This window comes from Chrysemys picta, chromosome 1, assembly GCF_011386835.1.
Source record: "Chrysemys picta bellii isolate R12L10 chromosome 1, ASM1138683v2, whole genome shotgun sequence".
NCBI classification, from domain to species: domain Eukaryota; kingdom Metazoa; phylum Chordata; order Testudines; family Emydidae; genus Chrysemys; species Chrysemys picta.
Window position 1 is genome coordinate 171,619,611 of NC_088791.1, and position 144,179 is coordinate 171,763,789.

The following is a 144,179-nucleotide window of genomic DNA, read 5'->3' on the forward strand; positions in this document are numbered from 1 at the left end:
CAGAGCCAGACGTGTACCCAGAAGCCTCCTGCTACAAGACAAGCCCAAAAAAGAAACCAACAGAACTCCACTGGCCATCACCTACAGTCCTCAGCTTAAACCTCTCCAACACATCATCAGTGATCTACAACCCATCCTGGACAATGATCCCTCACTTTCACAGACCTTGGGAGGCAGGCCAGTCCTCGCCCACAGACAACCTGCCAACCTTAAGCATATTCTCACCAGCAACCACGCACCGCACCATAACAACTCTAACTCAGGAACCAACCCATGCAACAAACCTCGATGCCAACTCTGCCCACATATCTACACCAGCAACACCATCACAGGACCTAACCAGATCAGCTACAACATCACCGGCTCATTCACCTGCATGTCCACCAATGTTATATATGCCATCATATGCCAGCAATGCCCCTCTGCTATGTACATTGGCCAAACTGGACAGTCACTACGCAAGAGGATAAATGGACACAAGTCAGATATCAGGAATGGCAATATACAAAAACCTGTAGGAGAACACTTCAACCTCCCTGGCCACACAATAGCAGATGTCAAGGTAGCCATCTTACAGCAAAAAATCTTCAGGACCAGACTCCAAAGAGAAACTGCTGAGCTCCAGTTTATTTGCAAATTTGACACCATCAGATCAGGATTAAACAAAGACTGTGAATGGCTATCCAACTACAGAAGCAGTTTCTCCTCCCTTGGTGTTCACACCTCAACTGCTAGCAGAATACCTCATCCTCCCTGATTGAACTAACCTCGTTATCTCCATACTGATTTATACCTGCCTCTGGAGATTTCCATTACTTGCTTCTGAAGAAGTGAGGTTCTTACCCACGAAAGCTTATGCTCCCAGTACTTCTGTTAGTCTCAAAGGTGCCACAGGACCCTCTGTTGCTTTTGTCTGAAGATGTATCTGAAGATGAAGATGGAAACAAATCCACATTTGTCTCCCACCTCATCCCAATTTCACTTTGATGAGTTTCAAGTTTGCATGACCCTGAAATGCAGTATGAAACACTGTGCTGCTCACACTGGATAAAGCAAGCCACCAATACCAGTAAGATTATGTTAGAAGAAGAAACTGAGGTGAACAGATACCCGCAGATTTCATGCTGTTCTAATACAGACCCCTGTGAAAGCACAACTGCTCAGAAAAGTATGTAATATACTTCAAGTATCTGGGCCTGCAAACCTCAAGAGGCATCACTGCAACGGTTCTAGCTGAATGGGTTGTAATTTGACACTCAAGAGGCAGTCTACCAAGTAATAACTATGACAATTGCACAATACTTCAGCATACTGTAGCTGTGGTTTTAACACAAGGAGATCTAATATATGTAGTGCTAACCTTAGCAAAAAGCTTACATTACTGGCCAAATGGTTTTTCAGATCCAAACAAAATACAAAGCACACTGAGCATTTAGGAGAGGGAGAGGACGTGTATTTAATGTGTGTATTCAAGTGTACAGAGAAAGCTAAAAAACTGAAGCATTAAACTGGAGTGCAGTAACACACAGGGAAGTCAATGGCAATGCTTCCATTGTCTTCTGTGGGGCCAGATGTCACACAAAGCCCTTATGGACCAATGATCCTGATCAAGGATTATAATTAAACCTTTTTACGTACATACATTTTGGCACATATAGAACATTTACTTGTTCAAAGAACTACTCAGACTTTAGCTAACCAATCACCACAAAAGCTCTGTGGAGAAGGCAACGATTATCCTCACTTTCCAAATGCATAAAGGGGGTTATGTGAACAATCCAAAGCCACACAGCAAATCAGTGGATGTGTTCCTCACTCCTAATCCTGGTCTCATTCCTCCAAACCATGCTCTATCTAAAGGCAGACTGCAGATATTAAGGAGGAAGTTACACTGTAGCCTAGAAATACTATTCAGCACTACTCTGCATAAGAAACATGTTTAATTCCCAGTCCCTTGCTGTGCAGAGGCTAGAAGCACTGAAACGGAATGTTTCACCTCTCAGTAATGACATCTCTGGGGAATTGCAGTATGGTGTGTATGGGCTATAAGAGGAAAGTCTCACCCTCTGCTCCTTGGCCTAAATGTTGCTCTCCTATTAAACAAACAAGAAACTGCTGCTACATAGAGTCTTATTAATATCCTTTCCGATGTGCTTATTAATGTATGTGTGATTATTTCATTAACATGAACGTTTATTAATCCACTCAACCTTTCAGGATTTGAGGGAAGGATGACACAAGGTTCAGAAATTAAGATGGGGGAAATGCTGTATGTTTTGTGTAAGGAAGTACAAGATGTGCAATCCAGAAACATTACAGCAGAGATACAGCACAAACAATAGTTACTTTGCTACATACCCAGGTTACTAATCCAATCATCAGCCAGAACTAACATGTGCTGCAAATGGTTAATGTGCAGTGTTTCAAAATCTGGGTCAGTTAAAAAAATGCTGCATTGATCGGTTTCTCCGGTAGAGGGAGCCATTATCAATGAAGTCAATTTCAAAACAAAGGATGCAGCATATATATGGTAAAAATATTCCAAATGTTAATGTCCCTTTTGTTTTTTGCAATGTTTTAAAATATGTTAGAAACACTGAAGAAGTCAAACACATGTACAGATCAAATTTATCATGGTTTAGTAGTAAATCACTATGCTGTCAAATATTCTTTTTAGAATGTTACAACAGTCAGGAAATGATAATAAAAAAGATGAATAATTGTCAAGTCATTTCAAGACTTTTTTTTATGAACGTTTGTTATCTGTAATAGAAAGTGTATTTAGACTATTTCGTGGTAATGAGGGGATCTAGTGCAGTGCTTTTCAAAGTTTGGGTTGTGGCATGCAAGGCACTGGGTCGCCTTGCTCAGCACCCAGGGACCCTAGCGGCTCTGGTCAGCACCGCCGACTTTTAACGTCCCATTAGCGGTGCTGCCCGGCTAAGGCAGGCTAGTGTCTACCTGTTCCGACACCGCACTGTGCCCCGGAAGTGATCAGCAGTGGGTCCGGCTTCTAGGCAGGGGGGCCACGGGGCTCTGTGTGGGGCGCTTCCCCACCCCTAGCACTGGCACCACACTCCCATTGGCTGTTTCCCGGCCAATGGGAGCTGAGGGGGCGGTGCCTGTGGGCGAGAGCCATGCAGAGCTGATTGCATGCCTCCGCCTAGGAGCTGGACCTGCTGCTGGCCACTTCTGGGGCACAGCACGGTCCGCAGTGCCAGGACAGGCAGGAAGCCTATCTCTGAACCCCAGTTGTGCCACTGACCAGGAGCCGCCAGAGGTAAGCCCGTGCCCCAACCCTCTGCCCCAGCCCTGAGCACCCCCAAATCCAGAAACCCTTCCTGCACCCCAAAACCCTCATCGCCGGCCCCAATCAGATCCTGCATCTGCAGTCCAAAGCCCTGACCTTCCTCCAACACCCCAACCCCCTGGCCCAGCCCTGAGTCCCCCCCAAACCCAGAAACCCTTCCTGCACCCAAACCCTTCATCCCCGGCCCCACCCCAGAGCCTGCACCTGGCAGCCCAGAACCCTGACCCCCTCCCACACCCTAACCCCCTGCCCCAGCCCAGAGTCCCCTCCCATACCCTGAACCCCTCATTCCTGGCCCCAACCTGCAGCCCTCAACCCCACACCCCAACCTTCTGCTCCAGCCCTGAGTCCCTCCCATACCCCAAACCTCTCATCCCCAGCTCCTTTGGGTTGTGGACATCAACAGTTTTCTTCAACTGGTCCCCAGAAAAAAAGTTTGAAAACCACTGACCTAGTGATATAATGCTACCTTTCTAGACCTCAGTTCCAAGTGGACAGTTATCTGTGCAACAGACCCAATGCACCTGTTGGCCAAACCGGCACATTTCTCATTCAAAAGAAGGCCAAAATTTGATTACGAGTGATGTTGCTAGGGTTAAGGTGACATCAGGCAAGTGTTAAACAAAATAAGCAAGGGCTTAAGAAAAAAAGCAGACAGTCCAAAAGGTGAATGAAACTGAAATCCGATCACAAAATCTCAAATTGCATACTCCATCCCCTTCCTCTCCTTTTGTTTCCCCCTCCTCCCATTTACGACTAGATTGTGCTCCCCTCTTACATGGCTATAGGGGACTGAAACCACACACCCTTGGCATGGTTGCAGAGAAGCTCCCCAGATTACCTACTCTCTACTTATGCCAGAGTCACAAAATATGCCCAACACTACCCCCTCTGAAGAAGTGGGTATGAAAGGGTGGGGAGGAGATGGAGCCATAGCACCATCTCTGATACCAGGCAACAGATCTCTTTGGACTTGGGGTAAAGAGGGAGTACATTGAGTTTTGAAAAGATCAGTGGAAAAGGGGCTCTGATGGAATTTTGCCTCAGAGGGGTGTCTTGGGCACAATGCCTTCCTAGCGCTTCTGCTGAGGTGCCAGAGCCACACATTGACCCATATTCTGGGTTGTGCTTAAAGGCACAATCTAGGCACCTGTCTTCTTAAATATCTGTAAAGTGTCATATGCACCAACGGTATTACATGAACTTTTTATTATGGATAATACCACCTAACCTAGCTCTTATGGTAGAACTGAGTATAAAAGCTCATTTAGAATCAGTCACTGCAATCAATACCTTATGGATAAGTGTATGCATACACTCTGAAGAAAATGAAATGAAATGTACTATGTCAGTTTTCATAATCCCAGAGCCAGTATTTCCAATTGTCTGAACCACCAAAATAGAGGTAACTAATATACGACAGGGAGATTTAGGGTCTAGAATATTTATTCCTGGTATTTGTGTTATGTTTTGAACCAGCTTTTCAAAAATGTCCTAGAAACTTTTTTATAGGGCAAAAATAATGTGAGATACAGTCTCCTCATAATATTTCAGTTCCTGGATAGAGGGAATACTGTAAGAACACACATTTTTCTGGCTTCATAAATGGTTCCTTGAGGCATTAAATAAGCCTATGAAAACCAAATACACTGAGACAGTCCATATTATTTGGGTTTACTGGGAGACTTCAATTTTAAACTTTATTTGGGTTCCTATGGAACATGGAACCAAAATATAGAACTTAATATAAGGTATCATAGCCATAAAAATATTGTTGGCACATTTCTTAATTAGTCTCAGACATGTATCTGTGTGGTCTAGAATTTCTATTTAAACTATTATTTTTACATATATTTTATATCGTGAATTAAATTTCAAAATGTGCCTCCACCAGGTCATTGTATGTATGGATGTAACTCCCCACGATCACTTTTTTAGCACTATGATTTTCACATGCAGATGATGGGAGTTGTTCAATAACCTTCATGCACAGGAGATAACTCTCCAAAGGGCACACAAAGACGTGCCTTGAAAATAGTTTTAAGTGATAATTATTCTAAGTAGTAATATTTGTATTCATTTTGTTAGTATATATGATATGATGTGTTGTGAATTAGCAAGAAGAAATAGTTTTTGGTTTTATTGGATTTTTAGTAGTAGTAAGAAGGAATTTTTTTAGTAAGGATAGGATGGTGTAGCTCTGCTTTGCTTTTCAAGAAACCTTTGCTCTGTAAGAAGCCTTGTTTTTTAAAATTATTTACTGTTCTGTGTGAGTGAGGAATGTATGGTATGCTAACAGATAAGAGATAGGAGGCGCCAATACCAGATGAGCTGGATGGTCAAGAGGGGAGTGAAGGAATCGAGAAGCGCTACCCTAATTATCAGAAGGGCTGAAGAAGAGCAGGTTGACGACCCTAAAGCAGAGGCATACACCCCCAAGGATGAGATAAAGAGTGGAGCCAGAGAGATGAGATAAACTGCTGCGGAAAACAACCCAAAATAATGCTGATTTGGAGCAGCCTTGACTACTTTGTGATTAACGACTCCAGTGTGACACAGCAGGGCCCATAGACTCACCGTGGAACTTATTGCTATAAAAGAAAGGTATATGGCCATGGGACTTTGGGTTCATTCTGCATCAACACCGGAGCTTCCAAGGTGTTTAACAGAGGCCCAGCTCCCCCTCCCTCATGTGTAGTTTCCGCTGGCCACTGAAACTGACTGAGCAACTCTAAGGACTGGTAACTATAAAATCCAGCTGCAGAATCTTTGAGGTGTGTGTGAATGGAAGCATATGTTGATTGTAATGCTTAAATTGTACTCTCAATAAATGCGGTGTATTGCCTTATCCCCTTGAAAAAGTTTCTGAGTGCTTCTTATAAGCATAATGTAAATCCCATTTTCAAAAGGGATACAAATATTTAGGAGCCTAAGTCTCATTGAAAGACAGTGGCACTTAGGCTCTTAAGTCTCCTTTGAAAATGGGACTTACTGCCCACCTTTGAAAATTTTACGCTTAGGCCTATTTTTGGAGAAAATAAAAAGGACTGTGAGAGAAAGCAAGAAAGTTTCCATACTTTTTAATGCTCAGATACTGTATTTTAATATACGATAACATGTTCCTGCAAATCTTGACCTGCATGTTTGAACCACAAAAGTGAATAAAGAGTAAAAATGAATCAGAGTAAAGCAAACACATCACAGTCTCTTGAATTTGACCACTGAAATAACTGAAACATATTTTTAAGCAAAGACCCAGTAACTCTTCATAGGTTATGTGTTCTATGCCATAAGGTTAGATCTCAAGAAAGCGAGCAGGATATCATCAGTTAGGTCCCTTTCTACGTTAGCAATGCAGCCACGTTAGCTAGAACCCATGTGCCCTAAGCTTTTCTCTTGATGTTTTGTAACCATTGCATGGTAAATTACATGACATGACCTGAAATTGGCAGTAAAGCAGAGTTAGCACCCTGCTTGGAATGTCTGTAATTAACCACAGTTCTGGAAAACACAGTTTTAGGTTTTAATGTGAATCATGCCTAGATATTCATCTTACTAAAGGCAGAGGAAGGAGAAAGAAAAAGGTATCAATTGAGGCGAAAGGGACTGATCATAAATAAAGTAAGGGATACCTGGTGTGTCAAAATTGACATGGGAATATGGAAAAAAAGCCAACAGTCAGTAGCAATCAAGATTGCTCAAATTATTGAGCTACAGAACCTGTTACCACTCGCTAACAGACAACTCACAGGATGTCTCCTCTTTCCCCTCTCCCCCTTTCCCGGTGGTCTCCCCAACACTGCTCTTTTATTATTTCTGTCTCTCCCCACCCTCTTCATCCTTGAATTTTTCTCCAAGGGTCCTTCCAATGGCCTCCCCTTGTCTTCAACTACTAATCCCCGAAACATTAATCCCAGTATGGGGTCCATATTTCATACTGTCTCAGTTGACAGCTGGCAGCCTCCTTTGCTCTTGTTTTGTCAGCCCTTCCATACCAACTGTGCAGCACTGAAACACACAGGGCTGGGGACAGCAGAAGAGCCATCAGACAGAGAACAGCGGGAGAAGAGAAGCAGTTGCCAGACACTGAGGAGGCAGCATTTTCATCATCTGCAGGTGGCAGGCACTGTGAGAAGCTGGGTTCAGTAAAATACATGTCTCTCCTGCTGACAGCACCGTGAGGGACAAATCCAGGGCAGAATTTTAAAAAGAAGTTCCCTTGACCTCCCCCCCAGCACATCAAAAGTTGCACTGCAAAATAGCAGCAAAAATATTAGCATAGCACATAAAGAGGCATCACATCACAGAACAGAGAGTTAAGAGACCCTCTGTGGCTCTGGTGTGACAGCACCTGGAATACCACGTTCTGACCATCTCATTTCCAGAAAGATATCAAACAGGAGAGAGTTCAGAGAAGAGCAGCAAAATAATTAAGGGGCTGGAGGGATTTACCGAGGGGGAAGATTAAAAGAACTAAATAAATATGTTTAGTCTGGCTAAGCCATAACTAAGGAGAGGCATGCTAACATCTACAAATATTTGAACAGCATAAACACTAGGGAGGAAAAGGAATTACTTAGTCTGAAAAGCTGGGAGTAATGGAATGAAATGAAGAAATGGAAAATTTAGTCAGAATTTAAGGGAAATCCTCCTGACAGTGAGTTCTATTCGTTTGTGGACAATATACCAGCAAATGTTCAATAGGGAACAATCCTGCATAGATAAGGAGAGGGATGTGACCTACTGGGGTCTTTTCAATCTCAAATATTTATGATTCTATAATCAAGTATTATTAAATTTAATTGCATGTGCCAGTGATTTTCTCTCTGCTTATTGCCTTAGGTCAGAAGTGTGCAAGTATTTCTTAACTAAACGTCTTACCTTTTAACTCATTAATCTTCCTAAAATTAAGCAGATGGAATAACTGAATTTTCTGTTTATGCTACTAGAATTAAAGCAATTTTGCTTATCTTTTCAAATTATGACTTATTCCTTACAAAATAAAACAAACACCACAATGTGAATCCCTAAAAATGCGAGGCAAGCATACATTCTTAAAGCTGTATGGTTTAGTGCCTGAACTGGGTCAGCCTGAGGCTGAACACCTGCTGTATTCAAGGGAACCATTGTTGCAAAAGCCAGTCAATGTAAAACAAATCAGCATACTCTTGCACACCAGCTATTCCATCTTTCAAGAAAAATAGTTTACTAGTCTGCTCTATACAGAGATGTAAATAGAGTAGGTCAATTAGGATCCATTTACATGACTTTGTACCCAGAACATGCCAACTTAACATCTCACCCCCTTTCCCCATGCTGCACAATAATTCACAGAATACATGTAGTTGTTTGTTCCTGCTTCCCCCTGCTGTACCCACCCAGAACGGCTATGCAGTGACCGTCTGGTGCATAGCAGGTTTCTAACGCCTTATGTTGACACATTCATTCTTGTTTTGGTGTACACCCCTGGGCACAGGGACAATTCATGCCAAAGTGTCTTTTACTAGATTGCCATATAGCATAAGAATATAGGATGTGTTCAATAGTTCATTGTAACTTCATTTGAGCAGTCAAAGAGAGGTCTTAGTACTATTTTCATTTCCTCCCCTTCCCCCCCGCCCCACGTGTTGCCCTGTGAAGGGTGGGCATTGTAATTTTCTGCCATTTCAACATGCGATAAGCAGAGCACCGAATCAGACAGTTTAAACTCTCTGGTAGTTCGTTACTTATTTCATATGCCTTATTGCCATATGGCAAGATTGTTCACTCTGAAAGGTGAAAGTGCATATACAGTACTTGAGACAAAATTTAAGTGAAACTTCTTTTTGGTAGCCACCACATACAGACATGCTATATCTTTTGCTAGCAATATGTTGACAAGGATCTTAGTAGTCACCATCATTTAAACATAATTTCTTTCTTGGCCAAGTACTTCGGAAATTACTCCCAGCCCTGTTAGATTAATTGTGCAGGACTCCTACATCACTCAAATTAGTCTGGACAGTGAATGAGGCAAAGTTTAGTACTGAATATGGCTGATGTCTATAACATCCAAGAATGTAAAAAATTGGATATTTCTAACATGAGTAAATCGTAAGTGCAAGAACCGGGGTGCTAGCATTACAATACTATGAACACTAATTACAGAAATCTATTTGCTGAAGCACTGAACTTTTCAGCTAATGCTGTAGCTATCAAGCTGAAGTAGGATAATGAAACAAAACCATTTTTCCCCTAATTCTGCGGCAGTGCCTGTCATTTTTAAGTAGAGAATTTCTAAGATGCGATAGCGGATATAAAAATCTTAATTTGTTTTATAGGTTTCACAGCATGTATCACTTTAATAACTTTTTTTCATAAGAAAACAGCCACAAGTACTGGAAGATGACCTAGTTGGTATAGCGGATGACTCAGGGCTAGATTGTGTTGATGCACAAGCTGTGAGGAGGAAGAAAGAATAAGGAGATTTGTCCCTTTTCCCCATGTCAAGGTTTGGGTGCAATCCCACTCTTTTTGTTCTCAAAGAGCAAAAGGACAGCAAATCTAGAGCTGACAGTGAAGTAGGTGGGGAGATTGGCTTCAAGGAGTGCACCATTGCTTGTGAGAGCCAGTCTTTCCTACTGATATTGTATTAAAAGTTGCACAAAACTCAATGATAATACTCTACTAGCAGTTCTTAAATAAGTAGATTCAAGCTCTGGCCATCAGTTTAATACAATCTTCTCTTTGCCTCCTCAGTGTGACATTCTTCAAAATGCTTCTGGAGTCCTTTACATGTTGGAATTTGGGTCTTGTATTCATAACAACAATCCTCCCCTTCACTTCCATCCACCAAATTCTGGATGGTTCTTGCTGCTCAAGGCCCGAATCCACCAGCTACCAACATTTTTTTCCGTTCTGGGTGGTATTTTAGATGATGTATTACACTAAACGTCAGTGTTATTAATTCAGCCTAACCTTATTAAGAATAAGGAAAAAGTCACGTACCTTTTTAGATTAATAGGTATCATATGTGGAAAGAACCTCTTCAAGCATTTAGCACATGTAACTTGCATATCAGACACAGCAGTATGTATACATTTGTACAGAATCCCCATTAGTTTTCTTTGTAGCTTTGCCTTGAATACCTGAGTTCGCCCTGACCCCTGTGTTGCAAAATACCTGCTACTGTTAAGCCTACATTTTTATATTCTTAACATTAGGCTATTATTTATTCTTGTGCCTGGACAGACTACTGAAAAAAAAAAAAACCCACCCTTTTAATAGCTTTGTTTATTACATGTAAAAATACAGAGAAAATGTTACTGCTTTCTCATATTTTCTCTCAGCTTAGTATATATTCACTTTGCTCAACCTCTTTTTATGTCAGTTTTTTTCTAAACCTCTTATTGTGACTATTGTTGCCCCCTCTTCAGTTTATTGATCATTTTTATAGTCCTCAGCCCAGATGTAGTTCTGAAAAATATACTAAAATTATGTATAATGAAGAGACTTCTTTCTCAAACTTTGAAACTGTAGGTCAGGAACATAGTACCATACGGAGACAAAAGTAATCTATATATTTGCTTTCACACCGACTTTCTGTTGAGTAGGAAGCAAAATACATATTGCTGGAGTTGCACAAAACAAAACAGCGTTTACTCATGCATGGAGAGCAAATTACTTTTGGGTAGAATAAGAATGTTTGAGTTTAGAACTGACAGAGTTTTCATGTTATCTTAAAGAATAATGTCAAATTTTTTCTCACTGCATAATTTTTGGGTTGGGTGGTTTGCTTTTTAAATGAAAATGAGAAATGACTTTGTACCATTGATGCATTCTTGATTCAGGACACTTCCCCATTCTACATCTCCTACCAGAGCTCCTGGCTCACTTCTGGGAAAGTAATTTCCCTGTGACAGCCACAAGATAGCATCTATAGATTGTTCTGAAAAATTTAAGTTCCCATTAGGAACTGGGGTGACTATTCTCTAGCAATCTAAACTCTTTGATAAATGTTTATTATTATTTCCTTCAGCTGGTTGAGACTCGGTAGCAATGTTTGGAACAGCTACTAGGCCAGCTCCGTCCGTATGTCTTGTAGTTACTGAAAACCTACTCAGTGACAGTTGATAACAGTGGGGAAACAAACCAATACAAGTTTTTCTAAGTATCCTATTTAATGTATCTTCCCTCAGAGTGAAGATCTTGGGTGGGAATCTCCATTCTGCTCACACACAGAGAGAGGGATATGGGGAGCTAGTTGCGGCTCCATGATTCGACCAGCCGGCCATGGTGTATGTTAAAGTTGTTCCTTATGCCTAGGGTCACCAGACAGCAAGTATGAAAATTTGGGGTGGGGGTGGGGGGCAATAGGAGCCTATATAAGAAAAAGACCCCGAAAATCGGGACTGTCCCTATAAAATCTGGACATTTGGTCACCCTACTTATGCCATTGGTGTAAGTTCCCTCAGTGATCTTGCACTACTGGGGGATCAAAGTTTCACTTCACTTACTCCTTATAAGTCCCTTCCCCACCACTTACACCAGAGGTGGAGAGTGCCTGGTGCAGGAACAGTCTCCACCAACTTTCTGTTGGCAGGGGGCTTCCCTATGCAAGGGGAATATTCTGTTAGGCATTTGTGGCCAGTTTAAGTCCACTTTGCACCACTCGACCAGTGCAGGATGAATTTGATGGACTGGAAAATTTGGTGGCCTATTTTTTCTAATGAAATCCTCATTTATTATGAAATGTTGAGTCCAATAAGCTATAGCAAAACTGCCATACGTTTTGCAAGCCAGAAAGAAAACAGAATTTCATAAATTCAATCATCAAAACAATATTTTTACACAAGTTATTGGTTATCCTCAGTTTTTACCAGGAAACTAGCATGTTTGTTGATACTGCACCTGTAAGCTGTGGTCAGTGTTGTGTTGAGGATGATGCAATTCTGCTCTCTCTCTCATTTTCATTCCAGAGATGAAGTACATAGGAGATGACCATCTGACAAAGTTATGGGGCTTTCTGTTCTAATAATCACAAGTGACAGTGATGGAACTGTGAAGAGAATCAAACTCAAATAAATTAATTAGCAAGGACATTGTTTATTCAGTGGGAATTCCTAATGTATGTGGTGTCTGCTTTAATAATTTACTGTCAAATCAGTACCTCCTGCAACAAAACCATGGGGTGGAGGCAGAAGGACAGAAGAAATATAAGTTGTCCTCTGGAGGGGTAGTGAATTAGAAGGATCTTGAAAATCCACTTGGAGAGAGCGAGAGAAAGACCTTCCATATCTGTAGAGGCTGGAGTAATCCTTATGGATGGCTGCCCTTCAAAATACCTCCTCATGCCCCACTACTGAAATTGCTCCAAACAGAGCCATACTCCCCCTGGCTGGGCCCCAGCCACAGCAGAACCAGGGCATTTAAACAGTGCAGGGCCACTCCCACTAACACAGTGAAGCACCTATGAAGATGCAGCTACAGAGACACAGGAGGGAAAGATGGTGCCCTAGTGGCATTTGCCTTTTCATACAAGCAAGGGGAGATTTGTGAATAGTCTCTTCTTTGTGTACACCTGTGGGGATAATCTAGCCTCAATTTCTTAAATAATAACCTACTGAAATGAACTAAGTCAATTATAAGGATTATTCCCTCATGCAAACGAATGTCCTTGTGCCAGATCTTGAGGTGGTGCAAATAGGCGTCGCTGCACTGAAGTCAATGGAGCTGGTTCCTTTTTTGCCAGATTATTTCACTCTGCAACAGAGCTAGTACTAGAAGTGGATTTCCATTGAAAAAACTACTTTCTTCCCTTTTAAATAGCCTGCATGGAGTACTTCTCACTCATGCATTATAATTTTAAATGAACAAAGACTGTAGTTCACCAGGGAGTGATAATTAAGGCTCTTTATTTGCCATGGCTGTGACTTCTGTGACAAAACTTCTAGAGGTTTTATCCTTAAACTCATGTTACTCATGTTACTTGGCCAACCTACTACTAAAGAGGATTACTTAAAAGTTAACAAATCGGAATCTCTATATATCCAGTGTAGTGAAGTATTGGAGAATGACCAAAGGTCTTAAATAAAATAATTGGGAGCTTAGTAATAATGTAAGTTCTCCAAGGAAGGAAAGGTCTCAGTTATATGTCTGTATAGTGTTTAGCATGAGCCCCTGGCTTTAGCAAAAACTAAATATCCATAAAACAAGTGACTTCTGTGACACTGTTAGCCAAAAACACCCTCTTCCTTATGTACTGCTGGGCCACTGCAGTGTTCAGTACTATTAAAAAAAGCAATGGAACATTTTTGAAAAAATTCAGTAGATCTCTATACTTCTCAAACAAAAAACCTTTACACCATTAAGTCTGACCCATGTACTAGTGAAGGAGTGCAACATGTCACATTCTTTGTTGGAATAGTGATGGCCTATGGAAGTGTTAAAATATGACATTTAGTAGAGAAAGAGGTGGCAGTGTAAAATACACAGTACTTTATAACATCAAATCTAAAGTAAAAGATTTCTGTCTAATGTAATATTTTAACAAACATATCCATAGAATTTGCAAAACACAGTCCTTACTACTTTGTTTAAGATAGTCATAATCTTCTTCCATTATAATTTCATGTACTAGATACATGAACAGAAACAACTATAACTGCTCTCTGGCAAGAGAATGATTATTTGATCATTGTAAAATAAAGTGCAGTATCACTATCTTCCCTATGCTAAATGCACTTCTGGATATGCAAAGGAGTAAGACTATGAAAAGAAAAAAAATATAAAATGGAAAGAGGGGACACTACTGAATTGTCCACCAGAGCAAAACTAAATTAATATTATGCGAGTCTGCTCTATACAATTAATATGAACCCTAGTCCTGCAAAGGGATCCACAAAGGCAAATCCTTTGAATAGAGACCATTGACTCTGCACAGAGGCAAAAGTCTGCTTTTATTGGTCTCCAGAATGATTAGGTCCATGGTGTAATATATCACAATACATGAAGAGTAAAATTTTGAAGTAACTTAGGACAGTGGCTCTCAACCTTTCCAGATGACTGTACCCCTTTCAGGAGTCTGATTTGTCTTGCATACTCCAAGTTTCCCCCCCTCCCCTCACTTAAAAACTAGTTGCTTACAAAATCAGACATAAAAATACAAAAGTGTCATAGCACAATATTACTGAAAAATTGCTTGTGTTCTTATTTTGACCATAGAATTATAAAATAAATCAATTGGAACATAAATATTGTACTTACATTTCAGTTTGTAGTATATAAAGCAGGGGTTGGCAATGTTTGGCACACGGCTCGTCAGGGTAAGCACCCTGGAGGGCCGGGCCAGTTTATTTACCTGCTGACATGGCAGGTTCGGCCGATTGCGGCCCCCACTGGCTGCGGTTCGCCGTCCCGGGCCAATGGGGGAGGCGGGAAGCCGCGGCCAGCACATCGCTCGCCCGCGCCGCTTCCCGCCGCCCCCATTGGCCCGGGACGGCGAACTGCGGCCAGTGGGGGCCGCGATCAGCTGAACCTGCCGCCTCAGCAGGTAAATAAACTGGCCCGGCCCGCCAGGGTGCTTACCCTGGCGAGCTGCGTGCCGAACGTTGCCGACCCCTGATATAAAGCAATATAAGCAAGTCATTGTATGAAATTTTAGTTTGTACTGACTTCGCTAGTGCTTTTTATGTAGCTTGTTATAAAACTAGGCAATTACCTAGAGGAGTTGATGTACCCCCGGAAGACCTCTGAGTACCCCCTGAGATACACATATCCCTGATTGGGAACCACTGACTTAGGAGACAAGGGTTAAAATTTTGGAACTAAATCTTTGATATCTAGGCATGTAATGCAAATGTAGTGCATATTGAGTTACCTATCCAAGCATAAACCTGATGATTCAGAATTTAATTACTGATTGTTTTATACCACATGGAGTAGAAATTGGACATTTATACTATTTTTTAGATTTATTAAACTACAGTTGATTTATAGACAAGAATCACTACACTTCGAACTAAAACAATGAGGCATCCTTGTAACACCTTAGAGACTAACAAATTTGTTTGGGCATAAGCTTTCATGGGCTATAACCCAGTTCATCAGATGCATGGAGTAAAAAATACAGTAGGCAGGTATAAATATCCATCTTTTCATGTGCTGTGAGTTGCCTTACCAAATTGGGGGCAGAGGGTGAGTGTTAACAAGGCCAATTCAATCAGGGTGGATGTGGTCCATTCCCAACAGTTGACAAGAAGGGGTGAAGTATCAGAGAGAAAAATACTTTTTGTAGTGACCCAGCCACTCCCAGTCTTAATTCAGGCCTAATTTAATGCTGTTAAGTTTGCAAATTAATTCCAGCTCTGCAGTTTCTGGACACTCAAAAATAACTTAAAAGTGGCCATTCTTCAATAAAAATACCTTCAAAAACAGACTTCAACAAGAAACTGCAGAGCTGGAATTAATTTGCAAACTGGACACCATCAAATTAGGCCTGAATTAAGACTGGGAGTGGCTGGGTCACTACAAAAAGTAATTTTCCCTGTGTTGATACTCACCCCTTCTTGTCAACTGTTGGGAATGGGTCACATCCACCCTGATTGAGTTGGCCTCATTTGCACTGACCCCTCACTTGGTAAGGTAACTCCCATCTTTTCATGTGCGGTATATTTATACCTGCTTACTGTATTTTCCACTCCATGCATCTGATGAAGTGGGTTATAGCACACAAAAGCTTATGCCCAAATAAATTTGTTAGTCTCTAAGGTGCCACAATGACTCCTCATTATTTTTGCTGATACCGCTCTGAAACCTACACTTTGAACTGAGATTTAAATACATTTGCTGAGCTCTGAAGTATATAATTTTTCAAATTTTTATTTTATTTTACTTTGAAAAATATTTGGTAATGGACAAGATGTGTAACTTTGTTAAAAGGTTATTAAGTACTGCATTATGGAATTAGTGTAATCATATTAGAAATTAATGCAGTATGATGGCAAAGCAAAAGATAGTCCTTTAATTATGTTCTGAGTTTACAGAGCCAGATTGATTGCTGCTAAGGTATGTTTGTGAAGACCCCATTAAGTTGCCAGGAAAATGTGGTTTTACAATATGCATCTTTGTAACCAATGGTCTGATGCTAAAGTCCTTACTTAAATAAAACTTCCTTTCTTGCAGGCCATTATGATGCTCTTAAAAAGTCTTTGTCATATCAAAACAATTTCAGTGTCACTTGAGAGGGAACTTAATATTCTTCCACCAAGCTCACATGCTGAGCTGTCACATAATACAAAGGCAAAGGCAGACAGGCAAAAAGGAGGTCCACTGAGTTAAACTGCTTATTATAGAAAAATCATACATAAATAGCACAATGAAAGCACACCTAGTCCTAAATAACCATTAGCATACAGATCAATATTTCAGCTTTTGTGGATTTGACCCAGTAAATGTTTTATGCACTCGGAGGGGTGGATGATATTTCATGCTTACATAGAAATACCTTCATTAGATTAGATAAAATAGGCTTACTGGTGCACAGACCTGCACAATATACCTTGCCCAGTGAGCTGGCACTTGTGCCCTCACCTCCTTCTCCACAGGCGTGCAGAACCTAAGCGGGATCATCCTGGATGCATTGGTGCTGAGCCCTCATTTACACTATTGACCAGAGGAGCACTAAAAGCCATTTTCTAGAGGCACGTGGGTTCCTCACCAACCTCACAAGATAGTTAGTAGCTCCAGACCCAGCTGAATACCTCAGTCACCCAATTATGGGTCTACCACTCCACCTCTCTCCCCATACAGGATCAAGCCTTTAGCCGTGATGCTCGTAATTACCCTGTTTCAACTCATTTGTAACTTTCACACTCACATGACTCAGCAATAAGGTTTCCCATTTTTTAATGAGCCATAGGGAGGAAGAAACTTAACGTTTTGTTATTACTGGGTAAAGTACATAAAGAACATAACATGGCCTGGGCATTGTAACAGGTTGGCCTTCCTTTTTAGGGACAGCAGACTGGAGGCCAACCCTCATTAATCAGATGCAGCTGAGAAAATGGTAGGTATTTGGGGTTATTAGACCCACCTGAGAAGAATTAAGAGACTGGGAGAATTAGATGGCTGGGAAGGGGAATTAGAGAAGCTGCAAGCCCAGTCAGAAGATGCTACTAAGGAGGAAGCGGCAAGAGAGAGGAGGCTAGAAGCCAGGCAGGCTGCAGTTGTTGGTGGTCTCTCTCTGTCAGGTTCCAGGACACTAGCCTGACCAGACTGAGACACTAATTTGACAACTTGACGTGTGGGAGCTCTCAGTGAGGATCCTGAAGGGAGGGTCTTATGTACTGTTGTAACAACTGCTCCTTTTCTGACACTTTAATAAGGGGGACATGCTTTACTTTGTTAGTGTGGGGGGAGGGATAGCTCAGTGGTTTGAGCATTGGCCTGCTAAACCCAGGGTTGTGAATTCAATCCTTGAGGGGGCCACTTAGGGATCTGGGGCAAAAATCAGTACTTGGTCCTACTAGTGAAGGCAAGGGGCTGGACTCAATGATCTTTCAGGGTCCCTTCCAGTTCTATGAGATAGGTGTATATCTCCATATATTTTTTTATTTCTGTTTTTGGCTTCCCCTTGCCCAGATCCTTGAAAGCAAACTTATAGATGCCCCATTTGAGGGAGTGGAGAGAATGAAGGTGGGGCACACTTGCAACACCACACTTGGCTGGCAGGGGATGTGTGGGGATGCCACTTGCCTTTTACAGGCATGAATACATTTTTCAGCTAAGTTTACAAATCTCACAACTCCTTCCCAGGCTTTTTACAACTATGGGTTCAATTCTGCAACATTTACACATGATTAGTAGCAACTGACTCCATAAGAAATCCCGTAGAAATCCAAATGAGGGTATGTCTACACTTCAAGCTACTGGTGTAATTCCCAGCACAAAATAATATATCTGTGTTAGTTCTCATTGAGCAAGCATGCTAAACAGAATGTAGCCATGACACCACCCGTGATGGGACAGGTTAGCTCAGGGGTTGGCAACATTCGGCACGCGGCTTGCCAGGGTAAGCACCCTGGCGGTCCGGGCCAATTTATTTACCTGCTGACGCAGCAGGTTCGGCCGATCGCGGCCCCCACTGGCCGCGGTTCGCCGTCCCAGGCCAATGGGGGCGGCGGGAAGCCGCGGCCAGCACATCCCTCACCCACGCCGCTTCCCGCCGCCCCATTGGCCCGGGACAGCGAACCGCGGCCAGTGGGGGCTGCGATCGGCCGAACCTGCCGCATTAGCAGGTAAATAAACTGGCCCGGCCCTCCAGGGTGCTTACCCTGGCGAGCCGTGTGCCGAACGTTGCCGACCCCGGGTTAGCTCGAAAGCTTGTCTCTCTCACAACAGAAGTTGGTCCAATAAAAGATATTGCCTCACCCACCTTGAGCTCTTCCTGATAAAACTGGCCTTTAAAACCCAGAGAGAATCATCATTGTGCTTGTTTCACTCTTCAGTGGACACACTCTCCTTTCCATCTTGGAGTTCACCAAGCTTTCCCCTATGCAAAACACAGAAGGGGAACATAGAATAGAAAATTGCTAGCCTCATTTGTAGGTAAAGAACAACGGCTATTGAAACTCCCACAGAAGGTAACTATTTAACTCCAGACACTCTGCTAGGGAACAGCCTAGGAGGGTACCCTAAACTGATCCCAGCCATATCCCTGAAATAAGTCTTACTTTCCTTGCCCAAGAGGGAATACAACTCAATCGATCAATCCCTAAGTCACCCTATTCCAGCTACCAAAACAAGAGTGGGGAAAGAGAAGATGGAAATTGATTTTGTTGTGAGAATAAAAAAAATAAAACAGAACATTTAAATAGTGTAGCATCATCATACTTCTAAGAAAAATATTAAAATGTTATGGATTTTAAGACAAACGGTCAGCTTGAATTTTAACCTCTATCTACTTTTCAATGCCATAATAAAACCTGAAGGGAAAAATCCTACTGAATTGTCCCAGAATTAATATCAGATTTCTCCAAGCCCTACTTACAATAATAGTATTGCCATGTGAGGTCTCAATTAACCTCTGCTGACATTCCAAGCAGATTATTTTAAGGGTTGTGAAGCATACAAATAGAAATTTCATTTCAAAATGGACATACACCATAATGTTAAAAACCCCAGCACAACTAACTCACTGTTTCAGCAAACAGCAAAAGATGATGTAAGGCAGATTGACAAAATTGGGGTTCAATAACCAAATTTCTTTCTCAGGTAGAGAACAAAAAGATTAAGAGATGCTATTTCTTCTGATATTCAAGCCTACATTCTCCATTGCACAATTTCATTTCATTACCTCCAGTTATAAACCTCAGGGCCACAATTCCTTTCTTGATAATTATGTACTTCAAATATTTCTACTTGGCTATCACATCACCCCTTAGTCACTGAAAAATAATAAACAATCTCTGCAGGGAAAAATATACACACTTAAACCTGCCAATTTAAAATAGGGTAAGAAGAAAGGTTTAAAATAAACTGAAAGCAAAACAGATAAAAGCTGAGCTCAGCCGGAGAGGTTGTTCCACCTGCTGGAGAAAGGACATAAGTGTTTTTCCCTCAATTCTTTTATTGTGGTCAATATAAAAAAAAATGGCTTTCATTTCCTGTCACCACCTGCTGGTAGGAAGATTCCCACAGTGTTCCTTAAGACACAGAAATTATTAAAATCATTCTAATCTTTCCTCAGAAGTCACTCCCTTCAGCAATAAAGTCTTGCTTTTCTTTGAATTCCCCTCCAACAGGTCTACATCGTTCATGTATGGAGGTATCCAAAAATGTACACAGCACTCGAAGAGTCAACTCCTGCCAAGTGCCCTCACTTCCAACTCAATGGGAGTTGGGAGCATTCAGTACCTCACAGGAAGCACATAGGAGTTAGGCACTTCAGTGTGTGTTTTAGGCACTGAGGTCCAGTTTTGGGACCACTGTGATGCACAAAACTCCTGCCGAAACCCTGTAAGTGTCTAAACTAGCTCAGTGCCCATGTTTTTGCAGTAACAGTTGCCTACATGCCAATGTTTCGACCTCTGAGCATGCATTGCAAACTGCTGCCTCCCCCTAGGCATCTGGCCACCCATCTCCCCCCCTAAGCTCCAGAGCAATTCAAAACTTGGGGAAGATTGGCATTCAGTCTCCTAACTCGGCTGATCTGATAGGCCTGCTCAGAGACTGCCTATTGGATTTGGGCCCCATAGGCAGGCTTACACACAACATCAGCACCCGCCAATAACTTTTAGCCTAGTGGTTAAGGTACTCACTTGGGATGTAGGAAACCGCAGCTGAAATCCTCCCTCCACCTAACGGGGAGAATGGATTTGAACAGGGGTCTGCCACCTCTCAGGTGAGTGCTGTAGCCATTGGGCCATGGGACAGTCTGATGTAGGGAGTCCATCCATCTCTCCTGTTGAAGCTGTTGCACTGTGGATAAACAACACTGGTCTTTTCATGTATTTATGGTTGCTTTACATGATAATATTTCACCTGTCCTGTTTATGTAACACTTTAAAAATCAGCAAAAGGGTTATATAAATAAAATTTATTATGAAATAAAAGGCAAAAAACTATTATGTACATAGTTTAGTCCTATTCAGTGTCTACTCGGCGCTTCTTGGCTTGTCTCTTGTATTCATTAAATGGAGCATCTCTTGTCACTGTCCAGCAATAGTCTGCAAGCATTGATGGGCTCCATTTGCCCTGATAGCGTTTCTCCATTGTTGCAATGTCCTGGTGAAATCACTTACCCTGCTCGTCGCTCACTGCTCCGCAGTTCGGTGGAAAAAAATCTAGATGAGAGTGCAAAAAATGTATCTTTAGTGACATGTTGCAACCAAGGCTTTTGTATGCCTTGAGGAGGTTTTCCACCAACAACCTGTAGTTATCTGCCTTGTTGTTTCCGAGAAAATTTATTGCCACTAACTATTGCCATGCCGTCTTTTCCTTGCCACACAGTGCATGGTCAAATGCATCATCTCAAAGAAGTGCATGAATCTAAGGACCAACAAAGACACCTTCCTTTATCTGAGGCCTGGTCTACACTACGAGTTTAGGTCGACTTTAGCAGCGTTAAATCAAATTAAGCCTGCACACGTTCACACGACAAAGCCCTTTCTTTCGACTTAAGGGGCCCTTTAAACCGATTTCTTTACTCCACCTCCGACGAGGGGATTAGCAATAAAATCGGCCTTAGCGGGTCGGAATTGGGGTACTGTGTACGGAATTCGACGTTATTGGCCTCCGGGAGCTATCCCACAGTGCTTCATTGTGACCCCTCTGGACAGCACTCTCAACTCAGATGCACTGACCAGGTAGACAGGAAAAGCCCCGCGAACATTTGAATTTCATTTCCTGTTTGCCCAGCGTGGAGAGCACAGGTGACCACACAGAGCTCATCAGCACAGGTAACCGTGATGGAGTCCCAGGATCGCAAAAGAGCTCCAGCATGGACCGAACGGGAGGTACGGGATCTGCTCGCCATATGGGGAGATGAATCAGTGCTAGCTGAACTCCATAGCAGTAAAAGAAATGGCAAAATATTAGAAAAGGTCTCCAAGGCCATGAAGGACAGAGGTCATAACAGGGACGCACAGCAGTGCCGCGTGAAAATTAAGGAGCTAAGGCAAGCCTACCACAAAACCAGAGAGGCAAACGGAAGGTCCGGGGCACAGCCGCAAACATGTCACTTCTACGCGGAGCTGCATGCCATGCTAGGGGGTGCAGCCACCACTACCCCAACCATGTGCTATGACTCCTTCACTGGAGAAACACACAGCGAAGAGGGTTCGGGGTACGAGGAAGAGGAGGATGAAGATAATGTAGATAGCTCACAGCAGCAAGGAAGAGGAGAAACCGGTTTCCCCAACAGCCAGGATATGTTTATCACCCTGGACCTGGAGCCAGTAACCCCCGAACTCACCCAAGGCATGCTCCCAGACCCTGAGGGCACACTGGGGACCTCTGGTGAGTGTACCTTTGTAAATATTACACATGGTTTAAAAACATGCGTGTTTAATGATTAATGATTAATTTGCCCTAGCAATCGCGGCCAGTACAGCTACTGGAAAAGTCTGTTAACGTGTATGGGGATGGAGCGGAAATCCTCCAGGGACATCTCCAGAAAGCTCTCCTTCATGTACTCCCAAAGCCTTTGCAAAAGGTTTCTGAGGAGGGCTGCCTTATCCCGTCCGCCACGGTAGGACACTTTACCACGCCAGGCCAGTAGCACGTAGTCTGGAATCATTGCATAACAAAGCATGGCAGCGTATGGTCCCGGTGTTTGCTGGCATGCAGACAACATCCATTCCTTATCGCTCTTTGTTATCCTCAGGAGAGTGATATCATTCACGGTCACCTGGTTGAAATGGGGTGATTTTATTAAGGGGACATTCAGAGGTGCCCGTTCCTGCTTGGCTGAACAGAAATGTTCCCTGCTGTTAGCCACGCGGTGGAGGGGAGGGGTGAAGTGATCATCCCAGAGAATTGGGTGTGTGGGGGGAAGGGGGGTTAGTTGGGTTTGTGCTGCATGTTAACCCGGGAACTGCAGCCCCTCCTTTTACATTGCAAACCCATTTTAAATGGACAACCCAACGGGTGCTTGGTATGGGAAATAAGCGCTACTGTTTGAAACCATTCCCACATGTTAAGAAGGTGAAAAAAGCCAAAAGACTGTGGCTTACCATGGCTGCCTGCAAGCTGAAATCTGTTGCCTGGCACTGCGTGAGTGATCTCTCACACCAAACTGGCAGGCCCTCAATATAAGAGGAAAAATGTGACCTTGTAACGAAAGCACATGTGCTGTGTAATGTGAACAGCAAAATTTAACGTGAAAGAGTGTACCCATTGTTCTCTAAAATGTGTCTTTTTTAACCACCTCTCCCTTCTCCTCCACCAGCTGCAAATGTTTCTCCTTCACAGAGGCTAGTGAAGATTAGAAGGAGAAAATGGCAGACTCGGGATGACATGTTCATGTAGCTCCAGATGTCCTCCAACGCTGAAAGAGCACAGCAGAATGCATGGAGGCAGTCAATGTCAGACTACAGAAAAGCACGGTATGAACGAGAGGAGAGGTGGCGGGCTGAATCACGGGATGAACAGAGCAAGTGGTGGGCTGAAGATGATAGGTGGCGTCAGCTTGCAGACAGAAGGCAAGAGTTGATGCTCCGGCTGCTGGAGCATCAAACTGATATGCTCCAGTGTATGGTTGAGCTGCAGGAAAGGCAGCAGGAGCAGAGACTGCCGCTACAGCCCCTGTGTAACCAACAGCCCTCCTCCCCAAGTTCCATAGCCTCCTCACCCAGACGCCCAAGAACACGGTGGGGGGGCCTCCGGCCACCCAGTCACTCCACCCCAGATGATCGCCCAAGCATCAGAAGGCTGGCCTTCAATAAGAGTTAAAGGTTTTAAACTGCAGTGTGTCCTTTTCCTTCCCTCCTCCCCCATCCATCCCGGGCTACCTTGGCAATTATCCCCCTAGTTGTGTGATGAATTAATAAAGAATGCATGACTGTGAAGTAACAATGACTTTATTGCCTCTGCAAGCGGTGCTCGAAGGGGGGAGGGGAGGGTGGGGTGGTTGGTTTACAGCACATGTGTCAAACTCAAGGCCCGCGGGCCACATCCGGCCCGCCATACAATTATATCCGGCCCGCGAAATCGTTTTATATATCTGTTTTTAATGGCCCTGTGATATGACGCCCCAATAACACACACTACAAATCCCATGATGCAGTGCAATTGCCGCCAACGGCAAGCCGCGGTTCAAGTTCGCGGTCTGTTGATGTATACAACGCTAATATCAAATCAAAGCTAGACCCCAACAATGGCCAAGAGAAAAATTGATTCTGAAAACCGAGGCTTTCAAAGCCGGTGGGAGAATGAGTATATGTTTACTGAAATTGCAGGTAAACCAGTGTGTCTCCTTTGCGGGAGTAATATCGCTGTAATGAAGGAGTATAACCTAAGACGGCACTACGAGACGAAACATGAGAACAAATTCAAAAACCTGAGCGCAGGACAGAAGCTACAAAAGGTAGAGGAGTTGAAGAAGAATTTGACATCCCAGCAGACGTTTTTCACCAAAGCAAAATCACAAAGTGAAGCTGCTGTGAAAGCAAGTTTCATTGTGGCCGAAGAGATCGCCAAATCAGGACGGCCGTTTACCGAGGGGGAATTCGTAAAGAATTGTATGATGAAAGTGTGCGACGTCCTTTGTCCAGATAAAACGCGAGCGTTTGCAAATGTAAGCCTCAGCAGAAACACTGTTGCTAATCGGGTTTGTGAGATGGCGACTGATTTGAAAACACAGTTGACTGAAAGAGCAAAAGATTTTGTTGCATACTCCCTTGCCGTGGATGAAACTACTGACGCGACTGACACTGCACAGCTGGCGATATTTATCCGTGGTGTGGATTCCAATTTGTGCGTAACAGAGGAAATACAGGACATTAAATCGATGCACGGGACAACGAAAGGAGAAGACATCTTTGGAAATGTATTTCAAAGTGTAACCGACATGAAACTGCCGTGGGAAAAACTCGTTGGACTTACAACAGATGGCGCACCTGCTATGTGTGGTGAAAAAAATGGACTGGTGGGAAGGATGCGCTCAAAGATGCGGGAGGAGAACTGTGCCGGTGAGTTGACAGTGTATCACTGCATCATACACCAGGAATCGCTGAGTGCTAAAGTCCTAAAAATGGATCATGTGATGAACACTGTAACACAAACCGTCAACTTTATCAGAGCCCACGGTTTAAATCACCGCCAATTCCAGTCTTTTCTGCGGGAAATAGATAGCGAGTTTGGCGATATGCCATATCATACGGAGGTCCGGTGGCTAAGTCGGGGAAAAGTTCTCAAAAGACACTTTGAGCTGCGAGAGGAAATCTGCCAGTTCATGGACAGTAAGGGGAAAGACTGCACAGTTCTGCGGGATGAAAAGTGGAAATGTGAGTTGGCGTTCCTGGCTGACATAACGTCGCATCTTAGCGCTTTAAACCTTCAACTCCAGGGACGGGAGCACATAATAACCGATATGCATGATGCAGTGAAGGCATTTCAAGTGAAGCTGTGCTTATGGGAGACACAAATGCACCAATGCAACTTGTCTCACTTTCCCTGTTGCCAAGTAATACGGAACCAAGAAAGTGCCACAGTTTTCCCAAATGCCACCTTTGCTGAAAAACTCAGCGCGCTGCGCACTGAGTTCGCACGGCGCTTCAGTGACTTTGAGGCACAGAAAAGTAACTTCGAGCTGCTTCGCAACCCATTTGCAGTCGATGTGGAAACCGCACCTGTAGAAATGCAGATGGAGCTGATAGAACTGCAATGTAACGGGACACTGAAGGCAAAGTACGACACTGCGGGGCCAGCACAGTTCACTCGCTTCATTCCTGAAGCGATGCCGCAGCTCCGCCAACATGCGGCTCGAATCCTGTCCATGTTTGGCAGCACATATCTGTGCAAGCAGCTGTTCTCTGTGATGAAAATTAACAAAACGTCACACAGGAGTCGCCTCACTGATGAACACCTGCAATCGATCCTGAGAATCTTCACAACACAGAACCTAACCCCAAACATAAACGAACTTGTTGCAAAGAAAAGACTCCAAGTATCAGGCTCTGACTAAATAGGACAAGAAAATGGAATGTTATGATTTGTTATGATTATACTTTTGCTTTAAATTCAATTTTTTATTTATATTTTCAGATTTTTTAATATTCCAGCATGTACAGATTTTGAATGTATTGTATTGACAGGATATTTTTTTATGAAGAGCAAAATATTTTCAGTTGAAATGTATTTATTTTGGAATGATATCCTGTATTTTGGTTCATATTAATGGTTAAAAAACATAAATATTTAGTCTGTTAAATAAATGGTTATACTGTTCGGCCCGCGAGTTTTGAGTTTTGGCCCCCTGTGCAATTGAGTTTGACACCCCTGGTTTACAGGGAAGTAGAGTGAACCGTGTGGGGGGGGGCGGAGGGTTCATCAAGGAGAAACAAAACAGAAGTTTCACACTGTAGCCTGGCCAGTCACAAAACTCGTTTTCAAAGCTTCTGTGATGTGCACCGCGCCCTGTTGTGCTCCTCTAACCACCCTGGTGTCTGGCTGCGCGTAATCAGCGGCCAGGCGATTTGCCTCAACCTCCCACCCGCCATAAACGTCTCCCCCTTACTCTCACAGATATTGTGGAGCGCACAGCAAGCAGCAATAACAATGGGGATATTCTTTTCGCTGAGGTCTGAGCGAGTCAGTAAGCTGCGCCAGCGCGCTTTTAAATGTCCAAATGCACATTCCACCACCATTCGGCACTTGCTCAGCCTGTAGTTGAACAGGGCCTGACTACTATCCAGGCTGCCTGTGTACGGCTTCATGAGCCATGGCATTAAGGGGTAGGCTGGGTCCCCAAGGATCATGATAGGTTATTTTCTGGTCCGGGAAGAAAGTCCCATCCTCCAGCTTTCAAAACAGACCAGAGTGCCTGAAGACGCGAGTATCATGTACCTTTCCCGGCCATCCCACGTTGATGTTGGTGAAACATCCCTTGTGATCCACCAGGGCTTGCAGCAGCATTGAAAAGTACCCCTTGCGGTTTATGTACTCGGTGGCTTGGTGCTCCAGTGCCAAGATAGGGATATGGGTTCCGTCTATGGCCCCACCACAGTTTGGGAATCCCATTGCAGCAAAACCATCCACTATGGCCTGCACGTTTCCCAGAGTCACTACCCTTGATATCACCAGGTCTTTCATTGCCCTGGCAACTTGGATCACAGCAGCCCCCACAGTAGATTTGCCCACTCCAAATTGATTCCCGACTGACCAGTAGCTGTCTGGCGTTGCAAGCTTCCACAGGGCTATCACCACTCGCTTCTCAACTGTGAGGGCTGCTCTCATCCTGGTATTCTGGCGCTTCAGGGCAGTGGCAAGCAAGTCACAAAGTTCCATGAAAGTGCCCTTACGCATGCGAAAGTTTCGCAGCCACTGGGAATCGTCCCACACCTGCAGCATGATGCAGTCCCACCAGTCTGTGATTGTTTCCCGGGCCCAGAATCAGCGTTCCACGGCATGAACCTGCCCCAGTAACACCATGATTTGCACATTGCTGGGGCCTGTGCCTTGTGAGAGGTCTATGTCCATGTCAATTTCCTCATCACTCTCGTCGCCACGCTGCAATCGCCTCCTCGGCTGGTCCTGGTTTTGCTTTGGTATGTCCTGGCTCTGCATATACTCCAGGACAATGCGTGTGGTGTTCATAGTGCTCATAATTGCCACGGTGATCTGAGCGGGCTCCATGATCCCAGTGCTATGGCGTTTGGTCTGAAAAAAGGCATGAAACTAGTATCTGACGGACGGAGGAAGGGAGGGGCGAGTGACGACATCGCGTACAGGTACAGGGAATTAAAATCAATAAAGGTGGCTATGCATCAGGGAGAAACACAAACAACTGTCACACAGAATGGCCCCCCCAAAGATTCAACTCAAAACCCTGGGTTTAGCAGGCCATTGATTTCATGGAGGGAGGGGGAAGCAAATGAATACAGAACAAATCTATTTTTTACATCTTAAGCTGGCAGACGACAGTGCAGCATGACTGATAGCTCTCGGCATCTTCTGGGTGCTTGGCAGAAAATACTGGGCGCTTGGCAGAAAATAGCATACTACGACTGATAGCCATCATCGTCGAGACTGTTCGATAGGACTGAGCATGTCTGCCCAGGTGCCCATGATTGACAGCCACTGCAGTACGACTACGACGGATATCAATCGTAATATACCATCTTCTACAAAAAGGCAAGGGGCTGCTGCTGTGTGCAATGCAGCCCCACATCTGCCAGCCCCACGTCTGCCAGCACCCAGATCGCCGATGAAGGCTACCAGTCATACTGCACCGTCTACTGCCAAAAGGCAATTAGCTGCTGCTATGTAGCAATGCAGTACCACGTCTGCCGGCACCCAGATGACATATGATGACGGTGAGCTGAGTTGAGCTGAGTGGGCTCCATGCTTGGCGTGGTATATGGTCTGCACAGGTAACCCAGGTAAAAAGGCACGAATCGATTGTCTGCCGTTGCTCTGACAGAGGGGGAGGTGCCTGACGACATGTACCCAGAACCCCCCACAACACTGTTTTGCATCATTCAGGCATTGGGATCTCAACCCAGAATTCCAATGGGCGGCGGAGACTGCGGAAACTGTGGGATAGCTACCCACAGTGCAACGCTCCAGAAGTCGACGCTAACCTCGGTACTGTGGACGCGGTCCGCCAACTTAATGCACTTAGAGCATTTTATGTGGGGACACACACAATCGGCTGTATACAACCGATTTCTATAAAACCGGCTTCTATAAATTCGACCTAATTTTGTAGTGTAGACATACCCTTAGCTTCACTTAACCTTGGAAATTTTCCATGGAGGTACTTGAAAGCTGCTTGTGTTTTGTCAATGGCCTTGACAAAGTTCTTCATCAGACCCAGCTTGATGTGTAAGGGTGGTAACAAAATCTTCCTTGATTCAACAAGTGGTGGATGCTGAACACTTTTCCTCCCAGGCTCCAATGACTGTCGGAGTGGCCAATCTTTCTTGATGTAGTGGGAATCTCTTGCACGACTATCCCATTTGCAGAGAAAACAGCAGTACTTTGTGTATCCAGTCTGCAGACCAAGCAAGAGAGCAACAGCCTTCAAATCGCCACAAAGCTGCCACTGATGTTGGTCATAGTTTATGCACCTCAAAAGTTGTTTCCTGTTGTCATAGGTTTCCTTCATATGGACTGCATGACCAACTGGAATTGATGGCAAAACATTGCCATTATGCAGTAAAACAGCTTTAAGACTCGTCTTCGATGAATCAATGAACAGTCTCCACTCATCTGGATCATGAACGATGTTGAGGGCTGCCATCACACCATCGATGTTGTTGCAGGCTACAAGATCACCTTCCATGAAGAGGAATGGGACAAGATCCTTTTGACGGTCACAGAACATGGAAACCCTAACATCACCTGCCAGGAGATTCCACTGCTGTAGTCTGGAGCTCAACAGCTCTGCCTTACTCTTGGGTAGTTCCAAATCCCTGACAAGGTCATTCAGTTCACCTTGTCTTATGAGGTGTGGTTCAGAGGAGGAGGATGGGAGAAAATGTGGGTCCTGTGACATTGATGGTTCAGAACCAGAAGTTTCATCCTCTTCCTCGTCTGACTCAAGTGAGAATGATTCTGGTGCATCAGAAACTGGCAGTCCTTCTCTGTGGGGTACTGGGCGTATAGCTGATGGAATGTTTGGATAATGCTCAGTCCACTTTTTCTTCTTTGACACACCTTTCCCAACTGGAGGCACCATGCAGAAGTAACAATTGCTGGTATGATCTGTTGGCTCTCTCCAAATAATTGGCACTGCAAAAGGCATAGATTTCCTTTTCCTGTTCAACCACTGGCGAAGATTTGTTGCACAAGTGTTGCAGCATATGTGTGGGGCCTACCTCTTGTCCTGATCTCCAATTTTGCAGCCAAAATAAAGGTGATAGGCTTTCTTAACCATAGTGGTTATACTGCGCTTTTGTGATGCAAAAGTCACTCCACCACAAACATAGCAGAAGTTATCTGCACTGTTCACACAAGTACGAGGCATCTCTGCTCACTTTGGCAAAACAGAAATGTGTCCCTTTGCAAAATCAAACACTGACAAATAAGAGAGCATGACACTGTATGATTTCTAGAGCTGATATAGGGCAATTTGTTCAGCAGAGTGATGTAAACTTCGTTATGATTGCATCATCCATGACTTCTAGGTATAATATGATGCAATTCAAATCATGTATGATGCAATACTAGCTTCAGATTGCATCATTTATTGTTTTGCCTAAAAAGCAAGTACTGTCCAAACCCAATCATAGATTTATTCATAGAGCCAGTCAAAGATATATTTTAGTCATTTCTGGTTTAAACTGAGATCCCTTCTCTTTATAACTCACTTATCCTCCGCCATTCCCAAGTCAAGGGTCGTATATACTGAGCCAATAGCATATCTTGATAACTAGAGCCAATCAACAATTTTAAGCATCATTTTCGTTCTCAGTGATGCAGAATTAGTAAAATTTGACTACATTTATTTCAGAAGCATTTTGGCTGTAGAGCAGTGTAATGAAAGAATCATTGGAGAAGGGGACTGGATCCTGGGGTGGGGTGGGGAGTTGTCTCTCTCTCTCTCTCACACACACACACACACAAAATCCCATTGGCTCTTTTTCTGCCACACTGCATGACAAATTCATATCTAATTTTCTGCCAATATCATCCTCTGTCTCTTTCAGCATTACTGTTTTAAAAATGTTGCCTCCCACTGAATCTGTGTGTGTCCAATTAGGTTTCCCCAGATGCCTGAACTTGGAAAAATGCAAGTTCAATCGCATTTTCTTACATGCTAAGACTCTTTTTGGTGATCCATAACTAATTGAACTGCACTTGTCACACAGCAGATGTATGGGAATAGGATGCAAAATATGCAGCATTCGATCATTACAAATTCAAGAGTTTGCCTTTTTCCCCCACCTCCTCCTGCCAGTTAGTAATTAACTGATACTCAGTTCATCATTATAGTCTCTCTCATAGGTATGGTAAATATTTTTAACATACAGCTTATACTGCTGGCCCTTCGTCTCCCTCCCCCCTATAATGGCTGTATCCTAAATTGACATTCCAATGATAGGAATCAAACCACAAGTCTAGTTATGCCTAGTAGGTCATAGCTCCCAATCATTTAGTGCATTAACTCTTTTTATTTGCCATTTATCTAAAGGATTTTTCTTATTCAAAGGCTAGAGAGAGTCTTTAAATATTTAAATGAATGAGGGACTATTAAAATGATGTGCTGAATATAATTTTTAGACAAGGAAACTTGGACTCTATTATCTTTAACTCATCATAGAGGAATTGCAATAACTCCAGTGTTCACCTTTGCTTTACCCCACTCTCCTGGGAGCAATGAGGTTGCCACTGAATAGTGTGTTACTTCTGATGAGTTTACTGGTTCCCATGTTAACAAAACCAGATAAATGGCTGATGCTCATGGCCACGGAGACTGGAGGACAGCAGCTCCCTACAGCGGGAGGAAGCCTGAGGTGTCTCTTCAGGGTCCTGCCTCAGTTTAGCCTCTTCAGGGCTCCTTAAATATATTCTACCAATCCAGAGTCCTCAAAATATTCTCTTTTGAGGTCTAATTTATTTATATACAGTTCAAAACAGCACTCAGATCTGGAGCTGCTCTCCTTCTCCTAGAGTAGAATCTGCCTCTTCCCTGAGCCATTCACCCAGTGCCTCCCCTTTTCCCAGGAGAGAAGCCTTAGTGTACTTAGATTTCCAGAAAGCCTTTGACAAGGTCCCTCACCAAAGGCTCTTATGTAAATTAAGCTGTCATGGGATAAGAGGGAAGGTCCTTTCATGGATTGAGAACTGATTAAAAGACAGGGAACAAAGGGTAGGAATAAATGGTAAATTCTCAGAATGGAGAGGAGTAACTAGGGGTGTTCCCCAAGGGTCAGTCCTAGGACCGATCCTGTTCAACTTATTCATAAATGATCTGGAGAAAGGGGTAAAAAGTGAGGTGGCAAAGTTTGCAGATGATACTAAACTGCTCAAGATAGTTAGGACCAAAGCAGACTGTGAAGAACTTCAAAAAGATCTCACAAAACTAAGTGATTGGGCAACAAAATGGCAAATGAAATTTAATGTGGATAAATGTAAAGTAATGCACATTGGAAAAAATAACCCCAACTAGACATATAATATGATGGGGGCTAATTTAGCTACAACAAATCAGGAAAAAAATCTTGGAGTCATTGTGGATAGTTCTCTGAAGATATCCACGCAGTGTGCAGTGGTGGTCAAAGAAGCAAACAGGATGTTAGGAATCATTAAAAAGGGGATAGAGAATAAAAGGGAGAATATATTATTGCCCTTATATAAATCGATGGTACGCCCACATCTTGAATACTGCGTACCGATGTGGTCTCCTCATCTCAAAAAAGATATACTGGCACTAGAAAAGGTTCAGAGAAGGGCAACTAAAATGATTGGGGGTTGGAACAGGTCCCATATGAGGAGAGATTAAAGAGGCTAGGACTTTTCAGCTTGGAAAAAGAGGAGACTAGGGGGGGATATGATAGAGGTATAGAAAATCATGAGTGATGTGGAAAAAGTAGATAAGGAAAAGTTATTCACTTGTTCCCATAATACAAGAACTAGGGGTCACCAAATGAAATTAATGGACAGCAGGTTTAAAACAAATAAAAGGAAATTCTTCTTCACACAGCACACAGTCAACTTGTGGAACTCCTTGCCTGAGAAGGTTCTGAAGGCTAGGACTATAACAGCATATAAAAGAGAACATGGAGGTTAAGTCCATTAATGGCTATTAGCCAGGATGGGTAAGGAATGGTGTCCCTAGTCTGTTTGTCAGAGGATGGAGATGGATGGCAGGAGAGAGATCACTTGATCATTACCCGTTAGGTTCACTCCCTCTGGGGCACCTGGCATTGGCCACTGTTGGTGGACAGGATACTGGGCTAGATGGACCTTTGGTCTGACCCAGTACGGCCGTTCTTATGTTCACCCTGCTTCTGCTCTGACTTTATAATGAATATTGTTGCCTTATCCTACATTTTCTGGTGTTGTTTTCAGAAGTACAAATTCATATCTGAGTGTATAAGACTTGATAGGTGGGGCAATCAGGCTAATTTTCAAGTTTTACCTTGTGCTTTTTCCTCTATGCCAATAAGACTTGTTGCCAGGCCAAGCTGAAGTCAGATCAGCTGCATCCCGTCTTACAATGATGTTTTCCACCTAGAGAAACTTTTTAGTTGGTTTTGCCAAAGTGGTTATGTTGAGATTTTGGAGGATTACAAATATAGGCCAGAGCAAGGTCTTCAGGGAAAAACTTGCTAAGTGTTTTCATCCTGGGCTGGCTTCTTTTGGAAAGATGAAAAAAATATAACATACATACAACCCCCTCAACCCATTAACAACAACAACAAAAACCCTAGGAGGAAACAGAACATTTTTCTTTCTTTTCCTAATCTCTTCTTATTCTCCCCTCTGGGCACCCTTTTTTTATTTTTATTTATAGTCCCCTCAGGTCTCCTTTCTCCCCCACTGAAAAACTAAATAAGCCTCCTACAGCTGTTGCTCCATCTCTCAAGTGCACTTTACTGCACATACCAGTGCCCCAAAATGATCTGTGAATAGGCTGCTGCATTGGTGCAAAAACGCAGTACAGGATTGCTGCAGCTAACATTGGATGGTGTGAGAAAAGACAGCCAAATACCCCACCACCAGCAGCAGGAATCCTTCAGGGGAGCACTCCTCCCACAAAATCTGCACTGCAGGTTCTCTTCAAGGAGGGGGACACCATCTTACCCAGACAGTAGCAGTAGCAAAATGGTAGCAGCTTCCCTTCCCTGGAAGGAGGAAGGATCCTCAATTCACTGAAATGTGAATTTCAGCTCCACTCAAGCAGTAAATCATCAGCTTCCCCTTGAAGGGATACTTAGGTGGAGGTTAGTGCTGGTAAAAACTATAGTGGATCCATCCGTGGTAATAATCACAATAAAATGCCTAGATGGATAGAAGACAATTCAGCGAAGTGAGAAAAGGGAGAAGTACCGAAGGATTTCATAAAGAAGCTGGAATGCAATTCTGGACCATTCCCCTCATTTTTATTCAGTTTCCAGGCAATGCCTGTCTTATACCTTGGATTAAAACTGCCATGGATTTAGTGAATGAAAAAAAAAAAAAGCACACATAAAATACAATAAAATAAAAATAAAAATAAAACAGAGAGACAGACAAACGAATCCATATAGCTGGAATAATCCCCTCAGCAGTGAAACCCCCATCTCCCCAACCTCTGTTTACAAGTCAGGAAATCCAGCCGATCCTAAAGGCATAATTAAATAACATCACTACAGGAACTGCATCCACATCCAGCAGATAATTTCTAATGCATTTTAAGCAGTGACCTTGCTCTGTATTTAAAACAAACAAGACAAAAACCAGAGACTGATCCTCACAGAGCAGAGTATTTCAATGGCAACATACATAACTTTCAGATATAAATACGAATGCAGTCAGGACAGCAATGTTTAGTGTATTCCTGAATAAGGACATGCAGAAACCATCTCAAAATGCTATAACAGAGCAAGTTACTCTGGCATTCAGGAGTTACCATGCTCAAAATATTCATATTCCCTCAACACTAAAAATTTCAAGGAGGGAATCTCTTAATGGGGAAAATTTTTCAAGTATGTAGATAAAAGTAAGTCAGCTTGTCCATCACATACGTTTCATGATTTTTTCCTAGAATGTTTCCTAATAGCAAAAACATGTAAATGTATAAACAAGGGGTGGTTCATAGCCAATCCGTTCATATTTGACCTCGCAGTAAAGCTACGGAGCCAAATTATTGTGGAGCTGCACCCATTTACACCAGGGCAGAGGCTGCTGCACATTGCTCAGTTTGTGACATCACAACTTTGATTCCTCTCCATGGCAGCATAGTATGACATAATGAATTCAGATTTATTATATCACTGTGGAATAAACCAGAAGACACAGCTGTTCTTTAATGGAATAATCTCTGACTATTGCAAAGGTAATAGCAAGAGGGATCACAGAATGATATTGGCTACATACCTGGATTTTCAATAAACTTTTTTTTTTTCCAGAGTTGATTAACTGCGAGATCCCCTCCTTTAAAATTCATCAAATTTTGCTCAAAGAACATACAGTGGCCAAACTTGAAATGTTCATTCCACTTTAAGGTAGTCGACTAGTGTGACCCAGTATATTCCATAGACTTAAAATGATGGGGGGTGGGGAGAGGAATATTGCTGAACTGATGCTATCTCTAAAAGAGGAATGAAATTCCTGAGTGTGAACAATGTAAGAAGATAGGAAGTGAATTATTTTCTTATAATTATGGAGTTTAGTTTACACTGAAAATAAACTTTAACAGATCACTGTTTGAGGTTGTTTATAACACTCTTTTTCTGACTATTGTCATTAAATCAGTGATTTCCAAACTGTGATCTGAGAACTACTGGCTGTCAATAGGATACTTGCTGTGAGTTTCAGAGCTGGCTTGTCACATAGTGTAGGCTCTTCATTGGAAATGAGACACATAGAAGCAAATGAAGCAAACAGGAGAGGAATCCTAGATATCTCTGCTAGGAACTGCTGTGGCATAAGAGTAGGAGAGGAAACAGGTGCTGCCCTCCAAGGCTGGTCTCACTAGTGGGATTGGTGCTGCCAAACACTTGTTGGAAAGAAATATTCAAGGGAAGCAGAAGAAGAGGACCACATGGCTGAATGTCCCTGGGGGAAAACAGGAGAAGGAAATGAAGTGGTAGGGAAGCATATGCAGGGGAAGAGGGCAAATTTAAACCACAAGGGAAGCAGCAATAAAGAAAGGACTTGGGTCTCATTCTCCATTCCACTCCACCTGTTTTGGACAGGTGTATTTGCACTAAAATCAATGTAGTACTGCCAGTATTGAATCAGTGTAACAGAGTAGAGAATCAGGACCTTGAAGTGAAACCTTTGTGGCATATGTATAAAAAGGAGACTGGGACACTGATGCGATAGTTCTGGTATTGTAATATATTGTGCTACAAGCACTTTTTATAGGAATTTAGACACAGAGCCTACACTATACCTAGAGACCAGTGCATAGAGCAACACAGTCTCAGAAAAGACTTTCTGTTTCACCTTCCCAGGAGGAAGTTTGATGCCACAAGGTACCAGCTAATTCTAGAGGTTGAGAAAGCACAAAAAGCATCTAAAATAAATGAGATGACCAGCCCCAGTTTAGATATTCCATTGTAAATGACAACGTTTTGTTGATGATTTAACCATTCAGCTGACATTCTGGCCATGTCTACACTTTCGACGCTACTGCAATCGATGCTGCAGGGAGGTCAATTTAGTGAGTCTAGTGAAGACCCACTAAATCGATCACAGAGCACTCTCCAGTTGACTGCAGTAATCCACCGGAACGAGAAGCTTAACGGCTTGTCTACAATACCTGTCGGATCGGCGGGCAGTGATCGATCCAGCGGGGGTTGATTTATCGCATCTAGTATAGATGCAATAAATCGACCGCTGAGCACTCTCCCGTCGACTCCGGTACTCCAACAGAATGAGAAGCATAAGTGGAGTCAACGGGAGAGTGTCAGCTGTCGACTTACCGCAGTGAAGACACCGTGGTAAGTAGATCTAAGTACGTCGACTTCAGCTATGCTATTCACGTAGCTGAAGTTGCCTATCTTAGATCGACCCCGTGAGGTAGTGTAGACAAGCCCTAAAGTAAGAGAAGGGGCCAAGAGCAACAAGGACTCTGACTAGCTAGCAGGAAAGTAGAAGGAAAGGAGGGAGTCTCTCCCTTCAGCACCACCTACTATAGTAGCCAAGTCAAAATTTAGGAGACCCCAGCAGGGAGGCTGGGGAGCTGTAGGAGAGGTCAGAAAGAGGAAGGTTATGCAGATGTGGTCTCTATGCAGGAACTAGGTCATGCTTTGAGAGGCACAGGTCACTGAATCTGTGGGGTTCTATTCATAAATGGCTCTCTCTTACCCCACCACTCCCCAAACGTGGAGTCATTCTCTCCCAGTACCCAAGGCATGGTAGTGAGGTGGCTCCAGGAAAACAATTTTGATAGATATGGCAAGGGGAAAAAAATCTCAGACAAAACACATTTTAGTAACATTCAGCTATCATCTTTTGAGCTTTGGCAGGCAATTTCCCTTTTAGAACATTTTAGCTCAACCTTTTTAGGTCTTCAGAGGCTGGACTGACAAGCAAAAGTCTAATTACCATGTTTAGTTTGCTATTTTTATCATGCTCTGAAATCTTTATAGTCATTTCACTGTGAAAAGAAGTTTTTGTTTTGTTTTGTTTAAAAGAGGTTTCTTCAGTAATATCCTTGCTAGGGTAATACTGCACCAGAGAGGCCTTTGATTGTTTGCTTGTGTTCAAATTACCATTAGTCCTGTTTTCCTTTGAAAGTCCTTCCTGTGGGTTTACTTTTACACTGTCTGGCAGAGGAGTTTATTTTTCTGCTTCGTTACAACCACACACACAAAACATACAGAAAATAAAATGCTTTGTCTCTCAGGATTCATTCCTTTTGTCTCTCTTTATGCTGTATCAAAAAATTTAAATAAAACCTATTGAGTAATAATCCTATAATAAGCATAAAGATATGAAAGTGGAATATAGCACATTGACAAACCACTGGGGCTGAACACATAAAGCAACTTCTTTTCAGCAAGGGAAGCTCTTTTGAGTCAATTTCTTTTTAACCTGAAGTTTATGTATTTTTTTTGTTGACAAAAATCTTTTGCTTATGAAAACAAAACTCCTGCATCACAGAGAGGTGTGGGAAAATTAATATACAAGTTTAGCTTTCCTGTGCCATTTATTGTGCTCATGTTCCGCATCTGGCTTCAATAAACAGCACTACTAGTCTTACCAAAGGGAAACCATTACAAATGCAGAAGCTAGCACTTACAGTAGAGAGAAAAAAAAAAACAAAAGACTTTTTACAAAATCCTTACAAATGTGAAAAAAATCAGATATTTGTACATTACATTGTGTCATAATCAATGGGCAGTGCAATTACAGCAGGTAAAATATTTGAAAATTGGCATTTTCTTTGTGTCTGTGGGGAAGAAGATGAGTAGAAGAATACTTTGTAAAAAATGAAAGAGGGAAAGAACATAGAACAAAATAATAGAAATAATAAGTACTATGGTAGGGTTTAAATTCTCCACTTTAAAAGCAAAAAAAAAAGGGGGGGGGGCAAATCACATCATCAGGCATAAATTGGTCCATTGCAACAGAAAAAAAATGCTGAAATGAGAGAGGCATTTTTACAATAGTATGATGCCTCTGATTTTATGGGTCTTCCCAGTCCTCGTAGTTCACTCGCCTGACTATACTCCCTTTTTTCAGTGAATGTTTTATGCTTGGTTCCCTTGCTGAGCACTTTTGACTGATATGCAGCAATGCCTTGTTCTCATTACCACCTCCTCTCTCTGCATGCTTCCTGGCTTTTCTGTCTCAGACCAATTCAGTTTTCCCTTTCATACAGTGCTATTAAATAACAGCATATGATTCTAGAATGAGCGGTAGATATAAAAACAGTCGCTACCAGTGCCATTTGGGATAGCAGTAATAAAACTCTCACAGAGGTGTATCAGGTTTAAAAGGCCACTCGCTGTTATATTTTAAAAACCTCATAAAATCCACCTCTTAATCTGTGTGATAAGGGATTAAATCAGAGTGAAGACACCAAAACCTCTACCTATTGTGACAGGAATCACAGCCTCCTTTTCCCTCAACCAAACCTTGGAGAGGAAGAGCAATTCAGGTGCACCCATGTTATGTCTTACATCTGTCCTCCTTCATAAGTCTATCACATCGCTATCATCTGCCCTAGCCTGCATACTCCCAAATCTTATGTTTGTTTTTTGAGAAAGGGGCTACTGCAATCTAACTCCTACTGAAAATCAGAGGCAATAAAATGACTAAGTTGTTGTTGTTGTTTGTCCTTCGAGTTTGAAGATGACCGTGACATAACTGATTGGTTTGGTTTCTGTGAACACTTGAGTGACTGATCAGGCCAATTTGAGCTTTGAACCGTCTGTGGCACACTGAATAAGAGATGCCGCTATGGGTTACTTGATTAACAGCAAACATGTTGCAAGATTCACGTGCTGGCGCTTCTGCTCTGCCTCAGCAATTCTCCTCTGCTCAGAGATTGTAGCTCCAGTATGGATGAGACTTCACCAGGTAGAATGACCATGAGTGACATCTTCCCAATACTCTGGATCAATGTTGAAACACCTTCTGGATAACTTTAGAGTGTCTTTGAAACGTTTCTTCTGACCTCCCTGAGAGCACTTTCCCTCCTTTAGCTCACCATAAAAGATCTTCTTGGGTAGTCGCTCATCTGACATTCTGGTGACATGGCCCACCCCTCTCATCTGTGATTTCATCAACAGAGTATGGTTACTTGGAATACCTGCCCATATTAGAATCTCGGTATCAGGAACCTTGTCTTATCTTATCCTCATCAGTTTCCTCAGACAGCCCATGGGATTCAGCTTCATAACATGGAGTCTATACAGTGTCCCAGTGTCGCATGCATACATCAGAGTTGGCCACATGATGGTATTGTAGACCTTCAGTTTTGTTTGTTGACTAATGCCTCTGAACTCTCACATATTTGCATGTAGTATGCCGAAGGCCACACTTGCTTTGACAATTCTGGCATTGGTTTCATCATCGATGTGAACTGCACGTGACAGTGTACTGCTGAGGTACGTGAATTTGTCCATGCCTGGAGGGTTTGGCCATTCACTGTGATAGTATGCTGTACCGCAAAGTTACTGTAAAATGACTAAGTACAGTAATTTAAACAAACCACATGCAGCTACTGGCCCTCAGAAGCATCAGACATGTAACACTGCAACCATCATCATCAATAGTGACAGCCAAAACATTTTCTACAAATATTGGTTCAATTTTTTGTTGTGAATTTGCTTTGACTATGCCCACACTGCTTTTAGTTTTACTTCCCCTAAACATTCATGTGGTATATTTTTTTACAGGTGTCTATGTTTAGAAAAAGCAAATTTACAAATCACATGAGCAAATTTTCAGGAACACCAAATTTGGATTTCACTATGCAGATATTTGTGCTGGTAGTGCTTGCTCTTTCATCCAGTCACAGCTAACCTACAAAATTTGAATGGCAAATTGCAAATACAGAGAATTTTTTTTTGCAATCAATGCATAGAGTAAAAACTAACTAACTAACTAAAAAGCAAAAAGAGTAGGTTGAATACTTTCAAACAATGAAGAGATTCAAGGATCTCCTTGTGAAGGTTCCATGAGCAGAAAGAGGTTAAATTCAGATAAATTGTTACCAGTTATTTGCTTAGGTCTTCTAGAGAACCATAAATTAAATTAACTACAGTGCCACACAAAAGAATAAACTTTGACACCTACAGGATTCACCTAAGAAAAGTGAGAATAACCGTGCAGCATCACTAATACACTACATGGAGAAATTTCTCTCTTCATCCCAAGTATAGGAAGGGTGACCCACAAGAGAGGAAAGAATCTCCATTTCATTTCACCACTATATACCAATCTGTAGTTTCACAGGTTCTATTTTGTTCTTGCTCATTTTCATCAGGAAAGGCACCAATAGTATAACAAAGAGGGGTTGCCGTGGATGCTATATGTAACAGCATTTATAATATTACTTATAGTACATGTAATATTAGGAATTGTTTACATTCATTTGAAGTTAGACAGCAAGGTTGATTTTGGGCCTTGGAATGATAGATGCTGGTCACTGTCTAAGGGGTCCACATTTAAGAGAGAGAAACCCTTTACAGCTACTGGCTCTTCATGGTGTGGTGATAGGCCAATCCTCATCCTCTTTCTCTGCACTTCAGGTTTTTGAAGGAGATCCCTGAGCAGTGTGAAATCCTGACCTCTCTGAAGTCAATGGGCATTTCACCATTGACTTCAATGAGACCAAGATTTCATTCAGGATCTTTTCCTCTTTAGTGGCTGAAGAGCCATGACTCTTCTCTCCCTGGTCAGGGTTGAGAGCCCATGCCTTAATGGATTAAAAAGTCCTTTCTCCTTGATGTAAGACAGATCCTTCATGACTGGCAAGGGCACTGACATTTCTTCACCATGTTCTGTGGTTGGAGACCCAGACTATCAGGCAGTGGGTACTGGAATAGTTGTGTGCAGAGGACACCAATACACTCAGAGACAGAACTGTTGAACAACAAAACAAAATCAATTTGGATCTATATTAGAAGAATAAAAGGGCTCAAGCATTAGCTAAATGGTGTGTAACAACTCTCCAGTGTTAGAAGCCTTTGACTTGGAACTTTCAGTTGAAATTAGAAGAACACCTCAGAGGCCGTAATTATTCTTGGAGTGCTTGCAGGGAGCAATAGTTTATGAGAAAAGAACTTTCTCTCACAAACAGTCAGAGTATGAGACTGGTCTCAATTATCACTGATCCCCAAGAAAATTATCAAGAATCTTAAGTGTTGAGAACTGCTTGACAGTAGCGATCAATATAATGCAGTGGTTCTTTGATTGCAAGAGAAAAGTGGACTGATTCAACTTTAATACAGTATGTGAAAGCAAATGTTTTAAAAATGTTGAGTGCATTCAAAAGGGTTAACTAGAAAAACTGAAATTTCAAAAACAATAGTTGATTCTATTAAAAATACACTTTCAGGCAACTAATTTACTAGTCAGTTGATTTTTGTGGAATTTTAAAGAACCATAATTTATTTACTCAGGCATAATACAGTGAAATTGCTCATTTTGCTATCCTGTACTAACAATAAACATGCATATGCAGCATAAATACATGTGGTGTCCTTATTTTAGAACAATGTTCCTAGGAATACAAGATCATTCAGATTTCCCTTAGCATCCAGCTGTTCTTACTCGGACACATTATTGTGTTATTTTAAAGCACGGGATAGATAAGTTACATATGTGCAAATATAACTACAAAAAGCTGTCCTGAGTTATATTTCCTGAACTTCAGGAAAATTATTTTAATGTATATTCATAACTTTTGACGAACAAGAAAAATATCTAAAACTGTTAAACCAAGAGCAAAGTAATTTAACTTAACAATTTCATCACTCATATTGTACATTTCATCTCCACTTATCTCACATTTATTTCCACAGGAACCATCCTGTAAAGAAAATGACAACTTCAAGAAAGCAGTAAGGTAACCATCCTATCAAGGGAAAAAGTTAAAGTTCCAATCTGTAATACTATGTTATAGAACAATTGTAATACCCAATAATACTGTTTGCCTGTATCAAAAATAATTACATTTTCAATTTATCCTTTGTCCTGCCATCCTAACCTATACTAGGTGTATATTCTTACCTTGCTACACTCATATAATGAGCATACAACTGTCTGCTCATACCCAATAAACACACTTGCCTCCAAAATCTATCATTGCTCTAGCAGCCAAATTCCACCCTTGGATGAGCACAAAATATTCAATGGGAGATATGGAGATACAACATGTGCATCCCAGGTCAGAATTTGGCTCTATATTAAGAAAACAATATGTTTTCACCATCCACATCTCAATTTTAGGCATAACTGGTAGTTACATCTGTAACTAAGTCTGCCTAACACTTTCCATTATAATACCCTCTTTTCTGTTGATTGTAACGCTAACAAAATTTATCTATTTGGTCTGAAGTTTTCCATGACATCTGACAGCCTCAGGATGAATTTTTGGGGGAAAAAGTTTGGCCAAACAAGTTGTTTCCTAGAATGATCTTAGGGAAAATATGCACTGCCCATGTTAAAAAAAAAACAAAACATCTTACCGTTTTGTTGAGAAGTTCCAGTATCTACATCAGGGGTCGGCAACGTTTGGCACTCGGCTCGCCAGGGTAAGCACCCTGGCGGGCCAGGCCAGTTTTATTTACCTGCTGACGTGGCAGGTTCGGCTGATCGCGGCCCCCACTGGCCGTGGTTCGCCGTCCCGGGCCAATGGGGGCGGTGAGAAGCCGCGGCCAGCACATCGCTCACCTGCGCCACATCGCTCGCCCGTGCTTACCCTGGCGAGCCACGGGCCAAACGTTGCCGACCCCTGATCTACCTGCTTTGGAGCAGAGTCTTGATATTTGGCATGTTGTGGGGTGGCCACCTTGGTGTCGGGAATGTGCCTTTTTTCTATTCCAGTGAAAAAGCAAGCAAATGTGGCCAAGTCATATGCCTCTGAAAATCTCAGTTTGCATGTGCTCAGTAGAGACTTAGAGCATTTGTCAACTAAATTCTCCAAAGAATTCCATCTGCACTGAGCATATTTCATCCTTTCACAGCTCCTAGGTGATGACTGTACTGTGCATTTGCAATGTCATCTCCAGACAGCGAATGAACATGGTTTATCCTGTGTCTTGAAGAACAGACAGGTCTTTTTTTGCAATTGTTCCTCCGGGCTGATGGGAGACAGACACAGGAACTGAAAGTAGAGAGACAGTCTCTTCTGTATTCTCAATTCTGCCTCTGCTGTGGTACCCAGACAAAGCGGAGGAGAAAGAGAAAGAAGCCTGACTCAAATACAGGAGGGGTAAGGAGTGATGGAGGAAGGGAGAGAAGCAGAAGGGAAAGAGAAGCAGAAGGAGGCAGCTGGGGTAGGAATTGGGGAGGAGGGATAGGAGCAGAAATGGGATGGAAGGATAGGAGTGGGACAGGAGCTTGAGTAGGGTTGCCAATTTTCTAATTGCCCGGAACACCCTTCCCCTGCCATTCCCCTTCCATGAGGCCCCATCCCTTCTTTGATACCCTCCCCCACTCACTCCACCTCCTCCCTCTCCCCAACCCTCACTCACTTGCTCATTTTCACTGGGCTGCGGCAGGAAGTTTGGATGCAGGAGGGGGTGAGGGCTCCAGCTGCTGACGTGAGCTCAGAGCTGGGGATGAGGGGTTTGGGGTGCAGGAGGGAGCTCCAGGCTGGGGCCAAGAGTTTCAGGTGCAGGAGGGGGTTCCAGGCTGGAGCAGGGAGTTGTGGTGAAGAAGGAGGTGAGGGCTCTGGCTAGGGGTGCAGGCTCTGGGGTGGGGCTGGGGATGAGGGGTTTGGGGTGAAGGAGGGGGATCCGAGCTGGATCCAAGATGTTCAGAGTGCGGGAGAGGGTACCAAGCTGGGGCAGGGGATTGGGGCACGGGAGGGGGGTTTGGGGTGTGGACTCTAGGTGGCACTGAACTCAGGCGACTCCTGGGAAGTGGCAACATGTCCCTCCGGCTCCTAGGTAGAATGGCGGCCGGGGGCTCCATGTGCTGTGCTTGTGCGCAGGCACCGCCGCCACAGCTCCCATTGACCGCGGTTCCCAGCCAATGGGAGCTGCGGAGCTGGCGCTCAGGACGGGGGCAGTGTGTGGAGCCCCCCTTTCCTCCTCCCCACCTAGGAGCTGGAGGGACATGCTGGCTGCTTCCTGGGAGCCAGGCAGAGCTGGGCATGTATCCTGTCGGCCCCACTGAGACCAACCGGACTTTTAGCGTTCCAGTCATTTGTGTTGACTGGAGTCACCAGGGTCCCTTTTCAACTGGGTGTTTCAGTTGAGAAGTGGACACCTGGCAACCCTAAGCTCAAGGATGGAGAAAGGGAGTACAGGAGTAGAGAGTGAGAACTGGCAAAAGCCTGGGGGGGGAGGGCGTGGGAACAGCAAGGTCAGGAGGTTGGAGGTGGGGGTAAAGAAGTGGAAGAGCAGACAGTGACAGGAGCAGAGGGGGAAGTTGGAACATGAGGAGGGCGGACAGAAGGAGGAGTTTTGGGGCTCAGGGGAAGATGACAGAGGCTAGGCCTCAGGGTTGGGGGGTAATAGAGACATAAACAAACTGAGGCAGAAGAATTTACAACCACAGACAGGGCCGGCTCTAGGCACCAGCAAAACAAGCTGGTGCTTGGGGCGGCACATTTTTAGGGGCGGCATGGCCGGCGTCAGAATGCCGCCCCTAAAAATGTGCCCCGGCCGCCCTAGCTCACCTCCGCTGCTGCTGCCACGGCGTGCGAAACAGCTGATTCACGCGCGCTACTCGCCCTCCCTCCCAGGCTCTCAAACCTGGGAGGGAGGGGGAGCAGCGGCGGGGGAATCAGCTGTTTCGCGCGCCGCAGCGGCTCGGGGTCTCCCCCTCCCTCCCAGGCTCTCAAACCTGGGAGGGAGCGGGAGATCCCGAGCGGCCGTTTCGCGCGCCGCTGCTCCCCTTCTGTCCCAGGCTTGAGAGCCTGGGAGGGGGGGGAGAAGCGGCGCCCGCGCCGCGGCCACTCGGAGTCTCCCCCTCCCTCCCAGGCTCTCAAACCTGGGAGGGAGGGGGAGACTTCGAGTGGCTGCGGCGCCGCTTCTCCCCCTCCCTCCCTCCTAGGCTTGAGAGCCTGGGGGGAGGAGGCAGGGCTGGGGATTTGGGGAAGGCGCGGAGTTGAGGCGGGGCCGGGGGTGAGGTAATTAAATAAGGGGGAGGGGGCGGCCAAAATTGTTTTTGCTTTGGGCGGCAAAAATCCTAGAGCCGGCCCTGACCATAGAACACAGTTCCCTCCATAATTTGGAGCTGAACCCAGGATTCTTGAGTCTTTACATTCCTCTGCTGCTAGCAAATAGCTGTGAAACCCACTGGTAATATATGTCTCTTCCCCCTCTAGTGGCTGGTCCACACAGGATAACAGCCTTCTAGTACTATCCGTCGTTCTGTCCGCTCAAATGGCAAAGGTCTGTGCTGTGGGTCAAAATATATCTACCCAGTTAGTGACCCATGCAGGGGGGTCACTGTAGTTCCACATTTTTTTATTTGCTTTTGTAAAAACATAGGCAGTTACATAAAAAAGTTAGGCAATACCAGAATTAAGGTTACCCGTGAGACTTTAATTTGGCCCCCTGCATTCTGATACTCTTTGATTTCATGATCACATAGTATTTCCCCCGCGCCCCACCAGCATTCTTTTAATGTCATTTTTTGGCTGTAATGAACTATTAGTACCAAAGTACTGGAACTAGGCACCCAACCAACCAGACCCTATTGATTATTTTCTCTATTATCTCTTAAAGCACAATTTCTTGCTTTTATATCTGCCTCGCCTTTTCTCTACTCCAGCAATGATTTCCCCAAGACCTAATTCTTTCCTTTGTAAATGAAAATAGGTTATTGTAGTGGGACCCACTAGCGGTATTACAGTTCGGGGTCTGGCAGTATTTCTAATATAAAGACTGTTCTAAAGACTCAGACTGGAATGGCTTCAAAAGAACCCTTACTGAGTAAATTAAAGTAAGTTTTAAAAATAATTGACTTCGATTGTATTTGTTTGAGAGACCATTATGGCCATATGAGGCAAAGGATACTTAATGACACTTCTTCATATATGAGTTATGTACACAATACGTGTCTTTGCAATTCTTTCATATTTACCCAAGAAATCAAAATAGTAACTGTCTATACTGGTAAATAATGGCTTATAACATCACCACTACTATAGTACCATCTGACTCTCAGTCCTGACCACGGTTCAATGCAATAAATAGAATTTTGCTCACTCACACAGATAGTTAGGTTGTCATTAGTGATAGAATATCAATGTTGTCTTTGTCACTACTAGCCAGCAGCCTCTATTTACCAGCAAGCAGCACATGACAGGTTTGTGAGTATGCTACACCTGGAGGGAGTGAGGCAGCATTATCAGTAGCTACTATTTTCTCAATCTATTATTCAAATTTGTATACAAAGCCATTATCGATACACAACTTTAAGGGATATCATAATATTTTACTATACAATTTCATCCACAGACTATGCCAAAGGACTATATTCTGTCACCCTTACTTGCTTTGATTAATACATTACTCTGCCAATAGCCCCACTGATTTCATTGGAACTTCTTGCCAAGTTAGGTACTACTCTGAATGAATAAAGATGGCAGAAGAGGGCCCAAAGCAATTAACAATCTGAGCTAATGTCCCAAAGAAGCAATAAGATATTCAGACTGATGGCTAAGATCTTGGCTGGCACTCCATCCTTAACCCATGCTGTTTGGCCTCAGTTTAGTGATAAGGCACACATGATGTGTAGGTCATCAACCTCTGAAATACAGACACAGTAGGATTAGTAAAACTGTGAAGTGTCATCTTAAGCATCTACCTGCACTCTATCTTTTCTTCCCTTGTGGATTTAAGTTAGTTCCTTAAAATATAGCCTAATATATTTTTTGTGGTTTAACAACAATACGTTGATTAATGGAGGACAAGTGACAATTCCCTCTGCAGCTCATTTTCAGCATCGTAGGTTTGTTTGAAAATGCTCTTCTTTTTTAGCTCACCAGACAAACTCTCAAGTACCTATGAAGCAATCATAGAAACCTCCCTAGTAACGTGAGTGCTGTATAACAACATAATCTAATGAAAGCATACTCCATAAAGCACTTTGAGATACCTTGAATATAAAAGGCCCTATGTCAAATAAAATTCTATTCTTATCCTATTTAATCCTGTTTTTCACATTAATTGAAATGTGAATAGGAGCAAAACCTAACTCATAAGCAGAATATTTATAATTAATTATGTTTAAACAACAAGGAATATTATGTAATTAAGATATTTTGCAGTTTACCTTCTATAGAAAGCACAATAAGCATACATCTTACAGAGTACTTAAAGCACTCTTGAGGTGTGATATTCCATTCATGGCGTGTAGCTGAATAATACAATAAAAAAGTGAACAACATTAGTCACTCCTTTGGTGCTACACAATGACAATCTTTCACTATTCTTCTATGGCAGAAATCAAATGTTTGGACTATTATACCTAGACACGGGACAGACATAAATGAGAGAAAGAATGGTCCAGCAGTTAGGGCACTAGCCTGCAACTCAGGAGACCAAGGTTCAGATCTCTGCTGTGCCTCAGACTTCTTGCATGACTTTGGGCAAATCACTTTATTTCTCAGTTCTCCATCTATAAAAATGGGGATGATAGAATTTCTCTACTTCCCTGGGGAGTTGTGAGGCGCTCAGATACTACAGTAATGGAGGGCACAGACCATAGCTCTCTTAGATAAGGTGTTTGTATCAAAGGTTTTCATAACTTTGAGGAAGTCCAGACTCACACAAAGGGCCTAATTCTCCTCTCACTGCCACTGCTTTTACACTGGGGTAACTCAACTGATTTCAGTGAAGTTGCTTCTTATTTACACTGGTATAAGTGAAAGGAGAATCAAGCTCAGGAACCTTGTAGCTTGAGGCCATCTCTATTTACATGTAACAAACAGAAGGAAGTACACCAAGAACTCAAGTGTGTTTCAGATTTAGTAAGAAAAAAATGTATCCAGTTAAAAATGGAAAGTGTCACAGGCAAATAGTAGGTATGCATAGAAAAGGCAAGAGAAAGCTGCATGGGCAATGAAGAAGCAAAATTCACAGATAAATAGTGGACACTAATGATATATAACTCCAAAACAAACAAGAATTTACTTTCCAATAATCCATCCTAAAAATGATCAAAGCTGTCTTTGGTTTGGGATGTGCAATGGAATGTGTCATATTATTTGCTAGTGCCAGTAGCTAGCTAGAAAAGGTCTCCAAAAATCATGAAATATACAAAAACAAAGGCTCTTAAGTCATGGGTTTCAAAGCATGCATCTAGTAGAATCCATGAAGTATGATGGACTGTTCATAATATGTTGAATATAAAAAAATACCATGCCTTTCAGACACCTGGATAGCTTGAGGTTTGTCTCTACAGCCACCCAGTAACTAGCCAGGCAGACCCTACTACCATGCACTAAAAGTACCATAGTGCACTTTGAACTAATACGGCCATTTCACCATTGGAGCGATAGAAAAGCCAAACAGGCAAGCTCCATATTTGGTGGGGAAGGAGATAGCTCAGAGCAGATCTTGTTGCTAGTGGCTAAAAATCATTCAGCATATGGAGCTGCACAGATAGATGGTTATCTATACAAGCAAGACCAATCTCTAGGATGAATGGCAGGGGACAGCAATTTCCTGGGATACATTCTGAAGTGAGGTTTTAGATAAACTGATTCAGAATGGGAGCTTGATGGGCAATTTCTCCCATCCAGGGACACAATCATAAAGCTCTTTGGATTACAAGTTATCCTTTTGCTACTACTCTAGTTTCTGGGAGGAATTATGGAGGAAAGTGGCTGTCAGGTTACACATCAGCCTTGACACTTTCTTCCCCTTCACTTCAGCTCAGACATACATCGCCAAAAAAATTAAAGACAACACTTGGGAGCTTAATGTTGCTGTGATCTGCTTCCAGAGAGGACAAGAGAAAAATGAAGTGAAAGAAGAAACTGAATGCTAGATAGAGGGAACCAAAAAAGTTTCACAAAGCATTGGTTATGTTGTAAGTTAAATGAAGGAGAAGGGGAAACTTGATCAATTACAAACAGATAGGGTGAACAAAGAAAGGATACATTATGGAAGAGATACATTTATTAAATTTGATTTACCCCCCCCCCCTTTTTTTTTTTTAAAAGGTTTTATTGCTCTCCTACAGACGACAGCCTTCTCCCTGTTTTGGTGTCATGCCGAGGGATCACCAAAACATACAGAATGTATGAATTTTGAAATAACATGCGATGTTCTGAAACTGATAAGCTTCAGAAATGAGAAGCAAATAAGATTCCTTTCCCTTCATTTAACAGCTGCTAAAGGATATAATCTCTTCATGTCTTCATGATTATGGAGTAGGAATATAGCTACTACTAATTACTCCACTGTAGAATTTGATATATTTTCAGAGAAAAACAGCTGAACCAACTGATTAAAATATTACTAACTAATTTAAAGCGGCCGCAAGCACAGGATGGTCAGGAGACTAGAGTGAGGAAGAACAGAATTGGAAGAGTGATGGTAACTGCTGAGGGGTGGAAGCTGTGAAGAAAAGACAGTGCTTCTGAGAGACAGCAATATGAGGAGCCATCCACTGTTTTTAAAAATTTAAATTCAACTCTTCAGCATACCCCCTTGCTCGATAAACTCGAGTAGACAAGATTCCTCAGTTCGTGATTCCTCACTGATTGGTACTCCCCAAAAATACCATGTAATTCAGTGTCCCTTATATTCCCTCACTCTGCTTCCTTGCAATATTTAAGGTCCAGATCCACAAAGATATTTAGGCTCTGTACTTTCACTGAAATCAGTGGAGGTTTGGAGCCCAAAATGCTCCTTTGAACCTGGGACTAGCTGCCTTACTTGTTTATCTTTGACCACACCGAACTTTATTTTATACAGTGTACATAACATTTTATGCTCCAGAATTAGAGAGAGTTACAGAGGATGTTTTGTGGACAGAGGACAATATGTGGAATAAATCCATACAAAACTAGCTGTTAAGGCGAAATTTAGGTTGAAAGGACATTTTTCTCATGAATTTGAGAATTTAAATGTCAGAAAGCCATCAGTAAAGTTGTACTTCAAAACCAATTCACAGTCCTACTAAAACAATCCCCACCACCCTTTACTCTGCCGTGCATACAGTTGTGCCACTACAGAATCCTTAGATTGGCTTTAAAAGTATTGCTTACTGTTATTTTTAACAGATCAGCTTATGAAAATGTGTGGTATGTTGGACATCTTTAAGTAATGGAGAAAAATACTGAATTGATTTATGGACCAAATGTACAACTTTTATTTATGAATATCCAACCTGCAAGGTGATTTGCCATTATGTTTTGATGAGAATTACTAGCAGAATGAAGTCTAGAGCTTATGACTGTGGACATCAGTAGTTTTCAACATGTACTGAGAGAAAAAAAGATTACAGTGCCATTCTTTCAATCTTGACACATGACTTTACGATGCATTTATGCATGCAAACCTTGTTTTGAAAATGGCTTGAATAATGTATGACACCATAAGAAAATACAGTATTTAATTTTATGTAATTTGCTAATTAAGAATACACAATAATTCTGCATTTGAACTTTTAACTCATGAAAGGGAGCAGACCATATGCCTGCTTTGAATTTGAAAGTGGTTTTCCCTATCTGCCCAGTGACAGAATATATAAAGCTGGTATTTTTGATGTGTATACGGAAAGTGAATTAGAGAGAGAATGTATTTTTAAGTACAATATTTACAGCACCTTCACTGGGATCCTAATTCCTCCTGCATCATTACCACCACTTGACTTGTACTGCCTGATAATTGTTTAGTGTAATGTTGTGCTGGTTTTAACCTGTATGAACTAGTATGAGTTTTGGTATCTGTTGTCTTTACTGAGGCAGGGTTAAAATTATAGTAATTTTCATGTGATTCTGCATCTTGTGCAATTGAAACTCTGAATTTTCAGGGTTTCTAACATTTGGAATTTGCATTTTAAGTCTAATATTCTTGAAGGATAACATGCACTCAAAAACAGACACATACCTACAGCTTCAGATTCATCTTAAAAATGTACATAGGAATTTCCTTTAAAAAATGAAAGTAAGCCCTCAGGACAGATGGAGAGGAAGCTCTTATTCTTGAAGCTCTAGGAGGTATACAATCTAGCAGACATTAGGAGCTCTGCTGGGCATGCCTCTTTTTCTACTAGCCATGAAGTCTCCGACTAGCCACCTATCTGGGAAAGGAAGTCCTGATGCTGCAGAACACCCAAGATCTGCAGGAAGGAAATCTCACTCTGGCAAGCCCTTTCAGCTTCTTAGGGTCAGTGCTCCATTCACACAAGAGTGTGGCTTCACTTCCTGTTGACTTCATAATGTCAGTCAATCTGGAACTCTGCTCCCAAAGCCTGCAGATGTGGCTGGCAGGAGGCTTGGGAGTCACCAAAATGGGCACGGGACAAGAATAAATCTCCCTCTCTATCAATGCAGGGAGCCAGAGAGAGCGAGGAATCTGTCTCCTACAATCCCTGATCACTCACACATGGCTGAGAACTCTTCATCCCCTTGACAAGTTTCAGAGTTTACCCTCCCCCACCAGGAAGTTTATGCACTTCATCAGGCAGATCCTAAACCTCCAACCCCTGAAAGCTTTTAGGTGGCTCATTCAGATCCCTAATCCCCTGTGTGTATTAGGAGAGTCATGGACCCCCTCCTCCACAGCTGCCAGAGGCTCTTCTGGGACCTCTTCAAGCTACACCTTCAACCCCTATGCTTCTTATGAGCAACTGGTTGGCAGCTGTTCCTGTCCCATGAGCTTGGGAGGCTCAATATGGAACCTCCCATAAGTCTTTGTAGGCTTTTCAAGGCTCCCCCCACAGCATTAATTGTCTCCTCATCCCCACTTATCCCAAATAGCCTTGCCACCCCCCATTAACAAGCAAAAAATGAGCTCATCAGGACTAACATACCCACTTAGACTCATGTGGGGTTGGCTCCCAATGAACCTCTTAGGGCTTAAGTGGTGCGGGCCCGAAATGAACCTAAGGCTCCTGTGGTGTTAACCTTGATGAGCATCCCTAGACTCACAAAGGGGACCAGTGAGTCTCATAAGGCTCACTATGGAGTCTCCTCTTCTGTAGGCTTCAGGATGTCCACAATTAAGGGAAATGCACCCTTTCCTCCTTACCCCCAGTTCTCTCTCGTTTCTACCCACCCATGGATCTCCTAAGGTCTACAGGAATAGAACTCCCTTTCTGCAGATCTCCTCTGGGCAGTGGGGATGGTGGGAGACTGGGGGAGAGCAGAGAGAAAGGGGGCAAAATACCTAGGAGACATTCTTTCCATCTGGCTCACCAGCAGGACCACCAAGGGAATGAAGAACTTCTCTTCCCTCAAACCCAAGCCCCATGCAATTCTAGCTGCCCCTTGACATTGACTCTGGAGATCCTGATGCAGCTAACCAAAGGTAATGTGCCATCATGGTATTCATCATTCAGAGCTGAGTAACTTGGAAGTAGACTGACCAATTAAAACTTGGTCCTGGGCAATAGATCCCAGATGGATCACTCAATTAAATTGGTTTCATTTCCCTTTCTCTTTCTATTTTATTGCTTCAAAATGGCAGAAAAGAAGACTGGTGTACCCCTCTAGATTTAGGGCATCATCATAATTCAGAAACGCCTTCTCTAATTCAATTAAAATCTGGTAGAAATTCTACATCTGCCCCAGATCAATTTTCAAGTAGCTATAGCTTTTTGTGGATTTTTGATGGGAGAGGCAAAATTGGGCTTTTAATAGAATTTCAGTTTCATCCTTAGCTGTGGTGTAGTTACCATCATTCCATAATGAGACCAAACACATAGCTGTGTAACAAACAGGGTGTTGACTAAATTAACCTCGTCCTCATGCATAACACATTCTTCCTTACTTGCACACTTTACAAGCCTAATAAGAAATTGTAATCTGCATGCTCACTATGCAAATTTCAAAGGCTCATAACTCAGTCTAATCAAAACCAGCTTTCTCTAAAAAACTCAGTAAAGACTTTCTCCCCTGACCAAACGTCCTCTGTTTTAGTCATAGAGTTTAATGAAGAGCAAATGAAAGGTTGCAAGAATTTTCTCTTCTTTTTTATATAATGGGCAAAAGATATATTTCACTCTTCTTCTATTCAAGAACATCTTGATAATTTTGCTTAAAATCCCCCCCCCCTCCAAAAAAAAAAATCAATCGCCAACAAATATATCCAATACTCGCCTTCCTGTGGAAACCAAACATGGAAAATTTCAGCAAGTTATGAAAAAATAGAAAGCAAAGCATTAGAATGGAAACCATTAAGTGTAGCAGTTACTACTGACCCTACCCCTAAAAAAGTGTAGTACTACAAACCTATGAAGAGCTGTACAAAATGTAATCTGAGCAATACAAATAGCAGGGTCCCTGCTTCTAGAATCTTAAAACCTAAATAAATTAATCTTTAATATTCTATTTGTCCATCTTGGAGGATGCATCACAGCATGTATTAAGAGTGGTTATGGCTTAAGGGAGTAATGTTTTCCCCCTTTCTAATTAGCCAATGACGTGCTGGACACTGCAGGTACATAACTATAGCACTGTGGTCATTTTACAACAGTGCAACCCAAGATGCTGGCTATCTTTTAGAATTCATTTGTATCATAACAATAGTCTTGTTCTAATCTAATTGTATGAAATAAAAAATAATAAAGAAGAGAGCCAATCCACATAAAGACTTCATTTAATGTAAGGACAAGTGGGAACATTTTATTTACTAAAAAAAAAAAGTCTATAAATATTTGGGTCTATTTTACGTATATCAAATCACAATAAAATAGCTAATTGTCAATTCATACTGGTGTTGCAATGTCTCAATCTATTGAGTGTTTTATTTTCTCTTTTGCTTTATATCTGTTCAGAAGACAATTTACATAGTCAAAACAGTTATTATACTGCAAAGTAAGTATACTTTGCCTAATTTACTGGGCAGAATACATATAGATACAAACTTCATCTACTAACTGCCTAGGCAGTTTCTTCAAGCTTTCCACAGTCCATCATATGTTGCAGACACTCTTTACAAGAGAAAAATTGTCTTCATTTCCCCCCCAAAACCAAAAGATACTATTTGCTGCTGTGATAGCAACATTGAAAAAAATAATTGAGAAATACATTGGTATTTTCATCTCTGTCTTTGTGCCTGGTAAACAGAGATTTCATCAGTTCCATCCTAATCTGGGAAAGTAGAACTGAAACTGTGGCCAAACAGAATTTGACATAACAGCAGCATCATTCATATGACAAATCTCAAAGTGCCTATTTCCATCCCAGTCTCCCTCCATCTCCCTATTGTCAGAACTCCCACCTGTTCCCCTATCCTATCTTCCAGCCTGCCAGCTTTCTTCCCTTTCTCTATCCCCATCCTTCCAGCTAGCTCCTACCAGTAAAACTTTTAGCCTGCCAAACTCTAATACATCCCTAGAAATATCACCTGACCTTGAAGGCAGCTTTCTGTTGCAAAAAGCTATATAATGAGTACACTATTGACTATAGTAGCTATAGAATCAAACCTGGACAGAATACATATAGAAATGAACCTCAACCAGAGGACAAATTCTCTACTGGTGTAAATGGACAAGACTCCTCTGATGTCAAAGGAGCTGCACCCATTTATATCATCAAAGAATTTGGCCCTGGAAACATATTAGGAAGCTACTGGTGGATGCCTCAGGTACGCTGGGTGGTATGAGCAGGGGCAGCTCCAGACACCAATGCACCAAGCGCGTGCCTGGGGTGGCAAGCCGCAGGGGGCGGCCTGCCAGTCACCACGAGGGCAGCAGTCAGACTGACTTCAGCGGCATGCCTGAGGGAGGTCCGCTGGTCCCGCGGTTTCAGTGGCAATTCGGCGGCGAGTACGCCGAAGGTGTGAGACCGGCGGACCCCCGCAGGCATGCCGCCAAAGGCTGCCTGACTGCCATGCTTGGGGCAGCAAAATACATAGAGCCGCCCCGGGTATGAGGGCAAATATATCTTGCTTCCTTTAAGTTAACACTGAGCATTGCCAGGTAAGAGGATTCAAAGTCAGCAAATTTAAGTCTCAGGGAGTCAAATATTCATCTCCATCTCCAGCATATGGGCTAGCCTGCTCACTTTTTCCCAGTTTCATTTTGAAAATAATTCAAATGATGATAAAAGCCCCAGATGGGGAAACCTGGACCAAGTTAAGGAAGAGTTTTTGAACTACCCATCTCAGTCTGGCAAGAACTTATCACTATTACTTATGATTTGCATTTGTCCCCTATTATAATGGGACTTTACAATTATTGCAACAATATTGGTCATTTTACACTCCATCCTATTTTGGGTGTTCGTGAAGAGAAAATAAATTTTCCCTGTACTCATCCAGAGACACACTTATGTAATATGACAAGGAGTATGAATGTGCAATGGATGTACTAGTTTCCTCAGCTCTCTCCCCTTGACTGCCTATACCACACCGTAATTAGTGAGCAGCACAGGTCACGGCTGCTCTGCATTGTCTGAATAGTTCCTCTTCTTTTCTGGTATGGTCCCACATAAAAAATACTAATGCAAGTATCTACTGGCAAGATAACTCTAGGACAGTTGGGTCTCTGAGCTAATACTACAGCAATGGGCATGTTAAGTATATTCTCTATGATCTGTGTATATCTATGTAGTCTATCTCTGAGAAAGTAAGTTGCATCACTACACTAACTTCCACCAGAGACAGGAACAGATGAAAGCGAGACACGTCCTGGGTATTCATGCCCAGAATTCTAAGTGATCAAATGATCACAGCAGAAGAAAACTGACGTAGCAGCCTGAGATAAATCTGTGCTGACCGAGGCATGGTCTATGCACGAAAATTAAGTCGGCTTAACTAAATCACTCAGGGGTGTGGAAAAAAAAAATCACATCACTGAGTGACGTAGTTAAGCTGACCTAACCCCCAGTGCAGATAGCACTATGTCAACAGAAGAATTCTTCACCTTCCTGAGAGGTGGATGCTAGGTTGATTGGATAACCTACGCTGACGAGAAAACCCCTTCCATCGGTGTAGGTAATGTTTACATTGAAGCACTACAGTGGTTCAGCTACAGCAGCATTTCAAGTGTAGACAAAAGCCTTGTTAAATAAACCAACTTAGTTCACTCTCCAATCTACTTGGTAAACATTTTTACAAAAACTTTACAACCACCACCAGATACTGGTCTTATCATCAGGATCCTGATGCATCTTTGATTTATTTATTTGTCATTTCAGGTCCCTAAATATTTCTAAATGAGGATCCTGCCAGCCTGCCAAATACTAGCATGGAGATTAAAAAAAAAATCTGAGTGATAATTTAATAATTCATTTGAAAAGACATCCGGATCCTTCCATATCATAAAGTTAATTCCTATAAATATTGTTTAAATTAGAATTTAGGATTCCTCTCCTCCCCCCATCTCAAGCAGAGAGAAGATTTGCACGATGGCAGTTTTCATTGTATCCAAGTTATATGAGAAATTTTGAACCGTGTTCCTATATTCCTGGAACACATGGTTAATAAGATTAGTGTTAGGCAGTAATATTGCCAAATTATATCCGATGCAGTCAATTTCTTGGGTTAAGTCCTCTCACCCAGTAGCCCCCAAAAAGAAGCCTGTCAGATTTATTCTTTTATGTCCCAACAGCTTTTCTTCTGTTTATCGCTTTAGCTTATATGGTATTAGTTTAAATTGGATCAAGTGTTCCCTATGAGAAATGACACTGAGTATACTGAGTATTGCTGGCTTTATCTTATTTTCAAAGTGACAGTGCAGAATCTATATTTTGTTTCTAAGTGACAAAGTCAAGCCAGCTAGGACTCTGGTGTGTAGTAACTTTGCCACTTTAAAGGCTTCCAGTTTTATTTCAGATGCTCTAATGGTCATTTTCCCTTAAAGAAAGATGGTATACACTTAAAAAGAATTAATAAAGTGTCTAGTACATAAAAGACAACTGCAGAGTTGCCAGTGACTCAGACAAGGGCCATTTATTTATTTATTTACTAAGATGCTCCTGTCAACAGACCTAGGCACATTTACAATAAAATACACCACCTACCATGGAAGAGTTGTCAGCTAATCAATGTTAACCAACATAAACAGCAAAATTCCACTACCAAACCAAAATATCCAACCCCACTCGGACCATCCACTGAGAAAAAAGCCTAAGTGAACAGAGAGGTTTTGTAATTCAGACTGCTGGACCAAAGCGGAAGAAGATTCAAGACTTGAAGGTCATCCCCATCCTCTCAGCCGAGAATGCCAGGACTCCAAATATGCAAAGATAGGGACTGTCAGTTCAAGTGTCCCAGCTGTCCTCCATTATCAGAGTAAGGCTTGAAGTAAGAGACAACACTCTAAAACCATACAGAATACTTTAGCCAAAAGGTTTCTTGTGAAATTTTACAGAAAGCATTTCCAGCCATAATACTGGTACATACAGCACCTCTATCAAGTTCATCAAGTCCATCGTCCATAAATTCAGGGTCTAATTTAAACCTTTGAGCCCTCTTTCTGCATGTTTCAATATTGTAATGAGACTGTGTTTTGAGAGACCACTGATGGAGAAAATGTTATTTTCAGCTTTGGATGCCATTAATTTAATAAAAATAAATGATCATTATTTTCTTTGTCGTATAAATATGGCTATTACTGATGTGTTTTATTTAGAGGTCTGAAAAGATTAAACTCTCACAGTCATTCAAGTTTAGAGATTTGTTGCATAGTAGAGTTATTTTGATATATTTCATTCTGTACCCTGTACACCCTTATGCAGGTGTCGGTTTTTCTAACAAGATTCTTTCCAAGGGCAATGCGGCTCCATTTCTGAGAGGCAATAAATCCTTTAATCTTTATAAACAAAATAAAAATACTAAATGGTTGCCTGCCATTTACATTAACCTTTTTAAAGGTCTTCTGAACTCTGATTTATTCAAGCAGATTTTTACTGTTATCCTTTATCTGACAAATTCTGATTGATGCTAAAATCGGTCTGCTTCCATAATGACATCACCTTCCATAAATTATTTTCCCCAGCAAAACTGCTGTGAGGAAAGAACTCGGATTTGAAGAGCTTCTCTGTGTAGAGAAACACCTTTTAAAAGGAAAAAATTACAGGCCCATTGGTTGCTGTTGGGGGACCATTAAAAGCAACTAAATATCAACGCCTTAAAATTTACACCCTCTTCAAAAAGCATTCACAGAAAAATTTATAATAAAGTTTCTCTGTAATGATTCACAAACAAATCTGGACTTTGAATGAAACCACTCCCCGTGTTTAAATAAGATAAGAAATACTGACATTAAAGAATCATCATGTTTTCCATAACTACCCCCCACACTTCTAATAGATTAAAGGGGAGAAAGGGAAAATACACATATACTGGCATATAAAACTGAAATATAAAAATGAAGGATTGCTGAATGGTTATGTTAAAAGCTTAGTTAGCTATTTGTTTAATGATTTGTAATTATGCATAGTGAATAGGTTCAGATGAGATAACACATAGGCCACGTCCTTGCTGGAGTTAGTGTGGTTTTGCCAATTTTTTTTTTTAAATACAGAATTAGTAATAACATTTTAAGCAGATTAGTTACAGAACAAAGGTAACGTGCTGTGTTGGAAAATGTAAGTAAAAGATACACAAACATGTCATGATAAATAAAAAGCTCTTTTTTTGGGAAGACCCAAGGCAGGGTGATATAAAATGACATGACCCAGAAATTGTAAAGCCAGCAGGAAAAATACAGAAGTTGCATAATTGAAGCTTGCACATGCATAATGTCCAGGGTACCTGAAATCCACAGGGTTGATGTGCTAAAAGCCAATAGGATAAAGACTAAGGTCTGGTCTATACTACCCGCCTGAATCGGCGGGTAGAAATCGACCTCTCGACAATCGATCCCTGAATCGGCGCTCTAACTCCACCAGCGGAGGTGGTAGTAAGTGCCGCCGACAAAAAGCGGCAGAAGTCGATTTTGCCGCCGTCCTCACAACGGGGTAAGTCGGCTGCAATACGTCGAATTCAGCTACGCTATTCACGTAGCTGAATTTGCGTATCTTAAATCGACTCCCCGCTGTAGATGTACCCTAAGTAGTTTGTAATGTAAACATGTGCAAAAGATGTAAGTGAACATGGACCCAAACGGGAGAAAAACTGGAGCAGAAACTGAAGAATGGGACTGAAGGACCAGATCAATGGATCAGAGAAGACGACAACTATCATGGAAGATAGAACTTCTTCCCGGTGCCCCAAAATGTGGTAACTTGGGCCCATTGACCAATTCTATCTTGTTCAGGTTTGTCTGGCAGAAAGGTATGTCCAGACAGTATGAGTGACAATAAATTTGTCTGAAATTGTATAAAGGCACACCTTGATTAAGCCTGAATTGAATGAACTTGTGACTCAGTTTCCCAACTTTTATCTCCAACAGTTGCCATTATGCATGTTGTAATTTAGCACATCATAGGTGTTCCTTTGATGAATATAAAAAAAAATCAAATTCACTCAAAGTTTGTAACACAGAAGCCCCACGGGATTCTCAGCCGTTTCTGGAGGTCTGGCTTGCTGCAATGGCCAAAAGCACCTGTACGTAGCTAGGAGACTGTAACTTTAGTTTTGATGCAGCCCTCCCCACAGTAATGCATCCCCCCTTTGTTACCTCCACACTGAATTACTGCAATATGTTCTACACGGCATTCCCCTTGAAAGCCATTCGAGGACCAGGACGAGAGCTGGTGTAAATGAGCACAGCTCTATTGACTTCACTGGTCTAAATGGGGATAGTGCCATTGAAGAATGCGGCCCAAAAACTGGCCCAGTGCAGTATACAGCTGCCCAGTTACTCAGCAGTGCTTCTTGCCTGGAGCGCTTTAAAATTCTTCTCTATAGATTTTCCTGGATTCCAGTTCATTTCTGAGTACAGTTCAAGTGTTGGGTCTAAGTCATGAAACACATTATTATTTGACTGCTGTCCGTCATAAAGATTCCCTCTCTCCTTGTGTTCTACTCCAGCATTTGAGATCTGCTGGGACACAAGCCAACAATCCTATATTTGTGTATTCTGGGGACAAGGGCAGAATGTTCTCGGAGAGTTTGGAGTTCATTTCCCTTCCTGATCCTAAATTTCTTGACCTTCAGGGCTCATCGCAAAGCCTAACTATTCACCGAGTTTCTTTCAAGGGCAGTTTGGTTAAAGGAAACAACATTTTCAAAAGAGCTTACAATACTTAGGAGACTAAATCCCATTTTCAAAAGTGAGTCAGGTACTTCGGCTCATAAGTTTGTTATTTATGACATGTAACTGGTGCGCACTCAGCAGGGCCGGCTCCAGGCACCAGCCAACCAAGCATGTGCTTGGAGCGGCACCTTAGAAGGGGCAGCCAATGTTGGCATGGTGGGGGGCGCTCGCAGTGTTTTTGCTGTTTTTTTTTTTTTTTTTTTTTTGTTCGGCGGGGCGGCACTTGAGGGGATTTTTTGTTTGTTTTGGCCGGGCAGCGCGGGGGGTGTTTTGGTGGCACTGGAGGGGGGAGGGGTGCCTCGGCGGCGCTGGGGTGTGTGGGGCCTGGCGCAGTGCTCCAGGGGTTTGGGCGGCCCAGCGAGGCACTCGAGGGCGGGGCGAGGTTTTGGCCGGCGCAGCGCTCCAGGGGTCTGGGCGGCCCAGCGAGGCGCTGGGGAGGGGCGGGGGTTTGGACGGCATGGCGCTCAGGGGGGGAGGTTACGGCGGGGCGGCGCTCTACTTTTTTGCCTGGGGCGGCAAAAAAAGTTAGAGCTGGCCCTGGCACTCAGCAGCTCATTTTGACAGTTTGCAATGGCTGGAGATAAACACAAACTTCCATTCAGTTCAAGCTATCACTTTTGAAAATGAAAATTAGGTGCTTTTGAAAATATTTCTCATATTTCCAGTACCACTGCAGTTGTCTCTTTTTAGGGTCCGATTCAGATCCATTATCATCCCCCATTGACTCCACGGGGAATGGAAGGGCAGTTTATTATATGTATATAAACTGTATCTCCAGTGTCCGCGCATAAAGTGAATAGCATTGCCACTTCATGATTCCTTTATGATTCTTCTCAGCGAGTATATACACATAAAAAATAAAAAGCCCGTGAATTACTTAAAATGTATGATATCCACCTGTGTTTCACTAACCTGTTTGGCCCAGATTCCTAAAGGGGCTATTTAGGTGCTACTGTAATCCAATCCCCCACTCATTTGCTGCCTATCCCTGTAGGTACCTAAAAATCTTTGTTGTAAAAGTTCACCGGGCATCTAAGGTTCTGCCTTTGGGCATGCACACTGCAATTTCAGGCAGGTTCCCAGATGTCTCTGTCACATATAAGCCCTTGCACGACCCTCAAATCAGGTGCAGATAGGCGTTGCCCTGCTTATTTTGCCAGTGAGGCCTGATCTGGGAGGTGAGCTCTGAGCATGGCTAACTCCACACACAATGGCAGCAGAAGAAAGAGGCCTCCCCTATAACCTGGAGCACTCACCCAGGATGTAGGAGACCATGATCAATTCCTCACTCTGCCTGCTGAGAAGGGATTTGAAGAGGGGTCTCCCACCTCTCAGATGAGTGTTCTGACCACTAGACAATGGACTATTCTGATGTGGGCGTCCCAAGCTCACGTGTTGTGCTGTTCCACTTCTCAACCTATTTACCATTGTGAGCCGCATCCAATATTACCTGTATGGCCCTGAGGATGTCACGTGGACCGCAGTTGAGAACCACTGGTATAAACGAATTAAAGATTAATTGGGCCAGAGAAATAGGGAGATTGATGCTGTAGTTCAGTAGTGAGGAGACACACCTGAGAGGTGGTCTCCCGCATGCTGGGTGAGTACCCTGACACTGGGCTAAAGGTTATAAAGGTAGTGGCAAACTACTTCTTCACCTCCTCCCCTCTCCTTTCCTCAGGTGCTTTCCCAGGGCTCCTGCGGCTATTTACAGGGCTGGCGCGGTAGAAGCAGGGGAGCCCCGGGCCCTTTAAATAGCCCCCAGAGCCCGGGTTGCTGCTGCTACCCCGGTGGTGGGGGGGGCACTTACCTTACAGGGTGGGCTGGGGCTGGCTCGGACTCCCTCAGCCATGCCCCTTCCACCCTAGCCCCCTCACCCCCTTCCGGGGGCCAGAGCTGGCCCCAGCGTACTGGTAAGTCACTGGACTTACTTTCACCCCTGATCTGAGCCTTTCACCCTAGATATCTAGAAACAATTGTGAGTCAGTAAGTGTTGAGAGTGTTGAGACTGGAGGATTCATTACACCAGTTCAACACAGTGCCCGTTTAAACTGCTTACATGCAGTGAAAATATAGCTGAAAGGCTGAGTGTGTGCTTTCAGCAATTACAGCCTAGAGAGTTTTCAAACATCATCATCCATGATGTCACATTAAATGGACAGCATCTCAGACAAGAGAAAGAAGTTTGAATTAATGCATTATGAGTTGTAATCTTAAAGAATTTGCCATTGGTTACATTGCTGTGTGGTTATGATCATCTTGTAGTGAACTAAAATTAGGACCGTGGTTATCTGTGATTACACCTTCAAGTGAATTGCAAGAGAAATGCTAAGCAACATTGACTCTTATGTGCATACTTGGAATTAGTGTGAGGGGTGTGTGTGTGTGTGTGTGTGTGTGTGTGTGTGTGTGTGTGTGTGTGTGTGTGTGTGTGTGTGGACTCATCTGAGAAGATGTACTTGTAACTGAATTGGCATTTCAGTAAATAAGTTATTTGTTTAGATTTCTAAATTTTTAACTTTTGAATTGCTTTTGGTTGAACTGTCACTGACAGTCTTCCCTTTTGACTGATATAAAGATTGACTCACAAATAAATAAGGGCTTGTGCTGGGGATTCATACTTCCATATTGATACTAGACCCATATACTCTAATTCTGTGCTAGTTAGGGGAAGTGAACTTACTCTCACTGTGAGATAAGATTTAGATTTATGATTTAATTGATGATTTCTTAATAAATTTTAAACCTCCTATATTAAATTCTAAACTTTAGATATGCTGTCATAATCTTTAATTTCTGTTTATTATTTATCTTTATATTCTATTTTGATTACTAAAATTTAACACTTTTTGAGTCGGTACTTCAGTTTAGCCATCCTGAAATTCAACAAGTGCATGAGCAACATGGTATGCTTAATAAGTTCATTAAAACAAATTGCTTAAGTAACTTTGTATGACATATCCTAAAATTCTCACAATACAGAAAAGAACAGGAGTAGTGATTATCAGAACTGTCGGCTCCGATTTAGAGACGAAATCAGCTTCCTGCTGAAGTAGGTTAGAAGAGGAAGCTGAGGCACTGTTGTAACTTAAAAGACACAGACTCAACTGAATCTATTATGAGACCAGAGGGAAAAGTTGAGTTTCTTCTTAATCAAGTACATGATTTAGGGAACAACTCCAGATATTAAAACTTAAAGTTTACAGGTGCTCCAGAGGGGAGGAAAGGGTCATGGAATGATTATAGTTCTAAAAAGCTATGTTTAAATAGTCCTTTAATCTAAACTGTAGGATATAACATTTTTGGATCCAAAGGGCCTACCAAGCATGCATTTCTTGAAACAACAACAACAAAACAAAAAACCCACATCAGTGCCCCAAAACAATTATCCTTACATCTCTGCACATCCAAAACATGGAAATGGTTTTTAGAATCTGTAGACAAGTAGCACATTTGTATCACACACACAGCAGTTCCACCTCCTCTCTTATTAATAGTGCTGACTTCTTATAATAATAAAAAAAAATAGATGCTTCGGTTGCAGAGTAAGTGTAATGCAGTGGTTCTCAAACTTTTGTACTGGTGACCCCTTTCACAGAGCAAGTCTCTGTGTGCGACCCCCCTTATAAATTAAAAACATCTTTTAACATATTTAACACCATTTATAAATGCTGGAGGCAAAGCAGGGTTTGAGGTGGTGGCTGACAGCTTGCAACCCCCCATGTAATATTCTTGAGACCCCCAGAGGGGTCCCAACCCCCACTTTGAGAACCCTGGTGTCATGGGAGTCCTTACTATTAGCTCATCACCTCCTTTTTTTGGACCTCCCCCAGCTGGCAATGGCTTTGGCACAGACACCTTTCACACCATTTCCTCTCCCCTCAGGTTGCCATGCCCCATCCCTGTTACCCCCCCTACCCTCTCCCTGGGCTTTTTAGCTCCCGACCACCACCTTTTCCCCCCCCCTCTCTCCCTCTCAATTATTTTTGTTTTTTTGCTCTCCTTCCAAGTTGCTCCTCTCCTCATTCCTTTACTCACCAGCAGACTACATTTTGCTCAGTGGTCGTCCACTGGTTTCTCTGTGAGGCTGGAGCATGTGATCATGCAGCTGAGTTGCGTGTTGCCTGAGAAGAGAGACAAAGCCTGGGCAGTCTAGGTGCTCTCTGATCCATCCAGGCTGCTCTATAGCCCCAATCCAAGAAAGATTTATCCACAGGATAAACATTACACAGATGTAGTCTCAGTAAGTTCAGTTTACTCACATGTGTAAAGTTAAGCACATGTTCATCTCTTTGCAGACTAAGAGCCTCAGAGCAAAATTCACCCCAGTTCAGGGACAGCATAAGCCCTACTCCCCACTTATATCCCATGTAAGCCCTCAAAATAGAATGTAAATTGGATTTAAGTGACACATCAGCCATGTGCTGGCCCTCTTCACAGAAGTGAACTTCACTCAAGCAGGTGTGTTTCCAGTTGGCCCTATGCTATTTAACATTTTTATTAATGACCTGGAAGAAAACATCAAATCACCACCAACAAAAATTGGGAGTGTGGTAAATAATGAAAAGAACAGGTCACTGATTCAGGGTGAATTGGATCGCTTGGTAAATGGAGTGCAAGCAAATTATATGCGTTTTCATATGGCTAATATATGCATCTAGGAACAAAGAATATAGGCCATACTTACAGGATAGGGGACTCTATCCTGGGATGCACTGACTCTGAAAGTGATCTGGGGACAATCAGCTGAACACGAGCTCCCAGTGTGATGCTGTGGCCAAAAGGGCTAATGTGATCCTTGGATGCATAAACAGGGGAATCTCAAGTAGGAGTAGAGGCTATTTTACCTCTGTATTCGGCACTGGTGCAACCATTGCCGGAATACTGTGCCCAGTTCTGGTGCCCACAATTCAAGAAGGATGTTGATAAGTTGGAGAGAGGTCAGAAAGCCATGAGAATGATTAAAGGATGAGAAAACACGCCGTATAGTGACAGCTTGAGCTTCTTTAATCTATTTAGCTTAACAAAGAGTAGGTTAAGCGGTGACTTGATTACAGTATATGAGTATCTACATGGGGAACAAAATATTTAATAATGGGCTCTTCAGTTGAGTAGAAAAAACACACATACTATGATCCAGTGACTGGAAACTGAAGCTGGACAAATTCAGACTGGAAGTATGGTGTACATTTTTAACAGTGAGAGTAATTGGAACAGTTTACCAAGTGGGTTCTCCATCACTGATCATTTTTAAATCAAGATTGGTTTTTTTCCCCCTTAAAAAAAGATGCTCTAAGAATTATTTTGGGGGACTTCTGTGTCCTGTGTTATACAGGAGGTCAGACTAGATGATCACAACAGTCCCTTCTGGCCTTGGAATTGATGAAGGCCACTGAGAGTAAGAAATAAAACTTTACTCTTTGCTCTGAGCTAGCCACATCCATCTCAGGGATAGGGTGTGCATGTGGTGGGGAAAATTACTAAAATCATGTATGTAGCCATGTCAGTCCCAGGGCATTAGAGATAAAATACATTACCTCACTCATCTTGTACTGGAAAGCTTGTCTCTCTCACCCACAGAAGTGGTCCAAAAACAGATATTACCTCACCCAGTTTGGTCTCTAAAATCATGTCATCATGCAAAACTGTTTTGATGTTATATTGTTATTGATCTTGGGAAATTCAATATTTTAAATTAATTTTAAAAAACCAAAAACAAAATACTGGCTATTTCTCAGTTCTGCTTAAAAAGACATTCTACTTTTGAGTTAGGTGGAATTTAATAGGAAAATGGGGAAAGACTGAGAAGAGGGACTTTTTCATCTTGAAACTTATAAAGTGGTTTAGGACAAGGCACTTCCAGTTTTATTGAATATTTTAAACTATTCATTTAATTTGATGCTTATATCATTAACTTCGCAGGGAGGGAAAGCTCCTTCATGTTGTTTTTCATAGTGTTCCACTTCATTATTAAGCAATGATGCCAAGCTGTTCACCAAGATTGCTGCTAGCAGGCTTGAACAGTTCCTGCCAAATGTGATTAATGCAGATCAAACCGAGTTTATTCAGTGGAAGAGATTGGCAGATAACATTTATCATCCTTTCAGAGAGTCAGGATTTCCAAGCTGATGTCAGGCTAGCGATGAACTTAGAGGTTGAAGGATTTTTGACCAAGTAGTTTGCATATGCTTAGAAAAAAAGTTGCTTCCACTTTGATTAGCACTGAAACTTGAAGTGATTCTTTCCATAAGCTTTTTGAAAACTTATGAACATAGGAATTGCCACACTGGATCAAGCAGTAATCCATCAAGTCCAGTATCTTGTCATTAGCCCAGTACCAGCTTCTTCAGAGGAACAGTGCAAAAAACCCCACAACAGGCAATTTTGGGATAAATGTAGAGCGAGAGTGTTGTCTAATAGCTACAGCTCTGGACTGGCAGTCTGGAGATCTGGATTCTATTCCTGGCTCTTCTGCATAACCTCAGGCAGGCCACTTTGACTCTTTTCCCTCTCCTACACTTGATCTATTTTATCTACTGAAGATTACAAAGTTTTCAAGGCAGTGGGCAATGGGGACCCAACCTCAGCTGCAGCCATTGGGCACTGCATTAATACAAACAAATATGAAACAATAATAACTTGCCTCTAGGGAAAATTTCTCATCTGAATATTGGTTTAAGCCATCAGGGGATAACAAAAGATGTTTAGTCTTCACACAATAAAAGTTTCTGGGATAGATCCTCAGCTCCAGTTCTGTCCACTGCATGCTCTGAGTGACACAAAGGGAATGAAATTACACCATAGCTGTTAGCTGAGAACTGCTCTGGCAAAGGGGAATTCTCAACTGGTATAACATTGGCTCCTCTGCCAACCTTCTTCCCATCCTGTCATAGGGAGCATCAAGGAAGGGGAGAACTCTCTTCCCCTATGGCAATTCTCAGCTGCTGACTAGTCCCTTGGGTACCATAACCTGCTGTAGTAAGTTAGAGCAACCCTGGGCGATTCCAGTTCATATCAGGGCTGCTGTTGGGGTAGCTTAAGAATCAGGGAGCTATAACTCGTTCTCTCTCTCTTTCCTGTACCAAGCAAATCTTGATGCAGGACGGAATCTAATGGTAAACCAGTTTTAATAAAAAACTCAAACTGCTTTACAATCTCCTACATCAGGCTTCCATACTACAAGTGTCACCTTTCAGCAAGATAGCAGGCACTAGCAGCAGGCACAAAATAGCAAACTTTAATTAAAAACTGTATTTTAAAATAAAATTCAGTTAAGACGTGGAGATAAGCGATTCTCACCATGTGAAATTTCAGATTGCTGTGCTGAGAAATGGTTGCAAGCTTCTCATTAATTTCTGGCCTAGCTGGGTTTCATGGACAATTTTATTAAAAGTGAACAGAGCTTTATATAATAAATCCTCTCCAGTTGTTATGATCACCTGTGTTATTTCCCAGCCCACTAATATAACATAACACAGCACAGTTGGCTAAACTTTCCACTTTCCTATCCAGGAGACGGAGCGATTATGCTCTCTTAGAAGATACGGTTTGCATATATGTATTTTAAGTTCCATTCCTTTTTGTACTGTAGAGCTGGAACTGACAAGAATTCTACATAATCACTTTAAAGGCTTCACTATGTAGAGTTCTATAAAGTTTCATATAAAACCATGAAAGTTTCTTAATGGAACTAACCAAGGGATCCCATGGGTTTTATATGGCAACAAGAGAGAGAGAGAGCTCAGCTGAACTGCAGATCATTGACCATATGGAAAAGTTCTCACGGGAGTTGATCTTGACAGACAAAATTAGAGCATATAAAAACAAAAGAGCAACAGGACAGCATTCACCAGGACAGCCTTGAAACACAAACAGGGAAAGCATGGCTCTTGAGATTTACTGCTCCCTAACTCAATCTACCTCACTCTTAAGTCTAGCTTTTATAAAGAGGGGCATTCTCCTTCCTTCCTCCCACATTACTCAGTGCACTATTGGAAGGACTCAGATACTGCATTTATCACTGTAGTATTAGGATCTGTATTAGGATCTATATAGGATGGCTAGTTGCACCATAAGTATGGAGATATGACTCCATGTGCATGTAAAGCATGTCTCTACGCGATATGAGAAATAATTAAATTAATTTGAGGAATCTTTTCTTTCCCCCCCACTTTCCTTCCCCCTTCCGTCTTTCCTCTTATTTCTTTCCAGGTTGTCCCCTCAACTACATTTTATTCCTCTTCTCGCCTGGGAGACAGGGTAACGGAGAAAAATTCATCTGTTTTGTTTGTGGCTAGGCAGCGAGCTTACATGGAAGTTAAAAAAAGAAAAGTTGCATCCCATAATTTGCATAGAATGTTTTGCAGAATAGCACAATTCATCCAATCTTGTTAACATATATTTTCCCCCACCCTTTTCCACTGAAACAATGGCTAATGGAGGGATGAAAAAACAAATAATTCTTATAAAGGCTAGATCCAGGAGTGAGGGAGAATGAGAAAAATCTATGATGAGCTAAGAAGCAGTAAGCTTTTAGAGCCATACTTTCCCTGTTTGTTTTATAACAAAACTACAAGTTTGTCTATTAAGTCATCTAATCTGAGACTGACTTGAGGCCTTCTTCTGAAGAGGCTGAGCTTGATATTTTACATATCAAGTTTTGGTGTGAACTGGACATGCTTTTCCCGACTCCACATTCTTGAGCTGTCCAAGGAGGTCACAACTGGTGAGAGTTTGCATGAAATTGCACTATACACAGATGAAGAGTTCTGTTATCTTCATGCCCAAATGTATACGTACGTTAAAACACACAGCCATCATTTTATATCTGCTAAGCATTCTCTCCAGTGCTCTCTGGCAATTAGTAATTATTACTGTTCTTGACTAAAATAATTTTACTTTTTGATAGTCTGTGGGATTGTGCTTTTTTGGGCTACCAGGGAACTTGCTCCCTGAGTGTTGGGGTCTCTCTCAAAAGAAAATTCATTATCCCAAGCAACAGAGATTGTGAAGAGCATGGAGTACTTATGTCTGATCCACAAGGAAGAACAGTTTCTTTTAATTATCTGTAAAGTTTACAGCTGAATTCCATGGATATGTTTGTGGCATCCTCCTCATTCTGTAGTTCATAAAATAGAGATTCCCGTATGTACTATTTAAAACCTATCATTGAAAGAGTGTTAATGACCAGTGCACCCATCTAATGTTCATGTCCTATAGGCAAAATATCATCCAGCCAATTGCAAGCCTTCTAGAAGTGTAGAAGATGGACATGAAAGATTTATTCATGCCCATCAAGAAAGCCAGAGCAGAGGAGGTTGATTTGATGTTTAGGGCTGTCTGGGAAACCATTATGAACATCAATCTCCCACATGCCAGATGAGTGCCCCAATTGGCCAATCTGATGTTTCTCTCTCACCAGAAATTCCAACCTGGACCTGAGAAAGTTTCCCAACTCAAGTTTTTTTTTCAGAACAGACACATTTTGTTGAAATGTGGGTTCCAACAAAGAGGCATTTTCTAATGGAAAAAAAAAACAAAAAACACATTTTGTTGACAAAATCCCGACCAGTTCTATTGATGATGTTCTGCACAACACAACCACTTGAAAGATCCATGGGATCCATGGAAAAAAGAATATGCTATTCATAAACAGTGTGGACATCCAGCGTGAAAAGAATTCACAAGTGAACTTTGGAACATAGCCTTTTGCACATCTTTATATCTGATGTTTTATCAAAGGGATGTGAACTTCTGCTTCTGACAAATGTTATAAAGTGCAGCCACAAGTAAGATTTTAGTAAAACCCATTAGAAGGAAACTGTGACCACAGAAGGGCAAAACTATTGCTTCAGGCATTTATTTAGACATGTCCCTGGTCTGCAACCATTTACCCAAGTCACAACCTTTATTAACTGCATTCCTGGTCTCCTGAAAGACAGAATTCAACTATAAATTATTGGAAAGGCTAGAGTCTCCACGTTAATTTACTCCTGCACAGCAGTGTATTTCTTAATACAGCTCAAAAGATATCAAGTACTTCCCTCTCCAACGAATTCACCAGCTCTAAATGGGATGTGACATTATGAGGTCAGCTTTGCTTTGCCTCATAGATGACTAACAAATTTGCAGAGACATAGGTTCGCTGTTCTCACATGGATCACTGCTCAACAGACCAGTAGTTTTTGATGGCAACATTTAACTTTCAGCCATTAAATAGAAGGGGTAATTCAGGCTGTAACAAATTACCCAGCATCTAAACAATGTTAAAGTGGCCCATTAGGAGTGTCTTTAGATAGTGGAACTGTACATTATTTTTAAATTGCAAAGTTCAGTCAATGGAGAGTGAGAGAGTTCACATTTGAAATGTTTTACTAAACTATCCAAAGACCAGCACAGTGTAACCTGCTCATAGCAAACATATAATGGAACTCCATTTTTATAGCAAAATAGATTATAGCCTTCTTCCACCCCGTGTGCATTGTTGAAATGCATTGCAGAGTGTAAGTGTGGTTATAAGTCATCTGCTTATAAAGCTGCTCCATTGAAAATGACTTCACTGTACATTAACCCATATTGGCACTGCAAACAGTTTACTCCTATTCACGATGAAGCTGCAGTACACTATCCCCAGCTTCTATAATTTAATCCAAAATCCTCCCAGTCCTGAGTATGCCCATCTTGAATCAAATCAGAATCACAGTGGAGGAACTCAGATAAAAGCAAGGTGCAAAAAAAGACTTAAAAAATAAAATAAAATGAGAACAAAGAACACCAGCCCCTTAAAAACTGTCCCATGATTTTTTAAAGGTTTACCAAGTGTAGTTTATAGGTTGTTTTTAGCTAAGAGGAAGGAAGACATTTTCCAGAAAAGAGCAAAGATAAAGACACCAGATAAGAACAGAGTGCTGGAATAGGGTGCATAATGGGTCACTGGACAGTCAGCTAGTTGCTGGGCAAGCTATGTGGGGTTACTAGTGTGGAGATGAAACAGGGAGCTCACAGAGACAACCTCTGTTGGCCGATGCTCCACCCAGTCTTGGTTCACTGTTGATCCTAGATGTCTCCCATTTCAACCCATCTCCCTCTGCCCCCCACCTCTTCCAACAACAGCACTCATTGTGCTGCATCTGCCACCACCCCTAGTGACCAGATCCCTCTCCAGGCCTAGTGAACATGATAGGTCCACTCCCAACTTTTGAGCCTGTTCCAGAAAAGGAGGAACCTGAATTAGAAGTGAGGTGCAAATGAATGGGAATGTGAAAAGGCCCTTGTACAGAGGAAGGTCATGCATATGGTTCACTAGTGGGCTGCAGAGACTAAGAGGATGAATTATGCCTTGATGGTTCCTCCCTGAATCCCAATGCATGAAAACAATAAGTGGTATTGAAAAGGAGAGGCTAAAAGTCAAGAGAGGATCTCTGGAGGCAGTCCCTGCAAGCATGTGAAGGGATGGAGAGACTAGGGAGGAACAAGAATGAAGGAGATTGAGAGAGAACATAGGGAGTAAGAGATGGCATGGAGAGATCATCAGTGAAGGGAGAGGGAAGGATAAACAAGAGAGGACAGAAAGAATATGCTAATTTTACAGTATGTATGTTACAATAAAATGCCTACAGGTATTATACAATCAGTCTATTTCTGCTTTACGTAAATCACAACCACTCCATTCACAACCATCTAAGGTATTGCACAGGTATAACTGAACAGGTTTTGGCAAAATATTTTTCATTATAGATTTATTTTCTTAAAAAATTGCACCACTCAAGAGAAAACTGGGTCATTCAAGAGACATTGCCTTGGCTGCTTTTGGCCACCAGTCATACTCCGACTGGATGTAGAAATGTCTGCAATAGAACACAGCCTGCATTGAATTTTAAGTGACCTCTACTTACTCAGCTACCTTCTTTGCAATCCTTCACATGCAAACTTATAGAAATGCAGTATGATATTGCCACTTCAGACTCCATATTCAAGACACATACTCAGGTTCACAGAGGAGAATGAACCATGGTATTCATTCAGACGCTGGAATCAAGGTTGGATATGCTACTAAGTTGACCTCCTGACCATGCCACAAAAAGGGTCACTGGAATTTTCTTTAAAAAATACTGTAGTTATCACTTCATTAATACTAAAGACAGTTGTTCACTTTGGTCATCCAGCACAAGATAACTGGGAGAAAATTGTCAGATATTTATAAAAACAATCCTCTCTTTCAAAAAAAAAAAATGCACAAAACTTGGGCTGAATAACAACTTCTAAAATGAGCCAATGTAACAAAGAAAAAAAAAAGGGTTGAAAGACAGCAACTATTACTCCTGCTTGTTACTTGGTCTATTATCTTGGAATATGAAACATTTCACAATAAAAGGCCATAAAAGTGTGCTCACAGGGATCGCCTTATAAAGTGTTCTGACTCTCCATTGTCATTTGTTTGGGAATTACTGTGGCAGACAATTTTGCTCTCTGTTTGTGGAGTACTTTGGCAGCAGATGTTGCTGAATTAGAGCTCTTCCTTTTATGAAAAGAAAAATATTGTTTCAACGCCTGTTTGGAACAGAGCATGGATATCATTTTGAATCTATGAAGGAGAAAATAGACAGTTTAATCTTCAGTCTCCAGCACCACAACTGAACTAGATGAAGAGGTAGTAAAAAAAAAACTTCAATTCAGAAGACAACAGAATGTGAAGATTACACGAGTGAACTCATTTTTGTTTACTTTGTTTTTAAGAAAGAAGGGGATTAAGCCATTGACGTCTCTTGCAACTAGAGTGAAACTGATATTCTAACATTAAAAAAAGCAGACATTTCAGAGATCTTACAGTCACAGGGACATTAGTGCATAAGAACAAAGGAATTGCCATGCTGTGGACCAGACCAATGATCCATCTAGTCTTGTATCATGTCTCCAACAATAGCCAGTACTGAATACTTCAAAGGAAAGCATAAGTTTCTTCTTATCCCCAGGCACTCAATGGCTGCCCTTTGTCCTGGAGCATGAAGGTTGATATCTTTCATAAATATTTATTTTACTATAGCTAGTGTATTCTTGCTTTTCATATAAATGGTTAATCCCTTTCTGATTGCTACTAATCTCTTTGCCTAAGGACGGTCTTGTGGCAATGAGTTCCACAGGTCAGTTACACACTGTGGAAAAAAAAAAGTCTTGTTATAAGTTTTAAATAGCTTGCATTTACATTTCATTGTGTGCCTTTTGCTCCACTCCCTTCTCCTGGCCTTTTCTGGGTTGGCTACATCTCCCGAGATGGGTGACCAGAAATTAACACAGTGTTTGATATGAATAAGCACTACTGGATTTATATAATAATTTTTGCTATTACTACCTATCCCTCATTTAATACAGCATAACACCTTGCTTACTTTTTGGACACTGCTATCAATTGAGCTGTCCATAGCGACAAAGGTCCTTTTCCTCAGAGATTAGAGGTGCACAAAGGGTAATAATACAAAAAAAGGTTCCTGTTTACATTATAACATTCAAAACAGAGTGAGGCAATGGTCTTACAAGGGCTGAGACATGTTCACATCTTACAGGGTCAGCAGAATCCCTTTCTTCAAGACCTAGATCTAGCTTGAGTCACATCAGTAGAGGTGGTTAATCAATTCACTGAAAAGCAAGTTCACTGTGCAGATAAATGCATTATCCCCCTCAGGTGCACACACAATGTAAACCCACTCCCACTGATATCAGTGGTATGGGATCAGGCCCATACTGGACTTAATGCAGTGGAGCAGGGGGAAAAATTCTGCTGAAAATACTCAAGAGTATTCAAAAGTTCATAACTCAATCAAACCCAAACCAGTTTACTCTAGAATAATATGTGCCACACTGAAGGCAATTTCCATGCCAAATTTCATCTTTCAGTGCTCAGACATTTTGTCTGCAGGTTGGGTGTCAAAAGCACATCCCCTCCCTCCCCCCAGATATACACATGCACTACAAAAAGTATCATTTTCATTCTCCATCCCTCAAAACTGGGTCAAAGTTTGTGTAAAAACTTGTTCGCTTTTGGGTAGTGACCAAGAATGAACAATTACAATAAGTTCTGTGGGAGTGAAAACTGCAGGTTCTAGAGTAGCCAACACCAGGCACCCTTTAAAGTGAAGACAAACTACTACATAAATCTGTAGTAGCAGAAAGAACTGATGCTTTATTGGGGGGAAGAAATCAAATCTTTCTACAAGGTCTCTTTAAATAGAGAGGCAATTCTAATTACACATTGCAGCAAGCCACAATGAACTAATGCACTCAAGTCCTGCTGTAATACAGTTTCTGCATCCTTGTGGAAGAGAATATTTTATTACAAGTTTTGCCTTTCATAGCCTTGTGTGTAGGTGCATGCGTGCATGTGTAGAGTTTTCATCTATGAGTTTTTCTACCTCAGGAGGGAGGGATAGCTCAGTGGTTTGAGAATTGGCCTGCTAAACCTGGGTTGTGAGTTCAGTCCTTAAGGGGGCCATTTAGGGATCTGGTACCCCCCCCCAAAAAAAAGGGACCTGTCAGGGACAGTACTTGGTCCTGCTGGTGAAGGCAGGGGACTGGACTTAATGACCTTTCAAGGTCCCTTCCAGTTCTATGAGATCAGTATATCTCCATATATTATTATATATGTCCCTTGGATTTATTTAAGAGAGGTCAAAATCTGAAAGAGCAGGAGTTTTACAGATCTGGGCTGAGAGCCCCTGTCAGAGCCATTTAAAAAATTTACCTTGTCCCTGTCAAAATGGTGCTGCCATGTCAAGTAAGAGTTATCTTTTGGCTGCCTTATGCTCCCACTCTCTTCTATGGGCTGGGCTTTCCAAACAGACTACATCTCATATCCTCAAAATCATTGATGAAGATACTGAATAGCATTGGAAAAAGAACAGATCCCTTTGGGACCCACTAGAAATGTCCCCATTGGACAATGATTCCTCATTTACAATTACTTATTGAGATCTACCAGTTAGCCAGTCCCTAGTATGTACTGCACTGATTTTGTATACTGCTTATTTTTTAATCATTCCATGCGGTACTAAGTCAAATATCATAATACCATGCGGGGGGAGGATACACTTTAAATGCACTATGCATTTCACAAGAATTCAAGACATGCAGATGAATTCATATAATGTAGTGCAGATGTAAGGTACTGCATAGATCTCTAGAAAGCAGAGCAGAGCACAGAATGACAAAATTAATTGAACTACAAGCAAACACAGTGGCATTGTATTAACTGTACAAACATTATCAAGCACTGGGGAATGGAGATGGAAGACAAATTAGACCCTGTGCACCTTGCAACATCTCATTAGGCCATGTAACTCCACTGGATGTGCTAGCCAGGCCCTCAGTCTAGGTCTGCAGTGTGCCTGGTTTCTGCATGCATGCAATTTAGTGTGATGACTAGAAAGGGGTCAAGATCACAAGCAATTAAAATTTTGCTGTTCAGCTTTAAAGATATTAATCTATTACACAGTGACATTGTTTCCTCTGAGTCAAAGCAGCATAGTGTTCAATTTTAGATGCCACATTGCGCTGGCAGGAAGATAATCATATGTAGAGTTGTGGTGCACATTATTTTCATGAAGTCTCTGAAAACTTACTTGGATTCAATCCCACCATTTTAAAACATGAGAGAAATTACAGTTGCAATCTACTGTCTTGGATTATACACTGTTAGTGTGAAATTTTAATGCTACTTTTCCAGTAGACTGATATGTCCCAAATAAAAGCAGAGTGCTGCAATATACAATGTGACAAAAATATTAATGTAAAAAGTTTGAACCAAGAAATTACTATTTTTAAAATTCTATAAACGGAGATGCAATAGGTATGATATACTGAGAGAACCTATACATAAAGGAACATTTGACACACATGCCTAATAATTAAACTGCATGTATTTTTAGCTTTTTGAAAAAATGTTCACATTCAGAGATATAGAATAGATGTATTTGTACTCAATGTTATTCCAGTCACAAGTATGAGGAAAAAAGTATATAGTCTGCCCCTAGCTTTTGTAATCCAGGAACCTATATCTCACTCATGGCAGTTGCAGCTTTAAATTCAACTCATACAATAATGCACCTGCATGGCTGAAATTCTTCTGGCTTCTGTGAAAGTATTTGAATAAATAACTCTTCAAGCTGATTAAGTCCCTTGTCTAAGAGACATAAATTAGAGAATATTTTCATGCCAACTACTATTCATGTTTTTATAATGACATCTTTGAGAACCTTGAAACTTAGTGCAAAATAACTGTTCAGAAGTATTTAGACAAAATGTCCTGTTTTGCCCTGTAACAACAAAGAAAAAAACAACAAGTATTTTTCAATATCCTACAGGTTAGTAACAAAAATGGCTTAGGTTCTGTATCTCTCCTGAGCTACTGAAGGAGATGCCTACAGAATGTGAAATTATGTTGGCAATATAATGGTCTCAGTAACCTCATGAGCTGTCAGTCCTAGGCTGCCCAAGACTAATAGCTCTCTTATAAAGATTGCTTTGTAATGCTCCCCAAACCCAAAGACTCACAACATCAGCTATTTAAGGTAAAAGTGATAAAGATTCACTTACATTGATCAGCCTTCGCACTAGCAGTGTTTTGATCCAAAAGCAAGTCACAGAACTCATTAGCAGCTAGAGTAGTAAAGATGATAGATTAGGACTCCTTTTGCTTGTTTGCAGGGATATTTAAAGCATTTAAGTACATTTTGTTTTACTGGAGGTTTTAGGGTAATTTGCAGTTGTGTCTGACACCCTAGATACTTGCTCTAAAAGTATATCTTTGAGATAGTTCTGTATTGGGAACCAAAAAGGAAAAAAAATCACAGGGCCACAGTATAGATTTTTCTTCTCTATGTGTAATTTATATTTTGCTAGCACATTAAGGAGTGATGCTTATCTAAAAGATATCATGCCTTTGTTACAGGTGACCCAAATATGCAATTTAAAAGAATTCCACCAACTTTATAAATACCTCTAAAATATAAAAGTAGGACAATTTTGTTCTCACCAATTTTTTGTCATGACAAGAATCCTTTAGTCTGCAGGAGATTTTAAACTGCTGGAAAGAAGCGGGCAAGGGGAAGAATGAGCAAAAATATCAGGTGAAAGGTTTAAAGGTTCAGGGCCCACTGTAGAACCCAACAGCCAAAGGCAATATCCACCACGGAAGATACTTCCATCCTGTAGCATTTAGTGAAAGGGTAAATCAAGGCCCAAGTTGCTGCTCTTCAAATTTCATCATGAAACACTTGAGGTGGAATTTTTATGAGTTCCTAAGCGACAACAGCAGGCGTACCATTCAAAGTCGAAGAGACTCAAGCTCTTAAGTCACAAAGATGCTTTTGAATATCCCACCCTCCCTTGCATTGTCCATACAGAAAAATTCCTAGTTGAGAGCCATGATGCTTGTTGACGGCTTTTCACCTACCATTATATGTGATTTGGTAACCCATCTTCTCTCACCTATCTTGATATAACAACTTTGGAGGCTTCTTTACCTCTTCCCTTCCCCTCCCTGTGGCATTTAGGATAAGCAAAGTATTTAGATTTCTGATTGTTTCTGTCCTCACTTGTGATGGCATTTCTCATGTCTAATATTATCATGAGTGTAGCTTCACTTTAGGATGAGAGGGATTAGAACTGATGAAGTAAGTCCTAATGGGGTGAGTTTCTTGTCAGTTTGTTTTGTTGTGCACCTTGCTTGCTTGCCACATGCAAGCAACTCATGGCCCTCAGAGACTGCACACAGGCTCCTGAGACAAGAGTGGCTGAACTAGAGGAGCTATGGAAGACAGAGAAACATAGACAAGACTCAAAAATAACCGAAAACCGTAAGAGGGCCAACAGATGCAACCATGGTTAAAACAGAAAGAGAGCGAGAGAGATAAAAAGAACACGAAGTCCGGTGGCATATTAAAGACTAAACAGATTTATTTGGGCATAAGCTTTTGTGGGTAAAAAACCCCACTTCTTCAGATGCATGGAGTGAAAATTACAGATGCAGGCATTATTATACTGACACATGAAGAGAAGGGAGTTACCTCACAAGTGGAGAATCAGTGTTGACAGGGCCAATTCGATCAGGGTGGATGTAGTCCACTCACAATAATGAGGAGGTGTCCATTCCAGGAAAGGCAAAGCTGCTTTTGTAGTGAGCCAGCCACTCCCAGTCCCTATTCAAACCCAAATTACTGGTGTTAAATTTGCAAATGAATTTTAGTTCTGCAGTTTCTCTTTGAAGTCTGTTTCTGAAGTTTTTTTGTTCATATATGGCTACTTTTAAATCGGTTATAGAATATCCAGGAAGATTGAAGTGTTCACTTACTGGCTTTTGTATGTTACCATTCCTGATGTCAGATTGTGTCCATTTATTCTTTCACATAGATACTGTCCAGTTTGGCCAATGTACATGGCAGAGGGGCATTGCTGGCACATGATGGCATATATAACATAAGTAGATGTTCAGGTGAATGAGTCCCTGACGGTGTGGCTGATGTGGTTGGGTCCTCTGATGGCGTCACTAGAGTAGATTTGGGAACAGAGTTGGCAACGAGGTTTGTTACAGGGATTGGGTTCCTGGGTTAGTGTTTCTGTGGTGTGGTGTGTAGTTGCTGGTGAGTATTTGCTTCAGGTTGGGGGGCTGTCTGTAAGCGAGGACTGGCCTGCCTCCCAAGGTCTGTGAGAGTGAGGGATCCTTTTCCAGGATAGGTTGTAGATCATTGATGATGTGCTGGAGAGGTTATAGCTGGGGGCTGTATGTGATGGCCAGTGGTGTTCTGTTGTTTTCCTTGTTGGGCCTGTCCTGTAGTAAGTGACTTCTGGGTACCTGTCTTGTTCTGTCAATCTGTTTCCTCACTTCCCCAGGTAGGTATTGTAGTTTTAAGAATGCTTGATAAAGATCTTGTAGGTGTTTGTCTCTGTCTGAGGGATTGGAGCAAATGCGGTTGTATCTTAGGGCTTGGCTGTAGACAATGGATCGTGTGATTTGTCCTGGATGGAATCTGGAGGCATGTAGGTAAGTACAGTGGTCAGTAGGTTTCCGGTATAGGGTGGTGTTTATGTGACCATCACTTATTTGCACTGTAGTGTCCAGGAAGTGGATCTCTTGTGTGGACTGGTCCAGGCTGAAGTTGATGGTGGGGTGGAAATTGTTGAATTTCAGGTGGAATTCTTCAAGGGCCTCCTTCCTGTGGGTTCATATGATGAAAATGTCATCAATGTAGCGCAAGTAGAGGAGGGGCACTAGGGGACGAGAGCTGAGGAAGTGTTGTTCTAAGTCAGCCATAAAAATGTTGGCATACTGTGGGGCCATGCAGGTACCCATAGCAGTGCCACTGACTTGAAGGTATAAGTTGTCCCCAAATCTGAACTGGTTGTGGGTGAGGACAAAGCTCAGCCACCAGGTGTGCCATGACCTCATCAGGGATACTGTTCTTGACAGCTTGTAGTCCATCCTCATGTGGAGTATTGGTGTAAAGACAAAAAGGCATCCTTTAAAAATTGGAAATCAAATCCTACTGAGGAAAATAGAAAGGAGCATAAACTCTGGCAAGTCAAGGGTAAAAGTATAATTAGGCAGGCCAAGAGAAACTTTGAAGAGCAACTACCAAAGACAAAAACTAACAGCAAATAAAAATTAAGTTAATCACAAACAGAAAACCTGCCAAACAATCAGTGAGGCCACTGGACAATCAAAGTGCTAAAGGAGCACTCAAAAGAAGAAAAGCCATTACAGAAGCTAGATGAATTCTTTGCATCAGTTTTCACTGCAGAGAATGTGAGGGAGATTCCCACACCTCAGCCATTCTTTTTAGATGACAAACCTGAGGAACTGTCCCAGATGAGGTATCAATAGAGGAGATTTTGGAACAAATTGATTAATTAAATAGTAATAAGTCATCAGGGCCAGATAGTATTCACCCACGCGTTCTGAAGGAATTCAAATATGAAATTGCAGAATTACTACCAATTGCAGTATGTAACCTATTTCTTAAATTAGCCTCTGCACCAGGTGACTGGAGGATAGCTAATGTAATTTTTTTTTTTTTTTTTTTTAACAAAAAAAAAAGGTAAGTTCCAGAGGCAATCCTGGCAACTTTCCACGAACTGTACTGTGAACTTTGTCATGTGCCTGGAGATTCTCTTTTTTGAACAGAGGATATAAAAGACCTTAGATGCATCTCCATTTTGCTTCTTTCCTACTCTAATCTCTGGACTATGGATTTACACTCAAAGGAGCATATTGACTATGGACTGAGGACTTGCCAATTTTTTGGAAGTTACCAGAGACTTTACAAAACAGCAGTCTGTAATCTGACTGCTACAAACCTGATTTAAGAACTTTGCAATGGTGGTATGTGTATGACTTCTTTGACTCTCACCTCTTTTTAATCCCCCTCTTATAAACCTTTAGATATTAGAAACTAAAGGATTGGCAAAAATGTGATTATTGGGTAAGATCTGAATTATATGTTGGCCAGGGTACGTGGCTAATCTTTTGAGATCAGAAGAACCTTTTGATGAAATTGGTTTTCAATAACCACTCATCATAAAGTCATGTCTAGGTGGTGAAACAAGGACTGGGATACCTATGGAGACTTCTTGTTAACCGCTTCTTGTGGTGAGACAGAAGTTTACTTTTGTTTCTGGCTCGGTATATCAAATAATAGAATAACCACAAGTTTGGGGTGAATCTGGCCTATTTCTCAGCAGTTTTTCCTGAATCTGGCATCTTAAGTTGTGACCCACTGAGGAACAGTGACACATAGTATGGATATTTTTATGTTCTTAAGGAAGAGAAATGCGTTAGTGAATACAAAATGTCAACAAAACTTTAGGGGCTATAAGAAGAGGGAGAGGGGATGAAAGAAAGGTTATACAGACATTTTCCATGGTTCACAGACTTTCTGTCCAGAGATGATGGCCACCAGAAATGAAACTTTCATAGGTAGAAAAAAAAAATTGAGAGTCAAGGAAATATCCATCCTGAGTCTCCTCCCCCACCCCCCAAATCCATCATCATGTATTAAATCACAAATCCACAGACCAACAAGTTTAATTTCAAGGCAAAATTTGGCCAATTCTCTTACAACTATGAAGGTGTGTTGCCAGTCTGTTCTTTCCCAATGAGATCCCCAAGGCTGCCCTAAACTGGGCTAGGAGGCAAATGAGCCTTTTTCTGTTCCCCTACTAATGATCAAGGTTTACCCAGTATTCTACCATAAATGGGCTACCCTACAACTTTTTTGCCCATTCACCCGGATAAGTCAATAAGAATATATCAGTTACATAAAAGTAACATTTGTAAACCTGGTTAAGGCTACATTTTAACCACGGACAGGTCACTGGCGGTAAACAAAAATTCATGGCCTGTGACTTGTCCATGACTTTTACTATATATCCTTAACTAAAACTTGGGTGCGGGTGCTCTGTGGGGTGGGCCGGGACCCCGCTGGTGCTGGGGGGGGAGGAGGGGAGGTGCATGGCCCAGGACCCCCACTGGTGCTGGTGTGGGGGCAGGCAGAGGTGCATGGCCCAGGACCCCTGCTGTTGTTTGGGTGGGGGGGGGGGGGCTGGCAGGCTCCCTTCCTGGCTCCCTGTTTCCCTGCAGCTCTTAGGGAGAGGGAAGGCCAGGGGGCACCTCACCACAAGCACCAGCTCTGCAGCTCCCGTTGGCTGGCAACCACAGCCAATGGGAGCTGCGGGGGAGGGGCCTGCAGGCAGCACAGGGAACCCCCTGGCTCCTCCGCCTAGGATCTGCAGGGACATGCCGGTGGGAGCAAGGGAGGCCTCCACCCCTATGTAAGCACTGCCCTGCACCCCAACCCTCTGCCCCTCGCCCCCTCCCACACACCCAATTTGCTGCTGCTAGCCCTGAGCCAGCACCGGCCACTGCAGAAGTCATGGATGTCACAGAAAGTCATGGAATCCATGACATCCATGACAGACATGCAGCCTTAATCATGGTATTACGTGGTATTACCATAATTAGAAACTTCCATCACCCATCAAGTAGTGGTCAGCCCTCGGATAGCTCACTGCACTCACCCAGATCTCCTCATAGAATCAGGGCCTTAATACTCAGTTTGTTAATTAAACTAAGTGCCAAGAGATAGAGGGCCAGATTCACTGGTATGAGCTGGCTGCCTTGTGCCATCCCCTGGATTCAAAGTGGCCATAAATCCAGTTTCATTGGCCAGGTACAACAATTTCACAGCTGTTTCACATACTTGGAGAAATGCAAATTAACCTGAGCATACCAGTTAATGTCAATCTGGCTCAAAGTATTCTGTTCACCACAACATAAAATGCAATTCAAAATTGTTTTGATAAAGATGAAGAGCTGGCCATAAATTGAATTTCCATTCCATGGGAAATACCAGTCTTTTTTGGAAGTGGGGAGTAGTGGGGGGAGGGAGGGGAATGGAAGGGTTAATGAATCAGAATAAAAAAAAAAGCTAAATAAAAGGTTCTAAATTTCCAACAGAATGAAAATTTCATAAAAAGTCTCCATTTGGGACCATCAAAATGTTTCATTTTAATAAATGTCAAAACAATACAATAGAGAAGTTAAACAAAGTGAATCAAAATGATCAAGTAAAAAATGAAACATTCTTACATCGGAACATAATGAGAAAGTCTAAAATGATTTGTTTTGACTTTTTCTCCAGCTAAACTAAAATATTCCAGTGAAAAGTTTAAGTTCCAACAAAACCACATTTCCCAATGGAAAACTGTTCTGTCAGAATTTTTTTTTATCAGCTCTGATTTCTACCATGGGAAATTACTGACCAAAGGCATAGGGCTTAAAGCTCAAGTTGTAGATTTAGGCCCAAATTCATTGCCGGGTTAAGCAAGCAAAACATAATGGAAGTCAATGAAGTTGCAGTAGATTACACCATCTGTGAATTTGACTCATAGTTTCAGGGTTGCCAGTGAATGTTTGGAAATAAAATGGTGGTTTACTAATTACTTGCTCTTTAGAGTGCCTATAAATATATTGAATACATTAGCAATATGCTTGAGCATCTGGTTAGTCAGTAGCTATTATTAAAGTATCACTCAATTCTGTCCCATTATTTGCACAAAATAGTGATCTCCTTTGTGAACCTGTATGAGATATAAACCATCCCTAAGTACAGTGGCGTATATTTTGAACAGGCCACTAAACTTTGTGAGTGTGACCTGTTTATGATTATTGCCTTTTTCAATGGTCTTCATTATGAAAATTAATGTGTCACCATGTAAATTATACATGAGAAACAAAGTTTGGACTCAAAGTAGTTAAAACACACAGGAAATAAATATATACTGTTATTTAGTTACTGCATATATAGTAATTGACTAAAGACTGAATAGTGAGGAAGAATCGTATTTATCTGCCAAAAGAATTTCATCAATACTGTAGATTTTAAATTTTTAATTTTCACCCTTTTATTTTACAGAGGTAGTGCAGAGATCAGCATACATTGGTTGCCATTAAAATCATTATAATTGCTGCTGAAAAATAGAGAGTATGACTTCTATATTCCTGGAATTCTGTAGACTATTGAGATAACATAAATTACTTGCAAAAGACAATAGTAATGATTTTGTTGGCCACCGCTATAAGACTGAAGGGTTTGTGGTGAATTTATGGATATAGCTAGTTCTCCCCTTATATACCACAAACCAGAATGCTTGCAGCCTTTTCCATATTTTGTCTCCAAATCTAATTTTGTTTGGGTTGTTTCATATATACAGCTTCCACTCCAAGGGGCCAGATTGCTATGCCAGGCTGAAGAACCCAGGATAAACACACTTCCAATTTCAAAGCTGTTTGTTTTGGTAATACTGGATACAAGAATTCTGAAAGTAGTGTATGCTCATTATTATGTTGATCGAAAGGCTCTTCCAGCTCAGAGTTATTTCCATACCTTCCAACCTGCCAAGGTACAAATGTGGAATATAATTGTGACAAAGACCCAAAATGAAGGACACAAAATTGTTCATGCAGGAACATTTAAAAAATTCTGTGGGATTCATTTCTTTAATGTACATTCTATATAGGTTCTTATATTGCACTCATCACCACGGTATCCAAACACCTTTCTACAACTCAAACTCTTTCCGTAACTTCAGTTTCATTACTTTTTATTTATGCTGTAAATAATTTTCACATAGAAAGAAGATGGGGTAAGGGAAGGTGGGAGGAGACAACACATTTGTGTGGAGCAGAGGTAACTTTGGCTCTGGTTCAGCAAGGTACTTAAGTATATGCATAATTTAAAGTACATCAGTAGTTTCATGAGCCTTTGGCATTAAAATGAAAAATGCCCCTCAACATGAAGTACACTTGAGAGGTATGGTTATTTCACAGCATTGTTAGTAATCTGAGCTCCTGGAACAAGTTTAAAGGTTTGGTATGCGTACAGATTTGCAATTTTCTTCAATATGCCTTTCAAATTAGAAGGCTTCTCATACCTTTAGCTTCCAGCCATAAACGCATACTTGCAAATTCTTCTTTTGTTGATTTATACTATTACTAAGCTAGTTCTTATACACTGAAAATACATGTATATTGGATTATACTCATGTGCATATTGCAAAGAGAAGTAAATTCTAAATTGAAAGCCTGAAGGAGTCCTGGACTGATATCCCTCTGCTAACTGCACATTCACAATCTTGTACGACCCAATCACACCTATGCCCAATGATACAACCTAATAAATACTCAGACAATTATCATAATTAATTATTTGTATTTGAATATTGCCTAGAGCCCTAAATTAGATCTGAGCCCTATTATTCCAAGCTTTATATGTATGCATAGTAAGAGAATCTGTATCTGAAGAGTTTACAATCTAAACAGACAAAACACTTTTTTCCTCTTTCTTTAATATACCATCAATACAGAATGTGCCATCTCTTCAGGAATAAGAAAAAGCAATCAGAGAAAACAGAACAGCAGGTTAGAATAGTTACCAGCTGGAAAACAGGAGCTACAGCAAGCAGCAGCCAGTTGCAAAATGATCCATTTTAGTGCTTCAGCTGCCGTGGCTCTGTTAAATGTAAAGGGCTAGCCCAAGAAAAGCATGCTGGGAAAAAAAGTTCTTCTAAAAAGGTCACTGGGTGAGTAGCAGGACCAGGAAATCATCAACAAGGGACTACTTCTGCACAGTGCTTCTATATCACAATAAGACATTATGAAAATCATAATATTAAAATTCAATAATAATTTCTCTAATAATTTGTATAAACACTTCAGTTCTGTAGGGATAAATATGTAGTTAGGCAAAAAAAAAAAAAAAAAAAAGGACAAAGAAGCATATTGACCCAAATTGTCAAGTGAGGATATATCATTTTGCATACATCTGACTTAGATACACTAGAGCTCCATTGCTCACCACACAATTTGTGTGCATTGCATAAATAATGTGCACACATCCTCAATTTACAAGGGTAAGTTGAGGGTTTGTAAAAAAAAAAAAAATTATACATATGCTTGCATGTACATTTTGTCAACACACCCAGGTGAAATTTGGGCCATTAGGTACCAGCTTATATACAGCAGCCCTTAAGATATTTACGTTTTCAAAGAGTGGCCACTAGTCTGAGTAGCTCTTTAGATTGTTACCATGCTATCACAGAGCTCCTTCTGCCTCCAATTGTCTCATGCAGCCCAAGGTTTAAACTATGTGGTGCTCAAGGATGACAACCAATTATTTTAGATATGCAAAGCATTAATATAGCCCCCATTTATGTTGTATCTGAGCTCTTCACAATCTTTAAATGAATCTTCACATGTGAGATAGGGCAGTCCGGTTATCCCCATTTTATAGATGGGAAACTGAGGCACAAGTCCTCAAAAGGTATTTACACTCCTAACTTCCATTGAAATCAAATGGCTTGCCCAAGGTCATACATCAAGCCTATAGTGGAGCAGGAAATTATACCGTGGTCTCCTAAGTCCCAAGCTAGCACCCTAACCACTGAAGCATCCTTTCTTCTTCTCCTCATCTATTGAAGTTAGTATAACCCACTCCTCCCCAACTCCCCACCCCAACACAATTTCTGATGGCATTTATAAAAAACACAGCAAAAGTCACAAAATTTATTGTTACCAACATTCAGCCTAGTATACTAACGGAGTTGAACGGGTGTCAGATCTTCTGCAAGTATACTTTAGGATTTTAAAAGTAAAAGCAATCGAACTCAAACTCTGCTCTGCTCTCTGGCCCCAAATCATGAAAGCTTTACTCCTGTTTTTAATAAATCCCTAGCCAGGACAACACTTAAGCACATGTTTATAGTTAAGCCTATGCTTACATGTTGCACTGAATAGGGGCCTGTGATAGTAATTGCTCAGACATCTGGCAGCAAGATTTTGTCACAAAAAAAAAAAAAAAAAATTTCTACTGGCATATGTAAGCTTTATAAAAATAAAAGGTATCCCAAAAATCTGATCTTATTTAAAATTGTTTTAAACTACTGCTAGGAAAATACTGGCTCAAATGCTTTCATTTTCTAAATGAAAACTTTCCTGCACCATCTGTTGCTGTGCATCACACTCAGAACATAGCGGAACTGAGGTCCTGAAACAAGGAACAGTTTAAGGAATGTCATTGATACCAAATGGAAAATAAAAGAGCACATTAAAAAAGAAGAGAAACAGGTTCAGCTATCACTTATCTTTTTTCCAGGTTTTTTTTTTTTAAAGGTTCCCATAGTCTGACAAAAGATGAGACACACAGCAGGGCACAGCAGTCCACTTGTACGGAGGAGCCATGGGCTTTGAGTTCCAAACCAAGCCCAGGAAGAAAGCTACAACTGCCTGCCCAGATAAAGTACAGTATTAGTCAATTTACTGGTCACACTGTTCCCCTGTGAACGGACCATAAATCTCAGCTACAATGGAACTTGTTTGAGGAATATTTCAAATCAATTGATGGTGCTGTACTAGACTACAAAATAAGTAATTTAAAGAAAAAAGTGATTTAACTGACAATGCCTTGATCTTTTGGCTTTTTAGATATTAGTTGAGCTCTTCATGAATTACATCTTTTCCCATGAAATGTGTTTATTATTATTTACTTGTATTATTATAGCACCTAGAAGCCCTGGTCACGGACCAATGCTCCACTATGCTAGGCTCCTGTTCATGAAAAGCTCACCACTTTGGAATCACCGAGACTAGATTGTGATTACTCCTAGCAGCGAGCTGCTACTCTCACACATGGTCCCACCAAAAAAAAAAAAAAAAAAAATCGATGGGACAATGCATGTAACAGCTCACCATTGGATGTAAAGAGAGGCACAATATGTCTCTACAATTTTAACATAGTATCTGAACCTTAATATTTTTACTTCTATTTAAGAAATAGTGTAATTAAATAGCTTCCCTAAACTCCGCTATGTGTAAGACCAAAATTATCAGCACCATAAGATGAATGAAAAGGAATCTAGTTATTCTAACACTACTGCAGTCCTCGAAGGCACATTAGCATCTACTGAGGGCCTGATAAGAGAAGGTTGAGTTACATGCTTAATAGTTGCAGGATGACGGTGGAATTTGCAGTTAGCAAGCTGAAGGCAAGATGGTGATATGGATACTAACATGGCCAATGTATCTATATGATTGGCGTTTACTTAGGGTGACCATGCGTCCCATTTTGACCAGGACAGTTCCTTTGTTAAGCCCTGTCCCAACCGTCCCGACTTTTTTTCCCCCAAAAGGAGGCATTTGTCAAAAAAGTGTGGTGCGATGCAGGGGGGCAAACAGAGATGCCAACCCTCTGCAGAGGATATGAAGCAGCTTTCCAGCATGGGTGGGGGCAGAGTTCTAGCCACGGGCAACAGCTTCCTGATGGGGTCCCTAGAGGTTCCAGCCACTACCAACAGCCTCGGGTGCAGGGAGCTTGGGCGAATAGCTGGAGGGGTCCCATTTTTTCTTTTGGAAATATGGTCAGCCTTGCACATCAGTGAGGCTAAAGAAAAGTATTTTTCACATGGACTGGTCTCAAGGCACAGCTGGTTTGCTGGACCAATACAGTCAACCAGAAAGTGCCCCTATCATTACTGAGGCTGGGTCCAGGTAAGCCCACATTATTATAGTGCATGATGATATGAATGAGATGCAATGCTGCAATAGGGGCCTGTACTGGTGTGAATTGTTTTAAATCAGTTTTTACCGTAGAACCACGCAACTGTCAATTTGTTACAGGTTTTATGGGACTCTAGGGTTATTGTGATGTTAGGTTTTGTTTGATTGTGACATTTTATAGCTTTATTAAAATTTTAGTACACAGCTTCCTGGTTCTTCCTTCCTTTGCAAGTACCCACACAGCAACCTATTATACAACAAACAACTTTAACAACAAAACCAACCAAACTGGGATGCCGGGGTTAGGGAGAAGAGACACAAAGCTATTACGGGCATGTCAGCTGCCCACCATGAAAAACAAAGTGTGAACAAAACATGGAAGAATACAGAGCAGTCAAATGTCTAAACGCAGAGAAGGCCAGTCTCATTAGTAGCTGTAGCAGTTGTTTGAAGTGCTCCTCCTGTTCTCCTTCCCCCTCACAGAAGGACTTTTGCCTGTGCTGCATGTGGTTGCAGGGTATACCTGTCTACTTCAGTTCATGGAGTTGTTCATTGCCCAGCCAACCCCCAACCCCCCATTTTCCAATGCCTGCAGGATGTGATACCATGGAGGAGAGATTAAGGACATTGGTGTTGGTACACGAGCAGGATGCTCCACTGGTGCTGGAGCTGTCCGAGGAGGTGACTGTGGAGTTGGCAACTACACCCTATTGGTCACTCAAGTGATCAGTCTCTCCAGGAGCATATGGTCCTGTTTCCTATAACTCCACTCTTCAATAAGGAACTTGCCCAGCAGTCTCTCCTTCCACTGCATATCTTGCTCCTCTTTCACCCCTTGTATTCAAAGTACTCTTCATTCCTGTGTGCCATTTTGCCAGACATCTCTTCCTTGGCCTTCTTGCATTTGCCCTGTTGCTGTACAGTCCTGTCATCCCACATTGTGGCTGGAAAGACGAGCCGATGTGATGCTGAAGTCCTACCAAATCTCTCTCTCTCTCTCTCTCTCTCTCTCTCACACACACACACACACACACACCTTTCTGTATTGACACACAGCCACTATTTGCAACATTTACATTTTGGTATGCTTGTATTACTTCTTCATTAATTCTCCTGTTCAGAAACTCCAGCTGTTAATATTGGAAGCCTAGACACATGCTACAATAAGACTATATTTCATTTAAAACATTTTGTTGAATTGGGCCTGGCTGAGGTAGGGTGGTATGAAGTCCTAACAAGAGAATTGTTGTAAGTATTAGTTCTAACTTTATTTCAGGCTGAAAAAGCCCCAGAGAATACAAATATTTTAGAACTACCAAAATGGAAGATAGAAAAATCTTTTCAGGCCAGTGGCAGGATTCCATCTGTCTACGCAAAGGAATTATTTAGGGGTCTTGTGACCAAAGTGGAAGGTTTAGTAAGTTACCAGGGCAGCCCTATACAATTTGCTCTTCCCAGGAATCTGAACCACTGACTAGTTTCTGCTGCATAAAAAATTTGCAATCATCTGGTAGGAGTGGAAGAAAATTAACAGGATGCAGGAGCAGAATGCAGCAGCTTGCCAGCAGCAGAGTGGATCTCCTCCTTCATCCCAGCCCAGGAAGTGTCCAATGAACATTCTTCTTGGTCTGCCCAAGCAATGAGGATCAGAAGGAATTAGCCCTAGGGACTTAATCCAGGCTGTCTGGGACAGTGATTGACTAGTCAAAGTATAAATCTATATAATTAGATCGGAGTGATTGAGTTACTGGAGATATGTACTCATGCCTGCTAATCTGGCAAGCCTTTAAGTATCTTGCAAACAAACAAAAACTGAAAATATTGTAGACACACAGCTAATGAATCTTCCAATTCTTTTTTCCCCTTTGGCATCCAAATGGACTGCATGCATTTGGGGGTGGGAGAGGGCAGGAGGAATGAGCTATGGATGTGTCATGGCTTCTTCCCTGAACCAAAGCTTAAAATATACACCCCATTGATTGCATGCCACATCCTCCACAACAATTTTAATTTGTCAGAACCCAGAAATTCTTTCCTATTAACACTACAGTTTCCCCCCCACACCAGCAACAAATGTGTCAGGTGGCAGCTACTGATCCCTGGTCCTGTGCGGCTCCCTCTCTAGGGTATTTCCTGGATCCATCCCTGTACATGTCCTCAGAAAATGGTCCCAGGATGTTCACTAACCCATCTGGCAGTATGGGCTGATCTGGGTCTTCCAGCTCTGCAGTTAGGTCCTGGGACTGCGACTCCACTGTGGAGTCACCTGCTGCTGTCTCCACTTCCTCCAGTCTGCAATTAAGATCTGACAGTTCCAGAAGGATGTTGGGGGAAGATACCCTGAGCACATGGTATCACCAAGTGCCCACTGAGCTCCACATAGCAGGGGCACATAGAGGATACATTGCCAGACCTGCCACCTGCATCCTTGGCCTTGTGGTACAGCTGCTTGATACTCTCACTGCACATCAGTCCAGTGAATGCTCAGCTGCACCAGCTTCTTCAAGATGGCTTGGAAGAGGTGAATATTTTTAAAGTGCCTACAAAAATCCATGGTCTCAGGTGTACTTACACCAGCGGTTAACTAGAACCATGGTGTGTTCCTCCAGCCAGCCAGCAGCACGCTGTGGAGTCGCCATCTTCTAGGTTGTTTGGCTGTACCAAGCTCAGAAACTGGAGCAGTGCAGAAAATGAGTGGTTAAACACGAAGCAACATTATATGAACCAAACAGGCGGCTTCTCATGCATGGAGGATGAATGGGAAGGGAGTAGGTAGAAGGGCCAGATACAGGGAATTGCAGGAAAGGACTTGCTAGACTCAAGGCCAAGTACCCATACCTTTGCTACCTTTACACTGCAAAGTGGATGGGCAGGAGGATTGGAGGTCAGGAGACATGCTAACTCATATCAGCTCAGTTCAGCACACACCTAAATGAACATCTAAGGACCATGAATGTGGATGATAAGGGGATTTGGGCAAAAACCACACAGCATGACACTCAGCACACCTGTGGTGTAGACATACCTAAGTAACTCATAAATGAATACTAAAATGTATACTGTATAGGATCAAGCTGTCTCTCAAAGTGAGACTTGTAGCTAGATTTTCAAAAGAGCTCAGCTTAAGTTCTGGTCACTTATTTAATGCTTAAAAGGGAGCAGAGACTTCTTGAAAAGCTGGTCCTACTTGTAGGTGCTGAGTTCTTATAAAAATTCTTGTCTTTAGTGACCTTCTATGGGCATTTTCTATTTCAAGAAGACACTAGAAAGAGCTTTCTTGATCTTACCTTAAAAAAAGTATAAACATTTATAGAAAAATGGGAACAAGAGTCTGATTTATTTCATTTATTATGCATGCATATTGCTTTATTATTGTATCACAGTGTATCTCTAGCCTCCTTTTGCTTTACCCCAGTTCTGACCAAATCATGGCACTTATAAATCTCTACAGTAAGATTATTTACTTTTCACTTTCCCTATTGCTAAAGCCCCATTTCTCCCCGTCCCCTGTCCAATCTCTCTGCTTTCCCTATCTTCCTCACCTGCTGCTCTGGCTACAGTATAATACTCCATCCTGGCTTACTCTCTCTCCACATTAAGTTCATACACTTTTGTTCTCAGCTTCACAGTTCCACAAAATTCTTCTTTGGACTGTATCTGACCTCTTGTTTCTTTCTACTCCATTATGCCCTATGTTCTTCCCACACTTAGGCACTTGATGATCCCTTTAGAGCCATTTCTGTGAAGTCTTGAGCACCTCATGAAGGCAATAGGAGTTAAGCATACTTAGCACCTGCCAGGAGATGCTCAGCACCTTGTAGACTGGTGCCTTTTCCTCCTTCAGTTTGGAACACCAGGCATTTTTCACACTGCCGACCTCTTTCAAATAATGTATTTGGAGGACCAGACCCTTTAGCTATAATCATCATCTCTTAGCTGGGGCCTATCATGAATAATTGCCTGTAAAGTGCCATGCAGATCAGTAGTACTATAAACGTAACTGAAAAGCCTAAGAACTTTTGTTTGTTTCAGCTATGCCCACTTACCATGAATATTCAAGCAAATGGGTTTTCCAGCAGAAAATATTCACCAAAACAATGAATTTTAAGCAAATGTTGCAGAATGTTAATCCTCAACATTCTGTTTGTTTAGTTACAAATATCTGACTCAGAAGCCTGATTCTAAAAAGTTGCACTCATCCAGTCAGAAAGACTCTCTTATCCTGTGATTTACATCTGTGACATGAAGCAATCTCACAACACAACGAATAGGTAAAGGTAGGTAAAGGCAGACGCACTGGCAAGTGAATATCTCCCTTACTCAGACACTTACCTATACAGATCAAGATTAGGTTTATGATGAAGCGATAAGGAAACAGCAGTGTCTGTCCAGCTGCCTCACCTATAAATAACTTGATTACCACCACTGGGAATACTTCGGCCTTCAAAGATACTCCCCCTTCTTCCCCCACTCTTGCAAAGCTCAAATCATTCTTCTTTAGTCTTATTTTGTTTAAGCAATGCAAAAATTCCAGTTTCTATATTTTGTTGGTTTGCTGACAGAGGAGACGCCAAAAATCTGATTCTCCCAAGTGCATATAGTTTAAATAACTGCAAAACTAAGTAGTCTGGAGAATCAGATTGGCCTCAGAAAGCAAAGAAACCCTTTTGGTCCCCGGTAAGTATGGCATGAGTCACTCTGCTACAACAATCCCGCCACATTGCAATCTTAATTGCCTCCAAATTAACAAGAGGGTTAGATGCATCTTTCTGTGAGAAAATGAATATTTCTGATGCCTGCTGCTGAATAGATTTGCAAAAGATTCCTCTGAATGCAAACCAAATCAGTACTTTAATAGGAAAACTGTCAGCTGAACAAGTTATTTAGTCATTTTGTCAATTATTTGTAATTTGTTAAATCCTTAGCATAAACTTTCTATTTCAAAACCAAAAGTGAATTTTATTTCTCATATTAAGAAGAGTCCCTTGAGCCCTCAGTTTTTCTTGGCACTTGACAGCAGCGTGATTGCACTCAGAGTTCTTACAGAGACTTGCTAAAAATCAGAGTTTCTGTTTTGTGGAATTTCTTGTGAAAATTGTCACCATTTGATGCAATCTCCCCCAAGAAAAAAAATTGCTTTAGGATTATTTCTAGTACAGTAGTGCTAAAAGGCCCCAGTCATGATCAGGGCCCCACTGTGCTGAGCACTATACAAAGAGATGGAAAAACAGTTTACAACCTAGGGCCTGAATTCTGCATTGTGCAGATGGACTGCTCTGCCCAATATCCACATAGAGCCCCACTGAATTCAGTGAGGCTATCTACAGGTGCAGCAAATCCACATGTTATACAGGTGCAGCGGTTCTCCAACTTCTGTACTGATGACCCCTTTCACATAGCAATCCTCTACGTGCGACCCCCCCCCCCCTTATAAATTAAAGACACCTTTTTATATATTTAACACCATTATAAATGCAGGAGGCAAAGCGGGGTTTGGGGTGGAGGCTGACAGCTAATGACCTCCCATGTAATAATCTCATGACCCCCTGAGGGGTCCTGACCCCCAGTTTGAGAACCCCTGCTATACAGCATGCTCAGATCTGTAAGGTGCTCAGTATTTTGGCTCTGATCCAGCATAGCATTTAATCACCTGTTTAATTTGAAGCATCTAAGTCAGGGGTTGGCAACCTTTGGCACGCGGCTCGCCAGGGTAAGCACCCTGGTGGGCCGGGCCGGTTTATTTACCTGCCGTGTCCGCAGGTTCGACCGATCACGGCTCCCACTGGCTGCGGTTCGCCGCTCCAGGCCAATGGGGGTGGCGGGAAGCAGTGCGGGCGGAGGGATGTGCTGGCTGCGGCTTCCAGTCGTCCCCCATTGGCCTGGGACGGCGAACCGTGGCCAGTGGGAGCTGCGATTGGCCAAACCTGCAGACGTGGCAGGTAAACAAACTGGCCTGGCCTGCCAGGGTGCCTACCCCGGCGAGCCGCGTGCCAAAGGTTGCCGACCCCGATCTAAGTAGTCCCGTCAATGGTGCTGCTTGGGTGCTTAATGTTAATTTCATGCCTGAATACTTTGTTAGATCAGGGCTGGCATGCTCAGCACTCAAAACTTGGTAGGATCTAGTCCTAGTGCACTAACAAACGCTCATGAGAACAGACCCACTGAACTTAATTCAGGTGAGTAAAATGACTCACATTTACAAATGGGCTTAAAACTTTGTGAATGCCTATTAACACAAAAACAAAACAAAACACACACACTTTTTTTAAACAAAGTGTCACATTTGATGGCAATGCTGCAGTCTGTACTCAGTACATTGAACCTTTAAACAAAGGTGGCGGGGAGGGGAGGGTATTGCTAAAGTACAACATTTTGATTACCTACAAAAACTAAAAAAAAGTGAGTTCTGTGACTAATATTTTGCATTCCCCTACTTACAAAAGTATTTAGCGCAAAGCATTCCAGTGAGAATCAATATATAAGTGGCAGAAGAGATTATCTCTAAAACAAAATTAAATTTAAAATAACCAGAGCTGGCATTCAATTATGTATATAAAATGAAAAAGAGCACCCCAGGAAAATTAAAACAGAAACAGGTTTGTCTGAACACCTGAGAAGGCAAGTGAAAAATACTTTACTGCACAGCGCAGTCCAGGAGGATATTGAGCAAACCCCCTCTTGGCTTTCTCTAGAACATTTGTTGCATTAAAAACAAACCTAGGAGCAGCGTTTTCTTTCTGAAACCCTTGGGTGTCCAGAGAGGCACAAAGGTCTTAAAAGTGCTGACTATGATAAGTTGCATGTTGGGATATTTCAGAAACGATCATGCAAAATGCAGCTAAAGATAGAACACAGCAGCACATGGAGGTGAGGAACAACAGATGACCTACCCGGGAAGGTACTAAACACAGCCAGGGATCACACATGGCAGTGGAGAGAATTCCCTGGGCTTTCAATCCTTTTAGAAATAAGACTGCTAAAAGACCATATATTTCTTCATGCAAGTAAATCCTTCAAATACAGTGGAGAAACTGCCACTACAATACAAGTTCCAAGACTCCTTGGGAAAAAAGTTATTTCTAAAACAGCCAAAACTGTACTTAACACGTTTCAATAAAAAGATCAAACATGCACACGAACAACAAGAACATCCAAGTAAATATTAAAAACAACAAACAGCATTTTGTAAGGGACATAAAACCTCAAACTACAGGACATAAGCCAACTTGTCACAGCTCGGGGTAAGGCACTTTCCTTGGAGGCAGAATAGCCCATAACTGCTTGCTTCTTCCTCTGCAGCATCTGCTGCTGGCAACTGTCAGAGACAGAATACTGGACTAGATGGACCATTGATCTGATCCAGTATGGCAATTTCTATGTTTTTATTTTATTGACAGGTGCAATTCATCCCCTCTCCACAAAGCAACATTTCACCAAGCTGTCACATGGTGCAGAGCTCTTGGCAGGTCTGGCCCTATTCCGGGCCAAGGCTCAGCAGCCAAGTGGCAACAAGAAGTCATGGACGGCAGCTCATGGAACACACCTGGTGAGAGAAAGGAGAAGCTGCCACTGCCCTGTGCTTGCATTCTATTTCCCCATCTGTGTTACCCAGCAAGATGGCTGTGGGGATGAGAGCACGTGGTACTGTAGCTCCTTCTACCTCCTAGGGAAGGGACTGTGCACAGACCTTGAAATAGATATGGGAAAGCATTGAGATTAGAGCTGAACAAAACTTTTTTCCATTCGCTGGCAGTTCCAAAACAAGTTTGGTTCAGGTCAAACAATTGGAAAATTTCCAAACACTTTAGTGAACAATAAAAAATTCTGCTTTTGGTGGAACAAAACTAAATGTTGTTTGACCAGAAGTGTTTTGTTTCTGGTCATATTTAAAGGGCTCAATTCACAAAATGGCCAGAGGAAGAGGTATAAAAGGTGCACTCCTTATTGAAACTTTTAGCCCAGTGGTTAGGGCTCTCACTGAGATTGTGGGAAAACCAGGTCTAATTCCTCCCTCTGCCTAATGTGGAGCAGGGATTGGCATTTGTTTCTCCCATCTCCTAAGACAAGACCCCAACCATGGGACTATGGGGCATTGTGGGGCAGGTTTTTGTTGCTGAAGCTGTTGTGCTTTGCATTAATACTTCATCCTGGCAAGGCTGTAGTGTAGACCCAAGCTCACATCCCTACTTCACAGGACTAGTCAAATATTTTATATGAAATGGAACCACTTCAACAGGAGAGACTGAGAAAGAATACTTGAATACCCAGGTCTCCTGCATCTAGAAGTTTGACTGGAAAAAAAGGCATATGTTTTTAAGTGTGGGTAATTAGCCACTGGAACAATTTACCAAAGGTCATGGTGGATTCTCCATCACAGGCAATTTTAAAGTCAAGATTGGATTTTTTTTTTCTAAAAAGATCTGCTCTAGGAATTATTTGGGGGAAGTTCTGTGGCCTGTGTTACATGGGAGGCCAGCCTAGATGATCACAATTGTCCCTTCTGGCTTTGGACTCTATGAAGTTATATTTATGTAACCCTTCTGCCCCTCTAAGTTGGCAGCAACAAGGGCCGGGTTCAGTATCTAGGGGGTCCGTTTCAATAACACAATGCAAAACCGGCTTGAGCCCCCACCCAGTGACCTGGGACAATTACATACCACCCCCCGGGCGCCTCTAGGAGGCAACACTTCCCCTCTCGCAAGCACGGAGTCTGAGTGTAGCAAAAGCCTTTTAATAAAGGAGGGAAACAATGCGGCATTATGTCAGGGAAACACCACAAACAGGATTCATAACACAAACCATGAGCAAAAGACCCACTTCCAAGTAAGTTTGGCAGTGTCCTTTTCCCCTCTGGGTCTTAAGTCCAATCACCCCAAAGTCCAACAACGCCAAAGTCTCTGTCCCTGGTCAGTGCTGCCCCAGAGTTCGAAAGTTTATCTGCAGAGTTTTACCCCCCCCCCCAGCCTGGGCAGAAATGGGGAGGGCACATGGGGTGTTAAGGGGCACCTTACGTGGTCCGAGGCCGACTGCCCCACCTCTCCATGGAGTTCTGCTGCAGCCTTTACCACGAATGACTCCGCTCTACCCGCCGCGCCGCTCCTCCAGCCGTCCCCGTAAACTGCTCTGCTCTGCTCCCAGTTCCATGCTCTGCTATTCAACAGTGTGTGTGTGTGTGGGGGGGGTAGTGCTATTGGTGTTCCAGGCCCTCAAAAGGGGCCCATACCATCAGGTACACATACCTATCCCGAACCTCTCTCAATTCACGGGGTTTTGTAACCCATGCCCCTTGTCTAGCAAGTGCTACTTAGTTACTGGTGAGTCCTTCTGTCATACAATAGTTCCACTGGCCTTGATTCACAGAATCAGGGTAACAAAACTTTATTCTTCCTGCCCCAACAACAGAGAAACTGGGGATCCCACACCAGCCAAAGCCAAACCACTTTCAGTTGTTGTTGTCCCAAGCTAGGCAGGTGGGTGTGCCTATGAAAACAAGATCAGCCCCTTAAGTTCTTTTCCACCCTTGCCATAATTCACCACCAGATATCAGGGTAGAGCTCATCCTGACTCTGCTTACATTTGTAAGACGGGTACCATCACTTCCTTTTGGGGCCATTTTGTGAATGGTACTAGAGGCCCCTTGTGAATCTAGCTCAAAAAATTGTTTAATCAAAACTATTCAGCAAATTGGTATAAGATTTGCAAGTAGTTTATTTGCTCCCCCCCCCAAAAAAATGCAGTCAACCTGAAACTATTTTCTCGAGCTATTTCACCCACTCAAGTAAGCTCTGATCTCGACTAAGGAAACTAGAGGGAAAGGAAAGGGATGTTGGTTGGTGGCAGCTTGCTAATGGGATGTTTACATAAAAGAACAACAGCGCATGTAAAGTAATCAGCATCTCCTGATAAAACAATCATACATACAAAGAAGTCCTGTTTGCATAGCACCAACACTGTATCATGTATAAATATTAACAATGTACTTCACAAAGGATATAAGATGTTATTTAAGAACACAGGGTCTGATTCCCCTCTCACAGGAACCAGTATGAAGCAGCAGTAACTCAACTGAATTCAATGGGGTTACTGGTTTTATGCTTCTGTGAGAGGCAAGATTCAGCTTCAAAGGCTGTGTATTTTTCTGGACAGAAAGACAGATAGGAGGAAAAAAGGTACATGTGCCCGTCAACAAAGTCTGTATCCTAATTTTGAAGTGAAGAGGTTTTCCTGTTATAAAATTGGCCACCTAATTTCATCATCTAATAGAATTCTCCAGACAGACACGTCATTTTATTATTTTCTTCATATTCATTTTTATAAATTAAAATAAAATTCATCATCCATTTCCTCTATGGTGGAGTTCTATTTTAACAAAGCATGTTTAGACCTTGGTGAGGCCGGATATATAGACATCACATTACAACCTAGTTACAATTTTTTTTGCGCATGCATTGCTATACAGTGCTAGAAGAACTATTATTCTAGCTAATTAAATTTCTAGTCCAGCTCATATTGAAATAACTCATAGCATAACACCCAATAAATGATTTTGAAGCCTTATAGATGGATTCCCAATGTTTAAAGGATGGTGAGATAATATTGGCTCTAGGACCCAGACTAGTAATTTCCAGCTCTCCAGACAGTTCAGAGGGGCCACAACATAAAACAAACATCGGTCCACATGCTCTTTTATGAATAAGCAGGAGTAAAGATTTAGCAAATGGAGTGTGAGGAGACTAAAATGGTTGTTTACAGGGGCACCGACCCACCGGACTGCTTACCGTGCTGCTGCACACAAAAGGTAGTTTGCATTTTGTTGCAAACGCTGTGCTGTAATGGCCTGATACAGCTCAGGACTTGTCTAGAAGGTAAGTTAGTGCATGGCAACCTGTACTTCTACAGTGCATTAGCGTGCTGTGCTCTAACTGGCCTAGTGGACTCACACTAAAATTTCGTAGGTCCTGTGTTTCAAACATTAGCACACTAATGGCACATGCACTCCTGGCAATTGTTCCAGCTTCCAACATAAATGTACTGATTGCTCAGTAACCTTTCAGTCTGTTGAAACACAACTAGGGTGACCAGATGTTCTGATTTTATAGGGACAGTCCCTATATTTGGAGGGTTGTATTATATCAGTGCCTATTGCCCCCCACCCCATCCCGATTTTTCACACTTATTGTCTGGTCATCCTTGGCACAACATTCTCCCTTCTTAAGGCTTCAATTCAGCCCCATTCTGCAAAGCAGGTAAGCACAAAGTTTTAGTGCATCCTCAAGTGTTTTGTTGCATAGAAAGAGACACCTACATCCTTGCCCATACCTGCTTTGCTGAATTGGGCTCTAATACCAGCAATACCTCCCCTTAGGAGAGAAGGAGGGTATCATTCAATCAACCGTAGGAGTTGCTTTTCAACGCTTTGGTTAAGTGGAGTGTCTGCCAAATTTACGATTGTGCAACACAAAGCAGATAGTATGGATGCCAGAAGCCCCCTCATCATCTGCAAATGTATTGACTGTTGTGACAGCGGTGGACAGAATTTGAAGTGCACCAGGGAGAACAGGAAGGAAAGGGAGTGGGTAGTCAAACAATGGAATGGAAACTTTGCACATTGCTTTCAGTCCATTTTAAGTCTTTTTAGTGCTTAACTGTTGGAAAGTCCCCTTATGAAGGAATCCAAATTCCCTGTATCGCACACAGTAGAGAGCAGCTTCAGCTTTTGTAGGGGAAGAGAATACAATGACCTACCTTGCTTGCAGTCAGTCAAGATAATGATTAAACCAGAACTTGGCACATGAAGTAATCTGCAACAGAGCAGTAGAGCTACCAAAGACGTGATGCCAGAAAGCATCACTTCGATAAAAAGCAACTGCAACACTCCTAAAATCTCTGAACAACAGCAAGAAAGGAAAGGGCTGTGGTCAGATTGCTCCAGACTTTTCTCTTATAGAAAGCCTCACATAGTTATAAACAGCCAACCACAGCTGACTCCAGGCCAGCTCTTGTTATTAGGTTGGTCATCTTTACCTGTTCACTGCTTTCAATATCTTCCTGATCCTCTACGACACTTCCATTCACATTTCCATCATCCTTGCCCATGTGTGCTAGAGACTCTGATATCACCCCGCAGTTCATCAAATACCAGTTTTGCAAAGAATGAAAAAATAATGAAGAGGCCGTGGGAGATAAAAGCTGCTGAATTCCTCTTCTGTTCTTACTCTCACCTTACTCACTCTCACTGACAATTCCTGTGTTACCTCCCCACTCTCTGATACCTACCAATGAGAATTTCTTTCAGAGGATTCTGTTTTGTTCGTAATCTTAGACAGATACAATTGGCACATGTTTTCTTCTCAGGCGAAGGAAAACACCATTATTCCCATAAAAATAGATCTGAACACGTATCCTTTCTTGACCTTTAAGAATGTGCAGCTAGTTTCTGTATGTTTACTGGACTGCTAACATATATTTGGTTTTTCCTGCAGCACCCCAGCACCGAGGTCTTACTTGGACTTCACCAGGGTATGTATTTGGAATCTGTTCTTCCCAGCTTTTTTACTCTGAGCAGATGAAGCAGTTCATTAGGTCACTTCTGGTTGTAATGGACATCATAATGGCAGAGCAGGTCACTGCTCTGTTTACCTGTGCACATGTAATAGCTTCGCTATATTCTATAATTAACTTAGGATTCTGTGACATGGTTTCTTTAAAATGGCCATTTCCCCCGCCCCCTTTTCTTGTATGCAGTTCTCTACTAACAAAAGGCCATATCCTGACCCCTTCTGACAGGGTGGTAAAGGACAATCTAACCCTCCATGGGCACATAAGTTTACCCCAATCCACTCCACAGTGCTGGCCATGATAGGGCCAAGATTTCACCCTGCAAGAGAAGGGGTAAGCTTATTGTCTGTAAAATAAGTCAGATCTCAGAAATGCTTTACAGGTGTCTGCCCATCCAGAAATAACAATGGGGATTAAGCTTGTGCTTAAATCCCAAACTGCTGAATTGGTGCCAAAAGAGACCAGCAAAGTCACCTTTTCCCAAATTTAAAGTAGCATTGCCTAACATAAGTGGTGCAAGGACCACCATCAGACCTCACTACCAATAGAGTAGTTATTTATTTTTGGATCCCAATAGCATGCTTAGTATTTTACAGAGCAGAGAAGACTCCAGTACTACCCACAGGCAACTTAAGTGTTCCTGGCCAGATTTTGCCACTTTTGTACTCACTCTGATTGGTACCTTACTCCCAAGTATTCTGACTGAAACCAATGGAGTATAGTACTACATAGTATGAGTAAAGGTGGCAGAGTCTGGAAGTAAGTAAGCCAACAAAAACCACAACCACAATGGACAGAAATAAGACAAAAGTAATCGCATCAGGATGAACAGAATTGGTCTGACAAGGTATTATAAAAAAGGAATAAAGATATGGAAAAAGAATACAGTAAGACACAAAACAGATTAGTATATTAATTTATTTGCATTAGCTGATTTTATTGCACCTTCCGAGCACATGTCCTAAAGTTTTGTGTTTGGAGTTAAAGGTGGGATGGCTATTTTGAGCCTTTCTATTGATATTGCTGGCCAACATGGATTTTATAGTTAAATAGAGATGGGGAAATACACAACCCTCTGCCATCTGGAAGGTGCTAGCAGCCTCCAAACCTCCAGTGAATTTGGAAGATGTGTTTTAAATGTTGATAGTGTAACAGTGTAAGCCTCTTCAGCACACCCTTTTGTGGCAAAGTATGGCCTTAAACTTCTCTTTGATGAAATAACAATGAAGTTACTAACAGACAAGTAAAAGCCAAACTCTCTAATTAGTGTATCTCCATTTAATACAGCATTCTAAGAGAAGCACTGCACTTGAACAATGAGTTAAAGATGCTTACCTCAAAGTCTTGAGAAAACATGAGTCCCAAAACAACAAATCTGAGTCTGGTGAGATCAAGGCCTCAAGTTTCTCCACTGCCTGGAAAGCTTTGCAGCAGTTCCCCTGCTAGCTCAGGGTCTATCCCAGGTGTCCCTGCCTCTCTGCTAAAATAGCTCTTCTCCTTGGGGCTGGGTTATAATTTAGCTAGCTGTAGCATAGGACCTAATCAGCTTCTCCCTCAGATGGCCCTCTTTTCCAAAATTAATCTTGAAGCTAGGAAGGTCCAGCAGGCAGGCATCTCCTAGTATCTGCCCTGGCTGCTGCAAGGAACAGAGGCAGTCTTTATACTGACCTCTTTCTCCCAGCTCATCCCCAAAACATTGGACAAGAGGGGAGCCTTGCCCCATCCTCTGTGCTAAGTTCCTAGCCCTGGAGTCCTTAAAGATATAGTGATAAGATTTCCTTCCATGCATCATTATTCCCACTTTCTCTCTATCTATATTGCCTTCAGGTTTTGTGTGTGTGTGAAAGAGAGAGAGAGAGAGACACACACACACACACACACACACATACTTCTAGCCACTAGGTCTGACCACTATGCAGTGCTGCCTTTAAAAGCCTGACTATGCCATCACAAGCAGCTATGTAGAAACCCCAACACAAATAGCTGCTCCAGCATTCTTCTGCACTAGAACAGTTTAATGTGAACTCAGACTTCTTTCTTTTTTAATAGAAAGTTGATCAGATTAGAATGGCGCTAAAGAACAATGTGTCTGACCCTCCACAAAATCCTAAGGCCAGGACTGTGTTTAGTAGTACAATCGCAGTGGGGAGGTGCCATTTGAATTTGAAAATTTAGGGCCATGCGTGAGGGAGAAAATTATTTTTCAGGCCCACTCCAAAATGCTAAAAGGTGGCTCTGGTTGGAAGACTGCAGTAACTGCAAAATTGAATTCCTTTGTGTAATGGACTAATGATAAAATATTGCCGGCCTCTTTTAAATGCCACAGGGAATGGATGCCAATATGTCATCCCTGAGATTGGTACATTCATCCATTCATCCCTCTGGTGTTATCTGATTCTTCACATAACCTACAGTGGAGTCTGGAGTTTGAAATCAAAGATTTAAATGCCTCAAAGGACATAGCTAGACAGCCAACTACTGTATATCCTTGAGGTGCTCTTACAAGAGCTCCATGATGTACAATGCCAAAAGGAAGCAGAGAGAGATCTATGAAATCAGTTGACACAAGGTACTTCTGTCATCGTTAAAAAGAAGTGGGGTTATCTCACTGCTATGCTCAGGTGAGAAAAAACCTGACATTTCTCAAAAGGGACATGATTAAAGAGATAAAGTAACCGAAGAGCCACCGCTGTCTCCATAATCTTTTCCCACAATGTGAAGATTAATGATAGGATGATAGATGGCCAATTCATTGGGAAAAAATGATGTTTTCCTTATTTCCTTTGTTTTAAGCAAAGGATTCAGATGGTGTTTTAAGCAACTGCACACATTTCCCCAGTCTCAGTAAGGATTTCATTTTTAATGTATATGAACATATAAGGCAGATGTTAAAAATCTAAATACATAAATAACCATGCAGAGGCTATAAGCCTAAACAAAATTAGCCAAGGGTTCAGGTTGCAGGCAGGATGGATTAAAACAATCCATGGCCCTACACACTCTATGACATAGAGGCCTTGGCTGCCCAATCCCCAGGCTGTGACCCACCTCCCATGTGAAAGGAGAGGGGTAGGATCTGTCCCAAGGAGCAAGAAGGGGAGGGATAGTTCAGTGGTTTGAGTATTGGCCTGCTAAACCCAAGGTTGTGAGTTCAATCCTAGAGGGGGGCCACTTAGGGACCTGGGGGAAAATCAGTACTTGGTCCTGCTAGTGAAGGCAGGGGGCTGGACTTGATGACCTTTCAGGGTCTCTTCCAGCTCTATGAGATAGGTATAAGAAACAGCATGGGGGTTCATCTATACCTTCATATGGTTTTACATGAGAGTCTAGATTCAGATTGATATTCCTCCCATCATGTATGGCCACAATCCTGCAAAGATTTACATATGTGCGTAGTTTTAAACATGCAAGTAGTCCCATTGACTTCAAGACCCATTGATTGCCATGTTATAATTCAGGACTTTAGACTCCTGTCACAGGCTGAAACCTACCCTCTCCAGTAGTGTAAGTTCTATGCTCCCAGAACAACAACAAAAAAGTAGACGCTTTTAGTTCTCCCCTTTGTGGGGCATAAACAAGGTCTAAATAAAGTCTTTTGGTCTAAGCAAGAAAATAAAGTCTCTTTCTGAGTGGAGTCTGTTCTCTTCCCTTCACAAATGGCCTCTCCTTCATTCCTCCTGTATTACCTGGCAGCCAGGCTTGGCAGATTAATGAGTTCCAGCTGCATTCCCTCCCTATCCCACTCTAAACTATTGATTGAGAGGCAATCAGGGGTTTTTTCCTACCATTTTCTGCACTTTGAAAGAAAAGTAAACTTCTGGGAACTAGAGTTAGCAGCACTTTTATACAGTAGGGATGAAGGAACCAGTGTAGAAAAGATAAGGCTGACCCACCTCCATCTTCTTGGCTCCGAGTATGGCCATGTCTCCTTTTGCATGATACTCCAATAGACTCCCAATTCCCACACATGCAAAACTACCTGAATCTTTTCTCCCCCACACCCTCACCTTTCTTGCTTCCTTCATATTCCTTCATCCCCCCCTCCCTCAACTCTTCCAAGACTCCTGGCTCCCTCAATGTACATTTAATGATTATGCAACCCAGCACCTCTGTTAACCTCTTCCTGAGGTTCCCCTCATCTCTGGGGAATTCAGACAGTGTACTTTAAGATGACTAACGTACTCTGGAATGCCTAGATCAGCACATACAGAACTGAGTTCAACAGCAGCCTGGGCTCCGGAGAGCAACTGCCGGAGTTGCTGGGCCCCATAATCTGATTTTCAAAGGTAGTGAGGGTAGATAACCAACTGTAGAGATGGGAAGGAGGCAAAATTTAGGAAGGTGAAGGACTGACAATGGGTTTGTAATGAGGAAAGGAGCTGGGGTGGAAAACTATTGATAAAAGTAGGATCTTAGAGTTCTTTCCTCAAATCAAATCAGTATCTATTCAGGGATCACCCTTATTCTGTAGCTTAGAATCTGTAAAAGACATCCAAGGTTACACCACAGCAGGGCAAGTCCCCTTGGCTTGTAATAAACAAATCAAGGGACCCCCTGAGGTATTGGGACTGCAATTCAAACACTCTGTTGTCTGTCAGGTTATGGAAGAGCAAAAAGATCCATCCATAATGGATGTGCTGTGTTAATGGGCATTCAGGAGTCACCCTGAGCAAATGCCATTAAAAAGTGCAGTCTAAGAGGATTATATTTATATGTATACATATCTAAGATTTATTATACCATGTAAAAGGCCAGATACAATAGAAGGAACATGACTAGATAGAAATGCATTGCTGAAAAAGAAGCAAAAGGTTTGGGTAGGATAACAGATATCTTAGTTACAAAGGGAAGAGTGAAAGCCTCTGGGTTCCATTTGATACTGGAACACACTGGCTTCCACCAACATATCCCAGGCCTGCAGGAGTCCTGCAGCTAAAAGTCTTTCTAGTGGAAAGTCACAGTAGAATAAAGCTGTGCCCCTGCTCAGGCAGAAGGCATGTTGGGAAGGGCCAAAGGGTAGGGGGTGGGGATTCAGTTCATGTGCTGGCCAGCCTCCCACAGAGATCCAGCCATAAATTAAAGCTGCCTTTCCCTGATGGAAAGCCCTCCAGAGAGCTCAATGGCAGAAAGACTGTCTTCACTCTCCCAGGGAGAATTCCTCCTGGGGGCAGACTTCCCCTAGGCACATGGGCCCAATTCACACCTTCCTGCACCACCAGAGGTGCATCCAGCCTACTCATTAAAATGTTCAGTCTCTTTTCCTCAGGACTGCCTCTGTCTCTAAAGGCGAGGGCATCTGAATACTGGAAAAAGGATACCGAACACTCAGTTTACCCTGCATAATAAAAATAGATACATAACTAAGGCCTTTTCAGCTCCTTCTGTTTTCTATGGAAAGCTCCAAAGTTAGGTTGCAGTAATCCACTCCTTTAAAAGCTACCCCCCCCCCCCCCCCCCCGCCAGATTGCCAAACAACTGCTATTTTAGCAATGGGATGTACTAATGACTTGTTCTCAAGTTGGTTGCCCAAAAACAGTGGTCAATTTTGAAAATGTTGGCCTATGTCAGTAAAAGTTTCTTGGGTCAAAAATTTCAACGGTGGGTGGCCAACGTCCCCTCCCCCCCTCCCCCCAAAAAAGAGCTATAGGAGCATAGCACTCTAGGAGACAAGCCCATTTACCTATACATGGAATTAGATGGCCAACTTTCAGAACCCACCTTTAAAGTTTCCCCCTTAATTCTTCCAACCTAGTTGTATATGCAGGCTTTCAAATTCAGCAGAAATGATAAAATATAATTGACCAGAAAAAGAAATAAAAAAATCATACCCCATCAAATGCAGCCCTGATTGCTGTCTTGCAGCAGAAGCAGGTTAGAGCCATATGGGACTGTACCTTTAAAGGCTGAGCTTCGCAGGCAATTTAGAAGCTTATGATGTTCTTATGCACAGTCAGTTGGAACTGGTCACAGTATAAAGCAGACCTCTTTCAAACACCGTAAGCACTAAGTGATCACTGAACACCACAGTAACATGCCCCAAGACATGATACGAGGAACTCATACCAATGTCAACGGGAGTTGTGCCTGTGGATGGAGCGCGTTGTTTCCATAACAGGCAAAGAATGCTTGCACTCTAATCACAACTTTACCCAGCCACATTCAGAGTGAAAACAAACAATAAAATATAATAATAAGATTTAGCAAAGCACTAACTTGTAAAATAACAGTAGTAGAAGTGCTTTAGCTATTTTTTGAGGTACTAATCAGGAACTAGATTATCGCCTCATAAAACAGCACAGTGGAAGTACAGTATTATGAACTTAGTGTGTACAACTGCAGTGTTACTTCAGGACTTTTTTGGACAACAAAGTGTATAATGCGGTATGGTAACTATAAATATAAAATCAATCTAAATTGTGTTGGATTATGGCTTTCATCATATCAAAACAGAAAAGCAGTGCATAAGGGAAACTGAAATAGCAAAAGATATGCATGACTAAAAAACCGTAACAAAAGACAAGCTAGCACTATGAGCTGCCTAATTGTAAAAATATCTCAACAGGTGCCCAGAAGCCATGCGGTATTTACACAATGCATATAAAGTAACAGCCTTAAAAGCAAGTCATCAACTATATAATAGGAAAAAGGGAAAAGGAGAATTAACCAAGTGGGAGCACCCTCCAAAAGCCATCATTTATACCACAGCAGTCTATGTTTTATTTCTCTGTACCCAAGAATATAAACATATTTCTTACACTACTATATTATGTATGCGCACCAGCCTTGTAGAAATATGTACAATAAGGGCTTTGTGTAGTGGTGTAATTTCTGAGGCTTTGGAATATCTCAAAGGAGTAATTACACATCTACAGTTCTATGTGGTTATTTATACAAATAAAACATAATTTGGTATCCCAGAGCAATGAGCTAACTATGGGCAGCACAGTGCTTGCTAAGTCAAATGAAATAGCTATTGTGTGCTCATCAAGGGCCTGATCCAGGGCCCAAGAAATCAGTGGAATGCTTCACATACTTCAATGGGCTTTGCACTAGGCTCCATTATATTCCCTGTCTTTCTGTATCCACCTGCACTACTAGGTCGTCTGCCTCCACTGCCTGGCAGTTCGGATTCAGAGAATGTGAGTAGCAGTGTGCACCAGAGTGCTGTGCTGTAACTCCCCGTGTGGATGTTGCAGGCATGAACTTAAAGATCCTGAGTACGCTAATGTAGTCCTCTGACGTGCAATTCACACCCCCTTAGTCCTAACTGCGGGACACTGCAGAGATGCCCACAGAGTTTTAGTTCAAGATTGGGGCTCCTATAAGTATAAAATAAGAAGCTTACTGAGATAAGATGAAAACCAAGGCTAAACACAAGTCTTCTGAAATTTGCCACTAGATGTTTAATTTGTATTTGCTGACCCATTAAAAGGAACTATAGTTTAATGTCTTCTCCTGAGCAGAATTGTTATTGCAGTGCAGCATTTCCATAGAACTGCATCGCTCGGTAACATCACCATGTGGTATGATCTAGAGATGTGCATGATGTTTCATTACCAAACCAGTTAATCTGGCTGGCTTTATTTAAATTTGCTTTGTGTTTGGAGTTCTGCTGCTGCTGCTCTTAAAAGATACTGTCCAAACACATCAACATTTTAACCAACAGCATGTACAAACTGTGGAAGAAAGAGTCTAAAGCATGCAATACCATGTTTTCCAATGCAAGTAAACTATTAATTTGGGCCCTCTGGTGGTAGGTGCTGTACAAACAGAGTGAGAGACAATCCCTGCTCTGAAAAGCTTACAATTTGAGGTGTTGATTGTGTTGATTTACCAGACACAGGCAGAGACTGCTTCATCCACACAGAGCCCAATTGACTTCATCTTATTCTTCTGCTACACGACATCATCCCCTTGACACTGTCTATGGATTCCCTGATCTGTCCTGGCTTTCCTCAATTTTCCCTTATTCCATTTACTATTCACCCCTCTGGCCTTCCCAGTACTGCCTGCTCCCATGTTCCCTTCCCTCTTCTGGCACCAGCTCAATACCCTGTGCCAGTCCCAGGTATCCTGGCTAATCTCAAGAGGTTAGCTCTAGAGTTCTTTTGACCAGGACTGCACTGGGTCACTGCGGTGGTTTTGAGTCTTTCCCTGGAGGAGGTGGGACAGGGCCTGCTTTGCCTTCACAGCCAGTTCCTTGTCTTCCGCCTCCAGGCCCTGAAGAGACTCCGTTATGGTGCAAGCAGTCCAGCGTGAAGCATGTTGGCCTTCCTCCATTACCTCTGAGGACTCCAATATGCCAGGCAGCTCTTTTATCTTCATCTCAGGGGTCTTCTGCAAGACCTCTCTAAGATGCCGGGCTTCTACCAGGACCTCCTCTGGACCTGGAAGCTGGTCTTGGCAACCAGGTTCACGGTAGTTGCTGAGAGGGTAGATCTCCTCATGGAATCCCTGATACACAACCCCCAGCTTTGTGTGCAGGTGGTGGAGTCTGCCTCAGTGTGCCAGAGATTGGTCCTGGCAGGCACCACCACAATTGGAGATCTCCTGGACTATGACCAGGGGGACTCGGTGGATCCCCGGGCTCTTGGCCAGTGCATGGGGCTCTCCACCCCTCATTCCGCCCCAGCACATGTATCATCCACATCTTGGGTCTTCCTTGAGTGGGTCCTGCGGGAGGGTGTTCCCCACTCACCCTCCAGACCTTGTTATTGGACCCCTGCCCCATGAGTCCACCCCCCTCCTCACTGGCCCTCTCCCCTGCATAACCTGAACCAGCTGTACGACTTCCAGTTGGTTTGTTTCCGAACCATACCTAAGGAACAGCTGTACACGCACATGCTCCAAATATTCCATTTCCTCACTCCTCATGTCCCTGACATCAAGTGGCAGGACCTTTTACCTCCTGTGGAAGAACCCTGGTGGGCTAGCCTGTATTCCACCTTGGTCCCACAGCCCACCAGGGATATTTGCAGGCAGCTTCTTCATGGAGCCACGAGTGTGGTTTTGTACCTGGCATGGTTCACCCCCCCCCCCCGACACCTCCCGCTTTTGAGGCATTAGGAAGATCCTGGTGCACGTCTACTTGGAGTATGCCAGATTGCAGCCCCTTTTCCAGCTCCTCCAGAACCTTCTTCTCAGGTTCTGTCTGCACTTTTCCCTGCACCTCCTGATACTTGCACACCCATCCATGGGCCCATGAAGCTGCGAGACCTCCTCATCAACCTCCTCCTGGTGCTTGCCGAGATGGCCATATATTCCACCAGGAGGAGGATGCTGGACAGGGAGGTGCTCTGTACCTGTGGGGCCTATTTCCACTCCTTCCTTCAATCACGTATCCAGGCAGAGCTTCTCTGGGCCACATCTGCTGGCTCTCTAGACACCTTCAAGAAGCAGTGGGTGCTGTCTGAGGTTCTCTGCTCAGTGTCTCCTTCTGGATCCCTTCTTTTGAACCTGAAACCCTCAGTCCTGTCCCTGTTTTTTCATTCATTGTCCCCCATAATTGCTTGAGCCCCAGGTTTGGTAGCCCCTCCCCTTAGGCTGGGGGAAGGGCCTTCAGATATGGGCGGGCACACCTCCCAAAACTTAATAGGTGTTCCCTTCTCTCATACACACTTCCTTTATGAATAGAAGTTTGCAAGATTAGGTGCATTTGAAGCCCCTCCCTTCAGACTTGTAGCACAGCTGGTATTTTTAGAGGTGCTGAACATGACAACACACATAGACTTCAGCTGGATTTGTGCACATTCTACACCTCTGAATACCAAGCCCTATATACCCAAAGTGCCTTGGGGGTACTGCAATATCATAATGACCTGAGGAGAGGAATTTCTTATTACATTTTTACTGGTAAAACCTTCTCCTTCAGATAGCAGAAAGTAGTACATGACTGCTGTGGGGCTATCAACAATCAGGCCATTGTCAAGCGCTACCATAAAGTAACATAAAAGGAAAGTTATCCTACATTTATGTAAATTCCATCTTTGACCTACATGCAGCTGGCAGTGTGTATTTTATTGTGTTCACTGGCTTTTCATTATACCCTTGTCATTTGTGGAAAGGCAGTTTAACTTCATTTAAATCTCTTTCTGCTTCAGAAATGTCAATAAATGTCATTGTTATCATCAGTTTTGTCCTACGTTGGCATTTCTGAGCTGCCCGTCTTTAGACTTGTTTGAAATTAGGAAATAAATATTGAATAACATATTGATTGTGGACTGGAAAAGGTTGCAGATTATTTATTAGCTTTTGAGTGTGATACCAAGGTTTTAAAAATGTAAACTTAAAACTAACCCCATTCATTCCAGTTGGAAAGGGGGTTTTATAACTACTCTAAACTGAGCAATTGTTTCACAATTCTTTGCTTGGTCATCTGTGGAAATGCATAGGTCATGCTAAGATCAATGTAAGTTATTCCATAGTGTCAGTGCATCAGAGACATTAGAACAGGCCATTAGGAATTATTAAACCACAAATCAAAAAGCCCTGCTTACAAGAAAACCCAAACATTGTTTGTGGATGGTAATCTAAACTATAATTCAGTACATTACCGGTAACTTCATGTACTGCTTTATCCAGCCTTACAGAAGACTGTATATTTGAAGCTTTATGTCCTAAACTGACACCTTGTCATTCTCAAACATTGCATCATCAGTCAAGAGAATGAAAACTTAAGCTACCAGAATCAGCTCAGAAATGCTCCTGCACTTTTCATCATACCAATGAACTCTCAAGTATAATATTCGCATTAATACTGGAAATGCCTCGCCTAATACATCCTCAAATTGCCTTTTTCATGGCCACATCACTTTGGTGGCTCATAGTCATCCTGTGATCATTCCACACACCCAGGTCTCTCTCCCCCTCCGTGGCTTCCAACTGATGAGCTCCCGGCTTGTAGAAGAAATTATTAGACCCTAAGAATGTGATCTTGCACTTTGTCCTATTCAATTTCTTCCTATTTCTGTCACTCCAGTCTTCAAGGTCATCCAGATATTCCTGTGTAATGTTCTGATCTTCCTCTGTATTGACAATGCTTCCCAACTTTGTATCATCAGCAAATTTCACTAGCACTCTCCTACTTTTGTGCCAAAGTCATTAATAAAGATATTGAATAAGATTGTTCCCAAGATCGATCCTTGAGTAACTCCACTAATAAGCTCCCTCCGGTCTGATAATTCACCTTTCAGAACAACCCTTTGCCTTCTCCTCTTTAGCTATATCCTTATACACCCGGCAGTTCTTGTACTAATCCCCATCTTCTCGAATTCTACTAATAATTTCCCATGTGGTACCATGTCAAATACTTGACTGAAGTACAAATATCAATCTGGTTTAATACCCCTATGTAGTCAAGTCCCTGTATGTATCCAGAAATCATGGGTATTTATATGCCTCTCCTCCCATTAGTATCGTATCAAGGCCAGTTTTAGGCCAATTCCACCGATTCCCCAGAATCGGGCCCCACGCCCACGCCTAAGAGGGCCCCGCACCTTAGGCGCCTTTTAAAATTCTTAATTTTTTTTACTCACCCACCGGCGGTCCGCTCCGGGTCTTTGGTATCACTTCGGCGGCGAAGGGTCCTTCAGTGCCGCGGAAGACGCATGGAGGACCCCCTGCCGCCGAAGTGCCGCCGAAGACCCGGACTGCCGCTGGGTATTCGAATCGGGCCCCACAGGTCCTAAACCCGGCCCTGTATAGTATCCAAGCACCTCACAATTGTAAATATATTCTTACTGTACCCCTGTGTGTAGGAAAGTTTTATTATCCTTATTTTACAGATGGGGAACTAAGGCACAGATTAGGTGAGTTGCTCAAGGTCACTTAGGAAGTTCGTGGTAGTGAAGGGCATTGATTCTGGGTCTCCCATGTCCCAGGTTAGCAATCTAACGCTGGACCATACTTTCTCAGAAACGTTCTTAGTATGTCGTACTATGCATTTGCAACTCGCAAAAGCTAAAAATCTCACATTTCACCTTTGTGTAGGAAGAGTAAATGAATAATACACAACAGCATTAATATAGCTCCATAGTCATTGCCAGAACATACTATATAGTGCTGGTGTCACATCCGGCTTTGCATTCACCTTTGAAGGTAAACAGGTTGCCACTCTAAGTGACACAATAGCAGTCAGACAATCTCATTGATAGATTTGTATTACTGTAGTATTAGGGAGGCCAGGTACATTTTAAGGCCAAAAGATAGAATCTATGCAGCATTGTAGACAAAAATAACATCTGGTAAAAAAAGATATAACTTTGCTATGGGATTTAGTGTATTCTAAGATCACTTTCAAGGGACTTATAAAGAGTAAATATATTTTAATTCAGAAACTTTTCATATGCAAATGGAGAGAAGACACCAACATAAATTTATTTTAGGATTTTGTCCTAGAAAAGACCAACTAGTGAGAAGGTCTTAATGATGACAACTATGGAGATGAATTGATGGGAGATGAAGTGCCCTCACACAAGGTATTGAGCTATATTATATGTGATTTGTGTTGTATTTTCTCATTGTATGGGAAACGGGGTTAATTTTCAAAAACATGTAAGCAGTTTAGGAGCACAGGTCCCATTGAAAGTTAATGGGACCTGTGCTCCTAAATCTCCTTGGCATTTTGGAAACTCTCCCTATGCTGTATAAGACATCTACTCCTCCAGATTTGTAACCAGGTTACAAGGATCTGCATCCTTTCCCAGTATCCCATTAATATTGATATGTTCCTTCACTGCACAGCCCCAATCATCAACTTTAACTCCAGCTGGTATGTGAGGGGAAATATTCACCATAGCTATATCTTCTAGTAGCCAACCATTACCTGCAATATCCCCTTGCATGGCCTGTAATAAATACGAGGTAAGATCCACACCTAATTTAAATCAGCAGGGCTCTATTTATTTCAGTGAAGCTTCACTGATTTATACTAGTGGAGGATGTGTGTTGTAAGGGCACCAAACTGAAAACAAGCACCCAAAAATATTGGAGTAAGGAATTGTTAAAAGTATTCTCACTCTAATAGTCTGTATTGCAGTTCCCTATTATTTCCTTTGTTGCATTCCAGGCAAGAACAAAACATTTCACCTTAAAAAAAATCAATAGAATGTTTGATGATATATATTGCATTTTATTTGTAACTTCCCCCATTTAACAATGGCTCCATGATGCCCCATCTGTGCACTGAACAGTGCCTGTATTTCAAACTGCAAGATTCAGAATTAGAATGGATTCTTCTGCACCCCCACATCTTGACCCTCTCCTAGCACTTGCTGGTAACACAGAGGCAATGCCCAATCAACTGACAGAGGAAGGTGTTGATAGACCCCTGAGATGCCTCCCTACTCCAGCAGCGATGAGAGGGCAAAAGGAGAAGAAACAGAGTCCATTAACAACTTGAGGAGGATACCAAGGGATTAAATATTTTCCTGAGCTGCAGCATGAGATGGGGGTAGAGTCACAGCTCCAGCTGACCCACTGGGAAGAGAAACTGGGACTGCAAAGGCAACTAGAGGAGGAGAGAATGTAGCATTAAGATGAGAGAATAAGACTGCAGATGGAGAAGGAAGACCAAAAACTCTAGGCTACACTGAGTCTTTATTTGCAGCTCTGAATAAGGCACACTATGTAACTGCACTGGACCAAGAGCAACCCCAATGAAGAACTGTGGCTTAGAGAGTCACAATTCCCCTTGTGCACCCCACTTCGGTGTAGCTTTCCTCCCACTTGATGCCTGGCCAGCTATTCTGGCCAGCCAGTAGAGGGAAGGAGGGAGGAGCCAAGGCTGTGCACACTCTCTGCCCCTTTCCACCCCTTTCCTTCCCCCTCTATCCATTATGTAGTATCCAGAGAGCAGAGGCAGTGCTCAGCACCAGACTTGGACCCAAGACCCAAGCAGACTGAGCAAGACAGTAGAGGAGGGATGCTTATTCTTCCTTAATCCTCTGTTTAGGTGAGTAAGACAAAGCTTTCTGTAAGTATGCAAAGCATGAAGTTCATATCAGGTGGATGGAGCTGGAGAGCTATTCCCACTAGTCAGGCAGATTTAGGACTTTCATGCTGCAATGAGAAATGAATATCGGGTATCTAAAAAAAAGAAGCTCATCTTCCTCACTTAAATGATAGCTCAGACACATCCCCACTAAACAAAAATTAGACTGCTTCTTCCCCTTAACCCCAGTGTGCCTGTGATTACTGAAAGGTTAGTTATACAATGTGTCCGATTCTTTGATCAAGCAGAGGAAACGGCATCATATTTTAGTGCTTAAGTGACTGTACAAAGGGATAGATAATTATACCATCATTGAAGCCAGGGCCGGCTCCAGCATTTCTGCCGCCCCAAGCAAAAAAAAAAAAAAAAGCTGCGATCGCGATAGGCAGCGGCAATTGGGAAAAAAAAAAGCCGCGATCAGCAACGGCAGTTCAGCGGCAGGTCCTTCACTCCTAGAGGGAGTGAGGGACCTGCCGCCCCCGAATTGCCGCAGGTGCCGCCCCTCTCCCTTGGCCGCCCCCAAGCACCTGCTTGTTAAGCTGGTGCCTGGAGCTGGCCCTGATTGAAGCTTATCCAAGGCCCCCTACCATCTTCCACATCCAAATATGATGGCAATAATCAAGCTAATCAGGAAGTTGGTGATTATAAATGAATTAATACACCAGTTAATGCTCTGCCTGCAGCCGCTATTATTGCCAGTACATGTCAGTTAATTGTTTCCCCTCCTACTTTGCCTCTTCAGAGAGAATGTATTGGCCTAGGGAATCCCTTGTGTTAGCTTTGCTGACACTGGCAGCAATGCAGGACTCTTGCACCTCAGGTGTTTCTGGATATGGAATGTAGCAGCCATCTTGGTTTCCTCTTTCCACTACCTATGGGAGAGAATCCTCCCACCTGTGCTGCCACAAGCAGAGTGCAAAATACAATATGCCAAACTAATAGTGGGGATGTAGTCAATGTTATGGCACTTTAGACCACATCTCCCTCTTGTCCTCAGCTTCCCAAAGACATGTTAGACAAGTTAAATGTCTTCAAGTCACCAGGACCTGATGAAATACATCCTAGAATACTCAAGGGGCTGACTGAGGAGATATCTGAGCCATTACCTATTATCTTCTAAAAGGCATGGAAGTAGGGTGACCAGATAGCAAGTTTAAAAAAATCGGGACAGGGGACGGGGGGTAATAGGTGCCTATATAAGAAAAAGCCCCCAAAATCGGGACTGTCCCTATAAAATCGGGATATCTGGTCACCCTATATGGAAGATGGGAGAGATTCCAGAAGACTGGAAAAGGGCAAATATAGCGCCAATCTATAAAATAGGGAAATAAGGACAACATGGGGAATTATAGATCAGTGAGCCTAACTTCAGTACCCGGAAAGGGTACTGAAGGAGGAGGGAGAAAAATTGTTCTCCTTAACCTCTGAGCATAGGACAAGAAGCAATGGGCTTAAATTGCAACAAGGGAGGTTTAGGTTGGACATTAGGAAAAAATTCCTAACTGTCAGAATGGATAAGCACTGGAATAAGTTGCCTAGAGAGGTTGTGGAATCTCCATCGTTGGAGATTTTTAAGAACAGGTTAGACAAACACCAGGCCTAGATAATACTTAGTTTTGCCATGAGTGCCGGGGCTGGACTAGATGACCTCTTGAGAGCCCGTCCAGTCCTATGATTCTATGTTCAGCTGCCTTTTAGGTGTTCCTGAGGTAGCAGTAGAGGGAACATTTAGTATCTTCTGAATAAGGTTTCATTAGCCAAGAAGCAAAAGGACAGTAAGTAATGCCGCAATGACTGTAGGAACAGACACATTATTGATTTCAGTGCTGTGCAGTAGGAAGATCATCCCTATCTGCCCCTTCAGAGTTCTTGAACATCTGTTAGACACCAGCCATTGTGTAATAAGGCTGAGGGGCCAGAGCACACTCCCTACCCAATTGTCCCTGTGGAGCTGTGAGAACCATCTAGCACATTAGCTGGGACCCCCTCACTTTTCAGACTGTGCTAGGTATTTGAATCCTTTCCCCCATCCCCAATACAGCAGCACATGGCAAATCAGAAATTAACCTAACAGTACTTGCCTAAAGTCACACAGCAAATCATTGTCAAAGTTAGAATAAGGACAACTCCTGAGTGCCTTTCCTCTCCATTAGCCGCACTGCTTCCCCTAATGCTCACTTTCTCCTCAGTGATGGTATGTAAGACATGAACTCACCAAATCAAGCTTATTTGCTACCAAATTCTGACAGTATATGTAAAAAACTATCTCACCTTTCCTCCTCTGATGCAAGATCCAAAAATGGCCTTTAGTAGAAGAAAAATGATAATGAGTTCACACAAGAAATAGCTCACACCACCCCATGTTTGATTTCTCACCACTATTTAGAACAGATGTCAATCGCTGTTCAATACAGCCCTTGCATTAAACTGGCATACGAGATGAATTATCCCTCAGCAGGTGTTCCAGTCAGGTCAGGTTGAGAATCCTGGAAGGACAACATGGGAAGATCTCATTTTGACTGAACCAGAATAGAGTGAGAGAGAACTTATGTTTCCCCTTGTCTGTCCCTGACTAAAAAACAGGTAATATAAAATATGGTCTGTAAAATTTCACTATACAATGGAGTCTAAAAAAAAATTTAGTTCTACTCTGTATGTCAGCTCATCCCCTCCCGCCCACACACACAAAGGGTGCAGACTCTATAGAAATCTTATCTTTCATTAGCAAGAAGAAGATAAATAAGAAATTATTCTGTTAACAAGAGGTTATTATAGACTGCCAACCAAGTTCTAATTCTATATAGTAATGTAATTGTTCTAGCTAAATTATATTACCTTGAGCATATGACATCAATTCATGGGCTTTCTATACAATTATAATGTAATAAATCAAAAGACGCTTTTGGCTGCTATATTATCTGTAGACATTTATGCAAGGACTTACTCACTTAAGCCAGTCCCCAAAAAAGTTTTGTGCCTCTGGATACACAGAAAATGCATTTCTTTATAGTTTTAAATAAAAATATTGTTGTCCTAATTATGGACTTGAAGATACATATAAAGGATTGATATGAAACCACGTGATACAAGACTGACTAGGACATGTCTGAGCTCCTAAGCAGATTGTACAAGAACCCACATTGGGATTTGCAGAATCTACTAGCAGCTTTTACCCCACAACTCTCCCTAAAATTAATGAGAGTTGTGGGGCTAAATCCCCAAACAGAACTCTAGGCTACAGACTTCTCAGCTAGCAAATTACAGCTCAGAAACAGAAACAAGTCTGTCAGTGGCAATATATGTACAGTCAACAAAACGTTCTCCATAAAACCAGACATAAAAAAACAAAGCAAGAAAGACAGAGATGAATGAGCAAGGTACACTAGAAGAGGTGATTTGACAACCAAGACAATCAAGAAATCATTCAGACATGGCAAAACTCATGCCAGCAATCATTAGATAAGCTATTAACACAAGCTGATATTTTTAACAAGCAAACTGACGTAGCAGAGCATCTCAGCGGAAGTTAACCCATCTATAAGGCAAAACACGCAGCTGCTGTCTGAGAACATAACCGAAGATGCAGAAAGTCTGAAGCTGTCAAAACAGTAAATACATTGGGGGGAGGAGGCCTTTCAGAGGTGGTCTGGATTGGCCTAATTCTGCTCTCATTGAACAGGAAACTCCCACTGACTTCAATGAGAGTAGAATTTGGCTAGTGCGGAGCACTTTTGAAAATCCCAGCCTGTAGGTTGAACAGGAAGCCCCATTAGTTCTCAAACTTCAGCAGTATTTGCTAATTTTGTGTGCCTCGGGGTTTGGGTGCCCAACATGATATATATGTCTGATTTTCATTGGTGATGAGGACACACCCCATTGACCGTCAAACTTTCAATGGGATCTGCAGACCCACAGGACCTCCTGGAAATCAGAGTCTAGGTGTCTCAAGTTAGGTACCCAAACAACAATTAGTTATCACATCTGAAGATTTGACTGTTAATTATTTTTTTACATAGCTCCCAGATGTGCTCAGTCTAAGGACACAGTACACCATGAACTCAACTGAAGGAAAGGGGGGCATGCTCCAGGAAGAAGCTGCACATCTTTAGGAACCACAAAACTTTCCTGATAGTAGCCAAAAACACCTAATATCCATGCTACAAGGTGAGGAAAAGTCTTCTTTCAGGATTTTTCCAAACAGCTATAGAAACAAGGCTGCATTTAATCTGACTGGAAATTGCTTCACAAAAATAAACTATGCAATGAAGCAGCCTGAGCCTGTGTGGCTAGCATGGGCCAGCCATGGGGTTTTCTTTGCTGTGGGGACCAGGATGGGGAGAGGTGACAAAAACATTGAGGAGTACCTGGAATAAAACTGGCCGAATACTGCAGAAATGGTGTTTGCCAGCATCCAAGTTCTACATGATTACATAGTTCTTGGATGTCCATATCCCTTTTTGTTTGAAGAGTTGTTTTTCTTCACATGAAGACATACATTCACATGCAAACAAGGTTATTCATGTGTGAACAACAGCAATTGTGATTTGCTATTCATTATTCTCACGTTTTAAAAGTTTCAGTTGTTCAGTCAAGGAGCAGAAACAAAACCATGTGACTTTGGTGACCATAATTTCTTATATTTCCTAGGTGATGAAGCTGGCTGAATTCCTGTGGGACAGATGATTTCAGTGCTGCTGAGAGTCAACATAATTGCATTTATTGTATAATTAATTATGCTGGGGTGCCTAGAGCCTTGGATAGGCATCTTTATTATGTTAGCAGATAGCTGAAGTAAACAGCTTGTAAACAACGCATTGAGTAACTCCAAATCCATCATAAATTATTAAAATCCCCCCTTGTGAGAGAAGGTTGGAGGAGCCTAAAAGAAAATATTAAAGGCTCACCCACCTCATCTCTCTAATATCCTGGGGCAAACATGGCTACAACAACACTGCAAATATTAAAAGCATGGTAGACTATCGCTCTCGAGAAGGAAAAACAACATGCAAGAAGTGATCAAAGTGTCTTCTCAGAAATATGAAGTTGAGGACAGAGACGACCCTTACCTACTGATAGTGGTGGGGAGACAGATATCTGGTTCTGCAGAAAGAGGAGATAACCAAACAAGGACAGAGTCAGAGGCAGGAGGGGAAATTTGATGGCAGCAAAAAAGCAGAATGAAGTAATGCCACCCAAAGAACCTAAGGGGAATCTGAAGGACTTTTATAATTATAAATGAATAAGAAGTAAGAAAGAAAAGTCATTTAATAAGTGGTGAGCTATGTCTCCAGCCATTGACTCACTATGTGTAATAGGGTGAGTCATTTTGCCTCTCTGCTTCTATTGCCTCATCTGTACATTGGGAATGATAATGCTTTACCCACCTATTTGGCAGGGGTTTTATGGGAATTAGTTAGGTAATATCTAAACGGTACAAGTGCAATATAAATGCTATTGAGGGGTGCTCTCCCTGGGGTGGTGCTGCTCTGTACTACCACCTATGCAGGACTGTGTCTAAATGACACAATCTACCCCTATAAAACTAGTAATCCTCTTCCCTCCCAACAAAAGTATTTACCCACCTGTCCTCTTTGAGGAGGTCATCACCTTCCCTTATGATATGTATCAATTTAACATTAAAGTCACTCACAATATAATCGTTGCCATTGGATAAACAGGTCTGGGTTTCTGTTTTCTCTCCTATTATTACCAGTATTTCTCCAAACATTCCTTCAAAGGTAGATTGACACAAATGGGGGACTTTCACTCTTCATGTGATTATGTCCTTTTTGAACAAGTGTTATGGGATGCTAATTAAACTCCTTTCTAATGTTTACTGTCCCTGATCACAAGTATTAATTTACCAGACAGCCCACTGTCTGCTTTGTCTCCAAGTTTAAACTCATAGCTGTTAGCCTTCTCTCTTTACAATAATTCTGTTCTGTGTCAGGCATGAATTATTGCTAGACTAAAGGCAATCACCACAATGGGTACATTTTCTAAACTGAAAAAAAAAATGCCCTTGAGCCTTGAACACAGCTCCCTTTGACATCATGATGTGGTCCTTGGTGTTAAGCATCCCAGGTGATTTTCTGTACAGTAGTTGTAAGATTTTTTTTGCAATTCCTAGCTTATTTCCTACAGTACATGAATGACAGCATATTTTAAGTGCTGTGTCTGCAGAGTGAAAGCTGCAAAGAGTTTTTCAGGTAATCATGAAATCTAAAGTGGTTAGCTTTCCCTGACTGAGTAATGCATTCTGCACAGATCTGAGTGCTTTTGTATACTTAACATTGTGATTTTCTCTGATCTCAGGTATCACATTTAAAAATATCCTAATCTTGTAGTTTTATAGCTCATCTTGAATGTTTATCAAGAGAAGCTTTCATGGAGCATACATACACGCTGTAGAAGTACCATATATCCATTCTTATTCCTTTCTTGTAATAATCAGCTTCTCTCTCTGGAGGTATTTTTCCTCAACCACGAAGAAATTTACTTGAGCTTGGAATATTTTGTTTTATAATAGCCATATTCTTGTTAGATTGATTTAATTTTACAGCCTACTTATGGTAATTAGTAAAGCTACCTGTGTTCTGGTAGCCGCAAACAAAAAAGGATTTTAGTTCTGGGCCTGTCTAGTCTGTTATGTCCACAGAACTGACCTACCCATTTGGAGGTTCATAAGAAGATGCACTGCCCTGTGGGGAGCTCCAGGATTGGTTGTGCCTCCGGGACAGAAAATCTGGGAACTCTCAGGCATGCAAGGAATGTTCACTTGCTACATCTTCCTCTTCCTGCACTCATCCAACTCTCCTGTAGAGTGCAAGGTGGGCAGAGAAAGATAAGGCCATGCCCCTCCCGCCTTGATCCCCACCTCAACTTTGCAGTTTCTTTTCATAGGGGAAGGAATAGAGCAGTATCTGTGAACAGATGAAGGCAGAGGCTTCAGTTGTATCTAGCTCCTGAGAAGGATGCTACAAGAAGTAGAGAATGTGGAGGGAGAAGTTTCTCTGTGACCATCTCCCCACCTTGCATACAGAGGTCAGGCAAAATATGGTCCTCAGAGTCCCCAGATGAAAACAGAAGATCATAAAGATACCATTTTTCCCCTTTCGATGTTTGTTTTTCTGAACCCAGCATTAACATTTACTGGAACCAATGGTGCAACATGTTCACCTACATGAACTAAAAATGCAGTTACTCTGGCAAGTTCTTTATCTAGTCTAACTTACAGAATGTATCATGGAAAAAGTCTTTACAGCCTTCCTATAAAATCTTTACTTTCTTTTTTTCTGTACTCCACAGTAGTCACCATTCTTCATATACTTTGTATACATAGCCACTTCTTTCAACCTTTCTAACATTACATCTACTTTACAAAGGATGACAGCTATTTAATAAAGATACATCTTTGTCTGAGATGGTTCAACCTGATGGTTCTTTCCACTTCCAAGAACCGCAGGGAAACTCAAATTACCAAAGTGATTAACAAAGTTTTGCGGTGCCTAGTAAGAAGTAGCAAGATCAAATAAAACTGTATTTACAGAAAACTCATAATACTTTTGTTTGCTTAAGATTGGAGATGGATTTCTGGAGGTGGCCCTTAGTGCACAGTATAATTTTAAAGTTATTGAAACAATCTAAATTCCTGTAGAACTCATGAGTTACATGAAGGCAGAAAAAAAAAATCTTGTTATTCAAGCTCACAGTTCTGATTTATCTTGATGGCATTACAGCCTTGTCATTCACAGTTGTCCATAATTTATTCTCTTTTTCATATACTCCCATTGTCATCATTGCTGAAAGTGTTCGAAATTCCTCACTGAGAACCACAATTTACCACCTGAAAGTTAGTATTGTACTGGAATTTAGATTCATTTTTTTTGTATCTTTTCATTTTATGGTAATATAATTTAAAATAAAAAAAAACTATTTCTGTGGATTTTATTTTTTAACATATTTGAGTCTTTGCTAGCATTGAATTTTCATGTGATGAACTCAGTGGCCACAGCAAAGTAGCCAAATTAAAGCTTGGTGGCTAGTGGAAATAATCAAAGAGAGAGAAATAAATACTCCCCTGCCACCAGTAGATTAGATGTTTGCTAAAGATAAAATAAGGAGGTGGGAAGAAAATGCAATTTTAATGGGAAGTTAGCTGAGTGCACTGCAGTGAAGAATTTGTGTGCAATGCAAAATTGCATATTGTTTCACTTGGTTTCCAATGCCTTTTCGTGATGGTAATGAAGAAAATGTCTTTAAAAGCTCAACAGAGAAATATGAGTTTGTAGCAGAGAATTAGATTTTGGACACAAGGTCATAAAATTTAGGTCATACAGTCCAGTGCACAGAACAGAGCTGATAAATTCTGACTGAGACGGTAATCAGTTAGGATGAAAGGACAATAAAGAATTAAAGAAAAGAATAGATTCCGTGTGGCTATAATACACGAAACAGTCTTCTATACTAGGATGCAATAAAGGTAATTTAAAAGAAAAATCACCAGGCAGTTTGGTGTCCATTAAGTCAAACCAGAAAGAAGTTGGAGACTAATGTTTAAATCACAATCTCCCACCCCCTTTTTAAGATAAATATTGCTACTCTGAGAAACAGTGAAAGCCACAGGTTATGAGGAGGTTAGCACTATAAAAATGCTTAAAAGGAAGAACTCAGGGCACTAGGTAATTCACCACTTAAAGGACTGTACAGTTAATGTGGAGTGGCTAGAAGAAGGCACAATGCCAGAGAGAAAAGGTTACTCATCACTGGGAGATAGGTTGGAATCAGGATGCTGTATTGGAGTTAGTACCAACCCATGCCCTGCAAGGACCCACCCTCCTTGCTTGTTTTCCTTACAGGACCTTCCTACCCCCAGTACCAGAGTCCAAGCCCTCCTTCAGAAGTGGAACCACCAAGGAAAGGATGTTTATATCTAGAACTGAGGCAAGAGGCATGGGGGAAGAATGATGTGATGTTGACACTGTTCAAAAGGGAAGAAGCTGGTCTGAAAGCACGTGGGAAACGTAAGTGCGATAAATGAAGGGGGGGGGGCCATAACTCCCTTTTATGGACACCCAACCAGTTAGCTACAAAATCCCTGTTAGTAACTGTTCTCTACTTGCTTTACCTGTAAAGGGTTAAAAAGTCCATAAGTAAAAGAAAGGGAGTGGTCACCTGACCAAAAGAGCCAATGGGAGTGCTAAAACTTTTTAAAATTGTGAAAAAAACTTTCCCTTTGTCCATCTGTTGTTGTTCTCTGGAGAGAGGGGACAGAGCAGAACAGGGCTGGAGCTATGCTGTAAAAAGCTGTGAACCAGGTCTGAAAATCACCAGATCATACCTAGAACTACTCAATCTGAAACCCGAGATATGTAAGTAGATCAGGAAATGTCTAGAAAGATATGATTAGGTTTAGCTCTTTTATTTCTGTAAGGCTTGTGGACTCCTCTGCGCTAACCCCCAAATGCTTTTGTTTTGCTTGTAACCATTAAGCTGGACCACAAGAAAACCATTCTTGATGCTTAATTATTATATTTTCTCTTTTTAAATCTAACAATAGCCTAAGTTCCAGATGTATTTTCTTTCTTTCTGTTTTTAATAAAATTTACCTTTTTTAAGAACAGGATTGGGTTTTTTGTGTCCTAAGAGGTTTGTGCATATGTTGTTTAATTAGCTAGTGGCAACAGCTGATTTCCTTTGTTTCCTTTCTCAGCTCTTCCCTGCAGTGGGGGGGAGGGGTAAAAAGGGCTTGAGGGTACCCCACAGGGAGGAATTCCCAAGTGTGCCTTCTTGGGTCAAAAGGGATTTTTTGCACATGGGTGGTGGCAGCAACTACCCCGTCCAAGGTCAGAGAGAAGTTGTAACCTTGGGAGTTTAATACAAACCTGAAGTGACCAGTATTAATTTTTAGAATCCTTCTGCACTCAAAGTGCCAAAGTGGGGAATCAGCCTTAACAGTAAGTTTCTGCTTATTCTTGATGTGGGCTGATCTGAAAACTTGATATAATGATAAATTATACTAGGTTACAGTGTGCAGAGCTGTGATATAATCCAAGTCTTTTTTATGTAAGTGTAGCAGAAGTTTTCCCAGTCCAGTTCTGGGACAACACACTCTTTCAGTTTCCTCCTCTTTCCCCAGTGAAACCAACCACCACAACCGGTGCTTTGAATTATTTTTTCCTTTGGGGGCATGATTTACCAATATAAAATAACATTTTCATTGAAAGCCAGGTCTCTCAGCTGTCATTTCTAGGCTTGCCAGTTTCTTTCAGTCCTTGCAGTCCTTGTATTGCATTTCACTGCTTCACAATCTGTATAGCCCTCCCCAATAGCTCCTTCAGGGCTTTTTTTTTCCTTATAGCCCTCTAAGTGCTTCACAGTCTGCAGATCGCCAAGCTAGGACTTCTCCCACAGCAGGCTAGTGCCCACTGATTCTGAGCTCTCTCAAGGGTCTCCTCATTTACCCCTCACTGGCTAAGCTGTTTATAAGCTAGTCTTATAGACCAGTAGGTGTATGCAGTGTAGGTGTAGCTGTGCTGGTCCCAGAATGTTAGAGAGACAAGGTGGGTGAGATAATATCTTTTACTGGACCAACTTCTGTTGGTGAGAGAGACAAGCCATTGAGCCATATAGAGCTCTTCTTCAGGTCTGGGAAAGTTACTCCAAGTATCACGGCTAAATAGCAGAAACACAGACTCAAAAACTACAGACATACCTCCACTCCTACAATGATCAACACCTCCCACCAACGCACCTTTCAAGCTCCATGGATCCTACCCGTGACCATTACAACATGTGGTGTACCTCATCCTGTGCATTACCTGACCCAACTTGTCTCTCTAATACCAGTTGTTGGTCATGTAATTGACACCTGACACCCTCCCCAGAACAGGATGGAATTTCCGGATCCTTCAGGGAATTACATATCCCAGTACGTGTTTTCTTAGTGGAGCTGGGCCTTGGACCAGAGTTGGGCCATTACTACCTTAAGGGGCACAGACTGCTCTATTACAATACTTTATTAATAGGGCTGCAGGTTTGTCACAGTAGTAAAAATGTTATTTTTTGTTTGTCCGTGACTTTTCTTTGTTTTCAGGATTTTAATAAAGCAGCATTTCCCAAATGGTGGGTCACAACCCACCAGCACTGGGTCATAGGAAGATTCTAAGTGGGTCACTGGTCCGGGACTCAGCGAAGGACCAAGGGAGAAAGGAAGAGGCTGGTGAGCAAGCCCACTACTCAGTGGCAACTCCTGTCCTGCAGGGACAGGCCCAGCTCCCTGCTCTGGCTGTTGTGTTGGGTCCCAGAGCTAGTCACTCAAATTTCACCCGGCGGCCTCTCCATCATGACAGAGGGGTGGATGGGCCAAACCTAAGCAGTGCTGAGACCCCATGTGCCAGGTTGCAATGCCTGGAGCAGGGAGCTGGGCCCACAGCTACTGCTGCAGGTCAGTGCAGGGTACTGGTAGGCTCAATCTCCAGTCCAAACGGGAGTCCTTAAAGGGGCCTTAATTGCATGTAAGTGTAATTTATTGCCAGAGCACATGTAAACAGTATACATGAGAGTTAGACTCAAATTTTTTAAGAGTGTGCTGTAACAGGCAGCAGCACTGGCCAGACTGTTTAATAATAAGATACGGCCAGATTCTTCCACCCTTACTCTCAGTGAGTAGTTCCTTACTCACAGAGTAATTCCAGTAAAGCCAGTGGGACAACTCAGGTACTAATCATGACTAAATGTAGTAGAATCAAGCCCCATAATTTGAATAAAATATGCATGCTTAGTGCATGATAGTTTATATTTTAAGTTATTAATGAATATGGTGATCTGAAGAAAGAAAATGTATAAATAATTAATATTAAATAAACACTGGTTTAGCAAACTGGAACAGAGGAATTGTTTTGAAGTTGCAGCCACAGCAATTTGTTCCCTGGGTTTATCAATATTTAAAAGCATATCGAATATATTTTGGATTTTTTTTAACCACGTGTTGGTCTTCCATTTATATAACACCTTTCCTTCAGAAGGATATCAAAGTGCTTTACAAACTTATATGAAAACTGCAGGCAAGGATCATTTCACCATCCATTAAATGGCAGACATTGCTGTGGAGAGCTTTAAATGCTGTTTAAAAGCACATAGCATCACAAAACAGTATAGGAAGGGAATAAAAAATGTTGTATCCATTCAGGACTGCAGAGAAGACTTAATTTCAGCATGAGTGAGGTGCCTAGGTACTTTTGAAAATCCCAGTAGGTACTTATCTGCATTTCTACACACCTAAATACATTTAAAAATCTGGTCCTAAGTAGATAGAATGTAATTTCCTAAGTGGGCCTTCAGGCCATGCACCAAGGTTAACATCCATTTTCTAAAGAATTCTGGGATTTTTTAGACAGAACATTAGTTTTACCTGTCAGTTGAGAAACACCACTAGTGCAGTCGGTATCCCTGGGCCCCTGTGCTGGGTTATTGGTTCAGTGATACTCCAGAAAGAAGAGTGCCTACCTAGTAAATCACCAGCAACACTTGGGTTTTCCTTAAAGATCTCGCATCCACTCACTCACCCTAACGGGGCCACTTGCTTATATTATGAGACTTAATGGAACCATGTCCCAAAGATATACATGTATAAACACTTCTTTTGTACAGTGACACTGGCAGCCCTATCTAATGTACTTGACTACACTGCCAAGAAACCAGCAGATAGACATGGAGCAAAACAGGGATGAATACTCACAAGCTATTGATCAGATGCAGTTTTGCTGCATTCCATTGGCTTTTGTTCTGTTTCTAATTTGGTTTGACCTCTTGCTGTTTGAGGCACTTCTGATTTGTATTAAAGGGCACTACACTTCTATGTCTAAGAGTAAACTGAACCCTGTTTAAATAAATAAATAAATAAATAAAATAAGAGACTTTTTTGTCCCTTGCTGCAGTGAGAAAGGTGGGAACGTCTTCAAAAAACAGTCATCGCTACTGTGGTCCCAATTCAGTTTTGATCCCACTTACACCAATTTAACTCAGAATTCAGTGGAGTTCCAGTATTCCCAATTTACACTGCTGCAATTGAAATCACAATCAGGTCCTGTATGTCCAAGCCATATCTGGACATTAATGTTGCTACAGTAACCAAGGGCCAGAGCTCCAGGTGTGCCAGAGCAATATCATACAAGATGCGGGGGGCGGAGGGGTGTGAGGAGTGGGGTGTTAATGATTAGGATGTTAATCTGAGACTTGAGAGACCCAGGTTAAATTCTCTACTCCATCACAGACATTCTATGGAACCTTGGAGCAAGTCACTTAGCCCCAGATCTTCAAAGGCATTTAGGCAAGTCAGTCCATTTTTTAAGGGACCACAAATATTCTCAGCTGCTGCCTAACCCCATAGGTAATTATATTTACTCCAGTCAGCTTTCACAAAGCCTTGATGCCACCCCATAGCTAATGAGCCACTCAGGGACCTAGCAGCAACCGAAGCCTCATAGGCCCAGAAGTGGGATTTTTCAAACTAGGTGAGAGAACACCAATCTTTCCAGCAGGACCTAATCCCGTAGGTGTGCTCTGAGCATGCCTAATACCTGATTCTTGCCAGATCCCATGCAATGTTATTGACATAAACTATGACTGTAGAGATCATTGTTGCAACCCAGGCCCTATAGTTGCACCAAATCTTTTACAAAGGAGGTCAAGTAGGGTGTCTATGAAAAGGTTATGATTTGCTGATTATGATTATGCTCTCTGTATGCAGGTATCATTTTGTATTTAAAATTATAAGTATTGGCTCTATACTGTCTGTATTTCAGACTCATGCTATGCTTCTGGGTCACACCCCAGACAGTTTGGCATCAGCACTGCTTAGCCTGCTTGATGGCCCATTAAGGACCATCAGCTATACAACTGACTCATTGAAAGAAGGCAGATACACCTTATGACTCAGCAAGACATGCAGGGGCATGCCTACGGAGAGGACTCTAAGGCTTTCAGGCCATGTGCTGGGCAGCTTGTTTTTGGAACAAAGGAAGCACAGGCCGCATGGCAAGAAACTGTAAAAGGCAGCTGCATCTTCTCCATTTTGTCTTCAATCCTGCTTCTTATCTCTGGAGGAACTTTGCTACAAACAGAAGCTCTAAACAAAGGACCGAATGACCCATCCAAGCTGTGGATGTACTCCAGAGACTTGATTTAAGCCTGCAGTTTATTCCATCACTGCTACACGCCTGAACCAAGAACTTTGCCATTACTGTATGTAATTGATTCCATTTAACCAATTTTAACATTTATATTTCTTTCCTTTTATGAATAAACCTTTCGATTTTAGATTCTAAAGGATTGGCAGCAGCATGATTTGTGGATAAGATCTAACTGGTATATTGACCTGGGTCTGGGGCTTGGTCCTTTGGGATCAGGAGAATCTTTTTTCTTTTACTGGGGTACTGGTTTTCATAACCATTCATCCCCATAAGGAGCAGTGCTGGTGGTGATACTGGGAAACTGGAGTGTCTGAGGGAATTGCTTGTATGACTTCTGGTTAGCCAGTGGGATGAAACCGAAGTCATCTCTGTTTGGCTGGTTTCATGTGCCTTAGAAGTAAAGGACCCCCAGCCTTGGGCTGTGACTGCCCTGCTCTAAGCAATTTGTCCTGAATTGATACTCTCAGTAGCGTCCCGCCAAAGGTCGCTTTTTGTTACATCCCACAGCAGGAGAGTCGGATGCAGGGCACCCATAGCAGGGAGGCAGCACTGCACTTGGAACAAAGACAGCCAGAGGCACAGGGAAATGCAGGGCAAGTGTGAGAGAGGTAGGGAGTATAAGCAGGAGACTGCGAGAGAGAGACAAAAAGGGAGAGAGAAATGGTTTCAGCTGCTAGGGTATGGGCTACTAAATGACTGATCTGGCCTAATTTAAGGAGGGAATTCATGGCTGAGGAACCTGAGCATAAGGAAATGCCTATCTCTGGACTGTCAGCCAGGCACACAAGGTCAGTCACTTAGGCACCTATGCCACTCTCCTCTCCCTGCCCCCTCTCTTGGGCATTTCACTCCTGGCAAGCTGTTGGGGCTGACCGCAAGCTACTTTGGCCTGTTGTTACAGAATGGTTCAGGGGGAGCTAGTGGTGAACTGGCTTTGACCGGCCGGGCTGGCTTGCAGCCACTCGACTGCATAAACAAGAAAAGAGAGAAGGAGGGTTAAGTGTGGGAATAGAAAACGGTAGTGTTTCCTGCCAGAGCCTGCTTGTGGATATACACGCCCCCCCTTAGAAAGAGATGAAACAAAACAGCTATGCTAATTGCTTTAGACGAACAGTCTCACCTGCGGACCCTGGCCTTGTGGGTGCCCAGGAATTCCCCACACTGGAGCAGCGCCTGCTACTAGCCCTCAAGAACAAGGCTGGAGGGTCCGGGACTGTCCATAGCAGAAGGGGCATAAGCATTGATTCGTGCTTGTTTGCTTGCTTGCTTGGATGTATTTAGTAACGCTTAAAGGCTGGGAATCTTATTATACTTTGGCAATAAAACTGGTTATACTTATGCACTTGGTGTGGCTTCATTGAGTGTATCTGAGCCCCCCCGCCCCCCCCCCCCCCAACAACTTTGGCTCAACACCAGCTTAGGTGGCTCCCTGATCCGCTTGCTAGCTGCCGTGGATTCTTTTTTTTAGGTGCCTAATTCTTCCCATGCATTGTACTTAGCCTGGGCACTTAGCTCAGGGATGAAGATGGCAGGCCACCTATGTGTTAGGCATTGCAAGAGTCTTGGGGAGACTTAGCCATGCAGGGATCAAATGCCAGATGCGGCGTGGGTCTCCTCCCTTTGTAGGTGCACTCGCCTGCCACCTTTGTGTTGGCCAGGAGCACTGGAAGCTCTCTAGAAGTGGGGTGGGGGACACTGGCACCTGGACCATTGCCCCGTTCCTGCTCCTCCTCTTCCCCCAAGGCCCGCTCCCACTCTGCCTCTTCCCCCCTGCCTACCCCCAGCACAGCACTCAGCTCTGCCTTCCTGCTGTTTGTGGTGCTGCGCTCGGCCAGGGTGGGGAGTCCGGGGCAGGATGCCGGTGGGGCAGTGTCAGCTCAGCCCCAGGTCCGATGCCCAGCTCCCCTCAGCACTGATCCAGGGAGGCAGTGCCTCGCTGGCTTGGTTGGAGCCCGGCATCCCTCAGCAGTGGGAACTGAATGAGCTGCATCGCCCTGTAGGGAAGTGGTGGCGGCCATGGAGCTCCTGCCTCCCAAGGGCTAGCTCTGGCTTAACCTGAGCTCCCCAAGCAGCCGCATCGCTGAGTCTCCCTGCCTCCCCTGGCTGCAGCATGGGCCTCTCCCCTTTCCCTTCCAGGACCTCACAGGGTGTGAGCAAAAGGAAAGGACAGGACTGAGTCCTGAGGGGCGGGAGGGGCAGTAAGGCGCCTGGGGTGGGGGGTTCGGGGCAGTAAGAAGCCCATGCAGAGTGAGAGGGGGCAGTAAGGAGCCCAGAGGGGAAGTGAGGAGTCCTGTAGCAGAGTGTAAGGCCAGGGCCAAGCAGCGGAGCGAGGGTGAGGTCTTGGGGGGAAGCGGGGAAGTGGGGGATGGGCCTCAGGGGAAGAGTTCAAGCAGGGATGGGGCCTTGTGCCTGGGCAGAGCCATGGTCCAGGTGCCAGTGACCCACCACTTCTAGTGCTCCGTAGCCTCTCCAAAGGAAAGACTCACATGCCACCTATGGCAATGCTAAGCAAAGCAACACCAAAGTACTTTTGATGGTCTGAGCCCTAGTCTCTCCGTACCTCAGTTTCTCATCTGTAAAATGGAGCTAATAGCACTGCCCTATCTCACAGGGGTGTTATGAAAATAAGTACATTAAAAATTGTGAGGCCATATAAAGGGGATTGTATGAGTGCCTAAGATAGATAGGTGAATGGCTTTATGCCACATTTCTACGCCACAGACCACTTCTATACTACCTTATTGCACTGGAGTCCAGCTAGATTTCCTCAGCATGTATAATCAGTGGGAAAGAAAGGGGAAACAAATAACCAAGCCAGTAGTGACCAAGCACTCCCCTTTTACAGCTGCCAGGACATTCTGCCCTAGAGTTTAGTTTAGTAATAAAGTGGCATCCTGGTCAGTCAATTCAAGAACTGATGAGTGAGGGCTGTCATTCAAGTGTTCCCTTACCGAAAACCAGAGTAAAGAATCTGTATATAGTTTACGTTCCAGAAAGGTTAGGTGAGAATGAATTAAGTTCCATGCCCCAGGCTACATGAAAAGATGAAAACCCATGTCAGATACCTTCCATTATGCCATGGAGGAAAATCCCTTCCCAACTGGCACTCTATTTAACCCTTTGTATGGAAGTAAGATGCTCTAAAATTGGAGAGTGTATCAATAATAAAAATAGCAAACAAGCCTTCCAGGTTGTAAAAGATCTGACAAAGGAAAGATGGATCAAAGCTAACGCAATTCAAGACAAAGAAGGGAACAGTCTTACAGAAGAAATGGACATCATCAATAGGTGGACAAACTACTGCTCTGATCTATACAACCATCAGACAAATGGAGATCCTAGTGTCCTAGACAGCCCAGATTCAACAGAGGAGGATGACTTTCCAATACTATGTGAAGAAGTGGAGACAGCTGTGAAATCACTCAAGAACGGAAAGGCTACAGGTATTGACAACATCCCAGCCGAATTGATGAAATTCAGAGGAGAAATAGTAATAAATGTACTCACCAAGATCTGAACAAGATCTGGCAGACTGGTGAGTGACCCTCCATGTGGACACAGTCACTAATCATCTCTCTGCTAAAGAAAGGCAACCTGCAATTGTGTCAATATTACCGGGCCATAAGCTTAATTAGCCATCCCAGCAAAGCGATGTTGAAAGTCATATTGAACAGATTGAAGCCACAAGCAGAGAATATCATTGCTGAAGAACAGGCTGGCGTTTGTGCTGGAAGAAGTACCACAGAATAGATTTTCAACTTTCATGTTCTATGTGAGAAATGCTTACAACACCAGCAGGACATCTACCACGTCTTTATTGTCTTCAGGAAGGCATTTGACAGAGTATGGCACGAAGCTCTCTGGGCAACCATGAAAAAGTACCATGTTGGTCGTAAACTTATTCTTACCATTAAACAATTGTATGCCAAGGCCAGCAGTGCAGTTCTCGTCAATGGCACAATAGGAGAGTGGTTTTGCACCACTGTTGGAGGCTGGCAAGGTTGCCTTCTTTTGCCCACACTGTTCAACATCTACTTGGAGTGCATAGTGACTGATGCCCTAGAAGATCACATATGCACAGTCAGCACTGGGGCGTGAACAATCTCAAATCTTCAGTTTGCTGATGACATTGATGGCCTGGCAGGCAGCGAAGATGAACTTGTCAACCCTGTGAAACGATTGGACGAAACCACCACAAAATATGGCATGGAAATCAGTGCAGAGAAAACCAAACAGATGACAAAGAAATGTGATGGGATCAGCTCACGTATCACTGTCAGTGGACAAGAGCTGGAGACAGTGAAACAGTTCAAGTATTTGTGGGGAATCATCACTGATGAAGGATCTAGGGCAGAAATTTTGGCAAGAACTGTGCAAACAACAGCAGCAGTGGCAAAGATAAAGCCAATTTGGAGGAATAAGAACATCTCCCTGAAATCCAAACGGAAACTGCTGCACACATTGTTCATCTCCATTTTTATGTATACTTGTAAGACATGGACCCTTACGGCAGAACTTGAACTGAAAATACAGGTAGTAGAGATGAGATACTTCTGTAAAATCCTGGGCATCTCCTACTTCGACCAAGTCACTAATGAAGAGGTATGCAACATCATCAACCAATGCGCTGGGTCATATGAAGACCTCCTGATGACTGTGAAAACGCGCAAGCTGAAGTGGTATGGCTATGTAACAAGATCATCTGGCCTATCCAATATCATCCTCCAAAGGACAGAACAGAGGAAGAGCAGAAGAGGTAGACAGAAGAAGAGATGGATTGACAACATAAAAGAGTGGACAGGAATGTACTTCGCAGAGACTCAAGCACTGACACACAATTGTCAGGGGTGGAGACAATTGGCTGATTGCTCATCAAAGATGGTGCCCCAATAACCAATGCAGTTATGGTCATGATGATGATGATGATTGATGATGATGATGGAAGTAAGAATCTTACAGTTAAATATCTATTTGCATGTGTTGCTCCCAGGTGGTAAGTGCCAAGTTTGACATATTCCTTCAAGAGAACATTTCCAGAGCTGCTCCACACACACCAGGTAGCACTGCGATTTTCATAAATGTTCAAAATCCCCACAAAAAGACAATTAAATTAAACAGTCTACGTAGGAAGCAGCTGCTGAAAATTCATGATGGACTTCTTTTTTATAACATAAAGGCCACTGGTAGTAATGAATGTTGGTTTGGCATGTCTGAATATAATAACACTTCTTACTGCTTATAATTAGATGGCTTGTTTTAGGAATACTTCTATCTATCAAGCAATTTTGGTCTGACTGTTTAAATCTGGAATTGATTAAATGCAGCAACTGGAATTTAAAATATCAACATATTTACAAATGCTACCTTAACATCATTTTTTTGGTTTGTGAATTCAATATATAATGTAGTTGACAATATATAAACAAAGTCACCTTTTCAGAGCTGAAAGTATGCAACTTCAGAAAATGCTTACTGATGTTGTAGCTTGATCTTTAAGTAACATTTCTTGAGCATGTCAGTGATATGATACAATTAGTTCCTCATCAAAAAGAAATATGGCATTTCAGAATTCAAATTTTATTATTGCAAGTGTTTGATTTAACATACTGCATACCTAAGCAGCTAGGGTGGAATACATTGTATCTAGAGCAATACTTTTCATTAAAAACATATTATACCTTAAGGGAAGTATGTTTTTCTATAGGGATTTCACTACAAATTAATTACAGTTTGCTATCCTCTCATTTCATGAGATTCATTGGAGCTATGGAACTGCAGCGTGATTTATATCTGTGTATCCTACCCTGTCAGAATTAGAGGTGTAGCTTTTCTCATCTCAGAAAAATAATATGGTTGGTAAAAATTCTGTGGACAAACTGCAAAAATGACAGTATACTGTAGACTCCACAGAAGACATACATCATACCACTAACAAACCATTACCCACTAGAAACATTACAGAAACATGTGCTGGCTGGGGAAATGTAGCACCTCAGTATATCTTTTGTCCTATTCCAGACAAGCAACAGCACTAAATTTCCAGGTTTTTTGTGATACCATATTTTATGAAAAGTAGAAACACAACAGATTTTGTTAGGAGAACAAACCATCACAATGACATTTTAAAAATGGCTATATTTTAAATTTTGTTTAAAATTTGAAAATAGTTGCATACAACAGAAGTGTGCACATATGGAGATACACAAAAGGGGTCATGGGGAGGTGTATAATACAGGTGAGTCAGACAACTTGGGAAAGTCATTGCAATCCTCAACTAAATATGGAAAATAGAGGCTTTTCATCTGGGTTTTTCAGGAAGCTATTTAAGTCACAGTAAAACACTGTAGCAAGTATCCCTATGTTCAATAGAACAGCTTGGAAGTAGAACTGGGTGAAATGTTGGGGCCAAATTTTTTTCCAGGTTTCACCAACACAGAAACATTTCATGAATTTATGTGGATTTTACCAAATTGTTTGTTTAAAATAAAACCATGAAAAATCAAAACATTTTGTTTCAAGAATTTTGAAATGATTTTAATTTTTTTTTAAAAATTCAAACTATTTTAAAATGGTCAGATTCAAAACAAAACATTTCAGTTTCACTGAAACAAAATGTTTCATTTGACCCAAAATGACAATTTTTCAAACTTTTCGATTTGCTGAAAATTTTCATTTTTTGTCCAACCTGAAATGAAGTTTTTGACTTATTGAAAATGCCAATGTACCAAAAAATCCATTATTTGCACAGCTGTAGTTAGAAGTCCATCCTCTTCATAGCTTTACACATAGGGGTAGAATGTGTTCAGAAGTACAAGAGGTAGAGCCAGGAGCTCACATTTATGTTGGAAGGAAATGAGCTGGCAAGGTTTGGAAGGAAGAACCTTACATAAAGTCCCAGAGACCAGAACCCAGGTTTGCAGAGGCAGGGGGCATGAAGTTCCCACAGAGCCACTGGGAGGCTATGTATAGGTGCAGAATGGGAGCACTGTGGAGACTAGGCGCTGTAGGAAGTACAGCCCAAGAGACCCAGAGTGACAGTATCCTGAGGCACTCTAATTGGCCAAGTGTCCCTACTTAATCTCAAGGAAGTGGTCTGGGCAATCATAAAGACCTTGGTCTGCTGCAATGTCAGACTTACCTGATCTCTGACTCCAGACAGACTTTGACCTTGCTTCTTTTCTCAATCCTAGCCTGGCACTGCCTCTAATCTCCAGTCTCTGACTCTGACTTTTGTTTATGGGACCTAGCCTTGTGATTCCTCCAACTCCTGCCAGGTGGCCAGACCTCAGTCCAACTGTGACCAGTAGGCCAGACAGCCTGTGCCCCAGTCCCTTACATCTTATCGGTGTCATGGTACTTCCATACTAATGGTGGATAGTACTAATAGCACAGAATTACCATTTGTACAGTTACTCTGCCTTTGTTGCTGGGCAACACTTCCATTAAAAGAAAAGATTCTTTCTTAGCTCACCTAGAGGGAGAAGTCTCTGCACTTTCTCCATAGCCAGGGTCTGTGATTGCCCTGGATTTTGAACAATGTTTGGGGTTAAGGTTCCTTCCACCCTCTATCTTTATGCTTTCACACCCCAGCGTCCCCATGTAGGACCCAGAGACATACTCCATATGCAAACTATTAAACGGAACCCAAAGCAGAGGACAAGAGCTCTTGTAAGAAATTCCCATGACTTTCATTCCTACAGCAGTAGCATCACTTGTCTATATTAGTCCATGGGGACTATCTGATCTGGAATCCAGCCTCCAAGCAATTATGTTGACAGAAAAATGACAGGGAAAGCTCACACACAAAAAGAGAAAACTTATTTTTGAGGGGTTGCTTTGCCATCATAGGTGTTGGGCTATAGGATACTAGCAACAAGGGCTGTGACTTGGGATTTCTCTGGGAAAAGACTATGACATGATTTATCATGTAGTTAATGTTTGCATTGTTAAAAAGGGACTCTGTCTCTGTTGGAAGATATCTGTGATTGTTAGTCACCACTCAATTGCTCAAGGTGCTGGCCTAGTTCGAAACCAAGTTATTAAAAACTAATCTTTGTTCTTGTTGTAGTTGTTGAACTGATGCTATCAAAGGGACTATATGATTTACAGCATCCATCTCTTGGGAGGCTTCACTCAGACTTCTTTGTTGTTGTTATTGATGTGCATTTGGGATTGGATCCTGCCATTCCATGCAATCTAACTTGCTCCTTCCTGGCTGGGAAAACAAATCTTCCAGCCCTCAGTTGGGAAGCTGTAGGTAGACCTATAAACATTCATGCTGACCCAACATGGGGAAGGTGTACTGATTGATTTCATTAGCCTTCAAATGAGAGCTATAAATGGGTAGGAAGGTCATCTAGTTTCACTGTTGAGTCTGCACCCTGTACATCAAAGCATATTCTTAGAGATGGGTCCAAACCAAAACTTTAGACCAGGGGTCGGCAACGTTTGTCACGTGGCTCGCCAGTGTAAGCACCCTGGTGGGCTGGGAGAGTTTATTTACCTGCTGACGTGGCAGGTTCGGCCGATCGTGGCCCCCACTGGCCGTGGTTCGCCATCCCGGGCCAATGGGGGCGGTGGGAAGCTGCGGCCAGCACATCGCTCGCCCGCGCCGCTTCTCGCCGACCCTATTGGTCCGGGACGGCGAACCGCGGCCAGTGGGGGCTGTGATCGGCCAAAGCTGCCGCGTCAGCAGGTAAATAAACTGGCCCGGCCCGCTAGGGTGCTTACCCTGGCGAGCCGCGTGCTGAACGTTGCCGACCCCTGCTTTAGACCTACACACAACAAATCTGAATTTTGCAGTTTTAGCCCATCTCTTTACTGTACAAACATTAAGTCAGATTCAGTGGCAGGCTACTGACTATCTGCCCAAATGGGGAGCAGGGAAGAAAGATATAAGGAACTTTCCTTCCTTGCATTCTACCAAGCAGAGCTCAACTACAAGGCTCTGAGTTCTGTGCTCAGACAACACTTAGTTCACACAACATTAGAAACACTGAGCTCCTAAGGATGTTACAATATCCCTGGATACATTGCAAAGGGCCATTTGGTTTTGCATTTCCACCCAGGAGTATACACAGAAATCTTCAGGTGTTAGATAGAGTCACCCTTATATTTCAACAAGCCAGACAAAACATTTGGCGTGAGAACTAAAAGCAAGATATATTTTCACTTTCATCTCTTTCTTGTAGTACCAGTAACTTTTGACAGCATGAGTACTCATACCTGAAATCCTAACCAACATACTAGAGAAAAAAGTTTAATTCCTAACCTCACAGTCCCTACTTTGTTATACTAAACAAAAGTGAGCATGATATCACTACTAAAGTTAATTAAGAAATAGATAGGTGCTTCTGTCATTACAAATGTGTTGTTGTAATAACCAATGCTACCCATAATCCAATACAATTTATATGGGGTTAAATCCATTCCTAATCTATCAATAATGGGAACAAAGGACACAGTCATCTAGATCAGTGCTTCTCAAAATCAGGCCGCCACTTGTTCAGGGAAAGCCCCTAGTGGTCCGGGCCGGTTTGTTTACCTGCCACATCCGTAGGTTCAGCCGATCATGGCTCCCACTGGCCGTGGTTCACCGCTCCAGGCCAATGGGGGCTGCGGGAAGGGTGGCCAACATATCCTTTGGCCCACGCCACTTCCCGCAGCCCCCATTGGTCTGGGACGGTGAACCGCGGCCAGTGGGAGCCGCGATCGGCCGGACCTGCGGACGTGGCTGTGTGACTAAACCTCGGCTAGGAAGTGCTGCTATGATTGACTGGTTTTCACCATCAGGTGGGGGAATGGGGAAGGGCAGCCAATCAGTACAGGCATTCACCAAAACCAGCTGTGTGCAACAATGACAGATTCCTGGTCTATAATTAAAATTTACATAGATATAGCTACGCTGCTCAGGGATGTAAAAAATCCACACCCCTCAGTGCCACAGCTCTGCTGACCTAACCCCAAGTATAGACACAGCTAGGTTAAAGGAAGAATGCTTCTGTCAAGTTAGCTACCATCATCCAGTGAGGTCTTCCTACAATAACAAAAAAACTTCTTCTGCCACGTAACTGCATCTAACCTTGGGGTTATGCTGACACAGCTATGCCATTATTGTTAAGAAACATAAGATGGACCAAAAGTCCATCTAGCCCAGTATCCTATTTTCTGACAGTGGCCAATGCCAGGTACTTCAGAGAGAATGAACAGAACAGGTAACCATGCCCTGTCGCCCATTCACAGCTTCTGGAAAACAGGCTAAGGACACCATCCCTGCCCATCCTGGCTAATAGCCATTGATGGACCTATCCTCCATGAACTTATCTTGTTATTTTTTGAACCCTGTTATAGTCTTGGCCTTCACAAAATCCTCCGGCAAGGAGTTCCACAGATTGACTGTGCATTGTGTGGAAAAAAAACCGTCCTTTTGTTTGTTTTTTGTTTGTTCCTGTATTGTAGACATGGCTGGAGAGAAAGAGAGACAACCCACAGTCTACAAAGGAAATCCACTAAGCTGGCAGTTCTACCCATCGCTTTGCAGCAGTTCCACAGCTATATAGGGCAGTGGACGTTGGAGTCAATGACTAATATGGCTGACTGGTTGCAAAGTGTAAGGTAGCCTATAGGAAAAGAGTAGTATCCCTTTAAATAGTTAGTGGGCCTTCTGTTGGCACTCTCTGTGTTCTGTGTTTTAGAAAGCAATTAGAGCGTCAGCATGTATGTAGCTTGGCCTAGCACATTTATGCATATTAAGTAAACAGTTATTTGGGACCCATCTACACTCAGAGTTACTGCATGTTGTTTTTGTTGTGTAAAGAACATAAGACACAACAGCGGACTTTCTCCCTCAGATTGCCAGTAGTGTTGCATGGGCATGCATCAGTTTAGCACCAGGATCAGGAATTTGGCCCTGAAAATAAACAATGGAGTCAATTCTCCATTGTTCTGCACCTTATGTAATCATTTACACCAGTGCAAAGTGAGTACAAAGTCAGTGTAAAACATTAACAGATCAGAATTGTTGCATTTTACATCCCATTTGCACTGCAGTAAAAGAAATCACAAAATATATAGGGCAACAGCGAATCAGGAACTTTATATTTAACCTTGACTCCTGCTCCTATAAAAATGCCCACTTGTAAAGTCAAAGCACATACTCATGGCTCAAGAAACCTGTAGGTATTTTCATCCTCCAGACTTTTAAAAGTTGCCTGTAACTTCCACATCTCTGAAACACAATGCCCTATTGTCTCTGTACAGACATAATTTTTATATATACATATGCATACTTGAAGAGTAAATGAGCCTGGAAAGCAGCGATTTTACCACTAGTACTATAATAAATGATGCTCTTGTCTCCTGCAAGAAATAGCAGCTCTTTGAACATTATTTCACCTTCTCACAACATTTCTAGAAATAATACTGAGCAACTGCAGTGCTACAGTGCTTTATACCTTCAAAGTGCTATGTAATATTCATCATTATGCCTCGAAACTTCCCTGAGAATTATGTATTATCCTCTTTTTACAGATGGGGAAATCAAGGCCAAGAGATGTTATGCCCCAGTTAGTCATGGTTGAAGAGTTGTGACTACAGCACAGAATCATAAGTATGGGTAGGCAAATCCAGCAGACGGATTTGAAGGGATGGTATAATTCCAGCTCTGTACAAGAAACCCTTTCTGTTTCAGGCATTCCCACAGCTACTCTCTCCACTTAGCCTACTGTAATACAGTAGAACCTCAGAGTTGAAAACACCACAATTACAAACTGACCAGTCAACCACACACTTCATTTGGAACCACAAGTACGAATCAGGCAGCAGCAGAGACAAACGAAAACCAAAAAACAAATGCAGTGCAGTACTGTGTTAAACATAATCTACTAAAAAAAATAAAGGAAACAGTTTAAAAAGAGATTTGACAAGGTAAGGAAACTGTTTCTGTGCTCGTTTCATTTTAATTAAGATGGTTAAAAGCAGTGTTTTTCTTCTGCATAGCAAAGTTTCAAAGCAAAGTCAATGTTCAATTGTAAACTTTTGAAAGAACAATCATAATGTTTTGTTCAGAGTTATGAACAATTCAGTGTTGCAAACAATCTCCATTCCCAGGGTGCTCGTAACTGAGGTTCTACTGACAAGTAATTAAATAATAATAATAGACAAACACCCTGATTTGGGGGAAGAGGGTTCAGTGCTCTAGGAAAATTATAAGCACAACTTTGTCCTGATTCCCAGTTCTAACCATTAGATAACAGGGCCTCAGTTGAGGGAAAGAGGACGAACATATTGGCACTTCACCTCCTAGGGTCCAGGAACAGGCAAATATTATTAGACAGGGAAAATATTCAGGAAGAGAAAACAAAGGGAAGAGGATTGTGTTGAAGAAAAGTGAAAGGAAATATTCCAGAAGAAATATTGTACTTCTAACAGAGCAGTATGCCAGGCCTTAGTTTCTCAAGCAACATTTTTCAAAGCAGGGTTATACCCTCACAGCAGCCCCATATCTCTTTAAGTATTGATGACTTAAAGACAAGCCTGAAATATTAAGGGTGAAAAAAAAAGTCATTCCTGCAACAGTATCAACTTTAATGATTAACCCTGAGTATTCCTGAGGCCAAGCCTTTCAGGAGCAATTATTTTTGCTAGAATACAGGACACTGAATATAACCTGCACCCACTTAGCCCTACCACTGCCCTTTTAAGTGCATGCCCTGTCTCTCTCACATCTTCCACATGAATACACCTTTAGGCAACTCACAAATTAGATATGAAAATATGGGAACAAGAAGCTGTCCCACCATTGTGAAGGTTTAGAACATGCATGCACAAGTTTCCTTAGTATATATAAATATGCCTGAGAATACGGAGACCACTTTAAAGGCATCTTTGCCCTCATCCCTGCATTAAGTGCAAAAATAGAGCAATGGAAAATCTTGCCCACACTGTTGAGGGGTTAGGGATTATGACCAATGGCCTTGTCTATATTCAAAGGGCATGGTTTGATGTGGTGGCAGGTCCTCAGCTGGCATAAATAGTCACTGCAGTAAATGGAACTATGACAATCTATACCAGCTCAGGATCTGCCCCCAGATGTTAAACCAACTTCTGTGACCATTCTTACTTCAGTTTAAATCTGGTTTATATCAATGTATCTAAACTCAAGTCCTTATTGAATTAAGCTAAATCAAACCTGGTTTATATTGATTTAGCTTAATTCAATAAGGATTTAAGTTTAGCTAAATTGATAGAAACCAGATTTGAACTGAACTAAGAGTGGTTACAGAGGGTTTTGCACTTGTTTAACTAAACCATTTTTAAAACTGGTTTCAATTTAAATCTGCTTTGAATACAGGCAAGACCTAGGATTCTGATTCATAATCCCACAGATAGCAGCTTCATTTCATTTGTTCTTTAGGGCTTGTCTACATGCAGAGTTGCACCAGTAAAACTCAAAGTGTGGTTTTAAATCACTTTAGTTTAACCAGTGTAAAAGGATGTGTAGACACTCTTATTTTGACTTGAACTATGCTTATTTGCATTTAGCTTAGGCTGATTAGGAACAGATTTAAACTACAGCAAAATAAATCACTCAGTCTGAAATAAGGATGTTCGTTCACACAGGGGTTTTTACACTTGTTTAACTAAATCAGTTAAACTAAACTGGTACACATTTGTGTGTAGACAAGTTCTTAATTTTGTACATACATCCAGTGTTTGGTCCTGAGATGTTTGACTCACTAAGCAGAATTACTATTTTATCAGCTGAGCAGTAACATAAAACGTATCTCCCTGAATGATTTGCTGACTCAATCCATAATCCCTGTGCCAATTTTTCCAAACCCTCCTGGTTAAACCAAAATGTCAGGCTTTTGTGAGACCCTGTTTCACAGACTGACTTCAGACTATAAATAAAGACCAAGAGTGCTTTTGCTTTTTTGCTCCAAGAGAGGTTTCTGTCATCCTGAACACTGTTATGGTTAGTAAGTCCACTACCCCGCCAAGCACTCTACTTGTACTGTCTCCACCACAAGTCACGTCCCTTCAGCCCTGAGTTCTTGGGGGCAGAAATGAGAGCCTATCAGGTCTTTGCTAAAGGGGCCTTACTTAACTTGTTACCCCTTGATTGACATCTGTTTAAGTGGGAGGAGAGTTAGGCTATTTACGAGCAATGGTATTGCATGAGCAGCTTGAGAGCATCCCACTTAGTTTACACCTGATTCCCTATTGCCCAACAACTTGCACAGCCATATACAGTGGGGTGGAAAAGAAAGGGCAAAATGCCACTGGAATATCTTCATGGGCAGAATTAAGTAACATGTGTAGAGACATTGCAAAAGAAAGTAGCTTGGAACGTGAGATTATTTTCCAGGGCTTAAAAAATTGCTTATCCATTTGCCACTATGCCACTATGTGACTGGCCTAATGGACCCTATTCTGATCTCCCACAAGTTTTATATTAGTATTACTCCAATGACTTCAGTGAAATTATTTCCAATTTACACGAGCGTGAGTGAAATAAGAATCAAGCTTCTTGTTCTCCTGAGTCATCCTTCCAAGAGGCTTAACCCTGCTACACAGATGGTGACATGCACACGCATGAGAATGAATATCTTTCTTCATCTTGACAGTCAGAGCACTGGGCAAAAATCACAGGCGAGGTATGCCTACCACAAGCCATCATAATGTTTTGTTCTAATTAAACAGTCTGTTGCCTCTGGC

At 42.2% G+C, this 144,179-nt stretch overlaps 1 long non-coding RNA gene across 1 annotated transcript; it reads right to left on the minus strand.

The window, feature by feature from the left end:
* Positions 1-43,525: 43,525 nt before the first annotated feature.
* Positions 43,526-102,954, minus strand: LOC135976991 (uncharacterized). Its single transcript, XR_010594286.1, has 3 exons — positions 102,615-102,954; positions 47,576-47,659; positions 43,526-47,049 (listed from the first exon to the last, which is right to left on the minus strand). It is a non-coding gene; the product is annotated as an uncharacterized LOC135976991 (long non-coding RNA).
* Between the last annotated feature and the right edge of the window lie 41,225 nt (positions 102,955-144,179).